The 144179-nt window shown below is 37.0% G+C and overlaps 4 protein-coding genes, 2 long non-coding RNA genes and 1 pseudogene across 7 annotated transcripts; 2 read left to right on the top strand and 5 right to left on the bottom strand.

The window, feature by feature from the left end:
* Window positions 1-30864: 30864 nt before the first annotated feature.
* Window positions 30865-42240, bottom strand: LOC123876468. The gene is made up of 3 exons (XM_045922743.1): window positions 41799-42240; window positions 33778-33914; window positions 30865-32962 (listed from the first exon to the last, which is right to left on the bottom strand). The coding sequence occupies exons 1-3, from the start codon at window positions 41811-41813 to the stop codon at window positions 32809-32811; spliced, it is 306 nt and encodes a 101-aa protein (XP_045778699.1). The 5' UTR covers window positions 41814-42240; the 3' UTR covers window positions 30865-32808.
* Window positions 42241-42320: 80 nt separating this feature from the next.
* LOC123876559 lies at window positions 42321-49969 on the bottom strand. Its single transcript, XM_045922872.1, has 7 exons — window positions 49927-49969; window positions 49203-49217; window positions 48725-48750; window positions 48551-48636; window positions 48230-48318; window positions 47980-48103; window positions 42321-42522 (listed from the first exon to the last, which is right to left on the bottom strand). Exons 1-7 carry the CDS (start codon window positions 49967-49969, stop codon window positions 42375-42377), a joined length of 531 nt encoding a protein of 176 aa, XP_045778828.1. The 3' UTR covers window positions 42321-42374.
* Window positions 49970-50525: 556 nt separating this feature from the next.
* Window positions 50526-99949, top strand: LOC123876467. Of its 2 annotated transcripts, none has more exons than XM_045922742.1 (7): window positions 50526-50987; window positions 52424-52614; window positions 69459-69569; window positions 94667-94831; window positions 95628-95719; window positions 95915-96065; window positions 97561-99949. In XM_045922742.1, exons 2-7 carry the CDS (start codon window positions 52503-52505, stop codon window positions 97848-97850), a joined length of 921 nt encoding a protein of 306 aa, XP_045778698.1. In that variant the 5' UTR covers window positions 50526-50987; window positions 52424-52502; the 3' UTR covers window positions 97851-99949. The 2 variants fall into 2 exon arrangements, with proteins under 2 accessions (XP_045778698.1, XP_045778697.1); XM_045922741.1 differs by having other exon boundaries at window positions 50526-50993.
* On the bottom strand, window positions 53194-85358 carry LOC123876469. The gene is made up of 5 exons (XR_006798367.1): window positions 85238-85358; window positions 81621-81633; window positions 69091-69095; window positions 64450-64455; window positions 53194-53205 (listed from the first exon to the last, which is right to left on the bottom strand). It is a non-coding gene; the product is annotated as an uncharacterized LOC123876469 (long non-coding RNA).
* A 6406-nt stretch (window positions 99950-106355) lies between the features above and the next one.
* On the top strand, window positions 106356-113499 carry LOC123876104. The gene is made up of 2 exons (XR_006798262.1): window positions 106356-106520; window positions 113418-113499. It is a non-coding gene; the product is annotated as an uncharacterized LOC123876104 (long non-coding RNA).
* On the bottom strand, window positions 108160-112433 carry LOC123876103. The gene is made up of 2 exons (XM_045922237.1): window positions 112009-112433; window positions 108160-111600 (listed from the first exon to the last, which is right to left on the bottom strand). Coding segments are annotated over exons 1-2 (2619 nt in total). The 5' UTR covers window positions 112010-112433; the 3' UTR covers window positions 108160-108982.
* A 9176-nt stretch (window positions 113500-122675) lies between the features above and the next one.
* Window positions 122676-126902, bottom strand: LOC123876558 (annotated as a pseudogene).
* Between the last annotated feature and the right edge of the window lie 17277 nt (window positions 126903-144179).

Raw genomic sequence — 144179 nt, 5'->3', positions numbered from 1 at the left:
GAGAAATTCGTGCCGGCGAATTCGTCCGCGTGGATATAGGTTTTTAAAAACTCCCGTAAACTATTTGATTTTCATCTTTGAGGTGACAACGTCTTATAATTCGATAGAGCCGGCTGCACGCACGAAAGAACATGACTCATGCGGCGTTACCTCGCTCTGAGGCGTTCCATGTAAGGCTTGAAGTGTAAGCGAGAGCGTGGAACGAGCGACATAGAAGCACAATCGGCCTTTGTTGTCACGTTCAACTATCGTCAGTAAACCGACTTTACAGACAACCAATTTTTTTTCTTTAAATTGAATATAGCGAGGGGTTATTTAAGGGGCGCACCACCAAATTTTTAAAAGGCCGGCAACGCATCGGTTCCTCTGGTGTTGCAAATGCTCATGGGCGGCGGTACTCACTTACCATCAGGTGACCCGTCTGCTCGTTTGATCGCTATTTTTTTTCATTAAAAAAAAATTCGAAGACTTACTCATTGCTTTTCACGAAGCATTTATCGTCAAGCGTCGGTATGTCAGCAAGACATTGAGCTTGTACTTAATAATGAAAAAAAAAATAGAGCTACCTGCGAGAACATTCAAGCTTCTTTCCATTTTCTTCCACTTGCCTAGTCAAACTGGGCACTTTGCGCCAATTCGTAAACATTTTTAGTGCTTAGGTAAACGGGAATTCGAGTAAATAGGCCCATAAAGAGGCCCATAAAGTTAACAGGGCGTAAAACGTATCTGTCCATTTTACACCACTGTCGTAAAAAGCCAAAAGGTACTCCCGAAGGTAGGCTTTAACATAGACATTTGTAAATCAAGATATACCCAACAGTTTTGCTAAAAATTCCGTATAACAAGTGTAAATTAAAAATTTATAACACCCCCGACGATCCAAAGTATTTGAGTTTTCCAAAACATCATTTTCAAATAAATAATTATGTATTTAGGCAACGTCCATCTTGACAGCTTGACATTTGTCTATTGACATAATATTATGAACCTAACGGTTATCTAACCTTCTTTTCTACAAGAAAACTAGAAAAGAGCTGATAACTCTTAAACGGCTGAACCAATTTTTTTAGATTATAGCTAAGAACACTCTCGATCAAGCCACCTTTCAAACAAAAAAAATTAAATTAAAATCGGTTCATTCGTTTAGGCGCTACGATGCCACAGACAGATACACAGATACACAGATACACAGATACACAGATACACAGACACACAGATACACAGATACACACGTCAAACTTATAACACCCCTCTTTTTGGGTCGGGGGTTAAAAAATATAAAGTACTTAATACGAAAATTGGGACGCTTATTACAGGTAATCGAATTTCTAAGTAATTATCGTATACCACTCGTATATTTACCTATCTTTGGTTTATATTAACGTTTGTCTATTATATTTTTCTCAAAAACTACTAGACTGATTTTGATACAGCTGTTGTATAATATAGCAATCATTTCAGAGCAATAATCATGTTTATAGGTAACCCCTCTATTAAATACCTACCTAGTAATATTATTTCATTGCAGTCACAGGTTTTATACTTTAAATTTTTCACTCGTATCTATATCTATGGCTTTGACTCATCATTTTAATGTGCGAATAAATTATTTACAACCGTAATATTTACCAGGAAATTTTACAGAAACGGTCTCGCAATCATACTGTTATATTTGGGATTTGACTTTTATTGGAATCATTTTGTTATATTTACCACCACAATAAGTATTTTACTGACGTTGATTGGGTGCTATTGGGTGTAAAATTAAAGCCATTTTTTCGTAAATAATGACACAGATAGAATTATATAACTGGAAAAGTACAATTCAAATTGACGTTACCGCGTTTAACAGGGCTCTCTCCGTCACTCGTTTCATACAATCGTAGTTGCAATTTCATTTAAATATTAAGCAACCAAAGTCCATGAAATTTTGCAGACATATTCTAGAAACTAATATCTGTGTCTGTGGTGTTTTAGATTTTTCTAAAAATATGTAGTTTCAAAATTACAGGGGCTCAAAGATTTGTATGAAATTTTTTAAGACCGCGTAACTTTGAAACCGAATATTTTAACAGAAATCTGGAAAACCACAGACATAGATATTAGTTTCTAGAATATGTCTGCAAAATTTCATGGACTTTGGTTGCTTAATATTCAAATGAAATTGGAACTACGACTGTATGAAACGAGTGACGGAGAGAGCCCTCTCATCGGGTGACAGAAGGGCTGGCTCATTTTTCGCGCAACGGATCAGCCTGGCTGTCCAGCGCGGAAATGCATGATTTGTATAGCAATTAGATAAGGCTACTTTAAGCTTTATTGTAATATCTTATTTAAAAAAAATGACGTACATTTACATACACACATACTATTATACCTACATAGCTACATAAAATACAATTGAATATGTAGGTGCAACATACTTTAAGACTAGGCATAAAAATAAAATGCAAGGTCTAACCAGAACGCTAGCGAAAAACGAAGACAGGTGTTAGTACTGATGATAAGGTACCACAAAAATGCTAGAGGTCAACTAACGTTACGTAAATAGGTCACTCGGAGTCAATACCGCGTCGTAGGTGGAACATTGGCCCGAGTTTTGCATACTATACATTGCGGGTTTGAAAAATACTAATCACTAAAACTACAAGATAAGGCAAATGCTTATTGGCATTGGATTGTGTTTAGATAGTATAATAATAACCCTTAGTTTTTGCTAGCGTTCTGGATACACCTTGCATTTTATTTTTACCTAGTTCTGAATAGCGCACTAAAAACTTAGAAATAACTCACTGTCAGTCATCAATCAAAATAGTTCTGTAACCCTCTGTCCTCCAAATGACAAACCCCTATTATTACCAAATGACTCACTGAGACAAGTCAAACCCTAACTCAATGGACTTAGCTATGGATTAGTCCCTAGTACCTCTTGCCATTATCATACCAGCTTGATAGTACCAGATTATTGCTCATTAACAGGGCTCTCTTACTCCATACAATACAATCTTTGCAGACATATTCTAGAAACGAATATCTGTGTCTGTGGTGTTTTAGATTTTTCTAAAAATGTGTAGTTTTAAAATTACAGGGGCTCAAAGATTTGTATGTGAATTTTTAAGATGGCGTAACTTTGAAACCGAATATTTTAACGGAAATCTGGAAAACTACAGGCATTATTAGTTCCCGGAACGTTTCTACAAAATTCCATTGAGTATTGGTTAAATGTTCCAATGAGAGACAAACTACGTTTGTATGGAGCGAGTGACGGAGAGACCGGAGAGACGAGTGAGTGGTGTGAATAATAATAATAATAAAAAAAGACCCCTCTTAAAACATGACATAAGTTTGATATTATAAGAATTATATATTACTAGCTGATGCCTGCGACTTCGTTCGCGTGGATGTAGGTTTTTTAAAAATCCCGTGGGAACTCTTTCATTTTCCGGGATAAAAAGTAGCCTATGTGCTAATCCAAGGTAATAATATTAGTGTGATGTGATTAGTGTGATAGTGTGATTAACACTCTTAAATTAAAAGTGAGTGAAAAATAAGTACCAAGTAGCTACTTTCTTGTTACCTTGTCACGAAGTAGATACCTCACTAATAGGCGAATAAAAAGCAGGTAAAAAATGGTTGCATTTCGTTTTCTAAAAAGTGGGCCACATCCTATCTCTAATACAGTTCACCATTTTTATGTTTGTTACTCCCTCGTTGCCAGTCTTCCGTATAGAGCCAATTTTCCGAAAGTTATAATACCCGAAAAATAGAAAGTTTAGACCGGAGAGACATAACCAAGTGTGGCAATGTTCCAATAATGTAATTTATATCGGGCAGGCTCATACCCGTTACTACTTACTCTACGTATCCTTAGTACAAGTACAAGCTTGTATCATTTTCGAAAATTTATAACACCCCCGACAATTGAAGGTTACAGTAACTAGAGAAGAGCTGTCAACTTTCAAATGGCTGAACCGATTTTCTTGGATTATAGCTAAGAACACTCTCGATCAAACCACCTTTCAAACAAAAAAAAACTAAATTAAAATCGGTTGATTAGTTAAGGAGCTACGACGCCACAGACAGAAACACAGATACACACGTCAAACTTATAACACCCTTCTTTTTGGGTCGGGGGTTAAAAACCAAATTCTTTGCTGAATTTTCCCGTACACTAACAGTCGGCGTCCTTAACAAAAGCTTTTTAAAATAATGACTATAGTACAGAGAGTATTTTAAAAATTTAAATAACGCCCAAAAGTCAAAGTTATATAATATTGCATTGTAAACAGCTGATAATCCTCAAACGTTTGTATCGATTTTCATCGAACATAACTAAGAACAATCTTAATCAATCGAGTCACTCCCGTTTCGTGGTTTTTATGTTAGGTATTACATTGGGAAGTTTAAAACAGACAGTATAATTTATATGAAAGGCCATAATAATCATCGCAGTTTTCGAAGTAAAAACCTCACTAGGGCTTCTGGCAACGGTCCAGAAAGAGAGATTCGTTTGCAATTTATTTATTTCCGTTTCACCCACACACAGTAAGTAATTACTTGTCAATTCAACCGAATGATTGGTTTTCTGCGTATGATTTAGTCGACTTTCGTTTTTATACGGTTTTTGGTTACTGTGGATACCACAATATTCAAACGGGGATTATAATTTATTTTCAAGATTTCGCAGTAAAACAGGAAATCCTTACAGTTGATCTAATCCATCTGTTCGACTGTCTGTGTGTCACAGTCATCTTCAAAATTTAAAATATACTATAAGGGCGTTTGTGCACTTACTTGCATTCAATTCGTATTCGTTTTCGTAAAAATACAAAACAGAGAGGGGCAACAAGTGATCGCGATCGCGAGCTATCGGGCTACGTGACGCGAATAGTATCGCGAGATTTTGCTATACGTGACCTCAATGACAATTCCCCCACCATTAATATTTGTCCTCCCCGACCTCGCGGATTTACCATTTCTTCCCATTATCGAAGCCATTGTGGTATTACATAAACGAAGAATAAATACCACGACAATATACACAAGCTGTGACAGCCTAGTGGTTAGGACGTCCGCCTCCTGATCGGAGGTCGGGGGTTCGATCCCGTTTTTAAGAGGGGTCTCTCCGTCACTCGCTCCATACAAACGTAGTTCCAATTTCATTTGAATATTAAGCAACCCAAGTCCATGAAATTTTGTAGACATATTCTAGAAACTAATATCTATGCCTGTGGTTTTCCAGATTTCTGTTAAAATATTCGGTTTCAAAGTTACGCGGTCTTAAAAATTCACATACAAAATTTTTGAGCCCCTGTAATTTTAAAACTACATATTTTTAGAAAATCTAAAACACCATAGGCACAGATATTAGTTTCTAGAATATGTCTGCAAAATTTCATGGACTTTGGTTGCTTAATATTCAAACGGCAAATTGGAACTACGATTGTATGGAGTAAGTGACGGAGAGAGCCCTGTTAAGTAATAAAACATCACTTGCTTTAAGATTCCTCTATCTTTATTTGAAGTTTAAGGAATGCTTAGCCTAATGTATGAACAAAGTCAGTTTATACATGGATGTTAGAGTTTAGTAGTTTTGAAACTCAAATCTATCAACGTTGTCGGTTTTGCAAACCCGTACTAGTCATGTCTAGTGGGGTGGGTGTCAATTTACCTATTTATGCAGTTTACACATAAAAAGCATTATCCAACTTTAGTGTCCTGTGTGTCTCATGTGTGCGTGTGTGTTTGTGCGTGTGTGTGTGGTTGTGTGTGTTCGTGGGTGTATGTGCTATGTGTATGGGTGTTAATGTGAGTGCGTGTGTATGTCTCTCTCTCTGTGTGTGTGTGTGGAAATGTGTGCATGGAAGTGGGTGTGTGGAAGAGTGTATTCAAACAGCAAACCCCGATTTCATGCATTTCAATTCCCAGACATTCAAATCGGATAACGTGGACACTATTCAAGAGGTCGTTGAAATGAGATTACAAATGGAAATACCTTCCAAAACCTCATTTCTCATCTAATTTAATACAAGCATAGGTACCAACCTATCCAGCGAGGCTCGTATTATTAAAATCCCGAACGAAATTCATTATTAACATTATTTGGATTGGATTGTCATAAAACGTTATCCTTTTTGCTGCTTTTCCTTTCTCATTCTTTGTAATTTCGACAAATAGTACATAATATATGGTCAAACTTTTCTACTTATTTGTTAAAACTCAGCAAATAAGACAATGGTTGAAACCTCATGCATTACCTACTTTAGAAAAACCGGCCAAGTGCGAGTCAGAATCGCGCACTGAGGGTTCCGTACTCGGGTATTTTTTCCAACATTTTGCACGATAAATCAAAAACTATTATGCATAAAAATAAATAAAAATCTGTTTTAGAATGTACAGGTAATGCCCTTTCATATAATACCCCACTTGGTATAGTTATCTAATTCGCGATTTTCAGATTTATTCCTGTACTTGTGCTATAAGACCTACCTACCTGCCAAATTTCATGATTCTAGGTCAACGGGAAGTACCCTATAGGTTTCTTAACAGAAACGACAGACAGATAGACAGACAGACAACAAAGGGATTCTATAAGGGTTCCGTTTTTCCTTTTGAGGTACGGAACCCTAATAAACTGGACAATTGTAAATATAATATGTTCTTGCAAATGAAGTGTTTTCGATTTTAAATACCTAATAAGTTTGTGGTAAACTAGACGATGCCTGCGAGTGCTGGATTATACTCTAATTTTTCAATGTACCAATTTGAACTGTATGTCAAGGTAGGAAAACTGAGTTTAAATTAATAGCAAAGCCACGCTTTGGCGCCGCTTCACTCCGCCTGTGAGCGTTGTGCCTAATTCACTGCAAAGAATATACCTAATTAATAATTTGAAGTAGGCGAATGAAAGGGGTTCTCAACTTTTCCATAATAATTTCATGATAAAGCTGGTTACAGAAACGTGATTTTGTTCAGTATTTAATATTATTACGAAATATTATATCTGTCTTTTCATAATAAAACCGGCCAAGTGCGAGTCGGACTCGCGCACCGAGGGTTCCGTACGCATTTTGCACGATAAATCAAAAACTATTATGCATAAAAATAAATAAAAATCTGTTTTAGAATGTACAGGTAAAGCCCTTACATATGATACCCCACTTGGTATAGTTATCTTACTTTGAAAATTGAAACATATTTAATTATTTTTTTTAATGATGTGACCACAAATTCGCGGTTTTCGGATTTATTCCTTTACTTCTGCTATAAGACCTACCTACCAGCCAAATTTAATGATTCTAGATCAAGGGGAAGTACCCTATAGGTTTTCTTGACAGACACGACGGACGGACAGACAGACAGACAGACAACAAAGTAATCCTATAAGAGTTCCGTTTTTCCTTTTGAGGTACGGAACCCTAAGAATTAGTAGTCTCTATACGTAGATTCACCTAAAGCATCTATATCAACTTATTAAATTATATTTTACACAGCGTGAACTAAGCCTATCTGATTTCGGTAAACCCAGAATTTAATTTCGGCATACCCTTCGCACCAAGTTACAGTATTACAAACAAATTATACGTTATCCACTTTGTTTTAGGTATAATTTCATATTTTACTGCGAGTTTGTTTCGGGCTCTCAAATTTGTTTTATAAGAGCAATGTTTTTGAAGCGAAATAATTTAAATAATTATGAAACACCACACAATCCTGAGTAATGTTAGGTAATCTAGGCCATTTTAACACCCAACTACTTCTAGGTATTGCGCATTAGATGGATTATCCGTATTTACTAATATTATGAATGCGAACGTGTGTCTGTTTATTCTGCCTGCCTGTATGTCTGCCTGTATGCTAGCTTTTCCGCACAAAGATGGCTTGCACCCCAGGTAAGGAATTCAGCTGATCGCGTCTTCGTCAGCGAGGATTTATGGTTTCAACAATCCCGTGGGAACTCATTGATTTTCAGGCTAAAATGTAGCCTATGTGAGTACAAGATATGTATCTATCTCCATTTCAAATTTAAACCAACTTTCACATTTATCAGAAAATTTTGTTTTTCCGAAAAATGATTCCTTTTGTAATTGATGATCTATAATCTATATGCAAAATTACAATTAGGTATTATAATTATGTTTTCCCGATAAAATAAAATTCATCTATGCTTACAAAATAAGCTCTATGAACAGCTGTGTACTAACTACTATCCTTCCAATGTATGGTACGGAAATTACTGAAGCGTAACAAACACAATATGTCGGTAATTATTATTGAGAGCTAATATTCCTCAATTTAATGTTATTATTATAATTTGGCAGACTGTACGCCCAAGGCTAATGATGCCTGATATTCAACTTTAGTGGGATAATCCAAGGTTATAGGGAATCCGTAAAACTTTGTAAATAGTATGCGAGACGATAAAATATGTCAGTTTATGTGTTATGCGGCAAAAATTATCAACAAAGCTTGTACAATCGTACCTATTTTAAAAAGTACAACAAACAAACAAATTCGTATTATTTCGTACGCTTGTGTGTGACACACACAACACACACAGACACACACACACACACAGTTGGTACATAGATACTGGCACTGGGTTTATGACCTTTTGACACTGACACATACGAGCATGTTTCAAAAACCCAGGGTTGCTTATAAATTCTACATCAATGCTTTTAAATTAATTGAATAAAAGCAAGTCTAAATCAAAAATTTATAACACCCCCGACAAGTGAAGGTTACAGTAATAAGAAAAGGCTTGATCACTTTCAAACGGCTGAACCGATTTTCTTGGATTATAGCTAAGAACACTCTCGATCAAGCCACCTTTCAAACAAAAAAAACTAAATTAAAATCGGTTCATTAGTTTAGGAGCTACGATGCCACAGACAGATACACAGATACACACGTCAAACTTATTAACACTTCAATTTTTGGGTCGGGGGTTAATTAATATACCTTATGCCTTCCTACTGAGAATAGCGGAAGGTACGGAGAATAGGTTGGAGATCAAATAAAATTGCGAAGAGCAAATTCAACAGCCGAAGTCACGAATCGCCAACGGGAATTCGATTTGTCACAGGAAAGACGGTGAAATTTTCCATTTCCGAAAAACTAAGGAGGCTTAAGTTAAATTTTTATAAAATTACGGGCTGTGTCGCCACGGTTTGGGTGGTACAACGACGCACGCCGGTAGTGACTTGAGTCTTGGATCACCTTTCTTTTATCATCATCATCATGATCAGCCCATTTCTGCCCCACTACTGAGTCTTAGAATGAGAAGGGTTTAGGCCATAGTCTGCCATGCTGGCCCAGTGCAGATTTGCAGACTTCACACACCTTTGAGAACATGGAGAACTCTCAGGCATGCAGGTTTCCTCACGATGTTTTCCTTCACCGTTAAAGCAAGTGATATTTAATTGCTTAAAACGCACATAACTGAAAAGTTAGTAGTGCATGATTCCGGGATCGAACCCACAACCTTCGATTAGGAGGCGGACTTTCTAACCACTAGGCTATAACAGTTTTTAAATTAAAGGGGTTTAAATATTTTAGTGTTAAAAGTTAGTGGTGCGTGAAACGGAAGGTCGGTCCTATCCATTTTATACTACATAGTAAAATATCACTATAGTAAAATATCATCACAATTTTCTTCATTAATCATTTCCTTATTTCGTTGAAATTGACTTATCGTAACTATTAATAGAGATATTGTAAGACTAGAGGTACTCATAACTTGTTGCCGCTCTTGTACATCCATGTGTCAACTAGGTATTGTTATCTCCGTCTATTTCAGGGAACCTCCGTTCGAATAAAAGCGATAGTAGCTCATATAAGTCTGGCAACATCGCACTGTAAGTGTAACTCGTGACAGTGGTGACAAGTGACAACTGCAGACGCCTGCCCTTTTTAACCGACTTCGAAAAAAGGAGGAGGTTCTCAATTCGTCGGAATCTTTTTTTTCATCTGGCAACAACACGGACAATTATAGCCTCAATAGCTCAACGGTTATAGTAGTGGACTGAAATCCGAAAGGTCGGCGGTTCAAACCCCACACGTTGCACTATTGTCGTACCCACTCCTAGCACAAGCTATACGCTTCGTGGGAGGGGAAAGAGGAATATTAGTCATTAAAAATGGCTAATATTCTTTTTAAAAAAAATTGCCCAAAATGCGCCAACCTTGCGAGCGACCTTACTCAACTATCTGATTGCTCAGCACGAAAAATTAAATATTTTTAGTACAAGTATCTCTGGATTTAACAAAATATGTAGGTATATACTGTAGCGTCTGACTCAGTATGCGTTTTGGTTTTACTGTAAGCATGCTTAGATATTATTTTTGAATAAATCAATCAATAAATCAATAAGCAAGCATAAGCAGCTAGTAATTTATCGTAGTAACCAAACCATCTCATTTAAATTGTAAGTTCTACCTTAGTTATTTATTCGAGCAGTAGGTTATGGTACGATGTTTAAACATAGCTTGGTTTTAAATTACTTCGGAAGTCATTTAAACTTTAGCGGAACCAGTCTTTTGATACTAAACGACGCTACTCATATTTCAGTGTTGGTTTAGCTCCCAGCGCAGACTACCGATTTTATTTGTTCCCATAATTCGCACCATAAAATACAAATGACAGGTTAAAAAAAGAAAACTTAAAATGTTGGTGGAGGAAGTGTCATAATTTTTAAGGGTTGCCAACGGAACCCTATTATTAAGTTTTTGCCTGTTTGTCTGTCAGCGGGCTGTATCTCTTGAACCGTAATAGGTACCTAAATAATTTTTAAAATAAGGATAATACTTGTACCTATCACACCAAAAATATTCAAATAAGGTCAGAGTTAAAACTGATTTCTAAAACCCTTATAACAAGTTGTGCCGACTTAACAGGGCTCTCTCCGTTACTTGCTCCATACAATCGTAGTTCCAATTTCATTTGAATACTAAGCAACCAAAGTCCATCTTTTGCAGACATATTCTATAAACTAATATCTGTGTCGTGTTTTAGATTTTTCTAAAAATATGTAGTTTTGAAATAACAGGGGCTCAAAGATTTGTATGTGAATTTTTAAGACCGCGTAACTTTGAAACCGAATATTTTAACAGAAATCTGGAAAACCACAGACATAGATATTAGTTTCTAGAATAGGTCTGCAAAATTTCATGGACTTTGGTTGCTTAATATTCAAATGAAATTGGAACTACGTTTGTATGGAGCGAGTGACGGAGAGACCGCTGTTAACCGCACTCTCGAAACACCGAATTTAGTTATAATTCCATCCAATAAGTACTATAACATTTCCCAGAAACTTTTTAGGTGAAATGGATTACTCGTGTACAACCTCAATCTCAAAAGGATTTAAAATTTAATTCTAAAGGATTCAACTAACTGTTTTAATCTGAATCAAAATTTTAACACCAAAGAACACACACAAAAGGAAAATAAAATTAATCTACAGATTTCACTTTCATCGATCGAAGTAAAATTACTTACCTTCACCTAAAAATAAAAAAATAAGGTGGGAAAAGGTAGCTATTTTTAACCTCCGAATCAAAAGGAGGGGTGTTATAAGTTTGACGTGTGTACCAATCTGTGTATCTGTGTATCTGTCTGTGGTATCGTAGCTCCTAAACTAATGAACCGATATTAATTTAGTTTTTTTTGTTTGAAAGGTGGCTTGATCGAGAGTGTTCTTAGCTACGAGTATAACCCAAGAAAATCGGTTCAGCCGTTTGAAAGTTATCAGCTCTTTTCTAGTTACTGTAACTTTCACTTATCGGGGGTGTTATAATTTTTTTATTTACACTTGTATTGAAGAAAGTGGCCTGTTGTGGTCCGGTCGTTAACTTGATGGGTGACCAACTTCGGGTGTCCGAATTTTGTCTTTTAATTTCCTTCGTACCTCGGACATTAACCGTTTAACCGTTTCGAGTCAGTCGAGTCGTATGTGGAAGGATCTGAGAACTCAATGTGAATAATTGGAAGGAGTCATGGCCGTCAGCAATGAGGAATACTATGCCAGAGAGATATTGTGGAAATGAAAGACTGCGCACTACAGTGAAGTGCAATGTAGCAACTTTCGGAATTATACTCGTACGTTAGACATACGCCGCGCCCGCCATGCCGTGCATCAAAAAATTCCTGAAAAGCCGGAACAGAACAACGGATCGACGTGATTTTTTGTATGGGGTGTAGTGACCTACCTTAGGGAGTGACATTGTTTTTTATCCGGAAAATCAAAGAGTTTCCATGGGATTTTCAAAAACTAAAACCCACGCGGACGAGCTCGCGGGCATCAGCTAAAAATACGATAGTTTATTTATTCGATTTCAGACAAAATATTTTTACTGCGTTTCCAATTTTTCAAACGTCATTTTCTCGAAATGTATGGTTAATGTATGGTAATGGTACCTTGGCACATTGTGGCATAATTAAGGTCGTTGTAATTATTAGATAGACATAATATTTTTCCCATAGTTAATTTTATTCTGAAAATAAGGAACGATTTACGTAAAACTATGCCAAATATTATATCATAATTTCATGACTAAACTGCATTTATTCCTAAGTTGCCTTAAGCACATTTTAAGTTCTCTCAAAGTTACAAAGAACGACAATATTCTAGTAATTTTCCACAAGAAAATTTTACTAGAAGAGATAGTCGGAAATTATGAGGAGGTGCTTTTTAAAGACTAGATGTCTGATGACCGTAATTTTGTCTGCGTTAAGGTTTTTTAAATCCCATGTTAACTGTCAATTTTCAGGATATAAATTGGCTATATTTAATCTCAAAAATGTAAGAATCAACGCCGCACCACACACACAACACACACGTAGCCCAAACGCATCATACACGCGCCACACACGTAACACATACGCGCCACACACACTACACAACTGCACCACGCCCACGCCACATACGCACTCCACATGCACACCGCCACACTCGCGCTACACACGCCCCACACCGTTGCGACACAAGCGTGGCACCCACGACACATACGCACGACACCCAACGTGTAACACACGCATCACACGCGTCATACCTACGCTACACACATGCAACACCCGAACCACACCTGCGCCATGCAGGTAATACACATACGCTTGATACCCGTGCAATACTCGCGCAACACCCGCGCGACACACGTGCGACAACTTTGCGACATAAGCGCGACACACGCACGATACCCACGCCACACACGCACCACACTCGCGCCACACACGCGCGACACCCGCGCTACACTTGCGCGACACACTACTCAGAAAACAGACACAGCTGTTACCTGGCACCTTTACAGAATTTCCCACAATCTCTCATGCTATTTGCTTTAGCGAGCTTCCTGTTTCAAAAGTTTAAATTCTCCATCACTCTTGAGGTACAGTCACTTTGATCTTCATAATGGGAGCGCGGGAATATTTTTAGTGACTTACAGATTTATAGTTTTATATAAGTAGGTACCTACTTGACTATATAATATATAATAAACTATTTATTATATTAATTATTATTATTGTATATTATAATTATTTTATTTTGGTATATATTATAAGAAGATATTTATGTATTATTGTGTACTTGTATTAATCATTTTATAATAATTGTAGTACCGTAGGACCTATTCCACGTATTAATGCGCATTAAGCATTTCCTATGTACTAAACTCAATTTATTATAACTTTGTAACTACAATTTTGGTACATGAAAATAAATATATAAGTATATTGTACACTTAAGCATTTTAGTTGTGTATCTATGTTTTACAGAAGACACTAGGTATACCTAAGTACCTAGGTCGCACGAGAGAGGCACCGGCGCACGTTCGTTAGAGTTCCCGGAGCCTCTCAATATGTGCTGAGGAGGGCCACCGAGGGGGTTTTAGTGGGTACAAATCCTACATAACCCGAGTGGGTATCTTATGAAGATTTCCCCCTCGAAAAAAAAAAAAAAGGTATACCTAAGTATAGAAAGGTGCAGAGTAGTCTTAGCTCTTACAGATTACCTACCTGCCACTCTGGCAAAAATCGGTCACGTGGGCATTAAATACGTAAAAAATTAATCGCAACTCGCAATATTCTGGTACCCCACGCTTTCCGAGAACATTGAACAAACAACTCACTTCAATTTAACATGATTTCGATCGAATTTCGGCGAAATGTTTACTTACACGACATTGGAACTTTCTGCAGTGGAATTTAAAGTAAGTACCTAGTTAGACTTATCTACATCCACTTTTTTACCCGACTGCGGCAAAGTCAAAAGGAAGGGTTATGATTTTAGCAGTCTATGTATGTATGTATGTATTCAGATTCTGTGTGTTCCACCGTAGTGCCTGGGCCGATTTTGATGAATGAGGCGTCAATTGATTCGTTGTAAAGGTCCGGTCTAACGTTTATTAGGCCTCATTCGCACGAGAGCTTTTTTAACGTCCGTCAAAACAGCATTCAAATAGAACAAATGCATTCCCAAGTATCTGTTCACACGTCAACGCTTTTTTGACGCGCTCTTTGTATTTTCAAGGCAACGCCGGGTTTTAACGCAACGCTTTTTTAACGCTGACATCCCATGGATTGTGAAAGTGAAGGAATAGAGACTGGTGCTTTCCTACGCCTGACCAAATGTTAACTGACAGAATTCAGACACCGAGAACATTATAGAGAATCCTCAGACATGCAGATTTCCTCACGATATTTTCCTTCGCTCTTAAAGCATAATGATATATTTCATTGCAACCTTAATAACTCCGAAAAGCTAGCTAGAAGCACGTGCTCTAGAACAAACCCTGGACTTCCACAACGGGAGACAGCTTAGCTTTAACAAGTGTAAAATAAAAATTTATAACACCCCCGACAATTGAAGTTTACAGTAACTAGAAAAGAGCTGATAACTTTCAAACGGCTGCACCGATTTTCTTGGATTATAGCTGAGAACACTCTCGATCAAGCCACCTTTGAAAAAAAAATTGGTTGTCTGTAAAGTCGGTTTACTGACGATAGTTGAACGCGACAACAAAGGCCGATTGTGCTTCTTTGTCGTTCGTTCCGCGCTCTCGCTTGCACTTCAAGCCTTACATGGAACGCCTCAGAGCGAGGTAACGCCGCATGAGTCATGTTTTTTCGTGCGTGCAGCCGGCTCTATCGAATTATAAGACGTTGTCACGTCAAAAAACTAAATTAAAATCGGAGCTACGATTCCACAGACAGATACACACGTCAATCTTATAACACCCCTCTTTTTGGGTCGGGGGTTAAAAATTTAAAACAAAGTCGTTTTAACAAAGACAGCAAAGTCCCACGTCAATAGTGCTTAGAATTCAGCAACCATTATCTAGGTCCTGAATTTAAGTCCTAGATTCTCCTAAACTTTTCAAAAGACTTTTCCGTATTAGCAAAGTTCTGAGTACTTCAGTGCACCGCGTAGAACTATAGTTTCTGAAGGAAAACTTCTGGAGAGTTCCCGAATTAACTGAATAGGTAGTCTTTAAGTTGCACTAAGTATTCTTCTTCAAGTCAATGGCACGTAAGTAACTAATTCTTTTCTACTGGCTTATTTATTCTTAACTGGCGACCCGCCCCGTCTTCGCACAGATGTTTTATAGATTAAAGGCCAATTCACACCAATTGCGTATGCAGCACGTACACGTGACACGTGCTTAGTGACGCGCGTGAACCCGTAGACGTAACTGTACGCATTACGTCTACGTGAACATTCACGCCACGCATCGGTATGCCATATTTCATAGCGTTCCATACATTACAACGCAATGGTACGCGCTACGTCTACGCTTACGCAGCTTGTGTGAACGAGCTCTAAATTAACACAGGAAATTATTAACCTACACGTATAAACCTTCCTCTTGAACCACTCTATCTGTTGGTGAAAACCGCTGTAAACTCCGTTGGGTAGTTTAAAAGATCTAAGCGTCAATACAGACAGCAGAAAACGAATTTGTACTATGTAGAGATTGCGATTTTGAGAATATGGTAGTAATATGTAGTAGAGCTACTATTTAACACAAAAATAATGTGAAAAGACATAGGTACCTAGTACCTACTCAACGTAAGGCCGATTACGTAATAAAGGATCTAAGGTAAGGTAGGTACAGTGTGCCTAGTGGGAGATTTTTAACCTATTCGATCGCGTAAAAGTTAACTGAGTTTTGTATGGAATTGAAACAGCGCCATCTAGTGACAAGAAGATGCGCAAGTAATAATGCGCATGCAGATCTTCGCTAATTGTCGTATTCCGAATCATTGAACCGTAAGAGCCCTAAACAATGCACTTGCATTTTGCACCTTGTTATAAACAATTAGGAGTCAATAAATATCATGTGTATCAGACGACCGTTGCCGAACAGTGACGAAGATTTCTATGCGCATTATTAATTTGGTTGTACTGTAAGGTCTGGAGGTTTTGGAGTGGGATGTCTATATTTCAGTGTTTAATAAGAGGAGTATTCGTGTTTCAGTTTTGAACTTTATCTTCTGTAGATATCTGGACGCTTTGTAATAGACAATCTTATTAAACGAAGGCCGCCACCTAAATTACACAATAATTATATTATGTAGCCTCATTTTTAGGGTTCCGTACCTCAAAAGGAAAAACGGAACCCTTATCGGATCACTTTGTTGGCTGTCTGTCTGTCTGTCTGTCCGTCCGTCCGTCCGTCCGTCGTGTCTGTCAAGAAAACCTATAGGGTACCTCCCGTTAACCTAGAATCATGAAAGGCAGGTAGGTAGGTCTTCTTCTTCTCTTCTGGGCTGGTTTCCGCACTTAAACGTTTCCGTCTGTTGTGCGTGTGTTGCCCCTCCCCGCCGAAGTCTTCACTCCAGCCATCCAAGCTCGCTCCAGAAGCCAAGCAGACCGCCCAGGTTGCCAAGGACTTCATGGAGTGAGGTTGGGGAACCCAAATGGCGTTCTCGTTGTTCTGCCACGACCATGCACTCCAGGAGCACGTGTGTCGGCGTCTCATCGACCTCCATGCAGGCCCTGCACAGAGGACTGTCGGTAACACCTATAACGAAAAGGTGTTTGTTTAGTGGGCTGTGCCCTGTTATGAGTCCCACCACCTTCCTAAGTTTACCTTTGTCCAGGCGTAGTAGTTTGTTAGTTTGTCGTTGATCTATATTAGGGAAAGCCTCTTTGGCTTGCCTGCAGTCAGTTGCGGTTGCCCATAGTTGGGAATGTTCTTTAAGTGTTAGTTCATGCAACCAAGTTTTATACTCACTGAAGGGTATGGGTACAATAGGCTGTGGCCCTGTCACCTTCAGCGTCGTAGCCTTGCGTGCTAATGCGTCCGCTGCCTCGTTTCCCTGGTCCCCATCATGTCCTTTGACCCACCGTAGAGTGATGTCATTCGACATGGCGAGTGTTTCCAGAGCCTTATGGCAGTCTTGTATGAGTTCGGAGGTTGTCGAGAATTTAGCCAAAGCTTTGAGAACAGCTTGGCTATCTGAGTTAATGTTAATCTTAAAGTTTTTTACCTGTCGATTTGCCATTGCTATGGCTGCGGTTGTAATGCCTACACACTCTGCTTGGAAGACAGAGTTGTCCTTACCGAGTGCGTGACTTATTTTCATGTTTAGTTCTTGGCAGTAGGCTCCTGCTCCTGTGCCAGTTTTTGTTTTGGATCCGTCGGTGTACACTTCTATTGCATCTCGTGTTGACTTCGGATCTATGTTTATCTCTGGATATATTTTGTATGGTTTGTCCAACATGTGTTGTTTCCTGGTTCTGTCGCATTTCCACTCCAGGCGTGGTTCTTTGGTTATGCTTTGCACTAGAATTTTAGTGTGCCTTGTGTTCTGTTCTTTCCATAGACCTGAGGTTTTCAGTCTCAAGGCTGCGAGCGTTGCTTCTTCTTTGATTTGTAAGTGTAAGGGCGGGATCCCCAGTATGATTTCCAGTGCTGTTGTTGGTATGGTACTCATGCAGCCTGTAATGGCGAGGCATGCTTGTCGTTGAAATTTCTGTAGTTCTTGCTGGGCGGTCGTAAGAAGAGTTCTCGGCCACCATATCAAAGCGGCGTATGTTAATGAGCTTCTTACTACCGCTAGGTATGACCATTTTATTATCTTTGGTTTAAGCCCCCATTTTTTTCCCAGCATGCGTTTACATTGGTTTAGTATCATAAGCGATTTATTAATTTTATCTTCTGTATGCCTTTTCCAGCTGAGCTTGCTGTCCAGAGTCACACCAAGGTACTTTACCTCAGTGGACAGTTTGAGGCTTGTGTTGAACAGAGTTGGTGGTTTGGTTAGCTCTATTTTCCTTTTGTTGGTAAACAGAATCATCTCTGTTTTCTTTGGATTTACGGTAAGTTCATTTTCATTGCACCATCTTTCGATTAAGCGCAATGCCCGTTGCATGACTTCATATAGTGTGTTCTCTAGTTTGCCACTGATTAAGATGGTGAGATCATCAGCATAACCAATGGTGTAAAATCCGCTTGTGTTTAGTTTGTTTATCAAATCGTCAACTACAAGGTTCCACAAGATTGGTGATAGGACACCTCCTTGAGGGCAGCCTCTCGCTACTATGCCTTTTGTGACTCCGTTGATATCTAGTTGTATGATTCTTAGTTCTAGCAATGCTCTTATCCAGCTGCGTATAGTTCTTGGCGCCCCGTATCGTCCCAAGGCCCTGTCTATGCTATCAAAGGTTGTCTTGTCGAAAGCTCCTTCGATATCGATGAAGACACCCAGTGTTGATAGTTTGTTTTCTAGGTCATGTTCAATTTTGCCAACAACAGAATGCAGAGCGGTTTCCGTTGATTTGCCAGTGCTGTAAGCATGTTGGTGTGAGTGTAGAGGTACATATCTTAAGGTTCCATCCCTGAGATACCGATCAACCAGTCTCTCGAGTGTTTTCAGTAAAAATGATGTAAGGCTGATAGGCCTGAAGGACTTTGGTAAAGTGTAGTCACTCTTTCCAGGTTTTGGTAGAAAGACCACCTTTACTTCTCTCCAGGCTGTTGGGATATATTTATATGCTATACAGGCCTTATATATTATTTCCAGCCATGGTGTCAATTGAAGTTTTCCCCATTGTAAAAGTGCAGGGAAAATGTTGTCGGTCCCCCCTGATTTAAAAGGGTGAAAGGTGTCAATAGCCCAGCTGATTCTATCTCGCGTGACTGTGTTGTTAGCAAGATCCCAATCCTCATCTGTGGGATGGTTTCCTAGGTTGTGTTCCCAGTCTGCTGAGTCTACTATTCTACAGCCAGGGAAATGCGTTTCAATGAGCGTTTCGCTTAATTCTTTGTCATCCTTAGTGTACGTTCCGTCAGCTTTCCTCAGCGAGCCGAGTGTGCGGGTGTTGTCGTCTGCTAGAATCTTACGTATGCGGGCTGCAGTATCGCTCGACTCTATGCTTGTACAAAACTTTTGCCACGAGGTTTTGTCTTTTTCTCTGACGCGTTTGTTGTATTTGTATTGGGCTTCCTTGTAGTTGTCCCAATCTTGTTCTTGTCTGGTGTTTTTTGCCTAAGGTAGGTCTTATAGCACATATGTACAGGAATAAATTTGAAATTTGTGGTTACATCGTTTAAAAAAAATTAAAATATGTTTCAATTTTCAAAGTAAGATGACAAGTGGGGTATCATATGAAAGGGCTTAATACCTGTAAGTACATTCTAAAACAGATTTTTATTTATTTTTATGTATAATAGTTTTTGATTTATCATGCAAAATGTTGGAAAAATACCCGAGTACGGAACCCTCAGTGCGCGAGTCTGACTCGCACTTGGCCGGTTTTTCATAAAATACAGTTCACTTTTTTCGGCGTACCTATTTACATACCTATTTAAATTAGGGTCTTTTGTTGGCGCTCGTGTTGCGGTCAAAGGACGAAATCTAAACGCAAGTTGGGTTTACAAACACAATTTATGGCACGACCATTTGCGGGCCGAATGTGTGAAATTATTGGCCGGATTTAATAAAAAAATTATACTTACAAATAAATGAAAAACTTATTTAAAGTAAAAACTTTCTTAATGAACTAAAAAATTGAAACCGAAAACAGTACCTAGGTAATACACTTATTAACTTTTTATCATTGTTATTCGATTTTCCGATTTTCGTGGATTATAGCTAAGAACACTCTCGATCAAGCCACTTTTCAAACAAAAAAAAACTAAATCAAAATCGGTTCGTTCGTTTAGGAGCTACGATGCCACAGACAGATACACAGATACACACTTCAAACTTATAACACCCCTCTTTTTGGGTCGGGGGTTAAACAGACCAGATTCTCGGCTAAGTCGGTGCTTATTACATCGAGTTTTCGTACAAAAATACTTTGTAACCACCCGCCTTAGAACAGCGACGTTTTTATGTTAAAAACCCCCTTATGTAAAAAATCTGATATCACTCGTGCGTGTTTGGAATGAGAAATAAGTATTGAAATATTTGTATTTGTATTTTTCTAATATTCAATGCACAGAGGGCTAATATATCCTGATTTTGATCCAATATTCCAGAATTATTTTCCAATACTTGAACGATACACGTGGCACTCTCGGATTCTTTCTTTTGGATAGATAAGGCTGCCTTTACACTAGAGAAAATTTCAAAAATAGAGGTAGGCTTATAATAAAAAAACTTTAATATTATAAATGCGAAAGTGTGTCTGTCTGTCTGTCCGTCTGTCTGTCTGCTACCTTTTCACGGCCCAACAGTTTAACCGATTCTGACGAAATTTGGTACACGGTTAGCTTATATCCCGGGGACGGACATGGCTACTTATCATCCCGAAAAATCAATGAGCTGCTACGGGATTCCCAAAAACCCATCCGCTTAAGCGATTTGTATGAAATTTGGTACCGCGGTATCTTGCGTCCCTGTTATTGGCTTAAGCAACTTTTTATCCCGGAAAATCAAACAGTTCCCACAGGATCTTTAAAAACCTAAAGCCACGCGGATGAAGTCGCGGGCATCCTCTAGTAAATAATAAATAACCTCAGCAGTTCAGGCTGTGTTGAAAGATCACTCAGTGTCTTTATATACATGTCTTTATATAGGTAACTAGCTGATGCCCGCGACTTGGTTCCCGTGGATATAGGCTTTAAAAATCTCATGGGAACTCATAGATTGTTCGGGATAAAAAGTAGCCTATGTCTTAATTCAGGTTATAATCTATCTCCATTCCACAGCCTAATCCGTCCAGTAGTTTTTGGGTGAACGAGTAACAAACATCCATACAAACAAACTTTCGCGTTTATAATGATTTTTTAAAGAATATTAGCCATGCTAATCATGACTAATACTCCACTTTCCCCTCCAATTAAGCGTAAAGCTTGAGCTAGGAGTGGGTACGACAATAGTGCAACGGTGGGATTTGAACCGCCGACCTTTCGGAATTCAGTCCGCTCCTCGACCTTTGAGCTATCGAGGCTTATTATATTAGCAGGATTTACTAGTTTTTTCCTCAACTTCGCTCGCGATAAAGTAAGCCTTTAAATTGTCACAGAATTATTAAAATCGGTTCAATAGTTTCAGAATTCATCGATTACTAACAAACAAATAAATCTTTCATTTTTATAGCTATATAAGTATGTGAACATGTAATGGTTGAAACTATGACACATTATTCACTTCAAGAAACGCGTCAGCTTCGTATCGTCATAATTCCCGGTGAAAAGGCAGCCTTATATGGATTCTAAGAGCTCTTTGTAAATCGTAAACCGAGCGATTTACATATTTTTTCATTTAGTTCGATATTAATGGTTTTTCGAGGGAATCAAGTATACTTGAATCTATTCAGTAGCAGATAAGTACCTCTTTACGTAATAAGTAGGTACTTTTATTTCCTTCAATGGTCTCAATTTTATGAACGACAATTATGGAGAATCGGGAGATCTAATTTGTCATAAGTTAAGTTTTATTTTGGATCGAGGAGAATATAATAATGAAATCTGTTCAAAGATTAAGTACTTTATTCAATAAAACCAGTCTTACATAAAATCAGTAAGTAGATTTCATCCCAGTGGATTTTATTTTTTAAAGATCCTTTTCAAAATCCATTCTTATTAGGGTCTAGAATCTAGATAGGTACGGTCGGCCTCAGAATTCGAGTAGCAATCCGGCGAAAATATTGCATCAAAAACCTGTCGCACTTTATACACACGCCTAACGCATGTGCATTTAACCATGCCACGCGAATATTATGATCATTAAGAGGGGTCTCTACGTCATTCGCTCCATACAAACGTAGTTCGTCTCTCATTTGAATACTAACCAATCATACTCAATGGAATTTTGTAGAAACGTTCCGGGAACTAATATCTATGCCTGTGGTTTTCCAGATTTCCGTTAAAATATTCGGTTTCAAAGTTACGCGGTCTAAAAAATTCACATACAAATCTTTGAGCCCCTGTAATTTTAAAACTACATATTTTTAGAAAAATCTAAAACACCACAGGCACAGATATTAGTTTCTAGAATATGTCTGCAAAATTTCATGGACTTTGGTTGCTTAGTATTCAAATGAAATTGGAACTACGATTGTATGAAACGAGTGACGGAGGGAGCCCTGTTAAGTGTCTTGTAGAGACTTCCCTCGTCACGCTTATGCGCCGCGAATGTGTTCTTATCAAGTTGAAATCCACTCACTTCGCATTCATTCATCTATACTAGCTACTACTTCACTCCGCGCCAACTGATTAGTGATTACTTTGTATCAAGCACAAGTCAGGTCGTGCATGGAGTACTGCAGTCACCTCTACGATGGCTCCGCTAAGTACCAACTAGCGGCTCTGGATGCCGTCGACCGTCGAGCTAGGAGACTTATAGGCGAAGACTCTCCTTTGTTGGCGAAACTTCAAAGTCTCGATCACCGCCGTAAGGTCGCTGGCTTATCGGTGTTTTATAGGATATATCTCGGAGAGTGTGCACAGGAACTTTTGGATCTTGTCCCCCCTTCACCATTTTACCACCGAACCGCAAGACGTCGGGCGAGTTTCCATCCTTATGTCGTCGACATTCCATCTACACGCACGAAACGTTTTGCGTCATCATTTCTCAATCTGTGTTTCCTACCAATTACAATCCGGGTATCTTTTAAACAAGAGTGAATTAGCACCTTCTAGGTAAACGCGTCCTATCTTAGGCCACATCATCACTTTCCATCAGGTGTGATTGTGGTCAAGCGCTTGCCTATAGTGAATAAAAAAAAAGGTTAGTAAACGGTAGACTCTAACCATACCTAATATTATATAACATATAGCATACCGTAGAGTCTCCTAACTTCAACTTATATGCCTAACATCGGCTAAAATTTAAAAAATTCAATATTTTTTTTCCTTTTATGGAAACACTAATTGTAGTGATTTGGGAAGTATACATATTTAGTCATGGCAACATTGCAATGTCATTTGTCAAAATATTGGTGGCCATTTTGTCACAATCGTGAGTAACTTCGGATCGCACACACGCTTCTTTTTTATCGACCCCGAAAATTTGTGTCATTACTCAATACTGCTTGGAGGTAAGTTTTTTAAATCTTTACTACAGTTTACTCATATAATCCATTACCAAAATTAAAAAAATCATTCAGATATGTTCGTTAACTACAGAAATATTAGGGCAGACAATGTTAGGATACAATCTGTAATGTGATGTTTTTCTAACTTCGTCTGCCCTTAGGGTCGTCAAAATTGGAATAAGAACTTTTTTTTATGTACTATACTTATATGAAAAAGTACCTGGTCTGTATTTTTTCTTACTCTATACCCTCTATACCTATTTAAAACTGTTATGTATCTGAATAATTACAAAAACGTAGATATAGTGTATAAATAACTATATATTTCCTACATAACAAAATGTAAAGTAAGTTGATAAAAGAGTTGATTTCTGGCGCATTTAAGGTGTTTTAAATTAATGTTTGATAATAAAAGGTTTCTTTAAATATAAAGTTACTAGGTTTTTCCTGCGGCGCTGCCTGCGTGAATGTTGTTTTTTTTTATTGATTCCGCATGAACCATGGCTTTTTCACGATAAAAAGTAGCCTGTGTGTTAAGTCAGGGTATAATTTATTTCCATTTCTAATTTCAGCCAAATAGGATAAACAGTTGAGACTTGTGATGTAGGAGAACTCCTGAAGGAGTATATTTTATCCTGAAATCCACGGCTTCCGCGGGATTTATGATAAACCAAAATTTACGCGAGCGAAGCCGCGGGCAAAACCTAGAAATTTTATAAGAAAAAACTTTTATTAACAGACATGCGCCAACTAAAAGTGCTAGAAATGAACTCAATTTTTATATTTGAAGAAAATTAACAATTACAAAATATACCACTATTTTATATTTGCAATAGTTGATTATTTTAATTTTTTTACAGGTAATCCAAAAACTCTAGACATGAATCGAGAATTCGTAAAAAAGAAAAAACGATCATATACAGTTGCTCACAGCCAAGACATGCTGGATTTAGCATTAGAATGCCTAAGAAAAAGACAGTTTTACGATTACTACGATTAAAGTGTTTAATTCATTCATCATACTTCATTTTTATTTACGATACCTTTGTGCCACCCCTGAATTTAAGAACGATTTTGGACAAAGTACGCCCTAACTTCGTCTACCTAAATAAAAGTATAAAATATATAAAATTAAAAGGCATTAAGATAGTGTATTTGGACTTTTGGATAATTTTATCTTATTTATATTTTTTTGATAAAATTGGCATTATGTTTAAAATAAATTTCCTATGCATAGATGAAGTTTGGAATTTCACCTTAACTTCGTCTATTTTTTTAACGGTCATTAGCTTGCCTAAACTATAAACAGTAGGTACACTTTCATACACACATAAAAAGAACTATTACCATTGGACGATGTTTGTCAGACGTAACAGATTTTTTTACATCCGATTGGCGGAAAATTTGAAAAAACGGTCAAAAGCAGACGAAGTTAGGGAACTCTACGGTACCATGCATTTTCATTTTTAGGGTTCCGTAACTCAAAAGGAAAAACGGAACCCTTATAGGACCACTTTGTTGTCTGTTTGTCTGTCTGGCTGTCCGTCCGTCCGTCCGTCCGTCGTGTCTGTCAAGAAAACCTATAGGGTACTTCCCGTTGAACTAGAATCATGAAATTTTGGCAGGAATTAGGTCTTATAGCACAAGTACAGGAATAAATCAGAAAACTGCGAATTTGTGGTTACATCATTAAAAAAAATAAATGTGTTTCAATTTTCAAAGTTTGTGTGTATGTGTGTGTTTATGTTTGTTACTCCTTCACTACTGGACGGATTTGGCTGAAATTTGGAATGAAGATAGCTAATATCCTGGATTAGCATATAGGCTACTTCTTATCCCCGAAAATCAAAGAGTTCCCACGGGATTTCTAGACACCTAAATCCACGCGGATGAAGTCGCGGGCATCAGCTAGTAAATACTATTAGTATAGATTTAGACAAGTTAAGTCCTACCCATCAATCTAAAATGTGCCGCACTAAAACACCGTCAGTCCCTAATCGATCTAATTCTACCCACTTCAACTGTGTAATCAATTAACAGTACCTACCCACTTGCCTAATTCAGGGGCTTCCGGGATAACGTCCATACATCATTCATTTGAACATTTGATTTAAAAGGTCGCCAGTATGGGCAGAAACACATAATATGCCTACTCTGTTATAGAGTATAATTTTTTTATAGCTGCCTCGGATCTAGTACATAGCTTATTCAGCAGAGGTCGTGAGTTCGATTCCCGGAAAAGGTATATTGGCCTTTTCTGTCAAACCGAGCTACTCTCGCGCTCATTGGTTTGGGCCTGATCTCTCCTGTCGTACCGGGTTTTTATTCCATACTACTTATAATACCGGCTTCCCACGGTGCGTTATATTCCGGACGGACGCGGATCCCGCACCGACGCACCATGGGAAGAGAATCGTTCGTGGCAGCGCAGACACATCGTCGTCATCTCAGCCTTGTGCGCGTTGTGTGGTTATCAACGATCGTCAGCTGTGAGTGATAATCCGCAGAATCATGCACCGTGGGAAGCAGGTATAAGAGTTAGAGAATATATAGAGTGCACGTCTAGGTTTGTGCAGACATTTGTACACTATAATTTTATCCGGCTAGTCCCCATTGAAATTGGTTGCCGTGGCCCGTGACCGAATCGATCAGTATACAGTAGCCATCAATAAATATTGTATACTGACCTTTAGACAGAGCTTTCGGCTTCGCAGAGCGCGGCGTTCTCTATCACTCATTCCTATGTGACGTTTTGTCGGTCTCTACGACAGAGACAACGCTCTACGAAACCGTTATCTCTTTCTAAAGGTCGATGTACAATATTTCCTGCAGAGTACTGTACGACGTCATCGTTGTGATGATAATGATGATGTTAAAAATATTCATATACCTGAGGAAAGTTCCATAAGCATCTAGATCTGTTAAGAATCCAGCAAGAAATTCCACCCAGAAAAGAGAAAAAAAAACAAGAATTAATAATAATATTGTTTATTGTATTTCTTTTGCATATTTACAAAACAGATAAAATTAGAATCAGATTATTTCAGATACATCAGTTATAAAATGGCAGTATTTATATTGAAACAGCAATAAAATCGGTGAAAATGAAATCTGCCAATGGCAATCATTCTCATGGCAATAAAGAATTAGGAAGGTACTATATTCTATCCACGGAAAGAAGCTAGTATAGCGCTCTCTCTTTCCCGTAATTCCATACAAATGACAGAGGCAAAAATCTGTGGTTGTTAATCATTTTGAGTCAACAACCAATCACAAACATTTTTTCAAAAAACATTGGAAATTCAATTCTAAACATAGTTTCGTTTGTGAGTAGGTAGATGATTGAAAATGGTTAACGCCTACTGAGATTTTTGCCTCCTTTCTAATTCCATATTGCCATAAAAATCATGTCAGATAGTTAGTATAGCCGAAAAATTGTTAGTATAATAGAAATAGGTCAAATGGTAAGAATCATTACCATTCTTTCCTCTTTTGGCACTTATTTATTCTATGGATGGCAATTAAATAGCGTCGCATCTTCTTTTTTTTTTTTCATTCGCATCTTTTTCTTACCAACGTAATATGATAAGGACAGACAAACTGTTAATTTAAAACTGTCAAACCTCGTGACTTAAAGTGCCTGTCTTGCGCATAGTGTTTAAATTTGTAGAGTAACGGCATTTTAAGTTGTTTATTTAAAATTCATTTTCCGTCCTTTTTTAGCAATATTAAAAAGAAAAGGATGCAGATACTCTAAATTTAGAAAAAAAACATCAGAGTCAACGCCATTGTAATACTTACCCAGCTTATTTTTTTTTTAATATCTTATTTTAATCTATTTTAGTTTTTAACTTGTGTGATAGAAAAATAAGTTTTACAGATACCAGCAGTCAGACTTATGTAGGCACAGAAGTTAGTTTATTGAGGAAAAGAGAACTTTATTCGCTTACTATTATTAATAACAAGTAATTATTTAGAACTATTTGAATAGGTATCAACTATGATTCCACTAGCAAATTGATGTGCGTTGCTATTTGTTAACTATCAAAACTTTATTATGTAATTACCCACTGTGCAAAATAAGGTTCTCATTTTAATTTACAGGTTTTCGTAATCTGTTTTATTATGTTGATCTTAAATAGCCTAAACTTTTACAATATTACACGATAGGAACTTTGAAAGGGTGAAAAATTCTTAAGTTTAATGAATTTCTAATAAAGACAATCTAAAAGGTTATTATTATTTTAGACATGAATTATTGCTTAGGGGGATATTTTTAGCATTTTTCTTTTTATTTTTATCCTATACTATATTAGAAATCGCCTACCGTTACCACAAAAAAAAAAATTAAATACTGACTAAATTGACGTTATGACAGTTTTTGCATGGGAAATCTGTTAAGTAGATCCATACTTATTATAAATGCGAAAGTGTGTCTGTCTGTCTGTCTGTCTGCTACGTTTTCACGTCTCAACCGCTGAACCGATTTTAATGAAATTTGATACAGACTTGGGGTACATCCCGGGGAAGGACATAGGCTACTTTTTATCCCGGAAAATCAAAGAATTCCTATGGGATAAAAAACCGTTATCCACGCGGGCGAAGCCGCGGGCATCGTCTAGTTTACAATATACACAACAATTGTGGTACGACCCTAATATTTGACAGAAAGACATTAATTTTTAGACACAATTTTGATTTGAACACATCATTTTGGTCTTATAAATATAATGAAAAAAGTTTTTTTTTAATTAAGATTATTAGCCATGCTAATCATGACTAATACTCCCCTTTCCCCTCCAATTAAGCGTAAAGCTTGTGCCAGGAGTGGGTACGACAATAGTGCAACGGGTGAGATTTTAACCGCCTTTCGGAATTCAGTCCGCTCTTCAACCGTTGAGCTATGGAGGCTCTAAATGACTGATAAAGTCTACGTAAGTTACTTAAGCGAACAAAAGCACATACATACTTCAAATGAATATTATATAGACATAGGCGTGGTATATATTATACAAATTGTGGCGAGATATCGAGACGTGGCGCGGACATTAATCTTGAAATAAACAGGGGCAATATACCACCGTTTTTTTTATTCAGATACAAGTTAGTCCTTGACTGCAATCTCACCTGGTGGTAAGTAATGATGCAGTCTAACCTGGAAGGGGTATGGTAGTTTTTATTAAACCCATACATACCCCTTTGGTTTTTACACGGTATCGTTTCGGAACGCCAAATCGCTTGACGGCACGGCTTTGCCACACATCTTAATGTAAGACCACCAACAAGTCTGTGGGAGAAGGTCTACGCCACATCTTCGCCTATAACCTTTCCTAAAACTATGTCATGAAAAACATTTGCAATCACATTCACATGCCGCATTAATCTATATGTACTTTAATTTAAATACACAAAAATGTGTTAAAATGATTTCTAATAGAAACATTACATTTTAAGAAATAGGATTTTTAACAAATAGACGATTTAGAAATACTTTGATATTAAAAACTTACAAACAACTACTAAATAGGATAAAATTTTGTAAATATGCCAAAAACTGTGCGTTCTTCAAATGTGACTGTAAAATGTTAAAATATTGTTTTCACAATAAATTATATTTTAATAGACGAGAATATTCTTTAACAAACCGAATATTTCGTTTAAATTCCCAATACAATGTGTAAAATACAGATAAAATATTGTAAATTCGTCATAAATTAACGGCCGTATTCACAATCATTACTATGAGGTCTCACAGTGCGCTCGAACGCATATTGTAGGTTCCACCAATCAGATCATTGTAAATTGACGTGACAGTCATCTGATTGGTGGAACCGTCACTGTGCGTTCGAGCGCACTGTGAGGCCTCATAGTAATGCTTGTGAATACGGGTATAAGTGTCTTAGACAAGAATATTACAAAAACGCTGCTATATTTGAGATGCGCTCAAATAAATATAATTTGAGTGTATCTCAAATATTAATAATAATTAAATATATATCATCAAATATTAAGATTAGTTTCTCTCTCAAAAAATATTTTCTATAGTAGAACTTCAAGTACTTAGGCGCCATCTCCACGGACGAGAGAATCGTGGCGATAATCTCGTCGTGCTATCAAATTCGATACAACTCTTATAGGCTAATCTCCACAGGGCGATATTATCGCCCACTATTTAGTAAGTCGGCCTCAATTGCAAATTGCAAATCCTTCGTCCATGGAGATGACGCAACGAAAATCATACAATAAAAAGAAAAGACTGACTCACTAAGGCTGAGGTCTTAGACTGAGACTTAAGTTTCAGTTAAAACAAGACAGATTTATGCCAGCAGTGTAACGCTGTCTCGTTTTAAAATCAAAGTCTGAGCAAAGTCAAAGTGCGCTCTATAGATTTCGACCTAAGACTTGACTGACTCATTAATGCCCAGCCCAAACGGTTGGTGCTAGAACAATATACAGTAGTTTTGTAGACAAGGAATAATGTCGGATTTTCCGAAATTCGCGGGATATGAGATAAAGAGTAGGTACTTAAATTTTCGCCAAGGAAAATCGCGGACGGTCGCGGACTTTTACATATTACATTAGACTATACATAATACAATGAAACGCCAAAACGCAACAAAGAAAAGAGTTTAGAGAATGCACTCATAACAAAATAACTTTGGCTAAAATGCTACACATTACTTTCTAACGTTATCAACTACGAATAAGGGCCGGAGCGCTGAGCATTTTTCACTGTCAAAATATTATCGACATTGTCCTCATTGAAATAATATCTAAAATCAATTGTGCATCCGTGCGGATACTCGCGCATCCGCGCGCAGTCACGCGCGTGCGCGCACATTCTCTGGTACAAATTCGCGTAATGTGTCACGCGATTGGAAAACTTCGTGGGCATGCTCTGCGCAGCGCTCCGCCATGTTATGTGCGCCGGCCCTTAGGAATAAATATTTCTCCTAAAATTTATTTCACTAAAATATGTCCTCTACTACTAGTATAAGGTATAAGGCAAAGAGATTCACTAAGAGGGTAAAAAGGCTATGCTGTAGGATATCTCATATTCATGGGATCTGTTGAATTTATCAGGGAACATGTAATTTTACTTCTACTCATGTCCAATAATACCCACTATTTCGAGATACCATGATGTGGGCGACAGTTTATATCCGGCAGTTAGTTCATGCATAATGCGCTCTGAGCAAATCTGGTCGATATTTTTTTAGTATCGAGAAAGTTTATAAGGACTATGAAATCGATTTCAACGCGATCTTAAGGTTTTTACACGATAGTCTCACCAATCCATCGATGTATTACCTATAATACTGTGTCCATCTCTACACATTCAAATCTTTCTTCAAAAATCTTTATTTTATTAAATTAACTTAGACTGAGATTTTTGTATCGATTTCTAGAGGCAATCTATATTTTCATTACAGTGATAATATCCATTATTTTTATTATAACTCATTATTCTCCTTTCTAGAAAGAAGTACAAGCATTATGGTGAAATGGATAATTGGGAACTGTCACCCATATCATGGTATTTTGAAAATAGTATAATTGCATTATCAATGTTGTCCCTATTTCATTCTGAGATAGATCATAGGTACCCTCATTTACACAAACACACAATTTTAATAGAAAAGACACAGGATAAGGCAAGTCTGAACTCTTATTACTTAGTGCAACCATATATCTACAGCTAGAACTGATTTAAGCAGTTGATTGCTGTTGACAACTGCTCAAGCGATCAACTATCCACAGCATCGAGCAGTCTAAGGATGCTTCCATAAAGAAACAGTTTCCAGTTATAGGTACCAACAAGTTGGTGTGGGTTGGCCTATATTCCCGTTATGAATACCGTCAATACTGAAAACCTGGTTCTTTGTACATGTATGGCGGTACTAAGTAATCCTTAATATGTCACTTACAAACTAGCGACTTTTCACATAAAATGTTTTGATTATAAACTTACAATCGACAAAAGTGTTACAAATGTATTTGTCTCTAAATAAAATTCCTATCATGATAACGCCTTTATAAAAAACACTAAGTGTAAATCATCAAATTTTTTTTTAAACAACTATAAAAAATTTCGAAATAAAAGCCTCGATTCCTTCATTTGTGGTTTTCTAAACCTTGTATAAAGCCACATCCATGTTGACAAAAATTTGTTTTTGGTATAATTTTTATCGCAGAGAACGACAAAGGGATGAAGGGTTATGACTGGAGTACATAAATAACTGGAACGGCTTGCGAGTTCTCCATATTATTCTCAAAGATGAAGTATGCCAATACACACGTGTCCAGTGGATTATAGCCTGAACCTCTTATCATTCTGAGAGGAGACACACGCTAGGCAGGTGCTGAGTTGAGAAAGATGATGACTAGAACGCTAGAGAAATGAAACGGGCAGATGGCAGGGTGGCATCATGGAGACTGTGTTATTTTGGTTATTGGGAGTTTGAATTTTGTTGCCTAGTAAACAAGATTGCCTACGCGATGGACCGATCAAATTAAGTCCGCTGTGGGTGGTGTCGTGCACGAGTGTACCAGAGTATTGACCAGCAGGGACAAGTGGCGAATGCTCGTGAGGCGTATAACATCTGCGCCCAAAAACGTCACTTCGTGATGACCACGACTGCAATGCTAAGAGTGTTACGACAAAGAAGAAGAAACAAAGTTAACATTCACAATTAACGAACACCAGAGCGCAGAGCGGTAAGGGATAGGATCCGAAATGAAGAGATGCGCAGGAGAACCAAGGTACTGACATAGCCCAAACTATTAGCAAGCTGAAGTGGCAGTGGGTAGGCCATGCCTGTCGTAGAGACGATGGCCGTTGAAACCGGAAAGTCTTTAAGTGAAGCCCGCGTTTAAGCAAGCCCTCCAGCACGATGGACCGACGATATAAAGCGGCTGGCGGGAAGTGGCTGGATGAGGAAGGTTGAGGACCGGGTGCGGTGGCGCTCTTTAGGGAAGGCCTATGTCCAACAGTGGACGTCCGCAGGCTGATGATGATGATGATGAGAGCGCAGTTACCAAGCGCTGTACCACACACGAAAATGTTCGCGTCGTCTAACCACAGCCTCTCACCAAATGAATAGAAAGACATGTAGCTTAGAATGGCATCCTCGCCTCGGATAGAACAGCATTGGCAGACTCCCCCAGTACTTGGTCAGACAACATCAAACAAGTCACATGGAACCTCTGGTTTCAGGCGATGCCATAGCATGTAAAAGTCCCTTTAAGAGACCATGTCCAGTATCTATCTATCCGTTGACAATGATGATAACAAACTGCACAATGATAAATATTTCTACAGTACTATCCCCACATCAGGTACCATAATGGTGCAGTTCTCATGGGCGTGCGGTGATTGGGGTCTGTATCTTGGATTCAACTTGTCGAGGTCCACGTTCAGGCCCTTCTGTTTTGCAGTCTGCACTATGTAACGCTGCAGCTTTAAGTCACTGAAATGAAATACATTTGCAAATTAGTAAAATATACCTTACTAGTCTTATGTGTATAAAAACCGGACAAGTGCAAGTCAGACTCGCGTATTGAGGGTTGGGTTAACGTCCAAAATGTTGGAAAAAATACCCAAGATTTTTTACAACATTTTGGACGATAAATCAAAAATTTATACATAAAAATAAATAAAAATCTGTTGTAGGATGTACAAGTAAAGCCCTTTCATATGATACCCCACTTGGTGTAGTTATCTTATTTTGAAAATTGAAACACATTTTGATTTTTTTTTTAAATGTACATCGTTTAAAAACCACCACAAATTCGCGGTTTTCAGATTTAATCCTGTACTTGTGCTCTAAGACCTACCTACCTTCCAAATTTCATGATTCTAGGTCAACGGGAAGTACCCTATAGGTTTCTTGACAGACAGACAGACAACAAAGTGATCCTATAAGGGTTCCGTTTTTCCTTTGAGGTACAGAACCCTAACAATACCTATACATATTACATATGACAAAGATCTCTTGTAGGGATTTCCACATGCCTTGTCTTGCATGTTTGATGTTGTTTGTTCACATAGTATGGGTCTAATAAAACTTATGCATTCTGGTATGAATCTTATGCATCCCCAACATCTGTCAATTCTTCAACTGTGTGCCCTGCCCAGCTTCACAACTTATTGAGCTGTGATTATTATTATAGATCTCCTCATTTCTGATTTGATCACAGAGAAACTCCAAGTATAACTCCCTCCATTGTCTACTGAGCTTTCTTAATATGAGGCCCACTTTCTTTCTTATAGGAATAATCTCACCTTATTTTCATAAACACACAGCAAAGGCAGATCAAGAGGAGCATCACCAGCATTACTCCTGCAGTGGTGTAGACCATGTCCATCAGATCCGACATCCTGTAAGCGTCCCAGCTAGCCCACTCACTCTTAATGTGACACTGGAAAAAACCAACAGTATGCATACTGTACAGATTGAAAATAAGTTGTGAGAGTCAGTGGCAAATAAATGCAATGAGAGATATGTTTTAATTCTTGTACCCTGTCCTACCTTAAGTTAATTTCAAGAATTCAAGACCTGGCAGCTATCTTGACCATTAATTTGGTATCCAATGCTGGTGGCAAGCACCTTGGGTACTATGCTACACAATTGCAGAGGTCCAAAATTACCTCCCTTAGTCTAGTTTATTTATAATTTTAGTTTTTTAAAGGAATGCAGGGACTTCGTCTGTGTTGGTGTTAGCTGGCGGGCGTGCTCTGCTTTTTTGGAGTGTTTTTTTTTTTTTTTTGTTAAAACTGACTGGAAAGCACTCTAAGGGGGTGCCGTGCATATGTCGCCGGCACAGATGGGGTCCATACTTATATAGTTTAACTAACTTGTTACAAATAACTACAAACTTGACATTGGCTAATTTTTGTAAAGCTAGATGAGAAAAAAAAAGGAATGCAGAAAATATAAAGAATTTGGGGACGATTTCACTGCACAATAAAACTTAAGGTGAGGTAAACAGCACTAAGAGTACTACATGATATTTAGGTATTGTTAATTTAGTTTTGTGTACAGGCAAAAAGCTTCATTGGCTAACATTAAGTATTATTTTGATGATTTTATTGTGATGTACCAAACTTACAACCTGGTTGAGTTATCTTAGCATCTGGTACTGATGACGTCATTCATGCACAATACGTTAACTGAGCTTTTAGGGCTGCCGCGGACATGGCACAGAAGTAGACAGCAGGGCTACATTCCAATGATATGATGTGCCAAATGGCACGATAACTCTACCAAGTTGTACAAATTCGGTGGGCTCTAAGGGCCTCTGTTCCATCAGGAATTGGTGTCCTCGGCCCACAGGTCCTTGCAGCAGCTGGGGCTCTTACAACTTTTACTTTTATTATTTGTTTTACACCAGGTTCAAACACGTAAGTTGGAAAATTCTATACAATAAAAGAATTAAGAAACGGTTGGCGGCAAGTCTTTATTCTACATCACAGTTCTACATGTCAGTTACAATCAGAGTATAAATGTTCCTTCGTTACAATACGTAAAGTTTTTTTTTTTTTTTTATTAGAAAGAAACTGCCGCTCTGGCTTCTTGCAAATTTGTCCGCCTCCCAACATGCCCCCGCGCGTTGAAAGCTTGTCTTTCAACCAGAAGATTCTTCTCGAAGTGGGCAAATTTTACTAAACGATCTGCTGACCACTCCACTGGCTGTCCTGATATCCGCCACGCGAGCTATTCCATCAGAACCTGGATACACAGCTACAACTCTTCCTAATTTCCATTTCAATGGCGGAAGTCCATCTTCTTTGATAGCAACAAGATCACCTACGTTTAGTGAAGAGGTAGGTACTTGCCATTTCGATCTGTGTTGCAGCTCACTAATGTATTCTTTACTCCATCTGGTCCAGAAATGCTGGCGTACTTGTTCAATACGTTGATATCTATTTAAACGATTCACTGGTTGATTTTCATAATTGAGTACAGGAAGAGCAGTGAGTGGTCGCCCAATGAGAAAGTGTGCCGGTGTCAAGGGTTGCAAGTCGTTGGGATCAGACGATAGCGGCGTAAGAGGACGCGAATTTAATAAGCCTTCAATTTGCACTAACACTGTATTTAACTGTTCATACGTAAAATTACTATTACCTAAGACGCGGCGCAAATGATACTTAACAGACTTTACTCCTGCTTCCCAAAGACCGCCAAAATGAGGAGAATAAGGAGGTATGAAGTGAAATGCAATACCTTCATTGGCAACGGATTCGGATACCGAAATGCAGCTGTCCTTTAAAAATTTGCCTATTTCTTTATAGGCGCCAACAAACGAGGTGCCGTTGTCAGAGTAGATGTGCTTTGGTTTTCCCCTGCGAGAAATAAATCTGCGCAGCGCGGACAAAAAGTTAGCACTCGATAAGTCACCTACCAGCTCCACGTGAAGTGCTTTGGTTGTAAAACAAACGAAAATAGCAATGTACACTTTAACGAGGCGACATCCTCTACCTGGACGATTAGCGCACATAATAGGACCCGCATAATCTACCCCTGTACACTCGAACGGATAACCCCCAGGAAGCAACCGCGATGATGGTAAGTTACCCATAAGAGGCGCAATCACTTTGCCTTGCATGCGTTTACACAGTATGCACTGATGGTAGCACAACCTAGCTAAATTACGTCCCCCAATTGGCCAATAATTCTCTCGAATAGACGCTAAAAGTAACTGCGGCCCGGCATGCATTAATTTTTTATGCTCAAAATCAAACAAAAGTTTTGTAAATTTATGTGTGGACTGTAGTAAAATAGGATGTTTCTTTTCGTAAGCAAATGAAGAATTTTCTAACCGACCGCCAACACGCATTATGTTTTGATCGTCCATGAAAACGTTAAGCTTCAGAAGCTGACTCTTAGAAGGTAGTTTTTGCTTTCGCATCAATACGTCATATTCTGAAAATGATTCCCTTTGAGATGTCCTAATCATCACATTCAAGGCATTTTGGAGTTCATCCTCTGAAATAAAATCATTACTTGCTTGCCTTTTACAAGCCTTAATGAATCGTATCACGTACACCATACAACGTTGCAATCTAAGAAAATTCGAAAAGCGATCGAAACGTATAAAATCCGTGTCACCTTTCACATTTACAGTTGAAAGCAATGATATTTCGGATCGCACTTCCGGCAAAGATTCGACTGTTACAATTTGTGAAGGCCATTGTGACATATCCTGTCTCAAGAAACTTGGACCTGACCACCATAAATCAAGCGAGGGAATGGATGTATTTTTGACACCACGCGACAAATGATCTGCTGGATTCTTGTCTGTCGGAACATGCCTCCATGAGCAGTTTTGAGTCCTTTCCAAAATTTCGCCCACGCGATTGCGAACAAAGGTGGTAAGTCTGCTGGGCAGCATTTTAAGCCAGCCCAAAACAATTGTGGAATCTGTCCAGAATGTTGAATGCCTTATCTTAACTCTCAGAGACGATTTCACCTTTTCATAGAGCCGCACTCCCACTAAAGCGCCACAGAGCTCAAGTTGTGGTATGGTTTTCGGCTTCAATGGAGCGACTTTGCTCTTCGCTGCTAACAAACGAACACATGTATTACTCTCCGCGTCGATACTTCTCACGTATAAGCAAGCACCATAAGCACCTTCTGAGGCATCCGAAAATATATGCAGATCTACACTCGTATATGAATGGCAAAGAATGAGACGAGGGATCCTTAAAGTGTTTAGCACTGGTAAGGTTTCAAGAATCTCACACCATGTCTTAGCAATATCTAATGGCAACTGATCATCCCAAGCAAGCTTATGCAACCACAGTTTTTGCAACAACATTTTCATGGTAATAACACATGGAGACAAAAGCCCTAAAGGATCAAATATCTGTGCGATGACTGAAAGCAATCCCCGTTTTGTAAGCACATTTGACGGTGCAGAATCGATTGAGAAACGAAGATCATCAGACCTAGCCTGCCAATTGAGACCTAACGTCTTGCTGACTTCTGAGTCTCCCATGTTCAGACAAACTGGTGGTTCTTCATTTTGGGATGAAACAACACGAGAGTCATTTGACTTCCATTTTCGTAAAGGCATTCCAGCCAAAGAAAGGGCTTCAGAAACCTTTTTTCGTATTTCTATAACTTCTTCTAATGAGTTCGCACCAGTTAGAAGGTCATCTACATAAAAGTCGTGGAGAATAATCTCTCTTGCCTCAGCATCATTGCATTCCAGACCAATTTGCTTGAGACACCTAGTCGCCAGAAATGGCGCACTGGCTGTTCCATATGTGACCGTGTTCAACTGGTACGTCTTAATAGGCTCAGAGGAACTCCTCCGCCACACAATCAACTGCAGGTTTCTATCCTCTGGGTGTACAACAATTTGCCGGTACATTTTCTCAACATCTGCTGCTAATACAATTTTATGAGTTCGAAATCTCAACAAAATTGACAAAAGGTCATCCTGAACCGTCGGTCCCACCATCTGAAGATCATTCAGGGACACGCCGGACGTCGTGGGGCTGCTGGCATTGAAAACAACCCTTAACTTAGTTGTGCAACTAGTTTCACGCATAACACCATGGTGGGGTATAAAGTTCCCCGACTGAGCCTGGCTAAAGTCACATTCTGTCATGTGACCAAGCGAAAGGTACTCAGACATGAAATCGATATAACGTTGCTTAAACAATGGTTGAACTCTAAACTTTCGCTCTATAGCAAAGAGAGAACGTTTGGCGCGTTCGAAAGAGTCACCAAGCATGTCACGTGATTTTTTCAAAGGAATTCTGACGCAAAACCGACCATCTTTCAAACGCGACATATTCTTCACAAAGTGTTCCTCGGCCACTCTCTCTTCCGCAGAATATGATGACTGACAGCTAACTTCCTCAAGTTGCCAAAACCGACACAAAGCTGCATTGATGTCATCATTGAGAGAAGTTGACATCCCGGAAACATCTGTAGATAAGCAACATACCTTGTTAAATCGATTATTTGAGTTATGCCTGTTTACAAGTCGTCCACCAACTAACCAGCCTAATCTGGATTCCCAAAGAACAGGTTTATCATAACCTTGCCTATAACTTCTTGAACCTAACAAATCCCAAAAAACATCGGAACCTATACAAAGGTCCACACCCGCAGGTTTATAAAAGTAGGGATCTGCTAGCAAGATATCACTTGGAATCCTCAGACTAGAAATATCTATCTCACGACCAGGTACATTATCTGTAATAGCAGGCAGAACATAGCAAACTAAATCCGTAGAAAAACTCTCATTAAGTGACTTGACGGATACTCGACACAACTTGGATGACAGAGACATTGAATTATTTATTCCAAATATAGGCTCATTCACACTTAAAAAAGGCAGATTAAGTAAGCTGCACAGTTTCTCTGTCATATAAGAAGTTGTACTCCCAGGGTCAAGTAGCACTCGCACTATCCGATCACAACCCCGGATATCATAAATCTTCACTAGTGCTGTTGATAAAAATACATCATGCCTTGAGTTGTCTTTCTTTATGCTCTCATCATGAGATGACAGTAGTCATAATGGTGAGTTGCTCGGCACCTCAACATTAGGCATAGCTCCGGTAGGACTCTTATCATTTTGACTATGTGAGCCACTCGGAGTCCTCTGACTTTCAGCTGTACAAATCATGATGTTATGACGGCGTCCACACTTCCTGCAGCGCTGGCCCCAGCACCGAGTTGACAGGTGCCCGGGCCTGACACAGCAGAAACAAATTTTAAACTGTGGTAATATCTTCCGTCGTTCTTGCTCACTCAGAGCCTGAAATTGTCTGCAATTCTGCAGAAAATGATCGCCTTGACATTTAGGACAGGACCTTGACTGACTTGACTGGACACTGTTTACAGATTTCGGTTCCACACTAGACACTAAACTCTTATGTTTTGTAAAATTGGACTTAGGTTTATTTGGACTGTGCTTCACACGGGACGTTTCAATATTTTGAAGTAAATCTGCACGGTTCCGCAGAAATTCTAACAATGAATCTAACTTAATGTAAGTATCCTTGGGTAACCTACCTTTAAATTCTTCCCACTCACGGAACGTTTTGGAGTCAAGTTTCTTACTTAACATGTGAATAAGTAGGGTATCCCAATGTAATGTTGGCTCACCCAACGATTCCAATGCCCTAATATTCTTATTCACCGAGTCTATTAAGCGCTTTAAGTTTTCTGAAGATTCTTGACTTACTGATTCAATGTTAAAAAGAGCGCTCACATGGTTTTGAATTAGAAGGCGCTTGTTATCAAACCGCTCACATAGTAAACTCCATGCCACAGAGTAATTGGCCGCACTTAGTTCAATAGACTGAATGACAATAGCCGCAGTCCCTTCTAGCGATGCTCGGAGATAATGAAATTTATTAATATCACTGATGTCCTCGTTCGAGTGCACAAGGCTAGAGAATGTGTCACGAAATTCTAACCAATTATTAAAAGAGCCGCTGAACTTTGGTAAAGCAATGGTAGGTAACTTAACTAATTGGCTGCCACGCTTTGACGAGCCCTTTTCACTACATAAACCCTCATTAGCTGTCTCAGTATTCTGAGCGATAAGATCTTGTGCTCTCGCAAGGACTTTAAAATAGGTAGATTCAAATTCAATTCGCTCGGGTAACACGGTATCTATGTCATCGACCAAACATTCTATCCTCAACTGCACCTCGTCGAATTGTTGATATAAATTATCTAACTTACCAAGACGCAGCTGCAGTTCAGTTACCTGCACCGGATTCAATGAGTCTCCTATACTCTTGAGGTGATTACAGAACGCTGTCAAACGCCCCTTGAAGCTAGCTCGAGTTTTGATAAGTTCTTTCTCTGTTTTCTCACTCATTTTAACACTCGTCTGGGAAGCACGAGTAGGCCTGAAATTGATACAGTAAGTACGCTTTAATTCTATTAACAAAATATGCAGTAAGTCTGCCCCTGAAACAATCTAAATTATACCTTTTTCTAATTCAATTATACAAGTCCAATGGTTAAATTTAACAACAAAACAATGTCTAGTGCCACCAAACAGTTGCTATTAATAAATTAAAGTCAAATTCCTATATTAAATTACAGTCAAAAGGCTACAGTGAAAGACTTTAAAGTCAAATCAACAAATTCATTAATTCACAGAGATAGCATTATTATTCATATAAAATAATGTCTCTTAGTATCAAAAACAATCATTATGTCATCAATAATCATTAATTTCATTACTTTATCATCAAATTATTTCATTAATCATAAATACATGTCAATACTATTCAAAGAATACAGTCAATACAAAGAACATGTAAAATCAGTCAAATTAATGTAAAATAAGTCAAATTAATGTAAAATCATATCAAACAATGTCAAAAAAAAACTATTACAACTGCATGTATAACCGATAAAACCGTTAAAATTCACTAAATTGTCAATAAATTGAACAAAGTTACACTTAAATTTTGCCAAGAGCTGCTGCGATCTGGTTCATTCTGAAGGTTCCTTGAGCAATCCAAGCCGGTTCTGAAGGGCCATGTACAAATTCGGTGGGCTCTAAGGGCCTCTGTTCCATCAGGAATTGGTGTCCTCGGCCCACAGGTCCTTGCAGCAGCTGGGGCTCTTACAACTTTTACTTTTATTATTTGTTTTACACCAGGTTCAAACACGTAAGTTGGAAAATTCTATACAATAAAAGAATTAAGAAACGGTTGGCGGCAAGTCTTTATTCTACATCACAGTTCTACATGTCAGTTACAATCAGAGTATTAAATGTTCCTTCGTTACAATACGTAAAGTTTTTTTTTTTTTTTTTAATTAGAAAGAAACTGCCGCTCTGGCTTCTTGCAAATTTGTCCGCCTCCCAACACAAGTAAGTAGTTCTTTTCTGTTCCATACATAATATAACATTCCCAACTAATCTGTTAAATTCATAGTCAGAAATGATCTACTTAATAATTCCTTTCGTTGGACTCTTGGACTACTGAGGACAATTTTCTAATCAAGCAAACTGGTTGAAGTGAACGACATTGTTAAGGTTCAGTGAAACTTGTTCTTAGAAGCTTGAACATCTTTTTAGATATTTATTTATTAAACTATAAATAAGTAATATATACCTAATAAACAATGCATAGCGACTGCGCTTCCAAAAAATTAAGACTAAGTAATTTATCAGATAAAAAGTAGGTCAAAATCGATTTACAATCGTTAGATAAATAGTTTAAACGTAATAACGATGTGAGCAAACTTGGAAGAAAATTATTAAAGCAAGTAAAAATATATTTTAGTTTGCTAAGAGAAAAAAAAAATAACTTACTTTATTGTGAACCATTACGCTGTCGCGTCACTTCATTACTTGGACAGCACAATATCTACTCGATATTATTGTAAGCTCAATTACTGTAATATATTTATAGTAATTATGAGTTACGTATTATTTAAAAATCGGCAATGTTTTCAAAACAAAAAATTGGGCCAATTTGAATTTGACAAAATTATCGATTTCTTCATTCTTTACGTTAATGTCAAATATGTCAAACTGACGTTTTAGTTTGTATCCATAGACAAGGAATTTATAGATTATAAGCGCACAATTCAATTGTATAATGTATAATTTGAATAATTAATGTTAATCTGCTCGTTCGACACCTATGCGTTCGCGCATCATTCATCTGATCGAGTTAAACTATTGAACACTAGGTAGTTAGTTGATAAATATTTCTGACGTAGTGGCATTAAGATTCAAGATCCATTACAACGGGTGGCGTACAAACCGCATTGCAACGCATGCCGGATATGAGCTAGAAACCTATTTATAAGAATCAATGAAACAAAAATCTACTGGAAAACAGTAGGTATACTATTTTTTTTAATTAACAATAATTATTCTTCGTCAAACGACAAACACTCCAGCGTCTTCAACGATTATATTGCAACTTTCTGCTTTTTGATGCGGATAAGACTTTACAGATTTTCTAAACCGACACTCTCTTTTCAATTTGGCGGCTAAAGCTTCTACGTCGTTTTTCATCCGGTTGTCCCTAAAATGAAATTAAAATAATAAAGATACGTAAGTAGCTAACTACACATTTTAGAAAATATGAAGATAGAATCTTAAAACAGGTAAACATTAAATAACTTGACCGTAACTGGAAGCTTTATATTGAGAGTAGCATTTCCGTTTCCGTCGATTTCATGCCAGTTTTCGTACTTTTATTGATGTCATATCCGGTTTTGTGGCGCCACCTGGCGGGGTCGCGCTCAAAGTTTTCGTAAATTGCTCAGCGCGGCCATGGCTTCATTGGCGTTTTGTTTGCCGTCGAAGCAACTTGCAATCAGTCAACACGAAACGTTGCAAGATATTTTATTTTATTGTGTGGTACTTTATAAAAGTGAATTTGGTGAATAATTCGCAGTAAGTACTTATTTTTAATTTATATTACATTATGTAAAATGTAAAATATAATAATATGTACGTGATCAATATTTTTAACGGTTTGTCCGTTCGGATCACAGTACTTTATATTTATTTGCCAGAAGGTAGTTATTAAAAATACTTGAGACGATGTAACAATTAGAAACCGATTATTAGAAATGAATTTCAAATATTTGAAATTAATATTATTAGCTAAAATTTACCTTTTAAGTCTGTTACAATATGCTCATTTTATTGAGAGGGTACATGACGATAGTTATGACCTCGATTGCATTTTGAAATGAATCCTCTCGGATTTATACGAGAAATTCCTTTAAGATTATGATATGTCTTTTCTAGTTATTGTTATTGTTAATTCAAATTGTTACATCGAATAGTAACAGTACATTAAAAAGTCTTTGATAAAACTCAAGGTTCATAGACCTAGAAACAAACAAAGAGGTAAAAAAGTATGATACCTTGCAATTTCTAGCAGATAAAGCTTATGCAGCTATCACATACTGCATAAACAAAAATAAGCCTAGGTTTTCCTAAAAATTGTGCTTTCTTGACTTTATTTTTATTCGTATATAAATTAACTGAAAATCAATATTAACTTAAATAATAATATTAAATTAACTAAAATATTGACTGAAATCAATAATCAGACTTCGTCGGGTCTTTCCACAATTAGTGGGTAGCTACAGCATAGAAGGTATTGCGATGCGCTGCGAAATTATCACGAGCCAGGTGGGTCTTTTGGTTACAGCCATATGGGAAAAACGAGTGGAGTTTGTTAATATTTTTTGGGTCGAAAAGAACACATAGCTATACGTATAGCGCTGACCCATGATGCAGCCTCAAGACACGAGCGGCGGAGTCAGCGATTTCGCAACCGCGACCCAAATTCTAGTTTTCTTTAAAAACGGAAATAAAATAAAAATTCATTCTATCACCTACATCGCGTAGCGATAGTTTCCAAATTCTGTTAGTTACATCGCGTAGCTATAGAATAAGTTCTAATTGTAAATTAGTTTTAATTTTTATAATTTAATTAAAAGTAATAAAGCAAATAGTTTTTTTTGGGCCCCTCGGCTGTGACTTCCTTCACTCGCCCCTCGTAGGGGCCATGCATTTCAAATGTTACCATTTCAATACATAGAGCTGCCATGACTACCTTTGCCGTGCATTGAGCCTGTTCAATGATCAATATTATCCACTCTCGTGGGTTGGATACCAGTATGATCAATATCATTCAACCTTCGCAGGGTTGATCCTAACATGAGCAATATTATAACACCCTCGCGGGGTGGATACCAGTATGCTCAATATCATCCACCCTCGCGGGGTGGATGCTAGTTTGAACAATCTCATACATCCTCACGGTGTGAATACCAGTATGATCAATATCATCCACCCTCGCGGGGTGGATGCCAACATGATCTATATCATACACCCTCGCGGGGTGGAAACGAACATACCGGTAATATCTACAAAGGTCATCTAAAAAGTTCTTGTCGTTCCTCAATCAGGACTGGCGGTCCAAAAAGGTAAGTAAGCCACAGCATGATTATTTGCACCCGAATTCTCCAAGACAAATCAGAGAAACTAAACCGACCTCGTTCCAAGCAGGTTATTTAGTGCACTGTCTTTCGCAATGAAAGAAAATAGAGGCACCAGAGGTTATACAAAGGTTATTTCAATGGTATCGCATACCAACATTTAAAAAGCCACCTATTGTTTTTCCCAAGGAACTGTATGCAATAGTGCGTAAAATGAATCATGAAGCTTGCACCGCACGCCAAGCTTCCTTTTCACCTTGTTTCTGGTACCGAACTCCGAAGTGTCATCCCGAGAAGAGATCACATCTTAGAGTACGAAACAACTATGTATGTTATGGCAGAACATTTCATTTTGATAAACATGCAAAGTCTGTTTTCATGTAGTGAAACAGTCTTGTGTCAGTGCTTCTTATTGAGGCCGTACGGGAAAGTTAGATAGATTAGATGATAACCTACCTGCCGTTCGGACTAACCACGGTGTCTATGGGTGATATTAAGAGAATGGTGAAATATGAGTCCTATTTTACTTAATTGACTTGTCATAGCAAGTTAAGGCAAGTACATGCTAAATGTACAAGAGACTTAATACATGTACATTTTTTACATGCATTAAGTTAATATCTACTACAGTCGAACTTACTGTTTTTGGTATATAAAATTTGAGAATTGGTTCTTTGACCACGAAAGAGTGAGTCTAACTATTTAGAAATACTATGGGACCCTAGAAAATGCCTCCAAAGAGGGCTGTTGGATGTAAGAACAGTTAGAAACGCTAGTTAACAAACAAATGACCGCTGGATAATCCAAGATCTATCCAATACTGGTAGATCACTATTATCATTCGTTAGACGTCCACAGCTGGACATAGGTCTCATAAAGAGACTACCACATGCCACGTGATTACACCGCATGAATCCAGCGGATCCCTGCGACTCGTTAAATGTCGTCTATCCATCAAGCGGCGATCTCCACGCTGCACTCCAAGCGGGCAGATGCGATAAATAAATTATAAGGGCTAAAGGATAAATATTAGCTACCTCCACTAGTTCATGTTCTAGTAACGGATGCTTTGGATCAGGCTTGGGAGCATTAATAAGAAGCTTCAAGAAGGCTCACTTCTTACGCCTTAGTTCAAGTGTCATTCAAAGTAACGACGAGACGTTACTCTCTCATTTACTAAGAAAAAGAGGAAGGATGTTCATTCTTTCATTCATTCATTTGTTAATAAAGCATATTTACAAGGTTTAAGGATGTTGTTATCCTTACTGAATAAAACATTCCAGATACTGGAATTATGGCTTGCCAATACACCATAGCATACAATATTATATCCGGTATGTATAGTAATCATGTAAATAATTTGTATCTAATGTCATAGCCAACCTCCCAGAGTGGCAATACGAGCTTGTGTGGAAATAATATTTGCAAAGTAGGTAATCCTGGAGGTCGATCTATTCACCTCGGAGAAAGCATTCGAAGTACACAACTATGCACTCTTAGATTTGATGGACCATCAAGTCCTGTTTCACGATGCTGTATCTCAATTCTTCGTCTTGACTCTTGACCCATCTCAATTGGTCAAAAGGAATATTTTTTGAATAGTTGATTTAGTTTATATAATTTACTCCGATCGAAAGTGTTTGGCGGGCCTCGACCGTTTATATAAAACACAGCCTCATTGACTCGCAATGGGTCTGTCATTGTCTTAAGAAGTCTAGAAATAATGAGTGGTATAATACTTTAGACACATAAAACCTAAGCAGTAAATCACTGCTTAATTTCAAGCGGAAATCTATCTTGAAACTATTAAATAAGCTTGAAAACGTTGATTGTCATGGTCTTTAAAGAAAAATATTGATACGAACCTAAAGTATCACAATTAGCACCAGTTTTGGCACATAATATAAATGACAAAATTTAGAATTTTCATTCCTCTTACACGAATCTGTAATTGGATCTGTTATTGGATGTATGAAATAAAAGTCAAGTAATGTTTGTTAATGCGCGTGTTTTATATGTGCTATATTAATGAATAAAAGCAAATTCACTCAATTATGTATTCATGTCCAAGCATGTTTTAAAATCGATTTCTTCAGAAAGATTTGAAATCCACCCGTTTGGGGTGCTAATAATAACTTATTACTTAACTAATCATTTGTAATATCTGCGTTTTTACTACTGCTTACTATTCAGATAACTTCATATTGCATCAAATTCGTACCTTAGAACGAATGATGTGTATTTAATAAAATTTGATGATTATAAAATTAAAATCTGACATTTGCCCTAAATTCGGCTCAAAATCTGAAATAGACAACCAATCAGTAATTGCTTGTAATAGGAATAGTCATAACGGGTATCTTTACCCTCTTTTTGGATTTATATGTGTAATTGGTAATTAATTATTGAACGACAGAGTATGATATGCTACAAAATATAATGCTCTATATTTTATAATGGTTAACGGATTAAACGTGCCTCTCGTACAGTAGGTATAGCAGACTGGGTAAAGACCTTTTTGAAAGAAGCAAGCATATCTGCTACTTCTAGTAACATACACTCAACTCAGGGAAAATCATTCTTATGATGAGATGGCCCATGAAAATTAGCAATCAGCTAATACAATTCAAAATTTTTCTAAATGTAAAGTGATTGAAGGCAATGTACTTAGTCCAGGTGGTATCGCTCAACTAACTATTCTTCAGTTCTATGACTGATAGTTAAAATTCTTTTCTTTATTGATTTTGTATTCAAATAAACAAAATTTTGTTTATGAAAAAGAACATAATATCATATAAGTAGTCATTATGGTACAAATGTTATCACATTGGCGTAGAATTCTAATATCTATTATGTGGCGTCACCAGGCGAAAACAAACAGGGTCTCAATATAAAGCTTCCAGTTACGGTCAAGTTATTTAATAGTAGCGTTTTACCTGAAAATAAAACGCATATTAAAATACTTACCTCACTGGAAGCTTTCAGTAATTCCTGCCTGGTGATATTGAGCCAATGAAGCCATGGCCGCGCTGAGCAATTTACGAAAACTTTGAGCGCGACCCCGCCAGGTGGCGCCACAAAACCGGATATGACATCAATAAAAGTACGAAAACTGGCATGAAATCGACGGAAACGGAAATGCTACTCTCAATATAAAGCTTCCAGTGAGGTAAGTATTTTAATATGCGTTTTATTTTCAGGTAAAACGCTACTATTAAAACTCCACACGTTATAAATCATCATAAAATGCAGCTGCGTAAGCTGTTAAGAATGATAAAGAGAAATAGCTGCTATCCATCGACTGCTATCTCTTTTTTAAAGTTTAGTTTGGTACCTAAATGTTTTGCTAATTACTATCAAGTGATTTTTCTGCTAAAAAGGTGATAATCGACGGTTAAGCCAATCGTCACCCATGACCTAGCTTAAATAGCCGCACCAAAATTGACGACTTTGCGACATTAATAAAATGGTAATCATTATTATTGTTATTTACTTTAAGCTATATAGATATAACTACTTACATGTAATTTATACGAATACAATAAATGCAGGCCGTACAGACGCACAGACTGCCACAAGTTACAAATAATATAACAGATACTATAACTCCTTGGAATACTTGCTTCACTTCCTTGCGTATTTTTTCTGAAAAAAGTTAGGTACTTTAATGTACGAATACATTTAACGGAATTTACTTTTTTGAAGTAAAATCGGTTGAGCATGAATATAAATCCTCGATAGTGAAATTTCATAGAAAAGTTTTTTATTTACCTTGAATGTTATGTTTTTCTTGTAACGATTGTAACAGCATTTTCACATTTACGACACATTCTTCCAGGGTTTCATTATAAAACAGTACACTGCAATTTTAAAATATTATACAGTAGTTATTTACTTAAGTAGTTAACTAGATACCTAATGGATTTTTAGTTATTTTTAATTTAAATGATGGTTTCTACTGCAAATATGTACCTGTTTATTACATACTGAACAGCAATTACTCAAATAAAAATGAAAATACCAGTGTCCAGTATAACTTAACAACTGCAAAACTACCTGCTATCTAATACCTAAAGACGCTACTTAACTTACGCTGCAGAAGAATCACAACCACATTTATTATCACAGTCTTGACTGGCAATGCAATCACCAACTTCACCACATGCTACGTTTGTTGCCTAAAAAATAAGAAAAATATTATATTGGTATAAGGTTCAGGTAAAATGTTTTGCCTTTTGATATTTTTTTTTTCATTAAATTACTTACGTTTTGATCTCCATTAGATGTCACCACTATAATTAATAATAAAAAAATATATAAGTATGTTATCAATTCACATAACTAATATACGTGCGAATGAAAACTTACGGGTGGTTGAAAGTAAACAAAAGAAAATTAACGCCAACATCTTAAAATATAAACACATTAGTTTATATGACACCCACGTATTTATATCGTTAGCATTGGAATTCTTTTAAAACGTCTAGTAATATTTTGTTTTACACGTCGTAAACGTTGTAAATGGTAATAAAATTACTAGTAATTTATAATTCTTTGAATATTTTCAATGAGCTTAATAAGAATGCAAGGGAAACGGGATTTCACTGTTTGGGAGTCGACTAAAATAGACTGACCTCGATAATCTAGAACAAATTGGCATAAGGCATTAGGTAAATTCATGCCATAGGTACCTAGTTACTACATTACATTACTGTACCTAACTACATTAAATTTAAGTTCTTACCTAGATACTGCAATTCTTTTCCAATAAAATAGTTACCTACTTATATTGTTTTATTAATCACTAACAGTTTCCCGCGACTTCGTCCACGTCCCGCGGCAACTGTCTTTTACCTTTGATTTTCCAAAAAAAAAATAGTGGCTGGCTTTTCACGTGCAACGTGCAACGTTTAGCAGTGGGAGGGTGGGTGGTGCATATCGCATGCTGCATGTTGCACCAATAGTTGCACCATACAGATTTGTCTGTTTCAGTGGATTATAGCAAATTAATCCTTTGGATCCTTGTGAATCATCATTAAAAAAATCTTTGAAAGTGATATTTTCGCATGATTTAAAGTTCGATTTTTGACGGTAAGTATTCTAAAATAGTGTATATTTCCATTCAAAAATAAATTTTACCCAAAAAGCCCGAAAGGTAAGTGGTTTATAAAAAGAAGTAAAAAGTAAAATGCGCCCTCTAGTGCCATCTAGAATTTAAACTTATAACCCTTCGTTTTTTAACAAATAATTAAATAAAATACAGGCAACATTTTTATTTATTTCGTGGAACTGATAAATTTTTTGAACGCTTTTAAGTTTTTTAAAGTAGGTTTTGCATGCGATTGGTTTTTTTATCTTTTTAATTCCATTATTTTTTAACCTCGTACAAATTTCTAAAGTTACTTGTTGCCACTTGGACTGCAACCCTAAACGCTGCAACTTGAATAATTGCAAAATATTTTAGTTACTTACTCTGTGGCAATTTATAATCTGTGAATCAGTTAACGTCATAGTGGCTAGCATAGAGGCTTCTATGTAAAGCCAGACGAGAAGAAAAAAAAAAAAAAGCATAGAGGCTAGAGATGTATGTAGCATAGAGGTCATACATCTGTGGGTGGTTAACGTACTGTCAGCTGTCAACTCAATAGTAGTATTGCAAGCTATAGAGCATTACCACAATTTTGAGGTATTTTGTTTGAAGTACAAATCAATTTAGAATTATTCATTCAACTGTTCTAAATGATATTAATGTGAAAATTTTGGATGTTTGGCACTCCGTCATGCCACATTGACTAAACTGATTTGGCTTAAATTAGAAATGTCGATAGCTTATAATTGGTATAACATTATAGGCCACTTTTTATCTCGGAGAACCACAGGATTCCCACGTGATTTTATAAAACCTACATCCACATGAACGAAGTCACAGCCAACATTTAGTTTAACAATAAATTGTAAGAGTGATTTATTCCTTTCAATCCACACCTATAATAACGTGTACTTTTAAAGAAATTGATAATATTTTGGGGTAATATGAATTTGAGACTGGCAGCTCTATTATTAAATGGCAGTTTGATACTCAAAAAACCTGTTTCTGTTTTCTGTTACAGAGTAGAGTACAGACATCATTCGCCGTCAGTTGAATTGAAACGAAAATACGTCGCGCGCGGTTAAAGTATGCGCATCGTGGTTCCCATAAGAATCATTGTTTGCGTTTTCCCACTTCTTAAAACATAGGTAGTAAAGTTACCGCTACGTGTTAATTAAATATTTATTTACAGTTACCTAAAAGTGTATCAAAAGTTTTGTTTTCATTTTTCAAAAATACGTACACGAAGGTGTGTCTATCGTAGAAGGTTCGAATTTCGAATTGTGAGTGAACACTGGTGCATTCACGTGAAAAATAATGAAATGTGATTGTGCATAGCTTTATTGGCTATAGAGATGTTACTTGTATGTAAATTAATTCCAAATCAATTACTGTTTTATACCCGAGTGATTTGTGTCTGGTTGCGAGACTAGTTCTCAAGTAAACGTAAGTAAAAGTATCATTTGAATATCCATATTAATATTTATACTAATATTTCGAAAGTGTGTCTGTCTGTCTGCTACGTTTTCACGGCCCAACCGCTGAACCGATTTTAATGAAATTTGGTACAGACTTGGGGAAGAACATAGGCTACTTTTTATCCCGGAAAATCAGATTCCAATGGGATTTAAAAAAACCGAAATCCACGCGGGCAAAGCCGCGGGCATCCTCTAGTCTGTAATAATTGTTTAAGAAGTTCTAGATTTTATAATTAATAGCCTTTAGTTATGCTTATACTTAAGTAACAGAGTATTCAAAATTGGACTGGTTTTTATTCTAATTAGAATTTGGTTTGCAAACCTCTATTTTTTTAATGCTGTGCAAATAATACTGAATACTTATGAATCTGGTAGGATCTTGTTTAAATGAAAAAGGGGGTTTAAGCAGCTAACTTTAAAAACCAGCAAATGACCGTAGCAACTTGGCACTTAATTTGCTTTATTGATGAAGGAAAACATAGTGACAAAATCTGCATGCCTAAGAGTTGTCCATAATGTTGCGTAAAGTCTAATAGTCACTAGTCACTTTTTATTAACCCCCGACCCAAAAAGAGGGGTGTTATAAGTTTGACGTGTGTATCTGTGTAGCTGTCTGTGGCATCATAGCTCCTAAATTAATGAACTGATTTTAATTTAGTTTTTTACCCGACTACTGCAAAGCCGAAAGGAAGGTGTCTTGAGCGAAAGTGTTCTTAGCCATAATCCAATAAAATCGGTTCAGCCATTTGAAAGTTATTAGGTATTTTCTAGTTACCCTTCACTTGTCGGGGGTGTTATAAATTTTTAATTTACACTTGTTAAGATACACAAAAGAGGTCTTTCCAAAAGTAATATAATAATGTCCTCCTAACCAAATTTCAATCTCCATAGAGATTAGCCAACGGCATGGGAGATTATATAGTTCTTAAGTAAATGCAAGTGTGTTGCAAATGTGTGCAAACACAGGTGCATTCACTGTTCCCTCACTCTCATAGCCCAATAGGACGGAAATCAGGCACAGGAGCAATGGCTTTACATGCTCTTGGGGGTGCAACACTGTCAACTTCCTAACTCTGGGCTAGTACGTACAGAGAATTTCTTATCAGAAGAATCAGATACTGAACTATTTTTGACCCAAACCGGAAATCAAACTTAGGCCCTTGTCAGCTGCAGTTGCACATGCTAATCACAAAATCAAGGAGGCAGTTACACATTATATTGATATAATAAGTGTCAGATGAAGATCAATCATACTTAATATAATAAATGCGAAAGTTTGTATGTATGTATGGATGTTTGTTACTCTTTACTAAAACTACTGGATGGGTTTGGCTGAAATTTTTTGTTGGTTGGGCATCAGCTAGTGTTGTAATGAAAGATATATTTAATTATTTTCAGATGTGCTCAATAGTGGTGAGAATAAGCACCAGATCCTGATGTATACAAGCGCTGACGAGATAGGCTGAGTCATGCAGCCATGGCCAGCGGCAAGGCTCTGTACTCTGTGACCGTGGTGGTGCTTGGGTTCATCTGTTTTATCGTTGGGGCTGTAGCAGTGGGCCTGCCTGCCTGGGGACACTTTTATAGCTGTGAGTATAAACTGCCATGATATCTGCTACATTTTATAAAACTGCCATTCTATTTATAAAAATCAGTCAAGTGTGAGTTGGACTGGCATCAGAGGTTCTGTACCATCATACAAAAAAGAACGCTTTTTATATTTTTTAATTTGCATGGGGGCCATTTTGAATTTTATAATATTAGTTGTTATATAGCAGCAGTAGTACACTGAAAATTTCAACCCTCTACCTAATTAATTTCATATTCAACTGCCTAGTGAAATAGTTCCCAATGAAACAATTTACAGTAGTTATTTCCCCATGTTGCCTTGGAAACAAACACAAACAAAAATATTTTAGCTTAAAACATACTATCTAGTATCTACATTGCAAACTATTTTCAATCATTTAAGTAAAAAAAGCTTTTGTTGCATGTAATAATTAATCCGATTTGTCTAAAACTTCTATATAACTATGTAGGTACAGTTATAATTTTGGTGTTTTTGCGCTGTGGTTTAAAAACTGGCTTGCCACAATGGCTATTAATACTTATGACCCCTAAAATGACGTAAGAGCTATTCTTATAGGACCTTTAAAATAATAACATACTCTATGACCAAACTTGTTTATAAAAAACGAGGGCATAAAAAACCGGACCCTACCAACGGAAGTTGGCACCCAGAAAAGTGGGACAGGTATAGGGTTACCATGATCGTTTCTAAATTAGACTTTCCCTTTAATTAAAGTTTCAAAGTCAGTATCAATTTCTCCCATATTGCAGATGTTTTTGCAATTTTATAGAAAACGATACCTGCAGTTTTTTTTAATGAGCGAACTTTGACTTTGCTCTTACACTGTTTAAAAAAAACCGGCCAAGTGCGAGTCAGACTCGCGCACTCAGGGTTCCGTACTCAGGTATTTTTTCCAACATTTTGCACGATAAGTCAAAATTATTATACATAAAAATAAATAAAAATCTGTTTAAAAATGTACAGAAAAAGCCCTTTCATATAATAACATCACTTGGTATAGTTATCTTACTTCGAAAATTAAAACACTTTTTTTTAAATGATGTAACCACAAATTCGCGGTTTTCAGATTTATTCCTGTATTTGTGTTATAAGACCTGCCAAACATGATTCTAGGTCAACGGGAAGTACCCTATAGGTTTCTTGACAGACAGACAGACAATCAAGTGATCCTATAAGGGTTCCGTTTTGAGGTACGGAACCTTAACTAGATAGCGTTATATCGCTGACATAAATCTTTCTTGTTTTAATATAGATTTCAGCCTTTGTATTTATTAAACACTACTATTAAGTTAATCGTAATCGTAAATGTATACGCAATTACGCAGAGCAAAACATACGTAACGTGTGTTGTACACACAAGTAGGTATAAAAGTAAAAGCTTAAACCCGTTGTGGATGTGTTTTTTGATTGCACTAAGTACATAATTGAATTTTATTGCAAAAGCCGTATTTTTTAGCGCATGTTACATTCTGAATAAGTTGTAAAAAATTAGCTTAATATAAAATAAGTGTTAGATATCATGGCTTGTACACAATAGTCATATTTTTTCCTATGTTATTTATTAATCTATACATATAATAAAATTGTAGAAAAGTGTTGTCTGTACAATGGAAATATATAAAAAAAAAGTGGCAGGGGTTGTTATTATATCGATGCCGAACCCGAAATTGTAATTAATTTTTTTTTGTCTGTTTGTCTGTTTGTCTGTGTGTTTGTGCACGCTAATATCAGAAACGGCTTATTCGATTTAGATACGGTTTTCACTAATATCTTGTAGTAAGCTTTACTTAACATTTAGTGTTTATTTCATGTCAATCGGTTCATAAATAAAAAAGTTATGTCAATTTAAAGAATCACGGCGAACATTTTTAACCTACATACTGCCCGAAAAGTCACTATTCCACGCGAACGAAGTCGCGGGCACAGCTAGTCACAAAATAAAAAGCTATTCGCTATTATTAGAGTCATCAAAAATAAGATGCTATTCGCTTTTTGTCCTTTTATTCTTCTCTGGCATGGTAACTCTAATCAAAGAAGAATCAAGTATCACGCACAATCATTATTTCCTTTCTAAAGCCCTACAGTTAGCAGATTAACTCATTGTGATGAGTGAAAACTGAAATGAGCTCGAAATTGATCGATAATCGATATAGCGAAGTGAAAGGTGTACCTACCTACTCGTAATATTCCTACGAAAACTATCTAGTTTGGAAGAAGTAAGTAAAGATGAAGTTTAAAGTATTTCCGTGAAACTTAATATCACGTATCTACTTACCTTTTAAAACCTATTTAGTTGCAACGGTTTAATTTTAGGGTTCCGTTTCTTAAAAGAAAAACTGAACCCTTATAGGATCACTTTGTTGTCCGTCCGTCCATCCGTCTGTCTGTCTGTCCGTCTGTCTGTCATGTGTGGTATCATGTGAAAGGGATTTACTTTTACATTCTAAAACAGGTATTGATTATTTTTGTGCGTAATAGTTTTTGATTTATCGTGCCAAATGTCGGGAAAAATTCAGAGTCTTTAAATGTAAAATTCATCTTCTATCCTTTTTTAACCCCCGACCCAAAAAGAGGGGTGTTATAAGTTTGACGTGCGTATCTGTTTATATCTATCTGTGGCATCGTAGCTCCTAAACGAATGGACCGATTTTAATTTAGTTTTTTTTTTGTTTGAAAGGAGTTGATTGAGAGTGTTCTTAGCTATAATCGAAGAAAATCGGTTCAGCCATGGTTCAGCCGTTTGAAAGTTATCAGCTCTTTTCTAGTTTTCTAATAGAGTTTTTTGTGTCTTAGCAATTTCAAAAAGAAAAAGATACAGATACTCAAAATTTAGTTCAGAGAAAGATAACAGAATCGGCGCCAATATCACTATAAGGCAGTATAGAATTTTCTTGTACTCAAAGCTCGCGGTGCATTTTAAAATGTGGCCCGCCCGCCAAACGGGGCATTGACCTCGAGACCTTTGTGACAACACTAGTAAGATGCTCCGAGCTTATGGTGATTTGACTTGGTTTTTTTGTAAATATTATATCGAACATTCAACTTCGTTATTTTAATGGAGTTCTAGATATACATTGATATAGTAGTTAGATGACTTTTGTCTAGAATCTTTCTAGCTTTATGACTAGACACTTTTTATAATAAAATTATTATTATTAAAGACTTAAGTGATAGATGATGTCTGTGATACACCCGCGTGGATTTAAGTTTTTTAGAATCCCGTGGGAACTATGAAATCGCCCATGTAAAATAACGGTTTAAAAATAATAAAATGGTTTGCCAAAAAATTCTACCATAACCGTTCTTATCAAAGCCACGTTGTTTTAACGATTAAACAAACATGCGCTTACGTAAAGCAATAAAAACGCTTTGGTCAATGAACATTTAAGCTATGTGCACACTTTTCCATATTAAGTATCATTTACACATAGGTTTAGTAGTGAGTTGTGAACTTGACCGAGTGACTTGGCTTCGGACAAACGATAGTTATCTATTAACTACTTCGACAAGCCAAATTAGGAACGCTACTTACTAATGTAATCATAGTCGTAAAGCCAACCTTAATCACTTCGACATTACTATTTACTATCTCGGTAGTTACACCCTCTGTAACTTTTCGTTTTTAGGGTGCCAATGGGACGATATTATTCTCCGTAAGCCTCCGCTGTCCGTCCATCTGTCTGTCCGTTCGTCTGTCTGTCATCGCCACCATGCAAATATAAAAAAGTACATAGTGAATTAGTGATATATTTCATACGATGGGACGGAATGTTTTGTGTGCGAGTCCAACAAGTACTTGTCCGGTTTTTTATTACGTTATGAATAGTCATAGGTTACATTTACATATTTTTTCACCTATCCCAATTTCACGGTTTCTGGCTTGATAACTATTTGGCTATTATACTCGTACCACAATCCACTCCCAATTTTAATTGGCTTAGTAACACTATATAGTAGCAAGTAACGTAAAATATTACAACCACTACAATAGGATACTGTAACGTGGTTTGCCAACGCGTACCACTTGATACCTGCCTTTTGCGTGCGAATCCGACTCGCACTTGACCACAGTTTTTTACCCGACTGCGGCAAAAAGGAAGCGTTATGATTTTAGCAGACTATGTATGTATGTATGTTTGTATCCAGATTCTGTGTGTTCCACAGTAGCGCCTAAACTACTGGGCCGATTTTGATGTGTCATTGTGAATGAGGTGTCATTTGATTCGTTGTAAAGGTACCAGTGACATAGGCTATATTTTATACGAAAAAAATTGACCTAACGGATGTTAAGTACATCAAAAAAAGTGGAGGTCTCCAAAAATATTTTTTTTGCTATTGTATCGAGTGGGATGTCATATGAAAGAGGAGAAAATCTGAGCTCATGAATACATTAAAATACAACTACATTAAAATATACCAAGCAACAGAAAAACAATTTTTCTCTAACATTTTCAGCGTTTATTAGAACGATCGCAGTCGGGTTTTAGTTTTCAACTTTATCTTGTTAAAGAAATCATCTTTACGTTATCAATGGTCATAGAATCATAGATAGGTATATTTTTTCACCTATCCCAATTTCATGCTTTTTGGCTTGGTAACACTAAAATAACAATGTAAAATATTATTATACTGGTACCCAATAGGTACACTCCTAATTTCAACTGGCTTGGTAACACTATAGTAACAACGTAAAATATTACTACCAGTACAATAGGATAACTGTAGCGCGGTTTGCCAACGCGTATCGCTTCATCAACTGGCATGACTTCGTCGTTTTGACGATGACGGACAGACAACGACCTCGTCTTTGGAGGAAAATGTGGAAGGCACGTGAAAGAATTTTTTGATTTCAGTTTTTTATAGGGTTCCGTCCCTCAAAAGTAAAAACGGAATCCTTATAGAATCACTTTGTTGTCTGTCTGTCCGTCTGTCTGTCGTGACTGTCAAGAAAACCTATACGGTACTTCCCGTTGACCTAGAATCATGAAATTTAGCAGGTAGGTAGGTCTTACAGCACAAGTAAAGGAAAAAAACCGAAAACCATGAATTTGTGGTTACAGACAAAAAAATTAAAATGTGTTCATGAACAAATAATTAGTATTTTCAATTATCAAAGTAAGATAACTACACCAAGTGGAATTTCATATAAAATGGCTTTACCTATATAGTCTAAATAGATTTATATGCATAAATACTAGTTTTTATCTATCGTATGAATTAATGTCGGAAAAAATACCTAAGTACGGAATCCTAGGTGCGCGAGTCTGACTCGCACTTGGCCGGTTTTTAGACCATCAGTTAAGTTAAGAAATTCGTACTGACACAACAAATAGACATTGGAAGTATCTCAAGAGCTTAAATAGCTATCTGCCTACTTCTTACATTCTTGTACGTACAATACAACCTTCATCAAGTGTCGTTGACTTTGGGCATCGTGGGTATATAACGTTTCTTGAAGAATGCGAGATTTGGCAAAGATTCGCTGACAATATTCGCCACATAATGGTTTTTTTTGCAACAAGTTAAAAAGATATCACTTTTGTAAAAGATTTTAACCACTGAAGTATAAAATCTTATCAAGTTACTAAGCATGTTCTTTAAACTGTATTTCTTTTCCATCTCTCAATTTTAGCACATAATCTCGAATTTTGAAATTTTCCTAGCAAAATGGTCTTGTGACCCATGAGAATAAAATTCAGACCTCAAACTGGTACGTATATTTTGAATAAAATCTCAATATTTGGTTCAGTATTTCGTGTGGATTGAAATCTAAAAGGTTATCAGTCCTTTATAATCCCATACATCTTTTAAAGCACAAGATATAAGCTTAGTGGTATATGGACTTTATGTATAGGTAATTGACCTGTTCGCTAAATAAAAGCGCATTTTTAGGGTTCCGTACCTCAAAAGGAAAAAAGGAACCCTTATAGGATCACTTCGTTTCTGTCTGTCTATCTATCTGTCTGTCTGTCAAGAAAGTCAATAGTTAGTTCCCGTTGACCTAGAATCATGAAAGGCAGGTAGGTAGATATCTAGCACAAGGAAAAAATCCAAAAACCGTGAATTCGTGGTTACATCACAAAAAAATGTGTTCATCAGCAAATAATTAGTATTTTCAAAGTAAGATAACTGTACCAAGTGTGGTGTCATATAAAAGAGCTTTACCTGTGCATTCTAAAACTGATTTCTATTTATATTTATGCATAATAATTTTTGATTTATCGTGCAAAATTACGAAAAACCAGTGTACGGAACCCTCAGTGCGCGAGTCTGACTCGCGCTTGGCCGGTTTTTTCAATCTAGGCTATCAGTAAAACTAGGACTACTCCGTAATCGATGTAGCGTAACGGCGTAAGTTATCGCGTTATTTTATGACTTATTGTTGTTTCTTTAACGTTCGAGCGCTTAAGCCGGGGGTACACGGGTAGTTAACGGCACGTTAGCACGCTAGAAAATATACTATAATAATATTTACAATAGATGACATTAATAAAGCATAGTGACATTTTGAAGGGTCGACAAAAAGAAAGAGTATAGTGTCAGTACAGTTACTCAAAAATTACTGTACCCTTTTCTGGCTTCATAATATATTTCATTGCAACCTAAATAACTCCGAAAATCCAAAGGCACGTGCCCTAAATCAAATCCCGGACTTCCCTAACGGGAGACAGCTTAGCTTTAACAAGTGTAAATTAAAAATTTATAACACCCCCGACAAGTGAAGGTTACAGTAACTTGAAAAGAGCTGATAACTTTCAAACGGCTGCACCGATTTTCTTGGATTATAGCTAAGATCTCGAGCTAGCTAAGATTATAGCTAAGATCTCACTCTCGATTAAGCCACGTTTCAAACAAAAAAAAACCAAATTAAAATAGGTTCATTAGGTATTTTTGGGTCGGGGGTTAAAAATAGGGCTACTTTAGAGCTACCTGCGTCAATACTAATTATGTACTAACATTTGACATCTGCCAGTGATGTCGAAGCCTAGACGTTTTGTTAGAAGTTCTCTAATTGTCGTGAACTGAGTCAGTTAATACACATTAAATTATTGAGTACCCACTTTAGGTATACACAAATACAATACACATAGTAGAGTGAAGCTTGTTCTTGACAGCATTCGTTTTGTAAAATGTAAACTGATTACTCTACTGAACGTGTAGACAGCTAACCAATTACTAAAACTGGCAGACTATCTACTGATAATACTGGTACAGTAGTATGTTACAACTTAGTTGTCTTTAGCATGTACCCTAAGCCTTATTGAGGAGCTAGAAAATTGCATTGGAGTCACGAATACCTTTAAAATATGTATAAAACACTGTCCGCGGCACCAATTGTCTTAGTTACGTAACCGTGTTTCAGTTTCTTCAGTTGTAACGGTTGCTTTTATGAACACAAATGACCGACGATTTCGGTGCATAATTAAGGTTTGCAGGTGTTCACGAGGTCATTCTCATAACGTGGCCTGGTGCGAAAACAAAAGCCTATTTTTATTTTCTGAAGGCTTTTTTAACCCCCGACCCAAAAAAAGGGGTGTTATAAGTTTGACGTGTGTATCTGTGTATCTGTCTGTGGCATCGTAGCTCTTAAACTAATGAACCGATTTTAATTTAGTTTTTTCGTTTGAAAGGTGGCTTGATCGAGAGTGTTCTTAGCTATAATCCAAGAAAATCGGTTCAGCCGTTTGAAAGTTATCAGCTCTTTTCTAGTTACTGTAACCTTCAATTGTCGGGGGTGTTATAAATTTTTAATTTACACTTGTCTTATGGGTGGATATATTCTTATCAAGATACTACAAGGGAACGGGGAAAGGTAGGCTATACAGTTTATATGGTATTGTTAGCTAATAAAAAACACCCTGGGCTTTGGAAGCACCTTGAAGGCTCCAAACGCAGAATCTTGCGCTCGAGTTGCGTTGTTTATTCATTGTTTAATCCAAAGACGTTCCTACTGTCTTCCTATAGGCATATTACAGTTCTTTACCTTCTAGGTCAGAGGAATTTGATTTCAAAGAAAGATTCTGGAACTGAGATCAATGGATCCAGATTCTGTGTGTTCCACCGTAGTGCCTAAACTACTGGGCCGATTTTGATGAATGAGGTGTCAATCGATTCTTTGTAATGGCCCGGGTGACATAGGCTTTTACACTAATATTATAAAGGCGAAAGTTTGTATGTGTGTGTGTGTGTGTGTGTGTGTATGTTTGTTACTCCTTCACGCAAAAACTACCGGACAGATTTGGCTGAAATTTAGAATGGAGATAGATAATATCCTGGATTAGCACATAGGCTACTTTTTATCCTGGAAAATCAAAGAGTTCCGGGATTTCGAAAAACCTAAATCCACGCGGGCGAAGTCGCGGGCATCGGCTAGTACTTTATACGAAAAAAATTGGCGTGACGGATGTTACATCAAAAAAAGTGAGGGTCTCAATTTTTTTTTAACGAAATAAAATCTGTAGTCTGAGCAAAGTCAAAGCACCTCCGCTTTAAAGATCTTAGCTTGAAGACAATCGATCTTCTCTACCTCCAAATTCAGCGTAGAAGCTATGTAGTTTAATAGATCTTAAAGCCCTCACCATTATTTAGCACGAATGCTGTGGTTATCAATCGCTCCAATCACAATGATTGGCTGTGAAACTACTTACCTGGTATCTATACCTATTTATGTTTTACGTAGACTTTAGAGCTAGTACTATTTATTCATAGCATAAGTAGTGTATCATATTCATAACAAATAACATTTGAGTCACGAGTTTGTTTATCGAAGCGTTTGTCAGTATTTGCATGGACTGTATCTATATTTTGTATGGCAGGTTGTTAGGTTACCTACCTGTAGAGTGTAGATAAACTCCTCTTTCCTCGTTTTAGGACCTGCATGGCAGTACCATCCAATCCATCAACCTGTACCTATGTATCCAGTATCCACTGCTGGATATGGCCCTCCACCTTCCTCATCCATCCGTTTCCCACCACCTTCTTCAAGTCATCGGTCTAGCGGGCTGGATCATCCTACACTGCGCTTACCAGTACGGAGTCTCCAGTATATGTCAGATTAGCCATCGGTTCTCTGACAGACATGTTCTTGCTCAATGCTCCAAAGTTTGTTAGTCGTTTGAACTAAGTCGGCCGTCAGTCACTTTTCTCTTCTGCGAGTTTCGTTTACCAGATTTTCTACCTGAGATTGTATTGGAGTGAACTATGTTGGATATCTCACGTTACATCGCTCGCTCCTATACATATTATATTATCTTTGTTATTAATATGTTCGTATTTTACCTCGTGTGGAATTTGTCATGGTAGGTATAGACGTCATCGTACGATTAGGTACGTGCGCCATATCAGGATAATTATTAGTTCTCTTCTTAGCTATAGGTACTAGGTAGTTATAAACTAAATAAGTGCACTTATAATAATAATAAATCAAAAGGATTTTTGCCTAGGTTTATTGCCACTTCTGAATACGAAACCCTAAATCCTAAAGTGGAGCAAGTAGCTATTGCAATTAATCCCTTGAAGTGATGAGATGAGTAACATAATTAGGGATCACCGCTAGATAATTTGGGTCACACTTGCAAGCAAGGTCAGGTCGGTTAATTAGCATGTAACGTGACTCACTGGCAAGTCAATGAGGTGTAAATGTGACGCCTCCCGATGGGCTCCTGTCCTAGATACGTGTAATAATTAACTGAGAGGTAGGAAGGAGGTCTTTATGTCTATTCAAAAATTCAAAATTCAAAATATTTTTATTCAATTAGACTTTTACAAGTTCTTTTGAATCGTCAAAAGCATCTACCACTGGTATGAAGATAGAGTATAATAAATAGCATTAAATTTTAGGAAGATTAAGGTTTTAGCTTTGTAATACAGTAAGTAGCCCGCTTCATCGAAGCGAAACTTTTAAAACTAAAGCTAAAGAGGGTTCCAAACGCGCCCAGGTCTGAGAAGAGCCCAAAACAAATTCAGCCGGATATTTTTAGTCGTTGACGGGTGGAACCTAAAATAGTGCTGTTTCCACAAATGACGGAAACAGGGTTATATTTTGTTCGTGTCACCCATTCCCTTTAACTGCACCTCACCACGAGGGGAGGCCAGGTGAATGAATTTTGCTTGAGATTCAAGATTTTTAGGGTTCCGTATCTCAAAAGGAAAAACCGGAACCCTTATAGGATCACTTTGGTGTCTGTCTGTCTGTCCGTCCGTCCGTCCGCCGTGTCCTATAGGGTATTGCCCTAGAATCATGAAAGGCAGGTAGGTTATGGCACAAGTAAAGGAACAAATCCGAAAACCGTGAATTTGTGATTACTTCACAGAAAAAAAAAATTTAAAAAGGTTTTTTAATTTTCAAAATATGATAACTATACGAACTATACCAATTCAAAAACGGCAAATTAATAAATAAGCCCTCAAATAGAGATTTTCCAAGGGCTATCACATCACACTAATATTATAAAGGCGAAAGTTTGTATGTGTGTGTGTGTGTGTGTATGTTTGTTACTCCTTCACGCAAAAACTACTGGACGGATTTGGCTGAAATTTGGAATGGAGATAGATAATATCCTGGATTAGCACATAGGCTACTTTTTATCCCGGAAAACCAAAGAGTTCCCACGGGATTTCAAAAAACCTAAATCCACGCGGACGAAATCGCAGGCGTCAGCTAGTAACTTTTAAAATAAATACAATTTTAGTATATTGAAATTAAATTAAATGAATACTGATTAATCCTCTAACTATAAATAAAATGCGTATTACATAGATTGTTCACGATAAAATTTTAAAAGCTCACATCGCATTATCGGTTTGACCTAAATGCCGATATGCCGCGGCCCGCGATGTAAACACTGTACCTTTGAATACACATTTCTTTCATAATATAGCCAGAGTGATGTAATTATAGCCTTTGATTTATAACTAACTTCAAAGTTCCTTCGATGGCGCAACTGACAGAGAGATGTCACATTACCAGAGGGTGCAATATCCCGTTTTTTTTTAAAGAATATTAGTCATGCTAATCATGACTAATACTCCCCTTTCCCCTCCAATTAAGCGTGAAGCTTGTGCCAGGATTAGGTACGACATAGTGCAACGGATGGGGTTTTAACCGCTGACCTTTCTGAATTCAGTCCGCTCCTCAACCGTTGAGTTATCTAGACCCTAACTCAGTCTCAACCTGACTGTATCACGATTAAAGCGAATTGTCCCAGTCTGGAAAGTCAAACTTAAAATCATTTATTCAAAGTAAGTACTATTGTACTACTTTTGATGATCAGAGTTGTTAGATTTGTAAGATGATATAGTGGTGATAACTAATTACGTAAATTTAAAACTAAAGCTACGAGGGTTCCAAACACGCCCAGGTTTGAGAATAGCCCACAACAAAGTCAGCAAATTTTTTACTATCACTACTTCACAAAATCACTTAACTTATTAGAACTATCTGATTAGGTAAATTCGCATTTACCTATCCTTTCGAGCGTCTTTTTGGTAAACTTTTTGTTAAAACTTACCTAATTGTGTTGATAAACAATGCACGCTAACACCGACATTTTGTTGAAACTATAGATCCGAATTCCGAATAAGGCGCAAGGCCAAAAGGCTTCGAGGTGAAACACGATTGTACTCTGTACGTATGCCATGTTCTTTTTATCAATCATTAAATTGTTGCTGGACCTTTTACTGTGTCTGTCAATAAGTAATAATATCTTTATGATATCTAATGTAACTTAAAAGTTTTTTTATTAGTTCCATAACTTATATCTTTGGAATCTTAAGGTGAGGGTATTTTTCTATGCTTGATGAAGTTTACTGCTCTAGTGCCATGATTTATGACAACTCCCTGGCAACGAGCGTTAGTGGATCTTGGCTTTGGCAATCAGCAAACCTGTTTTACCGACGTTAAAGACATTGGCGCCAAATATGTTGTACTTACACTTTCAAAAGCCTATTGAAATACACACTACACATTTTGTTTCATAAGTCGCTTTCAAAAGTTTATTCAAATTCATACTATACAAGTTTTTTTAGATCATCAGTCTGTTTTGTTCCACAATCATATTCAAATACAAAAGCTCTACAAAAGATGTTTTCAATCGTCAAAGTTTGTTTTGTTTCATAAATTCTTGTAGTTTTAGTTAGGTTCAACTTCATTTCACCCCTTTATTTCTGGGTTTTCATAAAATCCTTTCTTATTAGAAGCCAACATCACCTGTCAGGTTCAGGTACATATTATAGCTGTCTAATTTCTCGGTTTAAAACTAGTTTTGTGGATTTAAAAATACCAGTTTCTAAGATTTCGTATTTATTCAAGGAACATTTCGTAAGATACATATCGACTTTCGTGTCTACTACCAGTTCAGAAAGTTGATTAAACCGAGATGAAGCTAAAGAGATACACGGCAGCTAGATTCAAAACGGGAAAAGTTCCCCAGGAATATTCTAAGAAACCCACAATTTTTCAAAAAGCACCTAATTTCTAAAATCATAAATCGTAAAATCAAAATAAACCTAGTGATCGATAACGATAAAGCTGCATCAATCATTGTTACAATCTCAATTGTTGTTATTGACTAAATTAATGGTATTTTTACTGCAAAATGCATTTCAACCAATAGTGAGAAAATGTCAGCCTGTCAGAAGTGTTTACGATCGTCACACGATTGTTAACTGACACCCTCACCATTAGCTGAAATGCATCAGCAACACAAATACCATAAAATCAGACAATCACAACAATTGAGATTGTAACAATTATTGATTTATGTATTAAGAGGGCTCTCTCCGTCACTCGTTTCCACTCGTTTCATACAATCGTAGTTCCAATTTCATTTGAATATTAAGCAACCTAAGTCCATGAAATTTTGCAGACATATTCTAGAAACTAATATCTATGTCTGTGGTTTTCCAGATTTCTGTTAAAATATTCGGTTTCAAAGTTACGCGGTCTTAAAATTTTCATACAAATCTTGGAGCCCTTGTAATTTTAAAACTACATATTTTTAGAAAAATCTAAAACACCACAGACACAGATCTTAGTTTCTAGAATATGTCTGCAAAATTTCATGGACTTTACTTGCTTAATATTCAAATGAAATTGGAACTACGATTGTATGAAACGAGTAGAAACGAGTGACGGAGAGAGCCCTGTTAAATAGCTATAGTGCATGGATGTTCCTACATCCAATAGTAATTAAGGTATTTTTAACATTGCCACCAACTTATGGATGACAGCGTCGCTAGTGCAGAATTTGGTATTGCTATAAAGTGGAATTTCAATTCTTTCAACTTAACGCAGATTCAATATACCTAGCTGAATAGCATTGCAATAATAGGCAAAAGCCCGCGACTTCGTCCGCATGATTTTAGCTCCAATTTTGACATCCTGAACAGATAAGTCGGTGGCACTGTACGATAAAATTAGCACTACCTTGATGACGATCTCACATTTGACCCAAAACTATATGCAAGCCAGCTTTCGAGACGAGGGGAGCTAAATCTCATTACCCAATTAGCCAGCATCCAATTAACATTGTACCATAAATCAAATTAGCGTGCTGCTGGCGAATCGTGACGGACAGTGTTTCTCTACGTTGACCTTCGATTCTTGGCCTGAGAAAACATGAATCGCGTGAAGTTTAACTGTTTAACGGCTAAAGGCCTGTGCTTGTATAAACTAAATAAATACAAGCAAGTAGGTATATTTCAAGCAACTAATCTAGTCATAACTACATAGTCATCTAGGTATCTTGTAGGGACGTCCACACGCCAGTCTTGTGCCGCCGTCTGAATCCAGCGGCTCCTGGCGATTCGTTTGATATCGTCTGTCCAGCTAGTGGATGGTCTTCCAACACTGCAATTTCTGATGTGAAGTCGCCATTCCAACACCTTGGGACCCAACGTTTAGGGGCTTTTTCGAATTGTGTACCCTGCCTATTGCCACTTTAGCTTCCCAACCCACTAAAGCTGTTACAAAATCTCGTCTACTCTCTAAAAGCTTCTAAATTAAGAAAATCAACTATAATAGCAGTTATCAGACCAGCAGTGGGCCTGCTGGCTTCCCGGCACAGTGGTAAGCGCTGTGGTGTTATTAGTGGGAGGTCTCGGGTTCGATTCCCGACAGGGGTTTGGAATTTTATAATTTCTAAATTTTTGGTCTGGTCTGGTGAGAGGCTTCGACCGTGGCTAGTTACCACCCTTCCGGCAAAGCCGTGCCGCCAAGCGAGAGAGCCGTGCAGTCAAGGTCTAACTTGTACCTGAATTGTGCTGGCCGAGCCCTGGCGTATACACATATACCTATACACCCTAGGCTAGATGTTTTATAGAATCTAATCTAGAATAGATGGAATAAGCCTTATTAAGTAGGTAATGAAATAATGATCTAGGAAATTATATTACCTACATCCCATATTTGGCCAACAATTAACGGGATTGTGATTCGTGATAGTTGTCTATTTTACGATACAGGGTGTGGCAACCATTTCGCTCCGATCATGAATGCCTCCTAAAAAGTTTTATTAGTTCACTTCCCCTATTCTATCGTGACTAACCCGAATTTCGATTCCAACGACAACCTGTGTTTAGGACGGCATAATTATTATGTTAAGGTGGAAGCGACGAGCCTGCCCGCGAAATTCAAATTTAATTTGGTTTTTCGCAATTTGTAAACTAATACGACAACGTAGGCTTATGGTATTTTAATTGCGCCAATGGCAGTATCATCCTCACAGGTTTATATACAAATCTTTACTTGAAAGGGTCCAGTTTAAGAAATTAGCTATAGTATCGACTAATTTGTGAGTAACTCGTGTCGAACTCATTATTTTAACTAATTTCTTAAATTAAACACTTTCAAGTAAAGATTTTTATGTAATCCTGTGAAGATGACACTGCCATAGTCAGAATTAGACTGCCATAAGCCTATTTTGTCGTTGGTCGATAGATTTATATTTATGAACTCAGAATTTTCTCCTCTTTCGTTTGACATCCCACTCGATATTATAGCAACAAGAAATTTTTGGCGACCCCCACTTTTTTCAAGTAACATCCGTTAGGTCAATTCTTTTCGTATCAAATGTAGTCTATGCCACCCGGACCTTTAAGACGAATCGATTGACACCTCATTCATCAAAATCGTCCCAGTAGTTTAGGCGCTACGGTGGAACACACAGAATCTGGATACAAACATACATACTGACATATATACCTACATACCTACATACATGACATACATAGACTGCTAAAATCATAACCCTTTCTTTTGGCTTTGCCGCAGTCGGGTAAAAATAAGAAGTTGCCTCAATAGATATCTCTAAACTCTAAACCGCAGCTTATCCTTGAACTGCTTGTGCCATGCTTGTACTGTACAAAATATGCAGATATATATAAACTAGTATGTATATGTACTTGAGTTTGACATACTCTGAGCATGACTTTGAATGAAAACCTGTCTTATTTCGTAATCTGGCTCGTGCCTAACGTACGAACAGTCGACTGACTTAGAATAATATAGTAAATTAGTTCCGTTGAGGCTTCGAGAACGTACTCTTAACATTGGGACTAATTCGAAAACTAAAACAAACTTGGCCTAACAATCCTTTCAATTTGAAAGGACTAAAAATCCTCCACCGCAAAGACATATTGTAATACCTAGCTGACGCCCGCGACTTCGTTCGCGTGGATTTAGGTTTTTCGAAAACCTGTGGGAACTCTTTGGTTTTCCGGGATAAAAGTAGCCTATGTGCTAATCTAGGATATTATAAGATAAGATAAGATAAGATAATTTATTTGCGAGAAAGTTGGTACAATAAGATGGAAATTTATGATTAGAGTCCTTAACTTTCTACTAAATTATTAGTGTGCAAATATTTAAGATAACAAAATTAATTTAAATTAATGTCAAACAGAATTAAGAGTCAAATTTCAAATTTCATTAATTATAAATATAGTCAAGTGCATTATTTCAAATTTCATTAATTATAGTTATTACAATAGAAAAAGACAAAACAAAGTGACAAAATATTACACTATGTTATTGATATCATTATCTATGTCCATTCCGAATTTCAGCCAAATCCGTCCTGTGGTTTTTGCGTGAATGAGTAACAAACACACACACACACACACATACACACACACACACACACACACACACACACACATACACACACATACACAGAAAGTGTATTAGTGTGATAGTGTGATGACGCTATTATTGTCTAGCCCTTTTATTTAAAGTTACACTTAAAATTTTACCAATTCTGAGGAAACTAGGTATAAGTTAGGTGTTTTAACGAAATTAAAATCTTTACTATATTACAGTTAGAATAAACCAAGAAATAGTTAATTTCTTATGTTTACCATTATGTCAACATCATTTGTATGTACGCTCATTAGATTGAGAAGAAATTTGTGAGTTTCATTATTTAAAATGGGGCTTAAGATACGCCAAATCTTTAAAAAAAAAAACTTAAATAACTAATACTTTTTAGGGTTCCGTACTTCAAAAGGAAAAAGGAGCCCTTACAGGATCACTTCGTAGTCTGTCTGTCATTTCTGTCTAGAAACCTATAGGCTACTTCCCGTTTTATTAACCTCCGACCCAAAAAGGGAGGTGTTATAAGTTTGACGTGTGTATCTGTGTATCTGTCTGTGGATTCGTAGCTCCTAAACTAATGAACCAATTTTAATTTGGTTTTTTTTGTTTGAAAGGTGGCTTGAGCGAGAGTGTTCTTCGCTATACTTAATTCAAGAAAATCGGTTCAGTTACTGTAACCTTCACTTGTCGGGGGTGTTATAAATTTTTAATTTATTCTTGTCTCTTAACATTTTGTTTGTTGTCCACAGTCGAGAACCCAAACTACGACCAAGGCTACTTCGGACCATGGCGCCTTTGCAAGAGGCTACTGTACTACAGGGAGAAATGCGGCACGGACGTCTCCAAGTTCCGACCGTCGAGTAAGTCGTGATCAACGTTTTCTCTTTTATTTATTACCACACGATTTTAACCGCAATTTAATCGAATCTTCTCAAAGTACCTTCTTTACTAGGTACAATAAATTTTCCCATGTCCATTCGAAAGGCTGAAGATACCAGCACAGTTATTTTATTTATAACAAGATCTGCAGGTTCGGTTTAAAGAATTTATTCTCAAAATGATCATACTTGTCACTTACATTAAGATTACACAAATATATATTTCAATACTTATTTCAGTACTAGCTGACGCCCGCGACTTCGTCCGCGTGGATTTAGGTTTTTCGAAATCCCGTGGGAACTCTTTGATTTTCCGGGATAAAAAGTAGCCTATGTGCTAATCCAGGATATTATCTATCTTCATTCTGAATTTCAGCCAAATCCGTCCAGTGGTTTTTGCGTGAAGGAGTAACAAACACACACACACACACACACACACACACACACACACACATACAAACTTTCGCCTTTATAATATTAGTGTGATTTACACTTTTAATTTTACATTTTACTATATTATTAATACTATATCAACCTAATCGTAATCACCTGTTTACAATATTCTGTTTGATATTGCTATAGTCAGAGATATGAGTAAGTACCTACGAGTATCTGTACAAGATATGAAATAGAGGCTTCAAATGCGGCCCGAAAAGTAGAAACAATGTCATAGATAGATATATGAGTAGTGGAATTAAATGCAGCATAGTAATTTATAATAGACAATAACATTGATATGCCAGTATTAATAACCATACGAGTCATCTATCTAGTATGATATAGTTAAACTGCACTCGAGCGATCTACCCGATCGTCATTCATGCTACATCGCGCGCATTACGTAGATTTTATCAACGTGTCATCGTCAATGTATCAATTCATCAATCTATTTAACACGAATATTGCCATGAACATGAAACACCACTTACTCATATAAGGGTTCTGTATTCCTTTTTCGGGTTCCGTAGTCGGTACCCGAAGGGTGCCAACGGGACTCTATTACTACTTTTTTTTTTAAATTTATTAATTTAAAGACTTACAAAAAAACCTTATACAATATATCTCGCCAAACTGCGCCGGAGTTTGTTGGCGAGTTAGCGCTCAATACTTTTATCCTAAGCCTAATCTCTAATGTTAAATATTATTAAATATATACTTCCTATTATACAATATATTAAAATCTACTATAGTCAGTCAGCGACTCCGCTCTACGTTGTCCGTCTGTCTGTCAGTGGGCTGTATCTCGTGAACCGTAATAGTAGAGAGTTGAAATTTTCACAGAATGTGTATTTCTATTGCCGCTATGATGACAAATAATATAAAATTTAAAATAGTCGCCATGAAAATTATAAAAAATTAAAAGTGTTATTTCTTATACAATGGTACGGAACCCTTCGTGTGTGAGTCCGACTCGCACTTGACCGGTTTTTTAACTCCCAAAGACCTATACGTGCATCGGCAAATCTCTGATGCATAACACAATGTAGGTTCAGTTTTTGTTATGTTTGCACAATCATCAACAATTTATGAATCAATGTAGCATGAATATTAACCGATAGCTAGTCGATACAAATCCCATCGAATGTACAGTTTACGTCATGATGTGTCCCCTTAGTTTCTAAAAAGTTTTCATTGAATTTTTGTTATATCAACAACTAGCGACCCGCCCCGGCTTCGCACGGGTGGACATTTATTTTTTCTATTTTCCGGGATAAAATATAGCCTATACGGATTCGGAAGAATCCCTCTAAGTAATGGTAAAAGAAATTTTGAAATCGGTCCAGTAGTTTTTGAGCCTATTCAATACAAACATACAAAAATACAAAGATTTCCTCTTTATAATATTAGTATAGATGATGCATTGGGTACATCGTGGAACTAGCAATCAGCTTGGCTGTTCATTTGTTCTATGGGCTACATAGATTTTATAAAGGAATTAATAATCATTTGATTTGCAATTTACCAATCAATCTAAAACGAATGTTCACGGTTTTCGAATTTTTCCCCTTACTTATGCTATAAGACATGGCTACCTGACGAATTTCATGACTCTAGGTCAACGGAAGTAGGTTTTCATTCACCCGAATTGACGACATGACAGACAGACAGACAGAAAGACCTCGAAGTGATCCTACAACTTTTCCTTTTTTGCTTTTGAGGTGCGGAACCCTAAAAATGGTAATATTATCTCCCCTTAGTTTCCGAAGACCTGAACTTTACCTTGAAATAGCAATTGTTGATTCATCTTACACCTACACAGCTTTATTGATTTTGCAATTTACAATCATAGTCAATTTAGCAAGCAACTAGGGGATGCCCGCGACTTCGTCCGCGAGGATTAAGATTTTTAGATCCAATGGGAACTGTTTTATTTTACGGGATAAAAAGTTGCCTATGTGAATTACAGGGACGCAAGCTGCCTCGGTACCTTTCATATAAATCGTTTATGCAGATAAGTCTTTAGGAATCCCGTGGGAACTCTTTGATTTTCCGGGATGAAAAGTAGCCTATGTCCGTCCCCGGGATATAAGCTAACTATGCACCTTTCGTCAGAATCGGTTAAACTGTTGGGCCGTGAAAAGCTAGCAGACAGACATACTTTCACACTTATAATATTAGTATAGTATGGTAGTTATACTTTTCTACTGACAGTCGATACAAATAAAAAAAAAAGGTTCCGACGAATTGAAAACCTTCACCTTTTTAGGAAGTCGGTTAAAGAGTCTCGACTCACACGTCCCTTAGTTTCTGAAGTACTTGTACGTATTGTAATCACTGATGCATCACGTATACAGTTTTTATTGTCCATGTTTTTATCGCAATCATCTGGCTTGCAGTAAACAATCATTTACAATAACATTGACCCCGTATTACGAAACTTTGATGCAATCAATGAAAAACTTGTACTATTTGGTAAAATTCATATTTTTAGCTAGACAATTGATATCAATTCTGTTATTTCAGTCACTCGTGCTAATTTGTTTTAGAAAATAGTTTCAGCGGTGCCAAGTGCCATCATTTTCCTTTTCACAATGAGGAAGCGGCGAACAAAACAGTGTAAATTTAGACTTCAAATCAAAACAAATTTTTCTTTAACCAGGACATTTTCGGCCCACCGAATAAAATCTGAACTCGTTTCTAAGCAAAACTGTCTAAATCTGTCTTGAAATTGAATCAAAAGTTCGCGATTTTGATCAAAACGGCACAATTACAGTAGTTTCATTTAGTTTTTTTGCTCGTCTTATAAAAAGCTATTTGTTACGTTTTTAGCCAGCTCCTCAAATTATGTCGTCACAACTTAGATTAGCTTAATATTACTTATTCAGGATTGTATTATTTTTTAAACGAATGTGGTTATTCGTTAAAATATCCCAAAAATCTATTCTTAAATTGATTGTACTAACAAAGTTCATGGTTTATATTTATTGTGTAATCAAAAGCAACACGCTCTCGTTATTCACGAATAATATGAGTTTCAATGTAAGTTCTGTGACGTAGCAAAGCGTAACCGAGTAAACCAACCTATTATTATTTAAACCGTTATAATATGAAACGCCTCGCTCCCGTTCAACATCAAAGCTACGCTAGGAAAATATTTATAACTGCACTCTACGGTATACAAATATAGCTGCGAAAAACGCTTTATGGCAGTTTCGATACATAAAATAAAGTTGCAAATTCTGCGTATCGAAATACTCTTGTATTATATGAACTCTATAGGAAAAACGGAACCCTTATAGGATAACTTTGTTGTCCGTCTGTCTGTCTGTCTGTCTGTCCGTCCGTCCGTCCGTCCGTCCGTCCGTCGTGTCTGTCAAGAGACCTTTAGGGTACTTCCCGTTGACCTAGAATCATGAAATTTGGCAGGTAGCCATTACTTTGGCAAATAGCCAGGTGGTCTTATAACACAAGTAAAAGAATAAATTCGAAAACCAGAAATTTCTGATTACATCACAGAAAAAAAATTAAAATGTGTTTCAATTTTCAAAGTAAGATAACTATATCAAGTGGGGTATCATATGAAAGAGCTTTGCCTGTATATTCTAAAACAGATTTTCATTTATTTTATGCAGTAGTTTTTGATTTATCGTGCAAAATGTCGGAAAATTACCCTAGTACGGAACCCTCAGTGCGGGAGTCTGAGTCGCACTTCGCCGGTTTTTATAATTCGTGGTGAAAAACTACCTAACCTACTAGGTACCTACCTATCAATTAGCTTATTCCTGATATTATTCATGATGTGATGCCTTCATATTGCTCCTTGCATTTTTAATCCTATAACAATCTTTATTATTTGCACTCTATTTGGATCGTCCGCCATTTATTGTAATTGCACCTTTATTTCAACGGTAAAAACTATGTAGGTCTCGGTCACTATCCTCAATACTACAATGATCTTTGGCCATAAGTTTAGTAATTTGTTGTATAATTTCAATTATTCATTGAAAAGTTTAGATAGGATTACATTTGAATCCAAGGGGTATTCTGCTGCTGTTCTTATAATTGTTTATTATTGTCTTCATTCTTATAGTATCACCCCAAAACTATAAATAACCTTTACCGAAAGTTTTACAAGTTGCAAAAATAAAGCATAGCACGCTTCTTGCTTTGCTATCTTTGTGATAATAAAGATAATATCCATTGATTTTATTAATCCCCGACCTAAAAAGAGGGGTGTTATAAGTTTGACGTGTGTATCTGTGTACATCTGTCTGTGGCATCGTAGCTCCTAAACTAATGAACCGATTTTAATTTAGTTTTTTTTTGTTTGAAAGCTGGCTTGATCGTGAGTGTTCTTAGCTATAATAATCGACGAAAATCGTTTCAGCCGTTTGAAAGTTATCAGCTCTTTTTTAGTTACTGTAACCTTCACTTGTCGGGGGTGTTATAAATGTTTAATTTACACTTGTTCACAAAAGCATAATAAATTATAGGGCTAAAATTGTAAAACGTATGGTAATTAAATTCGTAAGCGCTAAGTACCTTACTTGTAGATATTTGTCTAAAACAGCAATTCATACAAGCCAAGCTTGAAAATCACTGCCAATGCCACTACAAACGGATGCCAAATCATGACCAATTTCCCGGGACATAGAACAATGAAGAAGGCTATTGGCATAAAGGAAGGAAGCGGGTGGAAACAGCTGCATTTCAAGTTTATTAATCTTTTGTTATACTCTGGTATAATATAGTAGTTGCTGACTACAACAGACAATCCTTTCGGTATTGAATCATTCACTGGGGAATTTAGTAACTAGAGGATGCCTGCGACTTCGTCCGCGTGAACGAAGTTGTAAAAGATCCCGTGGGAACTGTTTGGTTTTCCGGGATAAAAAGTTGCCTATGTCAATTACAGGGACGCAAGCTACCTCGGTACCAAATTTCATACAAATCGGTTAAGCGGATGGGGTTTTAAGAATCCCATGGGAACTCTTTGATTTTCCGGGATGAAAAGTAGCCTATGTCCCTCCCCGGAATATAGGCTATCCCTGTACCGTTCGTCAGAATCGGTTAAACTGTTGGGCCGTGAAAAGGTAGCAGACAAACAGACAAGCTTTTGCATTTATAAAGTATGGATTTTATTTGATACAGCATTAGTTGTTTTTAATCAATATGTAGTGTTTTCTTTTTCATGTCGCGAGTCTATGAAATTATTTATATTCCTTAAATATAAATTTTTCTGTTGGTATTATTTCTACTACTAGTTAGGAGTTATATCCATTTAGCCATATTATTTCTTGAAAACACGTTAAATAACAACTTAGTACAAGTCTTACGAACTTGTTAAAACTAAAACTTAAAATCGAATAAGACGTAGCTTCATTAAAGTAGCAATAGTTTTAAGTTTACGTAATTAATTATCACACTTATATCATCTTACAAATATAACAACTGACCATCAAAAGGAGTAGGTACAATAGTACCTACTTTGAATAAATGGTTTGAATTTGAGTAAAGTATTATTCAACTAGCTGATGCCCGCGACTTCGTCCACGCAGATGTAGGTTTTTTAAAAATCCCGTGAGAACTGTTTGATTATCCGGGATAAAAAGTAGCCTATGTGCTAATCCAGAGTATAATCTATCTCCATTCTAAATTTCAGCCCAATCCGTCCAGTAGTTTTTGCGTGAAGGAGTAACAAACATACACACACACACACACACACACACACACACACACACACACACAATAACACACAAGAAAGACGTCAGCGGCCTCGCTGACTAAAAGGAAGCAAAATGGTAACAAATGCATTTAGAACACCTTTGTTCTGTCTATTGATTATTTCCACAAGCCTACTTGGCGCTCCAACCGGAAAATTGAATTGTACCTTTTGGTAACAACAGGTGATTGGGGTTCGAATACATAACATTTATTTCATTTTATTTTTAACTGCAACCAGCCCGTAAACAGAGTACCTAAGTCAATAGATGGAGTTGTAAATTAGACCTTACACGTTTTTATTCCTTTACAGCATTTTTGAGCTTTTTTAACCCCCGAACCAAAAAGAGGGGTGTTATAAGTTTGACGTGTGTATCTGTGTATTTGTCTGTGGCATCGTAGCTCTTAAACGAATGAACCGATTTTAGTTTAGTTTTTTTTTGTTTAAAAAGTGGCTTGATCGAGAGTGTTCTTAGCTATACCTAATTGAAGAAAATCGGTTCAGCCATTTGAAAGTTATCAGCTCTTATCTAGTTTTCTTATAGAGGTTTTTGTGTCGGGGGTTTTTTAAATTTTGAGTTATGTCTAAGGGGGTTCGTCAGTAGATATTACTCTATCAATTTTTTTGTATAATATCTTCTACGAAGTTTAAGTGGCAACAACCTCAGAATAAAACAAAAATGAAGATACAAGTTGATCTTAGGATTAAATCGAGACCATACTATCAACTAGTATTCCAACAGAAGACATTGTCAGGCAAACCCATTCCAAAATGGTCTCTCGCTATCCAAACCATAAACTTTGTAGTACGTTTCATTCTTTCAGCTTATATGTTGATGACCTAAGTGGATGACGAAAATCTGTTCTTTCGTTTCAGATTTTTTTGGGACCTACGCCAATGCAATAATTAATTAATTATACATCGTTAAATTACTTAAAACTTTGCATTCGAAACTGGTGTATCCTTGTTTTGGCAATAACTTCTAACACACACACACGAAGATAATAAAGTGGATTTTCATACATCACAATTCACACTAATATTATAAAGGCGAATGTTTGTGTGTAGGTGTGTGTGAGTGTGTGTGTATGTTTGTTACTCCATCACGTAAAAACCACTGGACGGATTTGGTTGAAACTTGAAACTCAGAATGGAGATAGGAGATAGATAATATCCTGGATTATCACATAGGCTACTATTTCCCGGAAAATCAAAGAGTTCCCACGGAATTTCAAAAAACCTAAATCCACGCGGACGAAGTTGCAGGCGTCAGCTAGTTAATGATAAAACCATTAATACTTAAATGAAATAGAGGGTGGTGGTGCCCTTATTCATTAACCTATTTCGGTTAAAAATAGCTTTGGTAAGTTGTCGGTGACACGATTCCGGTATCGGATGACCTAAATTTTGAACTTCCAAATTATAAGGTTCGCTACAGTTGGGGAGAGCGATCGATATTCCAATGATAATGTCTTGTGCGTTTCACCACAAAATTTCTTACATTTCTAAGAAATTCCATAATGCAGCATATTATTTCGAAATGCAAACAGATGAATTGTGAAACCACACGAAGATTCGGTTCTCCGTAAAACATTTTGTCAATTCGTTTACTTTAAACAAGACTGGTGAGCGTGTAGAAATATATGGTGTAGTAATATATTGCGTAAATCTATTAAAATTCTAAACAGATGGCCGGATAGCCCTTTGCCATGTGGGACTTTACATAAGAATCTAAAACAATAGCTATACATATTTTTTGGTATGACTAATGATACAGGTAAAGAATGCATTACAAAATAATTCCAATGGAGGACTGGAAAAGTTGTATATTTGGCGTTTCATACGATCTTCAATCTTCCTACCAAATACGATACTTACCTATCTATGTATTATAAAGACACGTGTGACCATATCCATACCTACTAATATTATAAATGCGAAAGTGTGTCTGTCTGTATATCTGCTACCTTTTCACGGCCCAACAGTTAAACCGATTCTGAGGAAATTTAGTACAGGGTTAGCTTATATCCCAGGGACGACGGACATAGGCTATTTTACTCCCGGAAAATCAAAGAATTGCCACGGGATTCCTAAAAACCCATCCGCTTCAACGATTTGTATGAAAGGTACAGAGGTAGCTTGCGTCCCTGTTATTGACATAGGCAACTTTTTATCCTGGAAATACAAGCAGTTCCTAAGGGATCTTTAAAAACCTAAGTCCACGCGGACGAAGTCGCGGGCATCCTCTAGTACCTAATACGCATAGAATACCGTAGCAGGCGTCGTCTATGCAAGATGGGATTTACAACTTTCCAACAGGTGTGATCGTTCCCAAGCTAGGTGACCTACAAAGCTTCCGGTGTCGTCTATGGACAAAATGTTATACAAGTTCTAGAAAAAAGCGAATGCTAATCTTGTATTCACCACTTTTAATCAAGGATGATTCTAGAATGTATAGAGAATAATAAAATAGCAGAATTTATGTCGCTTTTGTTAACAGACTTTATAAATCAAAGTGAGCAATAAAATACTAAAATAATGGGTTTCTATTCGACAGCATTAGCTATAGAAACGCTGTTTTACGATTGCATCATTGGTAAGTACATCTACCACTACCCATGGTTATTTATGTGCATTTGAGCAATCCCTTCCAGGCTACTCCACCTCAGTCTTAAACCGTTTCAATGTTCATTACATACACAGGCATTAATTAGGTGATATCGCAGTCTTACCAACCTTCAAATTTTTCGAGAGTAACTTTAGAGTTTTTGCGAGCCAATAGCCATCGTTACCCCCCGTCCACACACTGCCCGTGTGGCATGGGAAGGAGCGAGGAACGGAGGCAGAGACGTAGCGTGGCCGCGTTACTCGCGTGTTCCTCGTTCATGCCCATCGCTCCCGATTTTGTCGGTAAGTATGCGATAGCGCGCACGCTGCCACAGTTTCGACGTCCATCGGGCTGCAAAGGCAAGCAACCTAGTGCGGCGCGTCACGATTAATTGCGCGAGTAGAGCAGTGTGTGGACGAGGGGTTACAGCTAGTAACGATCACAATCACCTACATAGACATAGGTCTCTTGTAGAGACTTCCACACCAGTGGTTCCCTGCGTCTCGTTTGATATCGTCTGTCCACCTAGTCCTAGTGTGTATGACTATCGTTTTTGGAACTATGTCCCCAGCCCATTGCCACTTCAGCTTCGTAACCCATTGAGCTATGTCGGTTATACTGGATTTTACGGATACTACGGATTTCCTTATTATATCCTTCAAATTGATCATTGTATCGAACATTTAAAACGCGAAAGCTTTGCATGAAGTATAGAGTTCTAACTAGGACACAAAATATAATATGAAACACAAACTCAGTGAGTGACATGTAAAGTGGGCTCTACACTCGCGGCGCGAACGGCCGCGAAAGCCCGCGCGGGTTGTTCACGCCTTCGCGTTCGCGCTTCGCGCCTTTCCCCGATCAGTGTCGGTTTTTGGTCCGCGACAAAGGTCACGAACAAGACTGTGAAGATTAGCGAGTGTGAAGGGACACAGATCACGCGTGGATCGCGGCATACATTCACGGCGTGAAATAACGGCGCGACTTCACGTGCGAGTGTAGAGCCGGCTTAACTTCCAGCTAAATATAGAAACAAGTGTGTAAATTCGTACAAGCGTGACCAGGTAGGAACGCAGCGTCATACTCATTAGCACCTGATACATTTGACACTTACGTGTTTCAACATTTTGCACGTCACGAAGGTGCCTAAATTTTTTTATGCCTAGTTATTTTATGTTAAGGGAAAGTGATTTGAATATTAATTTTTAAATTACTTTTAACAATGCTTCCGTTACTTTCAGTATTTCAAAAAACTTAAACTTAAATAACTAAACAAATATTGTATGAGAGAAAATCTTCCAAAGTGTCACGTTTCCGAGATATTAACTATCAAAGTTGTACTGGTGGCTACACTGTTGTACTGATGATTCCACCAGTACAACTTTGATAGAAAAAAAACTGGCCCAGTGCAAGTTGGACTCGCGCACCGAGGGTTCCGTACTCGGGTATTTTATCGACATTTTGCACGATAAATCAAAAACTATTATGCATAAAAATAAATAAAAATCTATTTTAGAATTTACAAGTAAAGCCCTTTCATATGATACCCCACTTGGTATAGTTATCCTACTTTGAAAATTGAAACACATTTAAATTTTTTTTAACGATGTAACCACAAAGTCACGGTTGTCAGATTTATTCCTTTACTTGTGCTATGCGACCTACCTACCTGCCAAATTTCATGATTCTAGGTCAACGGGAAGTAACCTATAGGTTTTCTTGAAAGACACGACGGACGGACGGACAGACAGACATACAACAAAGTGATCCTATAAGGGTTCCGTTTTTCCTTTTGAGGTACGGAGTAGTTGGACTACTTACTAGGTACCTACTTAGGCCAAAATCTTCAAAGCCTTTGTGTAGTCTATTAGAATAATGCGAAACCGAAATAGACGCTTTCAAACTCTTTTGAATGCTTAAATCTTTCACTGAATGGTGAAAAACAGCTAAGTACGGTAAAAAAATCTAAAATAGCGAGTTTTACGTTTTAAAGATTACTTATCACGGTAAGCGGGTAACTGTAAATAATTTTCGTGGGAATAAAATTGTGGGAGCAAAGTTCACTAAATAGACCGGAATTCTATCGTCTTGGAGATCTTGAGCCAAGATTGTTTATGCTAAAGTATTTAATCACAAGTATTACGCGTTTAAACTAAACTTTTAAATCTGACCTTGATTCTTTATGATTTTAATTCTAAATCTCTAGTGATTCAACATTTTGAATCCCAGATCTAACTTATTCATGTATGCCCAGATTCAAATATGTATAGCTGTTGTTAACTCCTGTCAATCTAAATAAAATAAACTTAATCTAGTATCCGTTAATAAACTAATTTTCTGGATTATCCGCCATCTAGGTATTAACAATCACGTATTTTGGCCCAGTAGGTACTTAGATATCCTAAAAAACCGGCCAAGTGCGAGTCAGACTCGCGCTTGGCTCACTCCGTACTCGTGTATTTTTTCCAACATTTTGCACGATAAATCAAAAACTACTTAATAATAATTTAGGCGATAAGGCCGCCTTTTGTAGATAAATCTATAATGTTATTTTCATATTACTATGTCTTGTTGGTGTACAATAAAGAATATTTTACTTTACTTTACTATACATAAAAATAAATAAAAATCTGTTTTAGGATGTACAGGTAAACCCCTTTCATATTATGATACCCCACTTGGTATAGTTATCTTATTTTGAAAATTCAAACACATTTTAATGTATTTTTTTAATGATTTAACCACAAATTCGTGGTTTTCAGATTTATTCCTGTACTTGTGCTATAAGACCTACCTACCTACCAAACATGATTCTAGGTCAAAGGGAAGTACCCTATAGGTTTCTTGACGGACACGACGGACAAACAGACAGCCAACAAAGTAATCCCATAAGGGTTCCGTTTTTCCTTTTGAGGTACGGAACCCAAAAAATAATTGATTAGAAAAAAACGGTTTCTTTTTTGAAATCGGGAAATAAAACATCATTTTTAGTGACTGTAATAAGTAATAACTTCGTAACCACTCCTCACTTCATTATTTCCATTGATTAAACTATTAGCATCATTTACATATTCATGTGCGCCGTAGAAACTTGTTTGCCATCTCTCTTCCGATATACAAGTATGCGTTAAACGGCGAAAACGCATATCGCTGAGACGCCGTCAACTATGCAGCATGTTTCACTACATTAGAAGATTATTTGATAGTTTAGATGGCTAGTTAGTTGAATACGAACATTAATAAGTACTGGAATTATGAAAACTATATTAATGCTTCTAGGAATTAAGTTCGTCTATGTACTTACATTCTATTTTTAGGGTTCCGTGTCTCAAAAGGGAAAACAGAACCCTTTGTAGGATCACTTTGTTGTCTGTCCGTATGTCATGTCTGTCAAGAAAACCTATAGGGTACTTCCCGTTGACCTAGTATCATGAAATTTGGCAGGTAGGTCTTATAGGACTTTACCTGCACTTTCTAAAAACAGATTTTTATTTGTTTTTGTGCATAATAGTTTTTGATATATCGTGCAAAATATAGGTACGGAACCCTTGGTGCGCGAGTCTGAGTTTTTTTTTTATCATCATCGTCAACCGGGTCCACTGTTGGACATAGGTGTCTTTTACGGACTTCCACATGCTACGGTCTTTTGCCGCCTGAACCTTGTAAGTAAATCCTTATGATTTCACTCACTCGTATCAGTTATGAACTTATCACTTTCCCTTAACAAAAGGGATCGGCCCATTAGCTAACGTTACGCCATTCGTCAGATTTCTCAGTTTAACGTGTGTTGCCGATAGCTTAACGTGCTAACTAATTATGAAGTCGGTTATTTTCCTACGTCTATAAACTTTAACTGATAACGTTTAAAACTTCTTTGAAATCCTTACGAAGTAATGTTTCTTTTCTTTTTTTGGATAGTTATTTTCCTATGTTTAAACTGATAACGATTAAAGGAAGTTAGCTTTAAAGTTTTTAAAGTGTTTTAAAATTTTTACGAACTATAGTGTCCTTTTTATGTTTTGGACGATGAGATGGAGAGCATACGATAACTTCATTGACATTTAAAAACAATACATTGTTTAGAATCAGGCGAGTAAAATTTTACAGCATTAGAATAACGTATTCGTATAAGCTTTGTATCAAAATTCTTGGCTTCGATAATATCAAATACCTATATCGCCGCTTAGTTAGTCTTGAAGTGGTTTAGTAATGTAGTGAATAAAGTTTTAGCCAACCTAAATCCAGATTTTTCATCCATATACAACCCTTAACAAGGTAGTGGGATGTAGGGAGTTGATTAATGAACACTGATCGACATTGGAAACTTTAAAAAAAATTGAATGGTATGGGATTGGATTCAGGAAGAAGAATAAAATCACGTTAAAGATTTCCTTTCACAAAGAATGTTATCTATACATCAATCATATCTTATACATTATGCAAACTTTCTCCATCAACTAAAGTAAGACAGTGCATTCTCATGTCACCAATGTCCGTCATAAAACAACCGCATTAGGGCTTCGAACAAAGTGGGTGTAATGCTTGAGCACCCACATTGTACTAATATGGGTAATGTTTCCATTGTTTTCAAGGCCTCCTTCGTAGTCCACACCTTTAACTTCTAGTTAGTTTGTTGACAAGAAGTCTTGAGGATACATATAAATGTAATTGTATTAGATTTTTTTTAACAAGATACTCGCACCCATGTCTGTCGCAGAACGTGGGACGTCCCTATGTTATGGGGTAGAGAATAGAGATTGCTTATCGGTAAGCACAGCGTGGTCACGGTAATATTATCTATACAGTATTCTAACTCGGCCGTTTCTTTGAAATAAATACCTACAGCTGCGCGGTACGTAAACATGCGATAGGGCTGCCTGCCGCCAGCATTTTAATTTTTGCCTACTTTGTGTTTCCATCTAGTTTTGTGATTTGAAACAGTGGGTTTAAATAAAAAGAGCAAATCAGTATAATCGCACTAATTTATTTTATCACTTCACTCAACACACTAATAATTACTCTCATATATTTGTTACTACTACACTTATTTACTTATTACACATTTATTACACACTTATTACACTTATTTACAGAGACCGGCAGTATTTCAGCTTATAATGCGTACGATACAATAATAATCCTAAAAATGAGCTCGCATGGCTTTATATGGCGTTATCCCCACCGAAGGCATTCGGCAGTTGTTGCTGAGTGGCGTTCGGCTGTCAATGGCGCTGGCGTTGGCGTTCAATGGCCGCTAGGCTATGATTGGCCGGCGTTTGGCTCGGCTTGACTCGGATAGTCTGGTTGGCGTTGGCGCGTTGCGATTGGCTGAGGCGGTGTGGCGTTACAGATTGTAAATATACTTTTTTATATAAACAAATAAAATACTTTGTGAATTGCATAGGAAATGACCAATAAAAATGCGTGTTGTTTTTTGATTGGTAGATTTAATTAAAAAATCATGTTTATGATTGAATAACAAATCGGTCTTATACATTCGAGACCGAAAAATATTTGCGCCTCGACTGAGATGTAGGAAATTAAACGAACGTTACGAATTATTAAATTTTAAAGTTTAAAAAATCCGCATTCTAGTATAAAGCTTTTAATCAAAAATTGTTTTGGGTGACATGGACAAGATGGAGAAAATGGAATATCTTTTCCTTGGTTATAGATACCTGCAGTTACTTTACAATTTATATATTTGGTTTTAAATGAAGTTCGGTATATTTTCTCCATTTTTTGCATATATTTCATAAAATCATCGCTGGGTACAATCAAAAAAGTTTGCGAATTAATCTTATTGTAGTCCCGGTACCTTAAATACCGACATTCTGAGCTGAAATTGTGGCTTCTTTGATCGGGTTTCACATACAACGAAAAAATCGCGTGGTTATTGTTAGAAAAACAAAACACCGCCCGTTCGTCACTGCGGCACAGTCGCGACTGTCTGCGTGTCGAGCGCCTGCCGACATCGAGGTGCGTAGGTATAGCTTGCATTTCGCCCGTTTGTATGAAGTTGGAATACTGTATACATACCATTACCGTGGCGTGGTTGACCTCTCGCAGATCGCCGGTAAGTGCGAGTCAGACTCGCGCACCGAGGGTTCCGTACTCGGGTTTTTTTTAAATATTTTGCACAATAAAAACTATTATGTACTCTCAGAAAAGCCAATAATAATATCAACAGTCGATGCAATTGGACATAAATGATGAGTAGGGTATATGGGATTGTAAAACTGTTTTGCTCTACCTCTACGAACTATCCGAGACCCGGTACTCAAATATAAGGCATCCAATAAACTTTTCACCTTGTTATTTTAATCAAAGCTTAAACTGTTTATTCCAATTCAGAGTGATTATCTTTTGTTTAGCATTGTGAGCTAGTCTGCATTGTAGCTAAGTGGCGCGTGCGAGTAGAACACAAACGAACACGACTCGAAATCGTGACCGCTTTCAAACTAGCTTTTGAAAAAACTTTCCTCCTTTATAACAAAACTTGGACTTTGGACTCAAAACCAAGCGAAACACGGAGCAGTAAGAGTCAGTGAAACTTTCCTCCTTTATAACAAAACTTGGACTTTGGACTCACCTGATGTCGTCCGTCCACCTAGTTTGCCTCAAATCGAGTCAAATGGATATTTCTCTTTTTCAGAACTTAGTTTTTGTTAAAAGCCCGGTATAATACTATAACTAGTGAATTCTTTAGTTTAAGGTCAATGCCTCAACCTAAGTGGGTGTAATGCCTTCATTGTTTTCAAAGCACTGTCAGTGTATTTGCACGACTTAATACATGCAATGACTCTTGTCAATTACTGATTCAAAGGTGATTTAGCGGTCACATTTAGTCAATTTAATTTCATATAAAGTATTGACCACAGATACCCGGCGTGTGCTACTACGCTAAAAAAATTTGACTAATGCATCTTTTTATTGGTCTAAAAACCATCCTCGCATTATTGCCTTTCTAATGAAACCGGTTTGAGGCACATCGGTTGGATGGCTTCAAAATTCATTATCGGAAACAGGTAGAAAAATTTTGAATTTCCTTTCGAAGCGTTAAACTTTTGTTTCTGTTGAAGTCGTTGTTCTTTTGAATCGTCAAATGCATCTACCATTATGCCTTTCCTACCGAGAAGAACCAGCAAGAAACTCGGCGGTTGCTCTTTTCAAAGATTGATGATGATGACGAGGATTTGATTTGTTTACTTTATGGAAGTAGAATAAAGTGCCTATACAAAAGAATGCAATGGCGCACTAAAGTCTAAAACAATGATAGCCGCTATTAAGCGGGGTCTCTCCGTCACTCGCTCTATACAAACGTAGTTCCAATTTCATATTTTGCAGACATATTCTAGAAACTAATATCTATTCCTGTGGTTTTCCAGATTTCTGTTAAAATATTCGGTTTCAAAGTAACGCGGTCTTAAAGATTCACATACAAATCTTTGAGCCCCTGTAATTTTAAAACTACATATTTTTAGAAAAATCTAAAACATCACAAGCATAGATATTAGTTTCTAGAATATGTCTGCAAAATTTCATGGACTTTGGTGTGATTTGGTTGCTTAATATTCAAATGAAATTGGAACTACGATTGTATGGAGTAAGTGACGGAGAGAGCCCTGTTAAACCACAATTGCGCTTCACGCCACAATCGCATTGTTCCGCGACATATAAGTATGGTGGTGCAAGAACGCGCGCAGCATAACACCTACCTATTGTAAACAGGTGTTCATATTGGATTAGGATTCGTCACGGATACCGTTAGGCGCAGTAGAAGCAACAAGGACGGAGTCGTCTTTTCCATAGACCAAATATGGAAGATACTAAACTCTAAAGCACTCGTTATGATAAAGCACTCGTTATGGAACGTGTTTCGGAGATTACCATGTGACTATGTATCACTGACGCCATATGTAATTTATGGATAACTAGCTGATGCCCGCGACTTCGTTCCCGTGGATATAGGTTTTTGAAAAACCAGTACGAAGTCCTTGATTTTCCGGGATAAAAAGTAGCCTGTGTGTTGATCCAGCGTATAATCTATTTAATCAGCCAAATCCGTCTAATGCTTTTTGTTTTCGTGAGATTTTTAGTTGGTTGGAGTCTGGTATAACCACTGTCCTCCCCGTGGCCGGTGGTATCCATGACGGATTTTCCTCAGGAAAAAAATGGGTGACAGTTGACTTAAAAACAAAGAATTCAAAGTCACTGTCACCTTCAAAAATCATGGAATTCAAAATAGCTGTCACCTTCCTGTAACCCATACTCTCCCACGAGCCATCTTTACTTATAATTTTTTTAACCCCCGACCCAAAAAGAGGGGTGTTATAAGTTTGATGTGTGTATCTGTGTATCTGTGTATCTGTCTGTGGCATCGTAGCGCCTAAACGAATGAACCGATTTTAATTTAGTTTTTTTTTGTTTGAAAGGTGGCTTGGTCGAGAGTGTTCTTAGCTATAATCTAAAAAAATTGGTTCAGCCGTTTAAGAGTTATCAGCTCTTTTCTAGTTTTCTTGTAGAAAAGAAGGTTAGATAACCGTTAGGTTCATAATATTATGTCAATAGACAAATGTCAAGCTGTCAAGATGAACGTTGCCTAAATACATAATTATTTATTTGAAAATGATGTTTTGGAAAACTCAAATACTTTGGGTCGTCGGGGGTGTTATAAATTTTTAATTTACACTTGTTATTCTTACGCGGCGCCTAAGGAATGATTGTCCAATACTTTCCAAGGCTACTTGTAATAAATTGCAGCAGCTCTTTGTAAAGGTTTATTGATTAGATAAATATTTTTTACTAGATCTTTCTGCAATATTAGCTTCTAAATTCTAACTAATTAAATTTTCTTAATGATTCCATGGTATGTTGAATTGCATGAATTACACCTAAATCGAATACAATAGTTAAAGTTAATTGGTGCAGTTAATATTTTAATTACTTCTAATTGAGTGGTTTCTTAGATAATGTTATTCACTATACTCAGTACATTTAACACTGGTTTTTATATGACTCATTGGCACGACATGGAACGTGCAAAAATGTCATCTAACTTCATACATAATTATCTACATACTTAGCTAACTAGGTAGGTACCTATGTAAATAAAATCTAGAGGAAAATTTTGTAAACTAGACGATCCGACCTCTAATATTTTACCACGATCGTTGTGCTAGATATGTATTTATTTTTTGTAGGTTAATGTATTCCAATATCTAAATTCTAAACAATTTAGAATGATAAGTTATTGTAAGTGCACTTTTAAAAAAAAGTCTATGTTACACAGGAACAAGTTTAATTCTCTATAATTGATTTGATCCGCATTGTTAGATTTTATATATAAAAACGGAATGCTAAAACAACATGCCTCAATATCCTTTAAAGGCGCTTTCAAATTTATCGCGAAGAGGCCGCGCGACTGCAGCGTTGCGACCGCGCTGCTTTGTAAATCCATACATCGATCGATGAACAAACGTGCGGCCAGTCACGCGTTTTTATTTAAGTACTAGCTGATGCCCGCAGCTTCGCCCGCGTGGATTGGTCAGATCCCCTGCAGCATCAGGATTGAGGAGTTGGACTCCAAAGTTTTTATGAAACAATGTGGCACAGTTCCTCTATCGATTAAAAAAGAAATGACGCAAATCGGTTCAGAAATCTCGGAGATTTCGGTGTACATAGGTAGAAAAACACAACTCCCTTTTTGAAAGTCGGTTAAAAAAGTAGCCTATGTTACTCCCTGGTCAATTCTCTACTTGTCTGTGAAAATCCCGTCAAAATCGGTTCAGCCGTTCCCAAGATTAGCCTTTTCAAACAGACAGACAGACAGACAGACAAAAATTTTAAAAAAGTGTGATTCAGTTATAGTATCATTCAAATAACCATATGACCTTAATATGCGGTAGTTATTTCGAAATTACAGACAGACACTCCAATTTTATTTATTAGTATAGATATGGATTTACAAAGCAGCGCGGCTGCAAATTTGAAATGACGATATGAATATTTTGTTGGCAAAAACCTTTTATAGGTACCTACTAAGTATTTCCTAATTCCATGTATGTTGGTCCTTCAACCAGGATAACATGTCAAAAGCTAACCAAATTTTGCAATTATCACTTATCTTGTTAAGTGCAAACCAAACTTTGCCATAGATATGCAAACCGAAAGTTTACACACCGGTATTGTTTCAATGTCATCTTATGAATCATTTAGGTTGTAGTTTGTAAACACGGAATACCAACAAGGTATGCCAAATCTTGAACACGTCTCTACGTTTCGTAGTTTGAAAATACCGTTCGTTAAAAGTTACCTTACCTTTTACTTCGAAATGTTTTTGACTGTTTACCGATCGTTTTCTCCGATAAATCTATTAACTTTTATTATTTTACTATCAGCCGAAATAAGACGACTTTTACGCCATGTCTGAAGGTTAATTGGTAGAGAATGCTTCGCATTAAATTCGTATTTTGTAGCTGTGGTAACTATACTTCGCTGAGATAAGGTGAGGTATGTTATCAGGAAGGATCGCAACCAAAACAAATATTAGTTTTACCCAAAAAGGTTGTCGTTCAAAGTCAAAGTCAATTTATTCAAACACTTTTTGATTGCCAATTCTTGAATTTGTAAGAAAAACGATGGTAAAGGTGATAATATAATTAATCATTTATTAAGTAAACTTATTATTAAAGCTGCGAAGGTTCCAAACGCGTCCTGCGTCGTGATTCGCTAACTCAGTGTTCAACGATGAAAATAATAGCAACCGAGCTCATTTGACATTCATTTTTAATCCATTGAGGTTTCTACGAAAAATCATTTTAGTATCATTCAACTAAACAGCAATCAAGAACCAACCATTGGTTGGTTCCTTCTGGCGTGGTGGTACCTAAGCGCTGTGGTTTTATTAGTGGGAGATCCCGGGTTCGATTCCCAGCAGGGATTGGAATTTTATAATTTCTAAATTTCTGCTCTGGTCTGGTGGGAAGCTTCGGCCGTGACTAGTTACCACCCTACAGGCAAAGCCGTACCGCCAAGCGATTTAGCGACATGTAGAAACCAAAGGAGTATGGGTTTAATGAAAACTGCCATATACCTTCCAAGTTGGACTGCTTCCATCTGAGACTGCATCATCACGTCAAGGGCTAACTTGTATCTGAATGTTAATTGACTATCATTCATCGTTCAACACTGAGTTATCTGTATCTGAGAATACTGTAGCGGTTGCCACATTCGCAAGAAGATGTCGCTTCTATACTCAATCAATCAACAACGCTCGATACACGACCTACGGCCTAGATGGCAGCACAGGTAGCTTAATTGAAAAACTCAAGGAGAAACACGCAACTTTCAATCGCATTGACAGAGCGTTTACCAAATTGGACTATATATAGAAGTTTCAACACATAACCGTCGGCCCAGCTGGCGCTACCGAGCACAACACCGCTCGGTTGGGAAATTTCCCTATTGCTACGGTCGAGCACGCAGCCACAGCTCCCGTACAATACTATCCCAGTATACTGAGAATAAGTATATACTGGGCTTAGAAGACCGTTTCTCTTTTAAGTTGCAAGTTAAAATTCAGCACGCACTTACTATTGCAAGATTTTGTCATCACTTTTCAGAATTCGGTTAGATATCTAGGACACAAGGTTAGGTACACAGTCAAAGGTATGACTAACAATTTTTATATTAAATTATGCGTAGCGACTTTACCTTGTTTATAATGGCACCAAGAAAAAACCGACTCATCACATCAAATAAATAACAATGGGTTGGCAATTGGCATTGAAAAACTGCATCCAACTACCTACAATAAAGTAATTGTTTCGACGATCTTAGCTTCAAGTTGGAGTTATGCAATAATAGTGGATAAGAAAAATTATTTTCCCTTGAATTAAACAAAATTGGTCACAATCACAATGATTTTTAGGGTTCCGTAATCTAAAAGAAAGACTGTCTGTCTTTCCGTCTGTCGAGTCTGTCAAGAAGACCTATAGGGTACTTCCCGTTGACATGTGGGTATAGGTAGGTCTTAAATCATAAGTAAAGGAAAAATCCGAAAACCATGAATTTGTGGTTACATCACAAAAAAAATATGGTCATGAACAAATATAGAACGAGTATTTTCAATTTTCAAAGTAGATAACTATGCCAAGTGGGGTATCATATGAAAGGGCTTTACCTGTACATTCTAAAACAGATTTTTATATATTTTAATGCATAATAGTTTTAGATTTATCGTGCATAACGTAAGAAAAATACCCGAGTACGGAACCCTTGGTTTGACTCGCCCTTGGCCGGGTTTTTTTAAAAGAACCTATCGTGATTCTTTGCAATCAGAGAAAACCTATCTATATTCTACTGTTTGTAGATAAATGATATTCACAATGACAATGTCTAGAACCGCCGTCCTTGGAGTTACTTATATCTGAAGTCTCCATAGCTCCACGGTTAAAGAAGCGGACTGAAATCTGAAAGGTCAGAGGTTCAAACCCCACCCATTGCATTATTGTCGTACTTAGCACAAGCAATACGCTTAATTGGAGGGGAAAGGGGAATATTAGTCATGATTAACATGGCTAATATTCTTTAAAAAAAGCCCGAAGGCGCCCAAGAAAGCGCTGGCTGAACGTCGTGAACGCTGACTTGAGAGCCAATAGGCTGAAGAAATCAGATTCTCAAGACCGGGTAAACAGGGCAGCGAAATGTAGGAAAGCGGACCCTACCTAAGTGGGAAAACGCTAAGTCGAAGAAGAAGATAATGCAGTTTAGAATCCTGAAGACTATATACAAACAAACTTATTCAGGACCATTTCTAGTTTTGGGTGGAGAATGTAGAACACTCCCAGTCGGTAGACAAACATAGAATAGGTACATAAAATATATACTAAGCATAAATAGCTAATTGCGTGTCTAATTATACATCATTACTTAACGAGAATTAAACAAATGAACGCAAACGTTAGCGAACCAGCTAACATCCCAGAGAACCGACCTAAATATACGCAATATGCAAATTAAACATTATACTAATTAGTAAAACAAGTTACAGCGCGTGAATTTGATTGCCAGGTTCGAATTTATGTAAAAGATCTATCAGTTTTGGACACTCAGTAGGTACCTGACGCCATTAAGCATAGAAATGCGAAATACAGAAACTGCATGCCAGAGTGTTATAATGGAGGCGCGTCTACACGTGTACGATTTGTAATACAAGGAACTGTATGATGCACCTTCATCATGATCAACCCATTTCCGCCCCACTACTGAGTACGGGTCTCCTCTCAGAATGAGAAGGGTTTAGGCCATAGTCTGCCACGCCGCCGGCCCAATGCGGATTGGCAGACTTCAAACACCTTGTGAGAACATGGAGAACTCTCAGGCATGCAGGTTTCCTCACGATGTTTTCCTTCACCGTTAAAACAAGTGATATTAAATTGCTTAAAACGTACATAACTTCGAAAAGTTAGAGATGCGTGTCTGGGATCGAACCTCTGACCTCGGCTTTTTCGAATTAAAAGCTAGTACTCCACGGGTACGCTTTCGTGCAGTTCCTTGTATTGCATCCTCTACCACACCTTTCTGCCACATCCATCTGTTGTCTCTGTGTTCACTAAAGGGATAACCTACAACCATGTTGCTTTCAAGTTCAAGCACTTGTGACATGTAATTGAATCTATGACATGTCATAAGAGCTTGAACTATGACATAGATATACCCTTCACTAAATGGGACAGACAATCTAAGGACAGAAGCAGCACAAAACCGTGTTCTGTGGAGATTCGTCGATCCGGTTGAAAGGACATGACAGTAGGACATTGGTCGAAAAGTACCTACGGGGCATGTGATTACGCTGAACAGATCTCAGCGAAGCTTGTGTTCTTGGCTGTACCTGCGCAGACCGCCGTATTGCAACTTCAGGCTTGACTATTTGTCTTACAATCACTGTACATTTGTATAAACTAATTATTATGTATGCAATAGTCGAACTCCTGAGGACACGATTATGTGTTAGTATGTGTTATAGTCGCATAATTATCAAAGTTGTGGCTAAGTGAGTAATAGGAAAGTGGATTCGTATGAGTCAGGTTGTTCATGGCCCGTCAGTTGTCCATCTAGTCTGGTCAGTGTCACACCCTGTTAGTAGGTGTACAAATTCATAATGTTATAATGTGTAAATGGATCAAATAATCTATGTCTAGGTACGTATCTACTGTTATATATACAAGGTCTTTTGGAAAGAGGATCTTAAAGGAGGAGATCTCTACAGTCCCCTTATAAGTAAGTTTTAATTGGACCAACGATCCTTAAATTAAAAAAAAAGTAATCAATTGTTTTGTACAAAACGAAATTACTAGACGATAAATTTGCTCCGACGACCCGATGATTTTTACAATATGTATGGTTTGTTACATTATTAAAATGTAACGTAAATTGGTCATCTTTTTAGGGTAAGAACTCCCTTTTCGATTGACTTTGTATAGTCATAAATGTTTGCGAGCTTTTTGTTTGAAAAACAGCGAGCAAACGAGCAGGCGGATCACCTGATGTTAAGTGATTACCGCCGCCCATGAACATTTGCAGCACCAGAGGAACTGCTAATGCGTTGCCGACCTTTCAGGAATTTGTCTTCGTGTCATTTCATTTCAATTTGCACTTGAGAGGGAAGTTAGCGGGATCTGTAGCTAGGTCATCCTATTTATTAGCATTTAGACAGAGTAATGAGGCAAATTGAGGCGAAGCAGGAAACTTCGAATTTCTTGATAAAAAATCGCATATGGCGGAATGCTTCAGTTCCACCTGACCGTGTAGATAATATACGGTCGAATAATCGATGTTTGACTTTAAAACATACTTGTTATAGAAAAAAATAGGTTAGACACCTTTTTTTTATTCTAATATTTTTAGCCAGCTAACACCAACACAGACGAAGTCCCTCTCCGGAGCTTAAGGGCGAAGCGACCGGCCTGCCCGCGAAATTCAAATTTAATTTGGTTTTTCGCAATTTGTAAACCAATACGACAACGTAGGCTTATGGCATCCTCACAGGTTTATATAAAAATCTTTACTTGAAAAGGTCCAGTTTAAGAAATTAATTAAATTGTGAAAAACCAAATTAAATTTGAATTTCGCGGGCAAGCCGGTCTCATGCCCCTTAACTCGATATAAAAACCGATCAAGTGCGAGTCGGACTCGCATACGAAGGGTTCCGTACTATCATATAAAATATTTTAAAAATTTTATATGCAATACTGCAAAATAATGACAACAGCGCTATCTCTATGTGATTTAGGAAATATCATATGGACGGCGCTTTAGTAATAAAACACTTTTTTTTTGTGTGCTAACCATAAATTCACGGTTTTCGGATTTTTTCCTTTACTTGTGCTATAAGATCAACTTTCCTGCCTTTCATGATTCTAGGTCAACGGGAAGTACCCTATAGGTTTTCTTAACAAACACGACAGACAGACAGACTACGAAGTGATCCTATAAGGTTTTCGTTTGCCCTTTTGAGGTACAGAACCCTAAAAAAGGATAGGTACCTTGAATACCATCAAACTTCATTGAGTTTGATTTACGAACTAGCTGTGCCCGCGACTTCGTTCGCGTGGAATAGCTCTCAACGCGCTTTATATAGCCACGGACGCTCAGGCGCGAGGCGTGTAGTAGGTACGTACTCTGTACGTTAAAAATGTTCGCCGTGATTCTTTAAATTGACATAACTTTTTTATTTATGAACCGATTGACATGAAATAAACACTAAATGTTAAGTGAAGCTTACTACAATATATTAGTGAAAACCGTATCTAAATCGAATAAGCCGTTTCTGATATTAGCGTGCACAAACACACAGACAAACAGACAAAAAAAAAATTGATTACAATTTAGGGTTCGGTATCGATATAATAACAACCCCTGCTACTTTTTTTTTATATATTTCTATTGTACAGACACCACTTTTCTACAATTTTATTATATGTATAGATAGGCATATCAATCAATCGGCCTGTTTGCGTCCACTGCTGGACATAAGCCTTCCCAAGAGCGTGCCCTATCAAGTCTATGGCCTCCACACCACTATTATAGGCATACAGTAGGCATAGTATCTAATTAATTAGATTGTAAAATCTATCATATTGATTAAGACCGAATTTTCTACCTACCTAACTACTATTTTTAAACATTTGCCATTCTATTGGCTTTGTAAAAAACACAGTCCGTGGACTGAATACCCTACATAGATAGTATTAATTTATGATTATTAAGCTACGTTAACTCAATATCAACCCTTTCCGTTTCCAGCGGCAGTGTACATGGCGGGCGTGGTTGCGGTGATCGGCGTGTCCGTGCTCGGCGTGTTCTGCATACTGTCGGTGATGCAGCTGGCCATGATCTCCTCGAAGGAGCGCGTCGGCCTCAAGTACACGCACCTCGTCATGACGAAACTCGCCTTGGCGCTGCTGGCAAGTGAGTACCAGTAGGGTTCTTTCTTTTTTGGAGCTGTGCAGGACCTTGGATTCGCTGTATCTCTTTGACCGTCCTCGATTCATTATAATCCCCGCCCATTTTGAAGCCTCAATAGCTCAACGGTTATAGGAGTGGACTGAATTCCGAAAGGTCGGCGGTTCAAACCCCAGCCGTTGCACTATTGTCGTACCCACTCCTAGCACAAGCTTTACGCTTAGTTGGAGGAGAAAGGGGAATGTTAGTCATGATTAAAATGGTTAACATTCTTTATAAAAAAAAAAAATTAAAGGTCCTTGCCAATACTTAAAGCCTTGAGCACCGCAGAGATGTAAGCTCTCTTTGCGTGTTTTATCGTCGTACTCTTTTGTTCTTCTGCGAATTCCCTAGTTCCTCCCTCCACAGCGACTTGAAATTTCTGGACGAGACCAACTGTCAGTGTCTAGAAGAGGGCGATGACCTCCCTGGCGCACGGCAAGCGCTGTCTCTTATTAGTGGTATACTAATGGGAGGTCCCGGCAAGGGAAATATGGATTTATTTAATTTCTAAATTTTCTCTGGACTGGCTGAAGGCTTCGGCCATGGCTAGTTACCACTCTCCAGGCAAAAGATGTTCCGCCAAGCGATTAAGCGTTGCGGTACGATGTCGGTACCAAAAGAGTATGGGTTTAATAGAGACTGCCATACCCCTTCCAGGTTAGCCTTCTTCCATCTTAGACTGCATCATCACTTACCAACAGGTGAGATTGCAGTCAAGGGCTAACAGCATATTCTTATTAGATGTATCATATTTTTTCAGCGTTGCTGTCAATCGCCGCGGCCGGATTATTTGCTGTGCAAGGCGATGACAAGGGATTCTACCTTGTTAGAGGAGAAGCTTTTTATGTACAGGTACATTACTGATTTATTTTTAACCCTCGACCCAAAAAGAGGGGTGTTATCAGTTTGACGTGTGTATCTGTGTATGTCTGTGGCATCGTAGCTCCTAAACGAATGAACCAATTTTAATTTAGTTTTTTTTTGTTTGAGCCACCTTGGCTTGATCGAGAACCCTAAAAACTAATACAATTCCGTATGTTTTTCCAGATAGTATGCATAGTGATAAATTCGGCGTTGTTCATAATGTCACTGTATGACACTCTGTTCGCACGCCGGGTGGGGGGTGACCCCACCAACCCCTTGGGCGGACCGGAAAATGGCACCACTATCAACAACCCTGGATTCAAAGAAGGCAGAGGTAAATAACCAACCATACACATAAATAAGAAACCATAGAAAACCCCATGGTTTTCTCTGGTTCATTGATCGCAAAACCAAAGATGGAAGAAGTAGATATAGAAGCTAGTTGTCCATATTATAGTGTGAAGAAACTAGATAAGCTAATAATCTTCATTTTTCTCACTTTCATTTTACATTATCACACTACCACACTTCACACTATCACATCACACTAATATTATAAAGGCGAAAGTTTGTGTGTATGTTTGTTACTCCTTCACGCAAAAACTACTGGACGGATTTGGCTGAAATTTGGAATTGAGATAGATAAAATTCTGGATTAGTACATAGGCTACTTTTAATCCCGGAAAATCAAAGAGTTCCCACGGGATTTCGAAAAACCTAAATCCACGCGGGTGAAGTCGCGGGCATCGGCTAGTAACTTATGAATTGGGTACTTTATTTGAACTTATGATTTACAGTAACAAGTGGGAAGGATGATCCTGCAGAAGAATGATCTATTGCATGAGATTGGATGTTGACATACTTTTTTTTACTTTTGAATTTTGATGCTTTTTTATTCATATTTTTATAATTTTTTGTAGTTACATAATAATGTTAACGGTAATAACCATTGGTTTTTAATTCCTACTTGACATGTTTTATTAAATTTTTTGTCATTTTATAATCCTAGTTAGTAGGTAGTTTGTTTTGTTTTGAATTTACTATTCTTCTTATAGTGATTATCGATGACTTTGTCCTTAATTAATATTGTAACACCATTTCACGTGTATTTTGTTGCAATAAATGAATTATGAATAATTATGCAGTGATCATCACCCTCCTTTTACAAGAATGTCCCAAATGTACAAACAAAAGTAATTCCTTACAAAAAGTTAGCTTTACAGGTAGTGAAAATATCTAGTTTTATTTTTTATTTTTATACTAATATACATTGCTCATGCTGTGTGTTTGTGTGTGTGTGCCCGCGCGTGGGGGTGTGTGTGTGCGTGCGCGTGTGCAAGCGTGCGTGTGTGTGTGTTTTAGGGTGTGTGAATGTTTTATGTTTTTCACTTAATTACAAGACCAAGACCTTACGAGTTCAAATATTTCTTCTTACTGTCCATTTATTATAATGTCTGATCTTTCCATTTGATGCAATGACTTCTAAGTAGTATGCACTAGAAAAGACATTCTAAACAAAATTTTTGTGGGCTGTAGCTTGTTTTTGCTTAACCTTGATGTTCAGTGCCATATTAATTTTGACAGTTTCATAGAACACTATTCACTCAGATACAAGTTACTTCTTGACTGCAATCTCTCCTGGTGGTAAGTGATGGTGCAGTCTAAGATGGAATCTAGCTAACCTGGAAAGCGTACGGCAGCTTTTATTAAACCTATAACCCTTTGGTTTCTACACAGCATCGTACCAGCACGTTTTATCGCTTGGAGGCACGGCTTCACAGCTTGTTGTTCAGAATAGCCCTTCCATATATTTAATTCAATGATTTCAGGCATATCGATGACGGACGCATCAGGCAAGCCTTACAGCACAAATGGCCACGGAAGCGTAGCATCCATGAACACAACAGCCACAACCCTAACTGGACTCTCTGGATTATCTGATGCCAGCACAATAACCAGGTCTCCACTCCGATCCTCACTGAAGAAGCCCAGACCGAAGGAAGGTGAGCCTGGTGGAATGGGGATACAGAACCCTGGTTACTCGGGCCACTCGCCTCCTTTAGGCAGAAACGGTAGCCAGAAAAAGGTACGGATACAAACGCATAGTACCGAAGTCTGATTTTCACTAAGTCTGTTACATATTTTATAATAAATTATACCCCATAATGTACATAAATGTAAACAAACCCTTTAGTCCAGAGCCAAAGTGGTGATTTGGATATTGGGTTCTCTTATAACAGCCAAAATACCACTACTTCAGTGTCTAAAACTGAATGATAGCCACCAAGCTCATTTGACTTGATTGGTTATACATTGCAGCTTTTCTGAGTGATAATAAAATATTTTTCTTAGAAAACCTTCAATGGATTGAAAATGAGCCTGGTGGTTATCATTGAGTAAGCGAATCACTCTGGTGCCAACCAGAGAAACCAGATAAAAGGAAGGGAAAGTGGGTGTTTTGGATATTTTAAATTCAGATGTACAGAAGTCTGATTTTTCGTGGAATGCCATTATAATTTCCCCTTCAATAAATATGGGATTTTAGGAACTTTAAGTACCTTCGAAAGCAATTTTCAAGAAATTGATGCATTTTCAAAACTGCTATAACGATTGTAAATCTATGATGACCCCTAGAGGCCTATGATTTGACTAACTTTAAAAAAAAAATGTACTTTTTTGCTACTTAATTTATTTTTCATCTAAAAAAATCTTCCTTTGGAAAAGAAATCTTTTACAAAATGTTTAAAAACATTTTCTAGGCTGGACCCCAGCCTTTTAGCTAGGTGACGAGAATGATGACATTATAAAATATTTATTTTAAAGAAAAGGATAAAATAAACCATTTTTTGTATCAAGTAATTAATAAAAAACTAGCACAAGTTTTAGACACAAATAAATTTTTATTATATACTCATTTGCTTACTTAAGATAATATATATTTAAATATCTAAACTTTTAACCCATTTTATTTACTTTAACACAATCTACTTTTACAATTGTGAAAATGTTAAGGATTTCCGAAATAGGAACTAAACTTAATGAACTGACCCTTACTAATACATATAAAATTACACTATGCCTATACATGGATTTTACATTATAATTGTTTGACAAAAAATGTTTTTACATATAAGCTATCTAAGCAGCATGAAATAAAAACATTTATTAGTAAAGGGCAATATAAACTAAACAATAAAATAGTCATTAGATAAAATTAACAATAATTTACAAATAAGCTTCTTAAAATTACAATATTTTTACAACAATAATATACAATATTGTAAAAAACACATGCTGATTTAGTACTAAGCGTAAAATTTATTTTATGTTATTCCATTATAAGTAGTGAAAAATTGACTAGATAATAGATTATAAACTTTAATATTTTTTTATTTAGTAGATTTAAGTTTATGTATATTTTGTTTGAACATAGTTCTGAATATTTTTTGTGTAGTTGTACACATTGTATAAAAAATCAGGCACAAAGTGTATAAAGGAAAAAAAATATTTCTACAATTTCACTGGAGTATTTGGTTATTTTTAAAAAGATCAACTTTTCTGGTGTCTGAATAGTTAAGGGGGTTCCAAATCCCACCCAGTTAAAGTAACGTCGCAATAACTATAGGCAGTAATCTGTAGACTTTGCTTAAACTTAAGGCAGAGTTAAAACGAGACAGATTAATATCTCTGCATATATTTGTCTCGTTTTAACTCTGTCTTAAGTCTGAGCTTACTCAAAGTGCTCTCTAGATCTCAGCCTAGTTCAAAAAAGACAGAGTTATGTCTCTACATAAATATGTCTTGTTTTAAGTTTGAGCAGAGTCAAAATACACTCCATTTAATACTTTAGTCTATAGATAACAGCCTTGGTATGAGCTTTATGCTAATTTGGAAGGGAAAGGAAACTGTTTGTTATGTTTAACATGATTTAATCTTTCTCTTGTTTTTGTCGTGAAAATTAAAAAAAAAAACAATAATACATATAAAGTCTATGGTTACTTAGTTATAAATTCTTGAAAATAGCCAAATATTCTATGTTTTATGTAATCATGCTACATTAAAATCTCGTTCATTTACATAAGAATATGTTGCAATATAGGTAGTTAGTTTAAAAAAAAGTATGTGTGGTCTAAACCTTAGATTAAGGAATTGACTAAACCCTGTCTACTTTTGTCAAAAGTTAGGTTGAAACTGACATTAAATAGATATAGAATATACATTAGATATGTGTAAATACACTTTGATATTATAAGAAAACCCCACCAGGCTCGTTCTACGACCCGTCACATAAATTAAGTTTCTAAAATCATTGTTTTTTCGAAGGGAACAATACTTTGTGTAATATATTTATTTTTTAACAGGGCTCTCTCCGTCACATACTCCATACAATCGTAGCCCCAATTTCATTTGTATATGAAGCAACCAAAGTCCATTAAATTTTGCAGCCATATTCTAGAAACTAATATCTGTGCCCTGTGGTGTTTTAGATTTTTCTAAAAATATGTAGTTTTAAAATTACAGGGGTTCAAAGATTTGTATGTGAATTTTTAAGACCGCGTAACTTTGAAACCGAATATTTTAACGGAAATCTGAAAAACCACAGGTATAGATATTAGTTCCCGGAACGTTTATACAAAATTCCACTGAGTATGTTTGGTTAGTATACCAATGAGAGACGAACTACGTTTGTATGGAGCGAGTGACCTAGAGACCCCTCTTAAAACTAGACTTTAGGGCAAGCTAATGTGGCACAAGACAGGCAATACTTGCATACTGCTATGTTTAGATACGTATAGTGATTTTTGGCGTTCGTATTAATTTAGGCAAAGTGGTTATTAATCAGTTTATTAATCCGTTATAGTTCATGAATCCCGGGCAATGTGATTAATATTAGAAAGGAGGTCCAAAATGAACTTGTATCAACCGGTTTGAGTATATTTTGTTAAACAAAATAATTTTTTGTGTCCTTTTCATAACGATCCTCTGCAAATCAATTCCCGGCAGGGGTTTGGAATTTCGAAATTTCTGGTCTGGTCTGGTGGGAGGCTTCGGCCGTGGCTAGTTACCGCCCTACCGCCAAGCGCTTTACCGTTCTGGTACGATGCTGTGTGGAAACCAAAGGGGTATGCATTTAATAAAAACTACTATACCCACTCCAGGTTAGCTTGCTTCTATCTTCGACTGCATCATCACTTACCACCAGGTGAGATTACAGTCAAGGGCTAACTTGTATCTGAAAAAAAACTAGTCCGATTGGCTAGCGCACAAACGCTGCTGCCCATAACTTCCAATGAACCGTGAAAAATGAATTCCTAATTAATTAAAAAACCTTTCGATGGTTATCAATATCCGTGTTGAAACCAAATAACCATTCAGTAAATCGATAATTTCCATCTCTTACTGTTGTTATTATAGAGAAGAGATGACAACAACAAAGAATATTATTCATATTAGCCAACGCACACTTACATTAACCACATTGCCTGGGCCTTGTAAATAACTAGCTGATGCCCACGATTTCGTTCGCGTGGATTTAGGTTTTTAAAAATCCCGTGGGAACCCTTTGATTTTCCGGCGTAAAAAGTAACATTTGTGTTTATCCATGGTATAATCCACCTCCATTCTAAATTTCAGCCAAATCCGTCCAGTAATTTCGGCGTGAGAGAGTAACAAACACATACATACACACAAACCTTCGCCCATATCCACAGATATTCAGCATCAGTGTTGCTTGCCCTAAATTCTAGCGTTTTTGATAAAAATTTGTGCCTTGGCCTCCAAAACGTGCCTTGTCCTTTGCCTAATCTCATTAGTGTATTTATTTGGCAAAGCATTATTTTTGGCGCCGTCGATCCTACTTCCAGAAGTCCAGAGTTGTGCATTCATTGTAATAAATAAAAAATAACTATGCATGGATGGTTCTAAAGTCTACATACACTTAGGTTGAAACCTATAGCGCGCACTTTAACATTGCATAGACTTAAGTTTCAGTTAAAACGAGACAGATTTATGCCAGTCGTTATAACGCTGTCTCGTTTTAAAAGTGTCTTAAGTCTGAGCAAAGTCAAAGTGCGCTCTATAGATCTCAGCCTTAGTTTTTTTTTTTTAAAGTATATTAGCCATGCTTACCATGACTAACCCTTTCCCCTACAATTAAGCGTAAAGCTTGTGCCAGGAGTGGGTACGACAATGGTGTAATGGGTGGGGTTTGAACCGCCGACCTTTCGGAATTCAGTCCGCTCCTCAACCGTTGAGCTATCGAGGCTCTGAATAAATAATTACCTTGATTGTAAACGTGGAACGCAGAACTTTAGACCTTTGGCAGTCGGATTGATCCTGGTGTAAAGAAACTTGTCAGTCACTCAATTTATAGAAACAGAGACACAGTATATTATGTACAGAAGGTGCACTTCTGAATCACATTAATACGAAGTTGATCATTACTCATCACCGAACATCTATTACAGATTCTGTTGTAGATGGATTAAAAAAAACAATTTTATCGATTATGATCGATAGTTCGAAAAATCAATTTTGTTTCTAAATATATATTAAAGTTTTTCGAAAATGATTATGTAGAAAAAAATTGAACAACCCGCAAATCTGATACAATAACAAATTACAATGTATATCTTTATCAAATAATGACAATATTTTTTATCTATTTAGTCTTTTTAAAGAACCATATAAAAAAATTGAGACTGACAAGTTTGATTATTGCCTATAATTACTTATTTAAGTTTACTTTTAATTTTAGAAGTTAACATGGTCCATCCGTCCAAAATCTGGTCCTTATTTAATTTTGTGACCTTAAATATACATATTACTATACCACTTATTATTATAGTTAAGTAAGTTTGAATTTAAATCAGATTTTTATTATTGTTATGTTCTATCGTTGGTCTAATTGCTTTGGAAGCAATGTTTTTTGGATGAATATATGTTTATGATTTTGAGACAAAATTCTTTGCCTGTGTAATAAAAAGTCTATGTGGTAAAAATGATGTATTTACAATAACTAGGATACCTAGGTTTTATGTACATGTCTAGATAATCTGTCATTAAAAATGATAGAGTTTTTGGATTCATTTGTTATGTTGATATAAAAAAAAATTACTTAATTATTGACTTGTTTAAAAGTCGCACTACTTTTAGACAAGTCGATTAAGTTTGTTTTATAGATTCATATACATCCTAAATCCGAATATACACTAGTGGTGTATAAATGTATAAGGAGTTAGTTGTGCTATGCTGTTGCAATCAAAGTTAAAAACGAATCAATTGTAATGTTTAATAGCTATGTTTTCAACCATTTTCAACCGTACGTTAAAGTAAATAAAGCTGAAATTCAATTGTCCTCAAAAAAGGCTGCTTCCACTCTACAGGTCAGCGTTCTCTCTATGGTGCGATGCACACCTCTAGAGTGGAGTGAAGCTAAACCGCAGCGTGGTTTCTGATAGCAACTTAAGCTTTACTTTTGTTTGGTTTTCACTATAAATTTCAACCGTATGTTATAAGTAAATAAAGCTGAATTCCCACTACACTCTGTAGGTATACTTCGGACATAAGGTTGAGATCTATAGATCAGACTACTATTTTTAATCAGAACAAAATCAACGTACACCCTATAGATCAGGTTAAGCGGTTGTGATATGAAAAACTTATTGAAAAATCAAATAAAAGTTCTATGGCGCACAATCTAGACATGTATATATTGAATGTAATAAAAAATGGAACCAAACGCGCGACGGCAACTCCACAGATTTCACACAGGACACCACACTGGGGCTATAATCATAGAAATCCATATTATTATTAATAAATGCGAAAGTGTGTCTTGTCCGGCTGCTAGCTTTTCACGGCCCAACAGTTGAACAGATTTTGATGAAATTAGGTATAAAGTTAGCTTACATACCGGCCACAGACATAGGCTATTTTGTATCCTGAAAATTCAAAGCGTTCCCACGGGATTCTTGAAGGTCCATCCCAATTTCAAGAATCCGTGTTGGCCATGATGCCGTCGCGCGTTTTATGTTTAACCTTAAAAAGAATGAATCTGTTAGCTTTTAAGTGAAAAGCAATATTTATTTTCGATGCCACATTAAATCTCATTTTTAAAGATTTTAGTACCTACCTATTCTTATTAAGTATATTAAATATTTGTAATTATTAACTTTAAGTTATATTGAACCTGTGCAATCTCAGACAACAGAAATAAATTTGTAAGGTCTGGACAAAATAAAACTTTGTCTATTCCTAAAAACCTTATAGCCTTGAACAGACAAGCAGGGTTGGGAAAAAACATAAAACAGGATTAAATCATGTTTGAAATTGTTTTTTTAAAAATACAGTGGTAACCCTGCATATAAGGTGTTGCGACAATGACGTGCGATAGAATCTACGCACAAGGATTGTTACACAGGCTGAAATCTTTAGAGCGCACTTCGACTTTGCTCAGATTTAATACACTGTTAAAACGAGACACAGTTATACCGCTGGCATAAATCTGTCTCGTTTTAACTGAAACTTAAATCTAAGCAAATTCAAAGTGCGCTCTATTGCGCGCATACCCGTGTACCATTCATGATAAAAGGAATTGTATGAAGTCTGTAACACAGCATCTATCTGTTCAGGGTTTTACTGTTACAGTTGGCGTCAGAAAAAAGAACTCCAAAGTTATACAGTGCGCAGTGGGTGTAGAATACAAAAAAATTCAGCCAATTGCGATTGTAATAATGATTGATGCAAGTTTTCAATAAGTTTTTTCCGGATTCGACCTGAAGAGGTCTTTTTACTTGGCGCCGACTGTGCACGTAACAAATTTTTTTTTTAACTTTGTTGTGTATTACTAATCTCCGTCCGCTGTTTTAAAACTTAAATATTTATTGTAAAAAGTGTTTTGATTTATATACCAATAAATATTGAATTGTCTATCTGTGGTTTTGAAATAACTGCCTTTACCTAAACTCACATCATTTTAACGGTGCAAATAGAGTTGGCTGTAAAACTACGAGTAGAGTTAGGTACATTGAGTTTTGAGAAATAATATTACCACATTAGTTTATGCTTGGAAAAATAATTCATCAGACATAAATGTGCAAATTACATGAATTGAGGTGTGGAAGTCAACAAAAATGGACTGTGCCCAAAAATGGGAGGACAACATTTTTTACAGTAAGTACATCTTACTGTAAAAAATAGTCTAATAAAATTACAGATTCTGTTAATTTAAAAAACAAACCACTCCAAAAAGGAACAACACGCGCGCCAGAAAACGCCACCACAGACGAAGTCCACGTTTTCTCATGCCAATATGGTGCCAATGACATACCTAATCTGTGCCAATGACTCAGACAGGGGAGCCAACATAACGCCATAGGAACCTTATATATACTTAGTCTGAGATAGGAACTATTCGTTCGTTGAAACCTCAGATTTATAGGTTGAAACGGTCTATATGAATCGATGTTAAGAATCACCAACTGAGTTGGTGCAGTAGCTACGGGTAACTTTAGAAACATGTCAAATATTGTGAGTCAAACAACAAGCACTGGCAAGCGTGCGGACCAGTGTGGGCGGGTGTTGTTTGCATATGCTTGAAACTAATGCTTGGGAGAGCTTGTCGAAGCCAAACAATGTGTATAAAAATTATTGTGGTATTTGCCGATGCGTGCTATAATATTATGTTGTTTGCCGCAAACGTATGGCGACTCCACATGCCTATAATTAGCATAGAGTAAGATGTATTCGTAGAGTAAAGGCAAAGCAATGATAAAGTAGTACCTATTAGCGAGAAACCTAGCTTTCTGATTTATGTACAGCCAAATTTAGGGTTATTGCTCTGGGGTCGGCGTCGATTTTTGCCGCCTTGTGGATAGTCATGGCGTCTTACGCGGGATTTGGTACAAGATTGGTGGTGTTAGGCTGAATTGTGATCCCAAGTAGCTTTGTTGTGTTTAATCCGTGTTATGTTATGAAAATAATGAGCATTAAGTGATAAGAGCTTGTTTAGTTACGTGATTGGATGTAAGGTTCCTTTGTTATTAAAATTAAAGTCCATGTAAACTCTTTGGAGAAACCTCTTTGCTTTGAACCAACTCCGATCTACCTATTATTAGGTAAAGGATTTTTTTTCTCTCGTCTGGCTTTACACAGATAGCCAATGTCAAGTTTGTAGTTATTTACAAGTTAGGGAAACTATATAATTATGGGCTTAGTCTGTGCCAGCGCACGCTGACACACGCGCGGCGCCCCTTTGGAGCGCTTCCCAGTCTGTTTCAGCACCAAAAAACACTAATGCACAAAACCCAGCCACTTTTAACAAAACACCCAAAAAAGCACCGCACGTGCGCCAGAAAACGCCAACACAGAAGAAGTCCCCTAAAGGATGTATATACATTGAGCATGTAGGTACCTATCATGGATATGTATATCTTGGTGTTAGTCTGTACTCTGTGATTTTGGCCATTTTGATTTTTGAAACAAACAATGCTTCCCCGGCCTCCCCACAAGCCAAGTTTTGTAAAAAGTACTCTGTGGTGTGAGTCTGTGCCATAGACTAATATGTGTGCTGTGTGGCCAATAATACCTGTGCTGTGTGGCCAACTATATGTTATTGGTTTGTGGTGGCCAAGCTTCCAAAAACTCAACAAGCAACGTCAAGCAACTAGCAAGTTAAAATTTAACTTTTATAAGTAAAATGTAAATATGACTACATAGCGCACTGCGCAGCCTACATTTCACAATCATAGCAACAGAGGCCCTACTAATTGCCAGCAAAACTGATTGCGTGAGTGAAAACTAAATTTAATTTTAAATAGTTCTGTATTTGGAGATGGCGACCGGCGGCGCCAGGCGGAGTCATAACATCAGATCAATTTACAGACAACAGAAGCTTTACTTTTGATTCATTTCAGTCGTAACATATTCTACATCAGGTACATTTAATGTGTTTTGACATAATATATCCGAATATTCATCATCATTCGCATAATCAGAACCAACATTTACTATGTCAGAGTTACTATGACTGCATGTTCCAGACACACTGGTTGTTGAACTACATCGGGAAATGTCTTGTTTTCTTTGGGTTTTCAATTTAGTATAGTTACAACCTTCGTTAGTTTTATTTTTCTCAGTTACTTTGTTTTCTTTTCCGATAGTCTTTCCTAGTCCTTTTCCTTTTCTTTTACCAAAAATCTTAATCGAGGTAGCGCTGCGGTTGACTATTTTATTGTGGAGTGGAGTGTGTTAGTGGAGTACTTATATTAAGTCTTTGCCAGTGTACCAACTTTAGGTCCCACTGATCCTTAAAGGATTTCATAACCGCAACATCCAGAGGTTGCAGTACATGACTGGTATGGGCTGGTATTTTTAGTATAGTAACATTAGCTTTGCTTGCTTCTTCTATTATATTTAGCCCAACATGTGTGGAGTGGCCGTCATAAATTAATAGGACTGGACGTTGATCGCTGATCGTGGGCAAGAATGATTTTTTAAAAAAAGCTTCAAAAATGTCAGATTCCATCCAACCATTTTTAGTGGCAGCATAAGTTGTATCTGGCTAAGCGTTTGAAGACGTCCACTCATCCCACACATTTTTCCCCTTACTAATAATTAATGGAGGTGTTTTTTGTCCAGCCGCACCAGCACCAAGAAGGACCGTCGTATTATCTTTTCCAGGCGTAGCGATGACTCTAGCTGCAGCGTAGCCTTTAACTCCGACGATCTTAGTTTTTGAAGGGTCCTTTGAAAAACTTGTTTCATCCAGATTCCAGATGGCGTGTGGTTTTCTCTTAAACCTAATTCATCTATGGTTTTTCTAGTAAATCAAAATAAGGAAAACCCACATATGGATCTATGGCGGTTTTTCTAGCATATTCCACACCTTGAGGCTTTTTGATTGATAAACGATGACGTTTGGTAAATGAAACAAACCAATCTTTTCCTGGTATGCCATTTTTGAATGATGTCGGTATATTATTTTGATTTATATATTTACTAACCATCTCTAAAACTTTGCCCTGGTCAGACCGAAGCCATGTTTTTCCATAGTATAAAGACATAAAGCAAGGTTTTTTTCAACTTCTGAAGACAGAGTCGTTTTCCTGCCAATATTATTTGAAATTCTTTTTTTATGTACGTGGTCCACAATAGTCATTCTCGGGATTTTATATAGTTGCGAAGCTTTATACCCACTTAGAGTGCCATAGAGTGAGCACTAGTATAACTGAAACAAATTATATTTATCCATTACTTTTATATACTCACTGATAACTTAAAAGATCATACCTACAAAGTTATCGTGTTAGTAAAGCAACAAAATGAATATTTTTTGTTGAAATACAACACATCGCTGCTTTAATTTGATAACGACAGATCTCAAAAATGTACTTTTTTCAGGAGAGCAGTTTAAATAAAACAAAAAATTGACTTATTTATATCTTTTATTTTAATAATGGGAATCCTTTGAAATTAGCAAAAATCAACGTATAATCTAAGAAATGTTCTTATATTATTGACCTACTTAACTCTTTCAGTACAAAAATAACACATAAACTTGTAAAAAATAGCGTGCTTCAGACATACGTCAAACAGTTTAAAATTGAATTATTATCAACATTGGCATAAACCATAGAATGACCTTTAACTTGACAACATCCTTTCGTGAACAATGACACTATTCCTAATAGAACAAATGTAGTAGGCTAAGCAATTTTTATACAATGACTCATGTATTTTTGATGCAAATCTTTTGGAGTGGATTTTTCAAAATAATGTAACATTTACAATTACATTGCTATTCTAAAGAAAGTGAAATACAAAACTAATGTATATTTATTACATAATGGCATACCTTGTTTTGTATGGCTAACTTTCTATCAATCTTCAACGTTAAAAAGATCACAGAAAATACTCATTAGTAAATTACTTTATTTTACAGAATACACACTACACCCAAAATTGCAAATATTAGCTAGTATCTGTTTAACAGAAACAATGTTTTAATAACAATCTCCTACCACAAATTATGTATGACTAATGCCACAAGCCCACTTTAACAAAACATAAACTTTTTTCTAATAAAATAATCTTTTATTGAACCACTAAAATCAAATAAAATAACACAAACTTCAAAAAAAAATGTAAAACTATGTACAAAAATTGTCTTATAAGTTTCTGAAATGGTAAAAAAAACTATGTCTGTACCTCCATAGGTATACGAACTATAACTATTATGAAAAAATACTTTTATAGATTCTCAAAAAATGGGGCGTAAAATCTGGGAATAAGTTTTTTATTTAGCAAAGTAAGTAGGCCTTTTTTCTTTTTCTCACATATCATCATTTTAGTTTTGTAAATTTTCTTTAGTGAAATATTTTTATTACTAGTGCTACTGTTTCTTGTTTTTCCAATATTTTCAACTATCACTTTCTTGAACACATCACTTTCGTATGAATTTTTATAATAAAATGAGTAATTTTCTGTATCTTTTGCTTCCACTTTTAAAACGACAACATCTGTAATTTTAACTATTTCTTTTTCTGTATTTTTAGTATAATTTTTGCCTATGGAAGTAGCTAAACTTTTTATATCAATAAAATCATCATGACTCAGTTCGTGAACTTTATATGGCGTACCTGTTTTCTTAGCATTCCTAATTATGTGGGTATACTGGTCTGGAGTATATATAGGGCCTGATTTCAAAGTTTTCTGTATTTGCCTTTCAATCACAGAATGAGCACTGTCGCCCTCATTCTGTGTGTGCCCTTTAACTAAAAATTTATGTGTGATTGTGTTGATATAATCAAAATGATGAACTATATACATATAAAGTGCTATTATGTAATGATTTTTTTGTTGTCCACAACAATTGTCGGAATAGAACACTAAATCTAGCTTGGAATCAAGGTTATCAGCAGTTTGTATTAAATTTTTAATGTACTCCAGAACGCAAGTCCCAATCTCAACAGCCCCTCTTTTTGCTTGGCCTTCGTGCCAAACAAAACAAGTGACATCCTTATTTTTTAAATTGCACACAGTAAAATTATAGCAGTTTAACTTAGAGACATAATAAAAATTAGATACCTCGCCCTTCGGACAACTCATTGCAGCTTGGAGATCATAAACACAGACGATAGTATTATCTGCTGTGTGATTCTTATCATCATCTTTTGCCTGTCTCGATAAGTTCTTTTCTTTTAAAGGTTTCTCATACTTTTCCTTAAGTATATTTCTTTCTTCTTCAGTGGAATTAGAATATGCTGTGCAATCTTCGCATTGATCCTTTTTTGGTTGAAAAAATGAAATATTATTTTCATACGTAAATATATTATAATACATAATGTAAGTTGCGCTCGGTAGACCCTTCGATTGGCATTCAGCCACATAATCTCGATGCAAATCTGCTACAGTCTTACCACCATCTATGTATACACGTTTAGTATCCGCTCGACAATAGTGGCTCTCTATTTTCGGTATTGAATCAAGGTGCTTTCTAATGCCTTCTTTAATGGCTGGATCTATAGCATGATGGTTGCCGTGTTTCCCACGTTTATCTTGCTCCAAAGATCCCGATGGCTGACTTTTTTCGAAAACTGTTCTAATAGGGCGATCAGATATAGCTAAGGTGGCCTTAAAATATTGTTTACATACTCTAATACGTTCGCCATCTACTGTCAAATAAAAAGCATTATTATTCCCGCGGTTACTGTTATGAACTTTGTAAGAATATCTTGGTTTAATAGTTGAAGTATGTCTCAATATGTACTCTCTTTGTTTTTGCAGGTCGCCTAGGCTCCAATAAGTATCAAAAATCTTTTTTCGCTGGGTTTCTGATATTTTATTCGTACATTTTTGTTTGCACTTCTCACCACATGGAGTCTTCATTGATTTTTCTGGCACAATTTTACCACATTTTGATGTGTATTCCTGTCCTCTATTTCTCAATGTCTTTGCTTGTACGCATAACCATTTTTCTGGATTTAGCTTACGTTTTCGGGTTAATTTTATTGTATTTGATGATGGTGAAAGGACTGCAGAATTATCAGGATCAGTAGTGTCTAATATAGTTCTGGAATTTGCCTCTGAATTGAAGCTTGTTTCAGGATTCTGGTTAGAAGGTGCAATCTCATTTGAGAGACAGACTGATATGTTATTTTCTACCACTGGATCTGATATGATAACGCCTGCTACGTCACGACTTTCTGATTCGGAATCCGATGAGCTGCTTGAATCAGAAGAAGAAGAACTGCTGGAATCTGAAGAACTGGCACTAGATGAGATTCTTGAGCTAGACCTTTGTTGAGAGCTGTTTAAATTTGTAATTGCTAAATCAGACTGATTCTGTTCAATATTGCTGTTAATTTCGATAGCTGTTGAGGAGGTTGGGGCAGCAAGACCAGTTTTATCACGATCAGATTGCCTGTTTAATTTATTATCCGCTGTTTGAAGAGTGGTTTCGGAAACATAGTCTCTTTTGTTCTGTAACGGCAGCAAAGGCTTACGAATATCAAAAGTAAACTTTTTATTTGGTACCTTTTTGGTTTTAGAATATCTTTTCTGTCGTTGTGTTGAAAAAGTTTTATTAATATTAGTTTCATAACTATCCGAATCACTTAATATTATATTATTTTCGTAGTCAGGATCCTTGACACTATCGTCTGAACAAAAATCTTGTTCTTCTATAGGAAATTTGTTAAATACCTTCTTGTTTTCAACCAGCAAAGGTGATAATGCATTCCTTTCTTCGTATTTTTCAGGACCATAATCAGATACCGAAATTGGCAATAATTCTTCTGAACTGATATTATTTGTGTTTTTCTCCATGTTCATGTTTTTAAACATCTGAAGAGTACGTCTATTATTCACTGCGAAAGAATAAAATAATAAGATTAGATCATAATATTGTAAGGTATTATTTTCAATCCATAATTTTTTGCTCCCACACCATGCTTCATCATCATCATCATCATAAATTACCAGTCGCAGGACATCCACTGCTGAACATACTGGAACACATCCCCTAACACCATACTAATTATAATTAATGTCACATTAAAAAATATTATTTTATTGCAATTATCTTGAATAATGGCGCATGTTCAAAAATCATTCAACAATAGCACAGTAAAGTGACATATTTGGCAAAGAATAATCGTAAAACTTATGACCTTAAAAACGAAACAGACATATTTCGCATTAGGTCCCTAAATTAATAAAAATAATAATTGAATATAAACTTATTTTGAAATACGCTATTAAGTTTATGTACTTACTTGTTTTGATATTGTCACAACACCAAATACCACGTTCTTTAAGTGAAACAAAACACAACTATCACATCAAAACTTTTTGAATATGGTCACAACACGTAAAATGACTTTATCTAAGAAAATATTCTAAAAATAACAACGAACTATTTCGTTTTGTGCCTATATCGTAGAGAAAATGCGAGCGTCACCTTGCGAGAATTCTAAGCAACTGGCGTTGTGTCGATGTACCAACAAAATGGCGGTCAATTTCGACCAATCAGATAACGTCATTCAGTCACGCCACCTAGCCAAATATATACATAGGAATATGAGTTTTATTCACAAGATGCTTAAGGTTAGTTTGGGTAGAATGGTAACATTACAAAAATAATGACACATTTAGTAATGTGCCACTGTCAAATTAAAGCAGCGACATATAATACAATAATTTTATTCTTTTTAACACCTGGCCTCAGATAATTTGTAAATAATATAATATAAATAATGATATATACTTGGTACCCACAATATCAATTTGCAATAAACATTTCCTAAATCATTATAGTTTAGGTGGGCAACATCTATGCAGCATCAGGATTTAAGGAGTTGGAACAAGAAATTTTTATGGGATTATCTTGCAAACTTTATCCTAAAATCACAAAATTGGTCTAGAAATCTCGGAGAAATCGTTGAGCATACATAAAAAAAATACTCTATTAATTAAGAATCTACTCAACCTAACCGACTCTTTTTTTTTTAAATTAGTTAAAAATTGCAAATGCTGAAAGGTTTACTATATCTGAAGTGGGGCTAAACCGGCATATGACGATTTAGCTCTATTCAATGTGGATGGATTTAAACACTTAACAATTTTGAGATTACAAATATTTCCCGTGGAATAAATTAACTATTTATAGTGTTTTGTGGCAAACTGATAACAAAATAAGTTCAAACAGACTTTGTACTTTATGTTTTGCAGTCTTTCAACACTGTAAGTTGAATAATTTTATATTTACCTCCAATAAAATGGCAGTACAGGCTACTCACTTTTCAATTTCGCAACCAACTGAACTTCAAGCACTATTTTATCTTTTTGTACACTTACTAACGCCATCTCGTTAATATAATATAAACTAAAAGGTTATGCTGTTTTACCGATATAAAAATCAAAGGCGCAGCTCGATCGTACCGTGCGTATTTACAAATAGACGGTTATGCCCCTTCGACGAAATTAGCCACCCTGACCTTACATATATTTTGATCTTATATTGTAACATTCTTCACATGCAACACAAAAATAATAAGTTTAACTTATTATTATATATGAGCCTTATTTATAGGTTTCATAAATCAACATAATACTAACCAACTTCTTAGGTTAGGTTTAGTGTTTTCTCTGGATTCTCGATTTATCAAATTTTCTGTTGTTGTAGGTACATCAATGTTTATTTGCTCGGATTCCTTTTTTGCAATGAATGTTACCTGAATTGCTACAGGATTGCTAGCCCCTTGATATGGTATGGCTTGCATGAGATATCCCAGGCGTGTACTCATACATCAACATTTGAATCCAAAACGTATCGGTTTGCCGTGAATATGCTGTGTATGCTTTGTACACTCGGAAAAATAATTCGCTTGGCAGAGCATACTAATGCGCGCGTATGTATAACACACAAAGATACGACCCGATGCTATCCGATAATAGATACACTCACACTTACTACACTCACTCACACTTCTAGATAACCTTACCAGTCGTATAGGGTTGCAAATTTCACATTCGTCAACATAGTTCTGATGGCCGAGTGGTAATAGTGTTGAAGTTCTTAAATATGGCGTGAGTTCTAATCCTAGTGGGGGATTGCTTTTTTATTTTTGCAATTATTTATTTTGTCTTCTTTATACAGTCAAAATTATCATACTTTCAAACAATATAATTATAAGCAAGAAAAAACAAAAATAATAACACTTTTCTATTTTAGAAGTTATTTATTTGTCTTTTGTGCAGTTCATAAATTATTATAATAAGCAAGAAATAAATAAGACGCTTGTCAAAAAATTAACACATCAAGTTAACAGAAGGTATACAAAAGAGGAAAAAAAATTGACATACTTTATCTACTCCTATTACTCCTATAGTAATTTAAAACCAATATCGATGTGAAGTATGCTAAAAGTCGGTCAAGTATGAACGTAATGTTTTATTTACGTTTTGGGTTACTTTTAGGTTTGTGAGATGAATCAACATGTTAATTACTTAGTTAGAAATCAAAATCAATTATAACTTCTAACTGCAATAACAATAACATCACTCACAAATAGAATTAAATTAATTACCTATACTTTATTTAATAATGTATAAAGGTAGGCCACCCTCGTAAGCTATTACTTTTTGTAATCGACTCGTCATGTTAGTAACCATATTCCAGCAAGTCTATGCTGCCCCACAGAGACTCCCAGGTTGAAGTTACCACTTTATTCAAAGTATAATATATCGTTTACCTGTTGTTCTATTATTATAGTATTTTACGTCCATCCTTGTCCGACTCAAAAGATTTTTCATTATTAAAAATAACAACGTAATTACATCAGTCAAAGTTTATATATTTCATTGCAAAATGAAAGTCTATGGTCCTGGTGCAAACCATTCGTAATATTTTCTTCGTAATGTATTCCGGCCGCACGCAAATGCTTCCGCACAGTTTGTAGAACTAACTACATTGTGCTTGGTCGCTGTCAACCAAATTTTTAAAAAGGAATCCACGCTATGCATTGCAACGATTTCTTGGTGGTGATGTGACTCCATCTTATAAGCTGATGGTTTGGGCCCAGGTCAACAGTTGTCTACATGCCCCGTTTCTCCGTAGTGACAGACCCACAAGCGCACGGTATTCATCTGTAAATGATTATATCCTGGATTAATACATAGGTTACTTTTTATCCCGGAAAATTAATGAGTTCCACGGGATTTTTAATAACCTATATACACGGGAATGAAGTCGCGGGCATCAACTAGTATTTAGTATATTGGTTACATTGTTATATTATAATGCGTCTGATTAAAAGTATTAAATGGACTAAAAACATTACGCTAACATTTAGAAAATACTAAATGCACATAAGTAAAACCATAAACATAATTTCAATACGAGTAGGTTATATTTGTTTACTTACCGATATCATCGATTTCGGTTATCAAAATATTCCGCTCAAATAACAATCTCTGCTTTTTAAACAAAGATAAATAAATGTTCCATGGTGGTGAGAAGTTCAGTAGTTATTCAGTGTGAAAAATAACACAATACACCATAAATGAATTCACTATACTAGGATCTATTAATCCGCGTGCTCAAGTTCTATTTGACAATAATTTATAAAATAGGTAGGGTAGATTTAAAAAATGGGACATCAACTTGATATTGCCATTCTGTAATCTATAGGTATACCTACACCGCATAATTTATCGTTTTGTGGGTTCGAAACATTTCAGTGATGAATAGACCTTAACTGTCTTGTTTTAAAGCTTAAATTCGTCCACATATCTACAGCCAGCACTGCAAGTGAAAACTGCTAATTAAAGTCGTGAATTTTTCTGACATAATTGTGCTTCGACGATCGGATTCTATCAGCGTGGGTAAGCGGCAATACTACCTAGTGCCTGCTGTGGGGAAATCAGCGAAATATGTAATTTGTAATTATTGCAAGTAGGTATGGTGAAAAGAGACCGACAATTCATTAAAGAGAGATAGGTGTAAAATAATAAGTAAACGAGTTATGCACACACATAATGCTTCGTTGTGTTGCCTGCTTACCGATTTGTTTTGCTTTGTGCACACACTCTTTGTCTCACACCAAGCACTTCATGCAAGATCTTCTGAATGGTTGTCCCTGAGATGCCTAATAGAGCCTCTATCTCTCGATACGTCACATGACGATCTTCGAGAATCTGTTGTCTCACATCAATGATGTTATCTTCAGTGAAGGCGGATTTTGGGCGTCCTTCGCGAGATTTGTCCTTAACATAGTCCTACTATTTCCACGCTGGAATTCTAAATACCAGCGTTCGATGGTCCGCAGACATGGGGCTTTATCACAGAACACAGATGTTAGCTCTTCAAAACACTGAAGCCGTGTCAGGCCTCTTCTAAAGTTGTAAAAAATTATTGCACGCAAATTTTCCTTAGAAAAATTCATTTTCGTGCGTAACCCACAGATTCCAATCGACACTCTGCCTAAACAATAGCATTAATCCTAATACTTTTAACTAATTTGAGATTCAAAATTTAAACACATTCGAATATAGCACAGTTCCAAATTCGAAATTGCCGGGAAATATGGAAACGACAGAACTTAAAAGGCATGCTTAGTATCAGCTCCGGTATCCCAGTACACACGATTTCTAGCCTGAATGTTATAACCACTCAGCAAAAATATTGCAAGTACAAGGCGGATCTCTTCTTCTGTAACGTCAAACTTTTGCATACTTTTTCGAATTTTCAACAAACAAATCAATAATTTCTTGGTCATAGAATAATTCAAACCATGGCACAGGCGACATATTAATTTCTAAAAACTCAGGCCGATTCCATTCTCTTCTTTGATGTTCCCGTAAATCTACTTTCTTTATACTTCTTTTCTTTTTACTGTAACCTTCTTTTTTCTTATTTGCTTATGCGTTGTGGAAGTCGATGCAATATCCGACAGAGGCACGTCATCTTCGCTGGAATCTTCTTGTCCCATTATTTCCGACTGTAACCCTGTTCCTGACCTCCGTACGCATTGAAGTTGCGCCTTAGCACGAAGTTGGTTGCCTGTTAGATGATCCAAATCTTCCACAAGCGCATCTTCATCATCACTATCAGCATCACTCAACATATGGTTACTAGGAGGGCATGTGTAGACAGTAGCTTCTGTTAATATTTGTCTTTTCTGATGTTACTTCTTACTTTGTTAATAATATAAACCACTTTATTACTTTATTCATCTTTATTCAATTAAAATATCTATCAACTCAAACTTACATTATTACATCGTACAGAGAACCATGAACAAGACTGAAGTGAGGCGACCACAGATTAATGAATGTCATTTTCTACATAGACTATCAATATGATAGTTGTACTCTATAATCAACAGCTTCGATTATAAGTATCATCTTCAATCTCCAATACATCAATTATCTGAGAGCTAACGACAACCTAAAAAACCAGACATATATTTTATAAATACAACATGTCAATACAACAACAACGTACCAGTAAACATAACAGTTGTAAATACTGTAATTAATGAAGGTATGCCGAGGTTCACTTGAAGAAGACTTGTGTTTTCCTCCTGTTTGCTTGGCAATCAAATCTGGATGGTATGCAGTTTGGTTTCATCCGAATTCGTTTAACAGAATCCATTATCTTATACTCTGTTTAATTTTCCATATCATTTTCCAGCTAAAATATGGAATATAATATTTATAAAGTTTTCAACTCAATACATATTATCATAGGTACATAATATAACCTATAAATACATTACAAAATATGCCATTTGTTTTGTAATATTAACATGAAGTTTTTTTTTATTTATTTAATAGTTAAGTTACCATTTATAACGCATACTTACATCAAAATGGTCTTTTTAGAAATACAGTCTAGTGTTTGTGGACAATGATTTTGGGCCTCTTCTTGCGAGTTTCAACCAAATGTTTCTCATTTTAATATCACTTGGCACTTGAATCCAAATTTTTTGTGGCGTTTTCACACTTGTATTATTGCATTCAGGCACAAGACACCAACCATAAACATTATAAACTCATTATTTTTACAAATCTTGTTACTTGGTCTTTTGCAGTCGCGTAATGTTACTAACGGAGTTACGTCACGAGCCGAAACAGCATGGCGGCGAGCGTTTTTCAAAATCATAATAAAAAAAATAGTTTTTAAGGTATTTTTCGGTTTTATAAAATTGAAATAAAAATTCTACTGGTTCATTACGATCTCAGAAATAATTTTAAACAGTTTTCAAAAAAAGGTGTAATACCCTATTGAACAATTACTATTACATGGCAATTTTTTTTTCTGTATTTGTTAGTTTCGGTTTCTGGTAAACCATTAACAGTTTTATTGTTCATCCTATGATTTCGATTATAATTATTATGATAGTATGACCTACCTCCGTATGAACGGCCGCGGGACGAAGCCTGCTGCTGGTGTTGGTTGCGAGGCCCGATCCATCCACCGCGCAGCCCGTTATTGTTATAAACTGCTCCTCGCTGTCCTGCCGTAAAATTCTGCCTGAAACCTTTATTATTATGGTAAAAACTTCGCCAAATCTTGCGGATGAAGACAGTTCTTCATCTTGTGCCGCCTGAATCGCCTCCTTGAGGGAACTGAAATTTCTTGACGCTATTATAACCTTCGGTTTCGCAAGCCATCGGCAATTTTTTTATCGCATACTGTTCATTTATTGGTTTGAGAACATTGTAAAATTCGCTATTCCCTTTGGCCTGTGACACCGTAAGGTTCACGAACAGGTCAGATATTTGCCTACCGTAATATTTTATTGACAATTCATTCTGCCTAATTGTGTTAAGTTTTGTCTGGATTCTGGATAGCCGTTGCAGACTTTTGAGGTAATAAAACCCTTTTCATGCTACTCACTAACTCATCCACGCTTGAGTAGTGGGGGACAGTTCTAATTTTGCAGATTGGGATAATCTACTTTTTACCACAAAATTAACCAATTGTTTTTTGCACCCTGGTGTTGTTAGTATAGAATTATAAAACTCAATCCCATCAATTAGCTGCTTGGTATTAGCGGCTAATACGGCTCATGACTGATGAGGAGGCTAATAATTAGCCTCCTCATCAGTCATGAGTGGCAATAAATTTAACGCAACTTTAATATCGAAAATAGCCATTGTTACACTATTTTTCCTTTACACACTTAACACAGCTCAATTGAACGTAGTTAAGCAGAAAGGTTCCAGTCCACATCAAACTAGTTTTGAGATATTTTTTCATGAATGCGGTAGAGTTCAGCTGCCGATTTAATGGCAGATGAAGGGTATTTTCTTGTATTTTAATATTTGAATTATGGAATTAGGCTTACTTCAATATTACATGAGATATTATAGAAAATGTGGGGTTGGATCCTTTTTGATAATTGGCACTTTCAATAGTAATTGTAAATTAATATATTTCTCAGAAAGGTACCAACTAACGGAATCGTTCAAAAAAGCCTTTTTATTATAAAATATAGCAAGCAGAAATAAAAATAAATGTGTTTTTCAATAAACTTTATTAAAATAAAAAAACATGAGATCAAATTATAGCCACTTAAATATAGGTACTTATTAATAAAATTATTTCTTCTTTAACTTAGGCACTTTTAAATTTCGTTATAGGTCTAACTATCGATTTCAAATTCGTGTTCAATAGGAAAATCAGGATGTCCTCCAAACCCCTCCAAATCATCCATGATATTTTCGTCTCCCTGTAAAGCCTTATAGAAACTTAAGCAGTCTTTTGGAATTAGATGAAACATAGATTTTAAGTCATCTAGTTTAGGTTGTGCTATTTTTTTGCCACTAGGCCACAAAACGGTCATGTCTTTATGTGTCATATCAAGGGATTTTCCTTTTATTTTCTTTTCTATGTTCAGTTCTTGATATATGTCATCATGTATATCCTGTTTCATATAAACAATATACATATGTTCCTTTTTTATCAAAATTTCTTTAGTTCAGGCAGACTAACAACATCTTCTTCCTCGTCCTGACTTCCATGTCTTCCTGCTGCAGCGAGCAGCTGCAACTGCAGCTGGAGATTCTCAAGAGATGTCATTACGAATGACCGGAACTCCTGAAATTGCGCGCTGATATTGGACGAGGGACTTGTTGCTGGGATGGAAGTCCTAACCTCCTTCTGGAACTCATCCATACGAGTAAGGCAGCAAGTTCTTCAATAGACTTCTAGAGTAGATCCATGATGGCAGTGAAATTTCGAATATAAAAAGTTATAGCTATTCAGTGATGTGGTTGTGAAAAATATGTGATTTTGAGTTGTAGTTCAGAAAAGTGAATTATTGGTATAATGCTGGCGTATATATTTATGTATTCACAGGTACATTTTTATTATTGATTTAAATAAATGATAATATGAATTTAATAAAACGATAAAAATAAGCAAACAATTAAGACACGTCAACACACTTTCACTCCTACCCGCATTGGTAAGTAGTTTATATTCCCTCTTCTATTTTGAAAATAAAAAACGATTTTATAAAAAAAAGTATTAAAGTAGCTAGGTAATAAAAAAAATGTCAGGATCTACAGTCTATGCAGCTTTGGCCACCCTATTTCTTTATGGTTGGTTAGTTTCGGGAATACCATGAATTTGTCTTAGCCGTAGAGAGAATCGATCACTATTCGTAATCAAGTCACTATTTGCTAGTTATCGATAAACAGCGTGCCGAACTACCACATCCCTAATTTAGATGCGAACAAAATCGCTGAATGCCGTGCCCCGGGCGCCACCGTCGGCGTATGCCGACAGAAAATGACACAACCGTAGTGAATAGTGCTGTCCAAACGTGTTTGGTGTTAGTTTATTATCTCATTGATTTCTTGGTTCCTTATGCCGGTTTTCCACCGCGAAAGGGTAATGAGCGGGAAATGGTTAGGTGGGACGGACTCCGTTTATATAAAATAGATTTGCGTTGCCACGAACACAGAGTTTTGTGTTTTGTTTCCCACTGCAAAAGGAGAGAAATGAGCGGAGCGAGCTGAACGGAAAATGAGGAACCAGTCAATTTCCACAGAGAGCGATTTCAGTTGGTGTTTTAAACTGGTTGCTGCGGTCCATGTAGCTTCTTTTTTATCTATATTTCGGTATTCATTGCTTGATAGGTTCCATAAACATGGATGTTGTCGTACAGCTTCCATAAATCGCTCCATTTCAAAACAACACGTGTTTTCCACACACTACAAAATGCGCGGCGCTCAACACCGGCGGTGGGTGGGGCAGGGAAAGGAGCGCGGGGTAAGGAAACTGCAAACGAGTCCGTTTCAAACTAGTTGCCGAGACCTTGACGTAGCGGACTCTTTTTACTCGTTCGATCCGCCCCTCTCACCTCTTTCTCTGTGGAAACGCTGCCATGTAATCTGTCGTTGCGAGTCACCGTAATGACTCCGCTCCGCTGCCTAAAACTGAGCGAGTTCATTTCAACTCTTTCGGCTCGCTCAATCCTTTCCGCTCGACTATTTATTGGTGGAAACACAAGTATGCAGTTTACTCTTGCGAGTTGAACGGAGTCCTTAATGGGTCCGCTCCGCTCGCGGTGGAAAACCGGCTTTATTGTTAAAAACTAGTAACAGCTGCATTGAAATGGTTTCTTCAATAAAGCCGGGGCTCGACCGCGAAATGAGCGGACAAAGATGAGCTGACAGAGTTTTTGGAAGCGAGAAATAGCTTAAATGAAAATAATGAGCTAGGCTCGACCTAAAAATAGTTGCCAGCGGTGTTAGTGTTGTGACGCCTTCGATACAGAACGGTTGTGTTAAAATGTATGAAGACTCGAGCTCAGAAGATGATTTTAAGACTAATTATGCAAAAAAAAGGATTTTAGTGGCCTGGTACCATGAAAGAAAACGTCGACAACCACCAAGATATTGGTTAAGTAGTCACATTGCAACTCGGCTCGTTACTGGGGAATTTCATACTCTATTTAACGATTTAGACGATGAAAATTTTAAAAATATTACCGTCTGAATAGGCTACAATTCCATGAACTATTGTCATTTATTCAAAGTGACATTATGAAGCAGGACACTAATTATCGTAATGCAATTACTCCAGCAGAAAGACTTGCAGTAACTTTAAGGTATGTATTGAAAAACAATATTTTAAGATTAGTTTTTATTACAAAGCATTTATTAAAAAAGAAAAAGGAAATAACTATTGTGGTGTTTGCGGTGGTGGGATGCACTGGTTATCAAAATACTTGTCGGATCTTCTGCATCGAAACGTCTCCGTGCGTGGCTCGACATGTGAATGAACGACATGTTAAGCAAAAGGCGGAACCAAAGAGAAGAAGGAATTGTCATAAACAACTGACATTGGTGTTGGCCATAGATTATTAAGCCATACAAACGAGTACATATTTCAACAGTTGGCGCAGTGCTTTGTAGAAGATCAACATCGGTTTTATCAAACCATTCGGCGTCATCATTTCGCTCCCTACGCAGAGAATCTCCCTCAATCTACCCCCCGTCCACACACTGCTCTACTCGCGCATTAATCGCGACGCCGCCGCACTACGTCGCTTGCCTTTGCAACGCGATGGACGTCGAAACTGTGGCAGGGTGCGCGCTATTGCATACTTACCGACAAAATAGAGAGCGATGGGCGTGAAAGAGGGACATGCGAATAACGCAACCACACTACGTCTCTTGCCTGCGTTCCTCGCTCCTTCCCATGCCACACGAGCAGTGGTGTGGACGGGGTACTACAATGCTACAGTAAATAAAAACTACATGATTAATTTCTTAAAACAAGTACGTTTTTAATGCACATATTGAAAAATGATATTTAATAAACTAAACTAAATACATCATCATTTGTTTTGTATTGTTCATACAAACTTAATAAGCTAGGACAAGATTTATCTTCTAAATTACTTATCAACATTATCGCAGCCAAACATTTTCGATATCTAGTGCACGAGTGGATATATGTATATCGACATCTAGAGACTTGAACTAGGACTCCCAATATCCTACTAAGTAACATTACAAGTTTACTTTCCTGGTTTTGTACAGAATCAGTTAATATTACCTGTCGTCCTGCGCAAATCTTCCAAGATGCGACTTAGGAAGATTGCCGGTGCGGGAAGCATTTCATATAAGCTATGGGTCTGCGCGGTTGCGCGGTACGTTGGACTCTTGCGCCGTCAAGATGTGCTTGACGCCCGTAGCATCACTGAAGTCACCTAAGCCTTCTAAATGAGTCATATAATATCAAAAATGGCATTCTCCATTTTACTAACATTTGAAAAAAACATGAAAAACTTTTTTTGAATTATTATTTAGGCAAAATACTGAACATTTAGTAGAATATACTTCATAGCTACATTGATGACTGGTTTGAAGCAGTTTAAATAGAGGTACAGTGGAAATATTTATAGATAACGCTAAAAATCAAAAGGAGAAAGCTCATTATGTTACGCACTTTTGGAAACTGCCTGGTTTGAAAATAACTATGTTGGAGACTGCCCGTTTTAATACAGTTAACGCCATCTTGAAACCAAGCAATGAATGAGCAAGTTTAATCTTGATACTTTAGAAAGAAACTAGAATAATATCTAGGAATATTAAGGAAATGCATGAAATAGTACGTATAGTGTCTACTTATATAAAAATTATAAATGCCAAAGATTGTCTGTTATTTCAAGCAGCAAACGACCAGTGGATTGGCATGATTTGTAACTAGCTGTTATGAGCTGAAAAGTGACATCGGCTACTTTTTAACCCAGAAAATTGCATAGTTGCTACGGTAAAGACCGAAAGTGTAATCTGTTATTAGTTATTTATTACTTTTTCATGCGAAAATAGCTAAATGATTTTGATGAACTATAAACGTATTTTGTGAAATAACAAGTAGTCTAAGACCTTATCTTGGAATACTTGCATAAATAACTTACTTAACTTGGAATCACAGGATACTTTTTATCCCGACAAAGTTACCAATTTTATGGATTCGAAATACAGTTTGTTAGTTTGTCCTTTTTTCAAGCAGCAACTTTATAACTGTGGGGAAGTAGGCATTTAAAAACACCCGGATGAAGCCGCAGAGCTAGGTAATTTTATATTAAAACAACAAGATTAATTTCGTACCTTTAATAACTAAAATTATCAAACTCGTAAAATTGGCTCCTCGTTCTGAAATTCACATAAAACCTCATTTACATTTTCATGAGTTTCATTAGAATCTAAAGTTCCATCTTCTATATTTGCAGTCGCAACAATTAAAGATTTGTAGAATCCCAGTTCCTCATCTTCAGACCAATTTTCGCCGTAATGTTTTATTAATAAATGTTTTACATCTTTTATTTTATTTGTATTTACAAGCCCAGACGAACTAATTTCTTCAACAGTCATCGAATGAAAGTTTTTTTTTTTTTTTCTTATCCCTTTATAAATTCCCTCACGCACTTTATAAAACATATCTCCCTTCAACGCAATATCGACTCTACTCTTAGTTCTCTTTATATAAAACCTTTTACATTTTTGAAATTGAAAATGCCACTGACCGACGTCTCTAACACAAGTTTTCATAGCGCTTTTCCAATCATAAACTTTGAAGTCTACTCCTAATTTAATAACAGTACTGTAATTTTTTATTATGTTCAAATATTCTTTGGGATTTTTGATTATCTCTTGTTTTCGTAAGTCTTTTTCAATCATTCCAAACACGCGATCTGGCGGGATAAATGAGTGTCCTACCACAGGGAACACTATTTCAACGATTTTTACTGTTTCTGGGGCATAATTTGTAAGCCACTTAGCTACCATTGTTATCATTGACGAGTTTTTGTTTTGCCCACCGCAACCATCCGCTATTAAACGTACTGTTTTGATCCCCGTAAAATCAGTTGAGCAAAGTCGGTGAAATACAATTGAAGCTATTTCATTGGAGCCCTTTGCGAAAGTGTCTTCAGTCCAGCAGTAGGCAAAGGTATTTTCCTTTGAAAGTTTGGTCTTGGAACTACCTTGGATAACAGTACAGTTATAAAGATATATCTGCCTAGAATAATAAGTTGTTTGATCCGGAAGTTTAGGCATTGGACAATTTTCTTGACAATCAAAACAAAATGAAATCATGTCATCTTTTTCTTCGCGAACTAAATCAAAAAATGCCTTGGCTCGCAATTTGTGAACTCTTCTTTCTGTTATAATTCGGTTTCGTATAGATTATCTTTCTCAACTTTTAATAACTCATCATGCTGCAAACACGTCGAGCAGACGTCTGTTCGAGGAGAGCCGAAGCCCAAATTAAAATGAGTATTAAATATTTTTCGGAAATATGCCTTCTTCACTTTAAATTATTATTCTATGTTTGAGCGTCATACATACGCCACATTTTGTTAATGTTGAGTTCCGCTGGTAGATAAAATCTTTTTGTCTTACCGCGACAATAATGAGGCTCATCGCAATTGAAGCTACTTATAAATGTCCTTATAGCAGCAAGCTTTTCTCTAAACAGCAATTCTTTGCGATTACCACCGCGCCGTTCAGTCATTAAAGAACCAGTTTTAAAAAAATGTTTCATTATTGTCTGCACTCTTTGTTATTTGCAATATATTTAGAAATGCTATTTGACAAACAGGAACAATACACTTTTGACTTAAACTAAATATCTTAAATTTAGTCTGTAGCAATTTTCTTTGATTCGAGTTCGGTTGCCCTCTGCGTCTTTTTATTTTTTTTGGTTTGCAGTATTTTAAAATAAATGCATCTTGACTCCTTTTGTTGGGTTTTTCATAAAATATCTCGTGAAAATATTTGATGTCCCCCATAGATAACGAACCGCATTTAAAAGCATTCGTATTGTGTTGACAGACTGGACGCTCTGGTAAACCCTTGGAAGAATACCTACAAAATAACAAAATTTGATAAAACATACAAAAAGAGATAGTTATATTTCAAATACTAAAAATTGCAACTCAATAATAAGTCTTTTGAGTGAAAAGTGAAAAGTAAGGAAGAATTATGACGCCTTAAAACATTGAATGTTTTAAGTCAATTAACTTCTCCTAGTAACATATTTATTTATTTTGTATATGAAAATAAAGTGACTAAATAAATCAAATTTACGTACACTTTAAAAAGAAAAACAAATGCCAACCAGTATAACTATGTTACTTTGATATTCAAACTTAAAATTATTAATTACAAGTATCAAAAGTGTGTGAACGCTGCATACAAACCTTGCCCGTTTCTTCATGTTTACAGTCCAATTATCTGGATCCCTCTGCCGTTTTCTTGACTGTCTAGGTAGACAAGGTGTTACCCTATGCTCCATAGTTTAAAATAAACACAAGTTTTACTTTATTTACTTAGATTAACTCAATAAAATCTTTAAAAAACCACGAGCTTTGCTGTGAGTCGACGCCAATTCCATACTAAATACTGCGCTCTGATTGGTTGAAGTGGAGACTGCCAAGTTTAAAATGACCACTCTAGGAGAATGCCGGTGTTGAAAGTAACTATAAATTTCCACGTGGGTTTTGATAGGGAGAATGCCGTTTCTGTAAAACTCCTAATACTCAAGATAGAGGATAAGATAATAGACAATATTTTTGCATAGATAACTTTTTTTTTTTCGAAATGTGGAGATTGCCGTTTTTGATACTATACGACTCAAATACTCGGCTGCTCCGGTTGCTATCTTCAAACCTCCGTAACCTTTAACAAAATGGATCAACCGCTCCTGGTCCATAGACGCCGTGCCATGGCGTTGCGCTAACAGCGCGATTTTGTACCAGTAAAAGACGGTATGATAGTAGGCGTGGAGGGATGCTGGAATCGCTTTCGCATATGCCTTGTCCACATCTGAGATAGCTTTGTATTCTAACTCTACAAGATCAACAAAGCCCGCAGCGTCGGCCTCGAATTCCTTAGCGGCATCTTCGTTACTGACGCCGGTCTCTCCGTCAAGGATGAAGGAGTCTTTCCAAAGCGGATCGTTTGTCAAAGCACTTTCTGTTGTTGATAAATTTTTAGGTTGTGGTAGTTTTGACTTATCGATCTTATTAAATGGCCTCGGATATGGTTTCTTCTTCTTTGGTGGTTCCTTGGGAGCAGGTGGTTTCGCTGGTGGTTCTGCGTTGGGCATAGATTTCGTATCATCATTAGAATTCGCCATTACGGCTAAGACCCTGTAATCCTGAATTTTCTTCTAAAGTGTATTTTATATTAGATTTTTTTTTCAAAAGATGGTAGAAACGAATTGAATAACTTATAAATTGGTGACTTATAAGTAAAAAGTGATGCCATCGATTACCCGGGCTTATTTTTGATGCTTCGGTAGAGCAGCGTTATAGATAAGGAGTTCATCAATAATTTCAGTTATTAATTTCTCTTGTTTTCGCTGGGAAGAATACTCTTATGATTCTTGGTAGTAAATTTTTTAAGCGGTTCAAGCTTTTGCACCACCATAAATATTTAGCGTAAAATATTCAGTAAATTTTTCGTACAGTTTTTCCAACGCTAACTCGTCATTTTTTTATTTTTATTTAAACAACTTTATTGTACAAGAATGCAAAGATAATAATAAATGATACACTTATACAAATACAAAGGGCGACCTTATCACTAGAGTGATCTTTCCCGGGTAACCCATAACTTGTCATTGTCAAGATTGAAAGAATAAAATATTTCGAGCGCCTCCGACCCTGTGAATTGCAGTAGGATTGCAACTTTTCTCCTGTAACTCATCTATTGGCATATTGTTGGAAGTAAGGTCTATTGGTGCTACGGCCATTGCTATCGGTCACATGCCTTAGACTTACTTAATGTTGATGGCGTGCCCTTATTTCTTGGCATTTCTTGTCGTTTTGTTGACATCTTCGTCCTGCAACATTTTTTTGACTCGTCTCACTTCTGAGACCATGTGTTGTAGTGGAATTTTCCAAATTTTCTTTTAAGCCACACGATGCTTTTGTATTAGTTAATTCGTGACAGCGTAAGACGTGGAGAGGCAAACGATATGACATGACATTATACATCACCGAAAGTGACGTAATATCACCAATTTGATAAGGAAATAGTCTTAGCAACTATTCACAATATCTTCACTATAAAAATATCTTCCGGTTCGGACTCCAGTAGCACGGGCTCAGGTGAGACATTCGAAATGCTGCTACTATGGGAGGAAATGTGATAATATGAGCGTTTATCACGTTTCTTTCTACGTCTCGGCATCGTTTTTAAGGTTAAATAACGTGGCGATTGGCAAGTCACTTAAAACGCGAATGAGTGACATTGGGGACGCTCCTAGCGGGTAGAGGTACCAACATAAAATACAAAAAATAGAAGTGCAGATTTTCTGCTTTTAAATAAGTGGTAGAAAGGCAATACTTAGGCGTATCACTACAATGTATACCTAATCTCTTCGGACGAAGCAACTCGTATAATTGGGAAAGAACTTTCGTTTATAATATGTCTGAAGAGATTAGACATTAACAGCAATGACACATACTGCAACTGGCATATTGATGCCAATTGTACAGATAGTAGGTACTTTAGTTAACTTATGTAATAATAACTCCCTTAGAATATCATGTAGGATGTGAGCCGTAACAGGTTTATTTGAAGTGCTGTCTTACGTTTTACATGCGGTTCTGGTTAAGATTCTGTATCTGCCTGCTGACTTCTTGATTTCTTCAATTTATTGAGTGATTTATGTTTTGAAGTTAAAGGTATTACTGGTGATTCATCATCCAAATTAAAAGGATTATTACTGAAGTTTGAAGTCCTATCAAAGAAAATAATTTCTCCTGATATGTTGTTAAGTAGGTAAATCATAGTTCATGTAGATCAAACAGGACATGAGTCTGACCACTGTGTGGTTCTTATTTTGGCCACCACAACTATCGCTAAAAACTTGCAGGTATTCAACCTTTTCCATGTTTTGCTTGATCGAATTTGTATTATTACTGTACCTCCTGAAATCGCAAACTAGTAATGAACTCATAGACTAATGTCCGATTGGTGTTTGAGAACTGTGTCTTTTCGATCAGTGTAATGGGACAGTTTCTTATCGTTCATGCAATGCTGCACCACACTAATTAAGTAGATACCTTTACTTGTAAAGAAAATCCATTCGCCGGTCTTTTTGGCGAGCAAAAACTTCTATCACTTTTTTGTGAAAGTTCGAGTGAGTGGGGAGATACCATCATGCTCCTCTGCAGAATTTTTAGTAAATCCTAGAGCTGGACAGCTGGATCTAGGTGAAAATGAGACGGTAATAGATGTAGCAAGGATTATAAAAGATGCTCCGGCAGAACGGGTGCAGGCTCTTTGTAGACTGCAGAGATTCCACACAAATCAATGGAAGGATGTTAAATATTCGAAAAGTCTGCAGACGTTACTGGCGAGAGGTTAATCATTTCTTTTCAGGACAAGGCTGTTTATATTTAAAAAGAAAAATAAGCGACGTGAAATCCCTAAAGATATTATTTTGCTCGCATTGGAAGAGGTTTCTATAGGAGGAAAAATTATAACTACTGCGATAAAATATGATATACCTCGGTCTAACCTTCAAAGATACATAAAGCAGGGTAGCGTCGTGAAAGATATTTCTTCTAAAATATCATCTCAAATATTCACGAAAGATGAAGAAGAAAAAATTTCAGAATATCTTGTAACATCGTTTAAACTAAACCATGGACTGTCAAAAATGAAGGCACGCGAATTAGTTTATGAATACGCTACTGCCATTGAAAAAAAAAATACCAGATAACTGGACAAAGAAGAAACTTGCATCTAAAGATTGGATAAGGGGATTTTTTTTAAATAACCTCAGCTTTCGATAAGGACACCAGAAGCTACCAGTCTCTCACGGGCCACAAGTTTCAATAAGAAAAATGAATGTGAAGGCAAGAGCTGAGTTGCCTGCGACGGTGAGTGGGGAGATACCATCATGCTCCTCTGCAGAATTTTTAGTAAATCCTAGAGCTGGACTGCTGGATCTAGGTGAAAATGAGACGGTAATAGATGTAGCAAGGATTATAAAAGATGCTCCGGCAGAACGGGTGCAGGCTCTTTGTAGACTGCAGAGTCATTGAATCCATAATTTTGCGGTAGGTCTTCGTTTTTCATATTCTTTTAGTTTTTCACTAAACTGATTCAGTAATGCTCCAGATGTTTCATTATCATGTTCAACATCATTATAGGAAATAGTATTATCTAGTAGTAGTATAAAGATATTTTACGGCCCACTCAGACGTGGCAACTGCGATCGTTGCGGGCCCCGGTAGTTTAAAGTCTTTTTCACTGGTGGTTTTTGGGCTGGTGTATTCTTAAAGTCTTCGGCGGACTTCTTTAAGGCTTTACAGGCACTCGCTTTATCTTGTAGCTTATCTCCAAAGAGGTGCTCTGAAATAGGACTCTGTGTCATCGTCTCCTTAATATCTTTGTTAAGCCCTGGAAGTATGAGATTTCTGCGTGTTATAGTGCTACTGTGATATACAGCCCGCATAAAAGTCTGGCAGAATCGCTGATAATTTCAATTTCGCCACTATTTTGATTAGATGAAATCATAGAGTTAAGCATCTTTTCAATAGCTGAAATGGCTAAACATATTTCTACACTCGCCTCCGAATCATTATTGCGACCAAAGTACAATTTGCAAGATACTAAAGAGTGTGATTGACTGCTCTGACCGGCACAAGCTCTGCCCCTTTTATGCATCCACTTATTACAGCTGCCTCGGCTGCCGCCGCAAGTTTTTCGTGAGTCCGTTTAGTCGCATAGTAGCGCGCGCTAGGTAAACAAGCTGCTAAAGGAGTCCCTTCGCTGTGACGTATTTGCTGACAAATGGGCTGACCTCATTGGTTGGATCCTGCACTTTTGTGAGAATTTGTAGTTTTGCTTATATTCATTTTTGACATAACTTTATTTTAATTGCAATTTTAATTCAATTTTTTTTTGTATGTTTATAATAATAATTATCTATACTAATAAATAAAATTGGAGTGTCTGTCTGTAATTTCGAAATAACTACCTCATATTAAGCTCATATGGTTATTTGAACGATACCATAACTGAATCACACGTTTTTTAAATTTTTGTCTGTCTGTCTGTCTGTCTGTCTGTCTGTTTGAAAAGGCTAATCTTTGGAACGGCTGAACCGATTTTGATGGGACTTTCACAGGCAAGTAGAGGATTGACCAGGGCGTAACATAGGCTACTTTTTTAACCGACTTTCAAAAAGGGAGTTGTGTTTTTCTACCTATGTACACAGAAATCTCCGAGATTTCTGAACCGATTTGCGTCATTTCTTTTTTAATCGATAGAGGAACTTTGCGACATTGTTTCATAAAAATTTGGAGTCCAACTCCTCAATCCTGATGCTGCAGGGGATCTGACCAATCCACGCGGGCGAAGCTGCGGGCATCAGCTAGTAATTTAATAAGTGTTGTTGGGCTATATTATGTCCGTTCTAATTTAATAACAAATAAATAAATAATAATAATAATCTTCAGTACTGTTTGAGGTAAGACGGATTTTATGTAAATGGGTATGTAATAAGCTAAAGATAAACGATAATATTTCTTCACCATGCTTATTTGCTTGGAATTCTAACCTCTTTTAATTTTACGTTCCTACAATGCACCATGTTTTGGGGCAATTTTGCTCCTGGAGCAATGTTATCTAGATTTTTTTTAATCAATTATCTGTCAGGTGAATTCTTTTTTTTTTAGAAAACATGCCTCGAGTCTACGGAAAAAGAGTAGGTGCAAGAAATTATAAAAATTATACACAAGAGGTTCTAAGAGAATGTTTGTCAGCAATAGAGAACTAAGATATAACACAAAGAAAAGAGTGAAAAATATGGGATACCTAGACGAACTATCATCAACCAATTAAGACTTTTACGAAACAAAGAACCATCAAGAAGACCAGTAGCACCTTCTACATTTACTGCTAAAGAAGAAAACATTCGTTGATTGCATAATAAAGTTAAGCGAGCATGACTTTCCATTAACTAGTTTCGATCTGCGCATTGTAATAAAATCATCATGAAAAAATTGGGAGAAAAGTTTCCAACGAAACACGAAATGGACTAAAGTCGAAGGTTATAACCGAAACAACCCGTCCAGTGCAAAAGAAGGTCAGTGGTCACAAGAAGTGAATTGGAAACTACCCGAGGAGATATCGTCGAGCATACATTTACAGGGAAAAAAATCCAAACATCATAAACTGTACCACAAGGGGAAAAGACACAATACACAATAAATCAAAACTACCCTCAACCAGACGAATAAGTAAAATAACTTATAAATAAAACAGGGAACGGAACAAGCCCACAGTCATTCACCATGTCGAACACAGTACACATCGTAGAAGACTTACCACTAGATGAAATGCCCCCGGAAATGGTGGGCTCTTGCAACCCACAAAACAAAGTGGAGGCGATGGCACACCAAACCATAATTTTGACCCCGGGAAACAACAAAACACGGATGCGCTTGGCCGGCGAACAAAACGAATGCCTGGACATCGACCCGCATATAAGAACAGGAGAATACCAGGCATTCGTCACTGAAGTGCAAGAGCCGGCGCACCCACCAAGGAAGTAAAAGAAGAGGAGGGGGGAAAAAGGAACGGAGGCTCCCGAATGGGACTAGTAAGAATGCCAAAGTACAAAAGAAAAAACCAATAGAACGAGGATTACAGAGAAAAATCATTTTAACTGTCTGTTTGTATAAGTGCCCCAACAAGTTTTATTAACTGTGACTTTTACTGGCAAAAGTCTCCACCCCCGGGAGGATCTAACGAGGCGACCCACTACCCGGCACAACAAAAACCATTGGAAAATTCCAGCTGCCACCCCCCGGCTGTCTACTGTTTTTTTAGAAAGGCCTTAAAGGAGTGATATCCGGGAACGTTAAATTTAAAAAAAATCGGCTTGAATATTTAGATTTATTTAGACTTAAATTATTTGTGTGAAATAAACTTTAAAAACTGGAAAATGACTTCTTAAGACAATTGCTTTGATAGCAAGCATTCCATATCAACTGATATTCCATATCAACTGATATATTGGATGACTTGTCCAGGTACCTAGACTTATTAGATAAAAAAATATTTTATTTCACAATTTTAGTGGTCTCACCTTTAAGTCTCTAACTCACCGGAAACCCTTAGTTCCAAAAGTTTTATACACAACATTAGGTTCTAGAACTCCTAGGTGACCTAAACTGAATACCTGAATCTAGATTAGCACAAAGTGTCACTGTCGGTACCCTAAATAAACGTTCGCTGCGGTTCTAGGTATCCATAACTTAATAACACGAAGACGTTTCACACGAAGCGTCACTCTGTATGTACACGAATGTTCACCGATAGGTACCTATTTATATTCTAACATTCGACGGGGTTCTAGCTATGCGGTGAAAGCCCAAAGCACAAAACCCATGTTTATATTAAAGGGCATATCCGCCGACACCCCTAGCGACGAGTTGGCGCAAATAATTGTGGCGCAAAACCCCGAACTGAGCGAGTGGGGCGGAGAGGGGATGCGCCTGCGATTCAAAAGAAACAACCGCAACAACAACAACAGCAGCCTATACAACGCGGTGTTCGACGCCGATCCAGGGCTGTGGCGAGCGGTGGTGGCAATTGGGAGGGTCCGGGTGGACCACCAGCGGGTGCACTGCGAAGAGTTCTCGCCATTCACCCAGTGTTTCTCGTGCCTGCAGTTCGGGCACATCCGGGCGCGGCGCCCGAGCGGGGCAACACGATGCGCTCACTGCGCCGAGAGCACGCACAGGGACACCGACTGCCCGAAGCGAGAGGACCCTCCCAAATGCTACAATTGCGCCTCATTAAACGTTAAATTGAACATTGATAAAAGCGTTGCACACAGGTCCATGTCACCTAACTGGCCAGTTGTAGTGTCCATGAAGACGCGAGTGAACTCAAGAATTGATTATGGATCCGAATAAGCTATACATAATTCAGTGTAATTTGGATAGATCAAAGAACGCCTTGCTGGAGTTCACTCGCTTCTTCATGGCGAGTAAGTACTCAATAGCTTTAATATCCGAACCGTATGTTGGCTCGGGCAACACGGTTAAAAACATACCCGGCTTGAACATCTTTCAGTACCCCGGGGCTGGCGGTCGAGTGAAGGCGTGCATCCTGGTAAAGGACGGGGCCTCTTGGTTGAGGGGGCTGGGATTCGCGCAGCACTCCACCGCAAACCTCGCTGTGATTCAGATTACTCTAGACACTGCTCCCATTTACATCGCGTCCGTTTACAATGAGCCGGACGTGGACCATGGCGACACCCTGGACCGTCTGGATCTTTTCTTGGATCACATCGGACACTATCGCTGCATCGTGGGGGGGGGGGGGGGGGGGACTTTAATGGGTGGCATCTCGCATGGGGCAGCGAGAGAGCAAACGCCCGAGGTGGGGAGGTTCTTGACATGGTGCACGGACGGGGACTCTTTGTCTGCAATTCTGGAGACACCCCCACGTTCGAAACTGTGACACGGCCGACATTGCGAGACAATCATAGATTTAACAATGACCTCGACTTCGGCCGCTGGTCTGGTTGATGACTGGAGGGTCGATCTTGAAGCCTGTCTCATATCACAGCACAACGCGGTCACATTTTCAGTCGCGATGAACGGGCGACAACGGCACGGTCAGCAGCGCTCGCCTTCCACATTCGTTTATAAAAGTCACGAGGCAAATTGGGCGGGCTTCAAGACCGAACTTCACACAGTTGTGGCGGGCTCCGACGTCCTTGATACGGAAATCTCCGACCTCGACGAAGACGCCCTCGAGCAATATATAGACAAAGTCACGGAAATAGTACACACGGCCTGTCGGGCTTCGATGCCGCTCAGGGGTTCGGGCGGTCGATTCAAGCCCCCTTGGTGGACGGATGACTTGGAGAAACGCAAAGAGGAGGTCATTGAGTTGCACCGCAGGCTACACGCTGCTAAGAGTCGGGGCTCAGACGATGAGATTGCTGGACTGGTGGAACAGCTAAGCGACAAACGTTCGGTTTATTCCCAGGAACTTAGAAAAGTCTCCACGGAGGACTTCCGCGAATTTTGCAATTTACAAAACAAAGAAACCGTTTGGTCTCTGACCAATCGCTTATTGAAAGATTCCACGCCGCGACGACCCCCTACTACATTCAATTTAGGAAATAATCATACGACCGACGCCAATCAAACTGCCAGGGCTTTAATTGATCACTTTTACCCTGACGACTCACCTGACTGTACCACTCGACATCGTTACCTCAGAGAACGCCTGCATGACAGACCTGACATCCCGGATGAGCCCCCTTTCGTCGCTGAGGAGGTTCTGGAATTGCTCAGGGCAATGAACCCAAAGAAGGCACCTGGAATGGATGGGTTGACTTCGGACATTTGTCTGCAGTTCGCTCTTGCATACCCCAAGGTGATCACTAGCATCCTCAACAGATGCCTAAAGCTCCAGCATTTTCCTCGGCGGTGGAAGCAGGCTTACATCAAAATCATACCAAAACCTAACAGAACCGATTATAGTTCCATGGGATCTTACAGACCTTTCGGACTCATACCGGTCTTTGGAAAGTTGCTAGAGAAACTTTTCGTCAATAGGCTCACTTTCACCTCCGCAAAGGCTGGCAAGTTCAATGCCAGACAGTTCGGCTTTAAGGAGCAAACCAACACCACAGCTGCTATATCTGAGGCCCTCGAGATCATCCGCTCTGCAAAACACAAAAAGCAACAAGTTATTGCCGTCTCCCTGGACATCAAGGCGGCCTTCGACAACGCCTGGTGGCCTGCGCTCTTCGAGGGGCTCTGGCGGGTCGGCTGCCCTAAGAACATCTTCGCTCTCGCTCAAAGTTACGTACGCGATACATAGGCTTGAAATGAAATGCTTTAATAACGATCGTACGATGCGTTTGATCGTGCGATCATGTAATCAAAGCAACAGATCTCTTTTGAGTGTCCTAATCGGTTAGTACGCGATGCGTTGACGCGCGTGGGGTTCGGGACGAGAGGGGCAAGGGCCAACACTTGGAGTGACACACAGCACTCGGGCGGCGGGCCTCGGCTCGCTTGCGGCCGGAGGCCATTTTGTGTTTTCATTCTTTGTGTAGCGAAAGCGTTTGGATATTCTGTTACATACAAGATGACATTCGAAGCAGATTTAATTAACCAAGTACGTTTACATCCTGTTGTTTGGAATAAACAGAGTGAGGACTATAAAAACAGGTTGAAAAGTGAAAGAGCATGGGATATAATTGCGAGGAACATAAATAAAACAAGTAAGTAGATAGTAATTTGAGCTTAGTTTTAATCACAACCAGAATTGTATAATGACACACACACATACCTTGGCTATATATCTACTTAGTATAGTTAGATATAATTTGAATCGTAATCGTAAATCTTACCTCCATTTATTATAGAGATTTTGACATTTTTGTATGAAGCCTGGCATAGTGATTTCACCCATGAGGAGCCCCACTATGGGGAAATAATTGTATAAATTAAATGTAAATTGATAAAAAATCGATAGATTATTAAAATACAAAGCGAAAGTATTCTTTACTAAATTTTCGTAAGTGGTATACTTTAGAAGATATGAGGGTTTGAATCGTCAATATATGTATTTTTTTACATTTTTATAATTTAATTTCATGGGTGAATTTAGTATGCCAAGTGCCAACCATGTACTAAGGCCTATTGACATAAATTAACTGTTTATTAATTAATTAATTAGGAATCATTTCTATTAAGGAAATAAGTGGTGAAGAGTTCTCTAGCGTTAATTGCTGTTATTGTAGCACGATTATTAACTCTATTACGTAGAAGTCTTCCAAAATTGTTATTTAACTGATTTTATGTTACAGATAATTCTGGTTCTCTCTTATCTCTGTGTATTATAATATTGTGCAACAGACAGACTGCCTTTACAATTTTAATTGAATTATCAACAGATGTTTCGATGCTTTTTAAAAGAATTCAAAATTTACTAGCAGCCATTCCAAAGGTGCATTCTATACCGACCCTTGTAGTAGACAATTTGAAATTAAATCTTGATTTATCTGCATTTCCTGTTGCTTGTGTTCTTGGATAAGGTCTCATTATGAACGTTTTCAAAGGAAAAGCCTCGTCCCCTAAAAATACATATGGTGCCACAATATCACTATTCGGTAATCGTTCCTCAGGTGGTAATTGAATATTTCCACTGTTAAGTTCTTGAAAAAAAATTGAATTGCTGAGAACGCCTCCATCACTATCTTTCCCGTATGCACCTACGTCAATGATGCGAAATGTGTTGTCTGAATCGGAGACCGCTAATAAAACAATTGAGTAATAATTTTTGTAGTTGAAATACATGCTTCCAGGGAGTTGTGGCTTTACGACACGAATGTGTTTTCCGTCCAGATTCCCACAGCAATGTGGAAATTTATTTTTATTTGAAAATGAATTTGCTATTTCCTTAAAATCTTCGATACTTGGAAATTTCATATGTATTTCGTTAAAATTATTCCAAATTGCACTGCAAACCTCCATCACGATACTTGCTATTGCGGTTTTTGAAATGCGAAATGGTACTGCTAATTTCCGAAAAGGTGTTCCTGTTGTTAAGTACCTGTAAATAATAACACGTTGAATTAAAATTTATTATTATTTATTACAGAAAAGGACGTTAAAACTAGATGGTGACACTTAAGGGACGGGACGTCTTTCTAAAAGAATTGAAAAAGTTCGTAAGCCTCGCTCTGAAGATCCAGGAAGCCCAAATGAACAATATTACTCAGGAAAGTGGACCTATTACCAACATATGTTGTTTTTAAAGGATGTTTCAGTGCCTCGACTAACCGAAGGTAATAGTGTTCATCAAGAAACTGGAAATAATGATAATGATGCCAGCCTACCATCCACTTCAAGATCAGAGCAGAATCTTCAGTTGCCTGATGAAGAGAATTCTACTGCAATGTCTAATAGATCCGTGGCTGTTGTATCTTCTGATGACGAACCACTGTCTAACAGTGCGCGCAGTACAATTACACAGAATACGAGTGGTTTGTCAACTGAAGTTTTGGATAGTGGAATACAAACTGGATCCCAAAAAAGAAAACGCAAAGAAAATCAATCTTTAACCGAATATCAGAAATTTCTGTAGCTATGCCATCACCCCCTTCAAACTCTTCGTCTACTATGTCAATGTCAATCATACCTTCACCTGTGCAGGCATCCTCACATCCATCCATGGCACCACCGACAAACACACAACAATTCGACGAATCATTTAATGTTGAATATGATTCTTATTAAATCTTATAATCCAGTAGTTTAAAACGGCATGAACTAGAATTTTATAATACTACGTAATTTTGCTGACTTGAGAAGTGTTTTATGTACTATGTTGCACATTAAACCGACATAATTACTACCTATATGAAAGGAATATAAAAAAGTAATAAATAAATACATAAAATGTTTCTCTTTCATTTAAATGGTCTTTCAACAGGGACTTACAAATTGGAGGAAATTGGATAGGTTCAGCTGCGGCTGACTGTACGTAACGCACACATAATAATAATAAAAAACTTACCTAAGTGTTAATACCAATCTTTCTTCCACACTAATGGGTTTATTAAAGTTGGTCACTCTATGATTACAATCGCTACGTATTCCATTGCAGATGTAGTCAAATGTTTCTTTTGACATGGACAAATAATCGTAAGAGTCTTCTTCGCTATTTCGTACATCAAAATAAAGGTTGAAAAATTCACCGCGCATATTCCTGGATCTATAAAGTATTTTATGTTGTCTACGTTTCTTTTTTTCAATGTCATTTGCAATTTTTACAGCAATATTGCCCGACAGCAAAAACTGTGCATCTCTGAGAGCCATCGTTAAAGTGGCGAGCGCCAGCCATCGAACGACGGCATCACACGATGGACATCGCGCGATCTATAAGGACACCTGTTAGGTCATCGCACGACCACTTTGATCGTGAGATGAAAAACGCATCGCGCCATCGTACGATCGCTCCCAATTAGGACGCCGCCTGAGTCTTTTTTCTAGCTATACATTCATCAAAATTATTTCTTTCGCTATCGCTTGTAAAATATTTGCGAACTTTTAAAGTTCCTCGTATATCTAAATCAGTTATTGAACTCGAGACACTAACTGTAGTGTCTCTCGGAACAACTTGAGATATTGTATTTGTGACAAATTTTGTGTAGTCCACAGAATTTGGATTAAGTGGATACAATCCACATTTGCGGAATCCATTTGAAACTACGTTTGTTTTTGAAACTGTTTTGTTATAAGCTTGCTCAAAAACTTTGGCAAAATTACATCGTGTGAGAACTTTAGTTGGATTAGCCGCTTTAAATTCGATCACTGCTTCTCTCCATGCATTTTTGAGGGATTTAAAAAAGGAAACATCACACGACTGCAGTATATGCGTGGCTTTGGGGTATAAACAAAATAATAATATTTTGTTCTCATTGCAATACTCTAACAGTTCTTTATTTATATGAGATTTGTGACCATCTAGAAACATAATAACTGGAAACTTTATATTTTTTTTTAATCAGCCAAGGATGAAAAACGTTTTTTATATAATCCAGAAATGTTTCTGAAATCATCCACCCAGAATCCGAGCGACCTATGCCCGGAAGAATGCGGTACAGAATCGACAATATCTCGTGGGATCCTTTTATAAGGGTACACGAGCAAAGGTGGTGCTGCTTCCCCATTGGCAGATATATTACAAAGAACAGTAAGCTGCTCTTTTTCTTTTCCTGATGCAATCTGGTATGAGTTTTTAAAATTTTTAGGTGTAAGTAAATCTCCCGATTTAGGACACATTTGGACCCCGTCTCGTCGGCATTGAAAATACGTTCTGGATTTTCAAATATATCTTCAGCTACATTTTCTTTTAAAAAATCATTTAACTCTTCAAACCATTTCCTTATTGAATTCTCCGTTACAGATGCACGGGCTCGTGAAATAACTTCAGCATTTCTTTTGCTTATTTCAGGATGCCTACTTAGAAATAGCTTAAGCCATTTTCGACCTGGCTTATTGTCTATAAAAAGGCTTGTCCTGTTATTAACATCTAAATATTTTTTTACTGTTGATTGCAGTTCGTTAGGATGCATAGGAAAGCCACTTTTGGCTTTTTTTATGATCCATTCAGCCAACTTTTGTTCCTCTATTTCGGTGAGTTGTGTAAAAGCACCTAGCTTTCGTTGCATAGGCATCTTATGAGTAATTTTATTATGCAACGTAGATTTTGGTATTTTGAATTCTTTGTGTGCTTTATTAAGTGACATCGATCCCGAAGCAATGGCTTGGCAAGCATCCTCAAGATCTTTTTCAGTATATTTGAATCTATCATATTTCTTTTTATCATTCATTTTTATCTGAAACAATAGAGAAACTGTACCTGTAACGTATAAATGTAAATTATTTAATTTTTTACTTATAAACAAGTCCGAAGTCCCTAAACGATAAAAACAATAATCTTGCCCATCGTACATTATAATATGTTCATTATAAGGTACACTAGCCTAGACATGAACGAGGAACTTCGACCCCCGTTCATATTAAGGCCCGGCATATATATTAAAAAAGTAAAGATATAACTTGAATCCACAAACGTATTACTACAATTTTAAGGTATAAAATCGTATTTTAAAAAAGTGACAGGTGCCCGAAACGTGAACACCCTAGTTCATTCATACGCATACTATGCAAATAACGTACCAAAATGTGAACACTTGTAAAATAAATACAATACACGAAAGGAGATCATTCTAGCTCCATACATTTTTGGGCCTTTTCTGAAAGTGCCGGCCAACGAAAAAAAATGGTACGGATCGTTAAAACTAGCCATTTGGAGTAATAGTTAATATGGCAGAAAAGTTGTAGGATTGCTCTGAACCAAGTTATACAAGGTCGAAGATTCGTCATTTTCATACATTTTATTGATTTCTAAAAGTGCTGGTAAACATATAATAATGTTAGATATTGCTAGAACTAATGATTTGAAGCAATTGTCATTATGACCCGAAGGCTGTGGGGCCATTATATGTCGTATTATACAAGTTATACAAAAAATTAATATACTTTGTATAATTAATTGTAACCGATTTTATGATTTTGTTACTGTTCTGATTGTCTTATACGAATTTGAATACACGTACAATTATTTTGACTCCCACGAAGTGCTGGATCAGCTGCAATGTGGACGAAATTCGTTTACACATACCTGGATTGTATGCGGCCTTGTAATACTAGGTGATCTCATCCAGCCATCTCCCAAACTTCTGCCACTGGGATATCTCCGGCGAGCTCTGTGATGAATGCATTATTAATTGGTTATACGTACTGTTCACCATAGTAACTACGGGCTTGCTTCAGTCGATAGCTGCCCAAAGCAACCTGCGTCAATTCTTCTGTGAATCTAGGAAAGTCATTGAACCGAGGATGTTAGCTTCCATAGCCTGGAAATGAGCTCTCCTTCTATTATAATTACATATTGTATGTCATAACAAGTTCTGCTAAACTGTTTTGCTCACTGGCCGTTCATGGATTACGTCAAGAAAATCACGTGCATGCACGTTGTTGTCTATCAGAACATGATAGCCGTTCAGCAACGCTGACAAAATCCTGAAATAATCGATCATGTTACTTAATGTCCGGTTACAAATCCTGAATAACCCTGAGTAAACAACAACATTAACAACATTATACAGCAGCAAATGGTAAAAAGTCTGGATTTATTGGCTTCATCAGTAGTTAGCTGGGTTTTTACTGATGTTTTGTTACTGGCATTTGTGCCACATAACCGCACACCTCAAGAAAGAAAGATTACCTCAAGATTGTTTATGGTATCTCTAAAACCATGGACTAAGATAAAAATCCAGTAAAAATCTTCTATATCATTTGAGGTATCATTTAAAATCTAGGCATTGTAAGTTGCTGCAGCGTGTAGATTATTTATTGTTCCATCGCAACAAATATAAAGGCTTTTAGTGGTTTCGGAACTTGTGGTTAGGGTATGATTTTCACTGAAAAAAGTAATTAGTGCTTTTCTGAAGATATATGTACATGCCTGTATCTGTCTGTACATGCCCTTTATAGATAGCCTTTCTTTCTTGAGGCATGCGGTTATGTGACACAAATGCTAGAAACAAAACATTTAAATGAAACCCAGCTAATTACTGACCAAACCAATAAATCTAAGCTTGTTACCATTTGCCGCTGGATGGTGGAAGTGATGAACAATTGCTTTAAAAGAGATTTCGTTTGCTCAGGATTGATCAGAGTGACCAGGCATTAAGTAACGTGATCGATTATTTCAGGATCGCGGTAACATCGCTAAACAGCTATCATGTTCTGATAGACAATAACGTGTACTACAGACGTGATTTCCTTGACAAAATCCATGAACTGGTCAATGCGCAAAACAGTTTAGCAGAACTTGTTATCACACACAATAAATATAATAGAAGAAGAGCTCATTTCCAGGCTATGGAAGCCAACATCCTCCGTTCAATGACTTTCCTAGATTCACAGAAGAATCACCTGCGTCGATTCTTCTGTGAATCTGCTTTGGGCAGATATCGACTGAAGCAAGCCCGTAGTTACTATGGTGCACAGTACTTATAACCAAATGGTGCATTCATCACAGAGCTCGCCGGAGATATCCCAGTGGCAGAAGTTTGGGAGATGGCTGGATGAGATCACCTAGTATTACAAGGCCGCATACAATCCAGGTATGTGTAAACGAATTTTGTCCACATTGCAGCTGATCCAGCACTTCGTGGGAGTCAAAATAATTGTACGTGTATTCAAATTCATATAAAACAATCAGAACAGTAACAAAATCATAAAATCGGTTACAATTAATTATACAAAGTATATTAATTTTTTGTATAACTTGTATAACACGACATATAATGGCCCCACAGCCTTCGGGTCATAATGACAATTGCTTCAAATCATTAGTTCTAGCAATATCTAACATTATTATATGTTTACCAGCACTTTTAGAAATCAATAAAATGTATGAAAATGACGAATCTTCGACCTTGTATAACTTGGTTCAGAGCAATCCTACAACTTTTCTGCCATATTAACTATTACTCCAAATGGCTAGTTCTAACGATCCGTACCATTTTTTTTCGTTGGCCGGCACTTTCAGAAAAGGCCCAAAAATAATGATCTCCTTTATACCTATATATTGTAAAATTTCCGTAGAAAACAACACTTCATAGTATACGAATTGAAAATATCATCTATTTACTTACATTAACGAGTAATCAGTTGTAGCAGCCACCCCTTTTTTTGCTTTTGTTATTATTTTTACCAAATTATGGACAGCAAGTTACCTGCTTCCAAAACACACTTCGCTATACAAATTTGAACGGACCAATCAGAAGAAGCTTCATCTGACTTATGAATTAGAGTTGCCACTGTAAAATATGCTATTCGCATCGAAGTATCTATGCTACTATTCTTATTTTATTCATAAAACCTGGAAGTGTTCATTCATTGGCGCGTTTCATATTTCGGCACTTCCACCCTTGTTGCTTCTTCGGTTACAGAATTCGAGTTTTCACCTAAAGTTCGGAGGTTTTAAATTCATTTTCAGTCTTATTTAATGATTCTTTTAAGTTTTCTATTTGTTTTTTGTAGCGATTTAAGGTTTTCTTTTGAGCTCTTGTAATTTTTGACAAAAGGTCTCGAACCTTGCGTTTTTGTTTTTGGTCAGTTGTAGGTTCTTTGGCTTGGTTAATATTTGGTTCTTTTTTTTGTTTCTGTTTTGCCTGTCGCCATTTTTTGCGCTGTTCTTTCTGTTTGAATTCTGGTAATTGTTTAGTATTTTTATATTTTTTCTTGGTTCTTTCAGCCTTTTCTTTTGCCAACTTTTCAAGTTTTGCAGGATCTTCTTCTTTTAGTTTCTCCCTGTACTTTCGTTGACGTTCTGCTGAAGTCATTGGTATCATTTTTCATTTTCTAGACACAAACACAATAATCATTAATTCAAAAGTGAAACAAATTGAAAAAAAAAAGTAGGAAAACTGCATTATTCTACTTAAACTTTTAATGTTAGTAATTAATAATTATTATTATTGACGTCATTTATCCATTAAAATGACGAATTACTATTTCTATAAGACGATTGCAATTTGCACGTGTTTGTAATGCAGACTCCTTTTTTAGATACATAAGTAACCAGATGTAGACATGTGTAAGTAATGCGATTGATGCATTACGCGTAATATTACCCGACCGCGTACTGTAGCATTACATATTACACGACAAAATCAAGCATTACACATCACACTAAAACATGACGCGGACAGCGTTTCGCGCTCGCTGCCTACTGACTGTTCGGTCATGTCATTCGGCAATCGGCATATCTC

The sequence above is a fragment of the Maniola jurtina genome, chromosome 21 (assembly GCF_905333055.1).
Source record: "Maniola jurtina chromosome 21, ilManJurt1.1, whole genome shotgun sequence".
Lineage (NCBI taxonomy): Eukaryota > Metazoa > Arthropoda > Insecta > Lepidoptera > Nymphalidae > Maniola > Maniola jurtina.
Note: the sequence above shows the minus strand (reverse complement) of the source record. Positions and strands in the feature narration are given on the sequence as shown.

What these genes read in the sequence shown, in the direction of transcription:
- LOC123876467 (XM_045922742.1), top strand. Translation starts at nt 52,503, where the DNA reads ATGGCCAGCGGCAAGGCTCTGTACTCTGTGACCGTGGTGGTGCTTGGG. An exon ending in CGCCTTGGCGCTGCTGGCAA is followed by an intron (nt 94,832 to 95,627) that starts GTGAGTACCAGT and finishes ATATTTTTTCAG; the next exon opens with CGTTGCTGTCAATCGCCGCG. An exon ending in TGGATTCAAAGAAGGCAGAG is followed by an intron (nt 96,066 to 97,560) that starts GTAAATAACCAA and finishes CAATGATTTCAG; the next exon opens with GCATATCGATGACGGACGCA.
- LOC123876468 (XM_045922743.1), bottom strand. An exon ending in TGTGTGTTTATGAAAATAAG is followed by an intron (nt 32,963 to 33,777) that starts GTGAGATTATTC and finishes ATTTCATTTCAG; the next exon opens with TGACTTAAAGCTGCAGCGTT.
- LOC123876559 (XM_045922872.1), bottom strand. Translation starts at nt 49,969, where the DNA reads ATGACGTTAACTGATTCACAGATTATAAATTGCCACAGAGTAA. An exon ending in CATCTAATGGAGATCAAAAC is followed by an intron (nt 48,637 to 48,724) that starts GTAAGTAATTTA and finishes CTTATTTTTTAG; the next exon opens with GCAACAAACGTAGCATGTGG. An exon ending in GGTTGTGATTCTTCTGCAGC is followed by an intron (nt 48,319 to 48,550) that starts GTAAGTTAAGTA and finishes TTAAAATTGCAG; the next exon opens with TGTACTGTTTTATAATGAAA.